Source organism: Cherax quadricarinatus, chromosome 40 (assembly GCF_038502225.1).
Source record: "Cherax quadricarinatus isolate ZL_2023a chromosome 40, ASM3850222v1, whole genome shotgun sequence".
NCBI lineage: Eukaryota > Metazoa > Arthropoda > Malacostraca > Decapoda > Parastacidae > Cherax > Cherax quadricarinatus.
Window position 1 is genome coordinate 8,668,459 of NC_091331.1, and position 124,312 is coordinate 8,792,770.

Genomic DNA, 124,312 nt, shown 5'->3' on the forward strand with positions numbered 1-124,312 from the left:
AACAAACAAAAGAGCAACGAACATAAATGGTATTAAATTAACCCTGAAGTTAATGATCCTATCGAAGTCAATGGGTTTCAATCCCAAAATTTACACCTTTGTATATTTAGGGTGTCAAATCTAATTTCCAGAGTAAGGCACCACTGAGGTTGATCATATTGGAGTGGATAGAAGTGGAAGAGTTGAAAGGTAAAGCTCATTTTCAAAGCACCAAATTCTATTTCACGTTTCAAGTGACACTGTACTTATACCGTGACTCAGGGAGAAGAAAAACTCCCAGAGATCATCAAAGGTATATCAAAGGTAGCTTAAAATCTCATAGCTGAGCTGCAGTTTAGTAACAGAATCAGAACAATAACAGATCACGAAGGATCGAGCCTCCATCATCTCCCTGCGTTGAATGACCCCCTGGTCATGGACCGCGCCGCGGGGGCGTTGACCCCCGGAACCCCCTCCAGGTATATTCCACAGGCTTAGCGTCAGGCGGAGACGCCAATGCACCACCCTGGAAACCCCTCACAGGTGCACCACAGGTATAGCTAACGAGCTCCTAGACTCAGTCATTAGGAGTTGAAATTGCAAATAAAAACAACAGTTACAATCAACAGGTCACTTACAATATTCTATTTAAATCAGCTGATTAATCATCATTATTTTTCCCAATATTAAAACACCCATTACATCAATATTTAGTGCTTCAATTAATGCAAATACGTACTACGGACACAAATGAGTCAATTAGATGTCTGCAATGTATGTTCTAGTTATGCTGTTTATGTGGCATCTACTGTGTTTGTTTCAATGACATTTCTACCTGAAAGAAAATAAAATACCGTGATTGGAACCGTACACAAATAACCCGCACATAGAGAGAGAAGACTTACGACGAGGTTTTGGTCCGACTTGGGCCGTTGAGTAGTCATACCTCTACGTTGTATATTACACTGCAATGTTGTATATCACGTGGCTATGTAGTGTATCACCTTGCCATGTTGTATATCACATTACTATATTGTCTATCACGTTACTATGTTGTCTCTAAGGCTGGTATGTTGTAGATCACGTTGTCAAGTTAGTATGTATCTTGTTGCTATGTGAAATATCACGCTGATGAGTGTTGCATGTGATGTGCATTACGTTATGTTACATGTATTGCATATCCCGTGGAGGTATGTTGCATGTGATGCATATCACTGTCATGTGTTGCGTGAGACATTCAGTATCTGGTCCTCAGCATCACCAGGTCTACTCTCACTCATGATCTGTATAAGGACAAGATCATCTCCCAGAGCCCAGTAATGAATCTCTCTCTCTCTCTCTCCTATCCATTCAAGACCCCTTCCTTCTGCCTCCTCTTCCTTTCTTTATCCGTGTTGCCTTCTCCCAGAGTGCCACACAAGGCATTGTGTTGGTGCCTCGTTACTTTCATCAAGGGCCTTGACAGACCTTCCTCTGGGAGGTCGTTAGCGACACGCGACTCGCACTCTAACATGAAAAGAGAGATCATGCACTCTCGCCCTAATGAGCCTCTGAAACGCCTTGCGAACGCCTATAACATCTTACGGACGCATGCATTATGTCTACCGATATTTACAACACCTAATACCGGTAACATCTTTATCATAATATAAGCAGGTAGGTGTGTGTGTGTGTGTGTGTGTGTGTGTGTGTGTGTGTGTGTGTGTGTGTGTGTGTGTGTGTGTGTGTGTGTGTGTGTGTGTGTGTGTGTGTGAGAGAGAGAGAGAGAGAGAAACAAGAGTGACTTACCTGTACACATGGGGTGAGTTGTAAAGTCCGGTGGTTCCGGAGTGTCATCACTACTGTTGCTCCTGTTTCTGTCTTCCTGTTCCTCTTCCGGCTCCTCCCCGTCGGTGCCAGCGTCAGTGGTGCCAGACATAGGGGTAGCACTCTCCGGGAAGTGGTGGTCGAGGTCTGACTTGGCTTGCACCGTCAGCAGGGAGTGTACCTCGTCAGGGCAGGACGCCACCTTCCCCGCCTGGCTAGTGCCAGTCCGTGCCACCATCGTAGTGACACCTTCTGAGGTAGTCAGTGAGACCCGCGGTGTATCACTGCTGGTGGCACCCTCTGAATAAGGCAGTGCCACCTTCAATGTGTCACTGCTGGTGGCACCCTCTGAGCGAGGCAGTGCTAGTTTCAATGTATCACTGCTGTTGGCACTTTCTGAGTGAGCCAGGGATAAAGTCGCTTTGTCACTGCTGGTGACACCCTCTAAGGTAGTCAGTGACACTGTACACGGTGCTTCATGCTTACCAACAGTACTCTTCCCAACATTCTCATACGCTCCACTGATCACTGGACTCCTCTCTGGGAAACCATTTTCATCTGTCTGTGCTGCAGCGCCACCTTCAGCGCCTTCGTCGGTGGTCGTATCCTTCAGGAGGTCGGCTTTGTGGTCGTCAGAGTAGGTGGGGAGGCGTGGGCGGGCGTGTGGGTGCAGGGCGGTGTGGTGTGGGTAACGCTGAGTGCCCCGTGGAAGACTGTGGCAAGGGTCGGTGGAGTTGACTGGGCTCTGGGCAGCAGGAGCAGCGTCATAGGTGAGAGGGGGAAAGAGGGGGAGGAGTTCTGCCCCTCCTACAGGTTCCTCCTCCCCTCCTAAAGGTTTCTTCTCCTCCCCTCCCACGGGGAGGCTCGGGGCACGCGCCAGGCCCACCCCTGCGCTCTCTGGGGCACTCTGACCTCTTGCAAGCCTGGAGGCCGAGGCCGGGTCACTCACTCTGAGGAAAGCTCGATCAACAACAGTCTTCGATATGTCTACATTTTTACCCTCACCTACATCACCTTGGTCCTCATTGTCAGCACCTTCATCTTCGCCAACGCCCTCATCTTCGCCAACACCCTCATCTTCGCCAACACCCTCATCTTCGCCAACACCCTCATCATCGCCAACGCTTTCATCTTCACCTGCTTCTTCAGGTCCGGTAGCATCGTCACCACCTGCACTGCCTGCTGCCCCGTCATCTTCGTCATCTTCACTGTCATCTTCGAGCCACCTGCGGAAGAAGATTCAAAGCCATATTCACTGTCATCATCACTGCATAAATATACTAAAAAAAAAATCCGCCTGTGTCTAGCACAAAAAAATATATAAGAACAGGAGGAATTATCATTTCCTACAGGGAAACGCTAATCCCGTAGGAGTCGTACAGCGCCTGGGGAAACAGGACGCGAGGAGAGCCTAGATCAGGAGCCTCTCAAGCATTAAGGAATAACCCTCTTCATACCTTTAAAAGAGGAAAGAAACTGAACTGTACACAACCTAGTGGCCCAACATATATACATGTACTTGAAACTTTCTAGGTTTATTTGCATCAATAATGCTACCTAGCGGCTGTTCGGTCACTCTTGGTAGCTTGATATCCTAGCCAATGTTTAACTAGTTATATACAGATTTAAATACAGAACCCTGGGTGCTATCTGGAGAGATAGTGTTCAGAACCTCGTACATATTCAGTGCGCTAAACCATTTAACTTATTTACACACGTCTACGATGTTGTCCCTTCCCTCGGTGAAGACCGGCAGACAGAGAATTGAGCCTCCACTAATGCTGGAGCTAAAAGACCCACGGGTTTAGCGCTGTGTTGGCAATACATGTACACTGGTACAGTACAAGGCCTCTTCCTCCACGCTTCTCCGAATACTGCAGGTTCACCCGTGTCATTACTGGTCAGGTAAATAAGATAAACAATGAGGGTTATGACATTTTATTGTCACTGCTTTACCACTGATAATATAATTCCATAATTCCGTATTGTGTTAGACATATACTGGCGTTATATCCTAATGGAAATAAATCACTTTGACTCTCTTTTGGGGGTTATCCTACGTAATTTACACATGTTACAATATATGATAACTGCACTTGTGTGTACCTATACCTAAGTAAACTTATTTACTTACTCTACCACTGAATTACCAATGTTGGTAATACTCTGTATTACTTTAGTTATCCCTCTCTGTATGCTGTAGGTTTTCTATGACTCGGGCCAGAAATTAAAAAAAATCGAAATTATTAGTCCGGAGGGTTAGTAACCCAGAATAACCCAATAAAGCCAGGCTGTCATTAAGGACTATCTGTTATATTTTCATTGAGGACCTCCCTCCTCAGGATGCGACCCACACCAATCGGCTGTCACCAAGGGTTACACCAATACATAAAGGTGGTGACCCTACAGACTTAAACAACTATAGGCCAATATCTAACTTACCATTGCTATCCAAAATCTTTGAGAAACTCGTGCACAGGAGACTGTATTCATTTATAACGGCTCAAAACATACTCAACCCCTGCCAATTTGGATTAAGGAAAAATAAAAGCACTAATGATGCAATCATAAAAATGCTAGATCTGCTTTACACAGCATTGGAAAATAAGGAATATCCACTAGGAATTTTTATTGACCTAAGAAAAGCTTTTGACACAGTAGACCACGACATCCTACTCTACAAACTTGATCATTACGGTATAAGAGGCCATGCGTTTGCTTATTTCAAATCTTACATTACTAATAGGTATCAGTATGTCACCATTAAAGACACAGCATCAGCAACACGGCCACTTGATACTGGAGTTCCGCAGGGAAGTGTCCTTGGTCCCCTGCTCTTCCTCATATACATCAATGACCTTCCAAACGTATCCCAACACCTGAAACCCATTCTCTTTGCTGACGACACGACTTATGTCATCTCTCACCCTAATCTTGCCACCCTCAACACCACTGTGAATGAGGAGCTGATCAAAATATCGACTTGGATGACAGCCAATAAACTTACGCTTAACACTGACAAAACCTACTATATTATGTTTGGTAGCAGAGCAGGAGATGCACAAATTAACATTAAGATTGACAACACTCTAATTACCAGAAATAATGGGGGCAAATTCCTAGGCTTATACCTTGACAACAACCTGAATTTCAGCACCCATATCCAGTAGATAACCAAAAAAGTATCCAAAACGGTTGGGATCCTCTCCAAGATACGATACTACGTGCTGCAAAATGCCCTTCTCACACTATACCACTCACTTATTTATCCATACCTCACCTATGCTATTTGTGTTTGGGGATCAACTGCAGCAACACACCTAAAGCCAATAATAACCCAACAAAAAGCTGCAGTAAGAATAATCACTAAATCCCATTCCTGGCAACACCCCCCCCCACTCTTCATAGACCTAAACTTACTCCCTGTTCAGTACATCCACACTTACTACTGTGCAATCTACATCTACAGGGCCTTAAACTCTAATATCAACCTTGACCTAAAACGCTTTCTTGATAGTTGTGACAGAACCCACAGGCATAACACCAGACACAAACATCTCTACGACATTCCCCGTGTCCGACTAAACCTTTACAAAAATTCAATGTATGTCAAAGGCCCTAAAATCTGGAATACCCTACCTGAGAACTCTAGAACTGCAGACACATTCATCACCTTCAAAACTACCATTAGAAAACATCTTATCTCCCTGATACACCCTGTCAACTAACTACACGAATACCACCTGGTGGTTCACACACTCACTGATTCATTTGACCATAAACAGAAATATTAATCTCAATCTTAAAATAATGAATCCTGTGATACTCCAATACTGAAACTATGTACTGTGCCAAAACAAAAGCATTTACATTGCTAAACTCACAAACTAGTATTTAGTCACTTAGCCATAATACCAACTTACCTCATAATTTGTAATATTTTACAATTAAGAATAAAACTAAGTCTGCCCGAAATGCCTAGCCATGCTAAGCGTTCTAGTGGTACACTCTGTAATCACTATTTTACTACATGTAAACCACACAATAACCAAATTTCTGTAAACTCAGCATTGTAATCCTTATAGAGAATAAACTTTGAATTTGAATTTGAATTTGAACGGCTGCTAGGTGAACAGGGGACAGCAGATGTAAGGAAACATTCCCAATATTTCCACTCGCGTCGGGGATCGAACCCTTCGGTGTTCGAGCTGAGGCGGCTACCACTGGTCTCAGACCAGGATTTCTTAAACTGGAAAAAAGCTATTACAGATATAATTACTTAGGTAAACCAGTCCAAACTACAACTATTAGTACACTACCAGCACACAACCATCCACACTACCAGCACACAACCATCCACACTACCAGCACACAACCACCCACACTACCAGCACACAACCATCCACACTACCAGCACACAACCATCCACACTACCAGCACACAACCATCCACACTACCAGCACACAACCACCCACACTACCAGCACACAACCACCCACACTACCAGCACACAACCATCCACACTACCAGCACACAACCACCCACACTACCAGCACACAACCACCCACACTACCAGCACACAACCACCCACACTAACAGCACACAACCATCCACACTACCAGCACACAACCATCCACACTACCAGCACACAACCATCCACACTACCAGCACACAACCATCCACACTACCAGCACACAACCATCCACACTACCAGCACACAACCATCCACACTACCAGCACACAACCACCCACACTACCAGCACACAACCACCCACACTACCAGCACACAACCATCCACACTACCAGCACACAACCACCCACACTACCAGCACACAACCACCCACACTAACAGCACACAACCATCCACACTACCAGCACACAACCATCCACACTACCAGCACACAACCATCCACACTACCAGCACACAACCACCCACACTACCAGCACACAACCATCCACACTACCAGCACACAACCATCCACACTACCAGCACAACCACCCACACTACCAGCACACAACCATCCACACTACCAGCACAACCACCCACACTACCAGCACAAACACCCACACTACCAGCACACAACCACCCACACTACCAGCACACAAACACCCACACTACCAGCACACAAACACCCACACTACCAGCACACAACCACCCACACTATCAGCACACAACCACCCACACTACCAGCACAACCACCCACACTACCAGCACACAACCATCCACACTACCAGCACACAACCACCCACACTACCAGCACACAACCATCCACACTACCAGCACACAACCATCCACACTACCAGCACAACCACCCACACTACCAGCACACAACCATCCACACTACCAGCACAACCACCCACACTACCAGCACACAAACACCCACACTACCAGCACACAACCACCTACACTATCAGCACACAACCACCCACACTACCAGCACAACCACCCACACTACCAGCACACAACCACCCACACTACCAGCACACAACCACCCACACTACCAGCACACAACCACCCACACTACCAGCACACAACCACCCACACTACCAGCACACAACCATCCACGCTACCAGCACACAACCATCCACGCTACCAGCACACAACCATCCACGCTACCAGCACACAACCATCCACGCTACCAGCACACAACCATCCACGCTACCAGCACACAACCATCCACACTACCAGCACACAACCATCCACACTACCAGCACACAACCATCCACACTACCAGCACACAACCACCCACACTACCAGCACACAACCACCCACACTACCAGCACACAACCACCCACACTACCAGCACACAACCACCCACACTACCAGCACACAACCACCCACACTACCAGTACACAACCATCCACACTACCAGCACAACCACCCACACTACCAGCACACAACCATCCACACTACCAGCACACAACCACAACTTGAGGCTCCTTACCGAAATTCAGATCTAAATTCACATATAACCCGCACTTGGGAGCGGAAGCTGATGACGATGTTTCGGGTCCGTGTCGGACCTGCTAATGGTACAGAATGGACCGAAACGTCGTTGACATGTTCCCTCTGTTAAGTGCATTGTTGCAGCCACGGTACTGTTGTGCGTTATTTGTGAATTGTTCAAGCCACGGTATTATGGGTATTTATAAATTGTTCCAGCCACGGTATTATGGGTATTTATAAATTGTTCCAGCCACGGTATTGTGCGCTATTTGTGACTTGTTCCAGCCACGGTACTAAGACTTTAACCTTTAATCAGCTCTGTCTTACTCTTAACCAACTCGCAGACACAGTTACTGGTCAACTCGTCCTCAGTCATGTTACCGTACGTGGGAAAATGCACTAACTAAATTTAGCTCTTCGTCCCCGCGTTACCAGAAACTCCGTATTTAACTGCGTTAATGTCCATTATTTATACGGAAACAAGAGGTAATATACATTGCTCTAACCTGACCTGATCTACAAAAAAAAAAAAAAAAAAAAAAACTGACAGTTCATTTGTTGGGAAATGCACGCACGGAAATTCGTGTGGAACTGGTTGCCCTAATTACCACCACTTCTGGGATTGTACCATTCGGGTTTAGCACTTCAGAATAAGTAATAATGATAATGATACTCACACACACACAAACCTAGAAGAAAAGCAACGCCCAACGTGGGGCTCGAACCCACGACCCCGAGATTAAGAGTCTCGTGCTCTACCGACTGAGCTAGCCGGGCTTCATGCCAATAATACACACACACACACACACACACACACACACACACACACACACACACACACACACACACACACACACACACACACACACACACACACACACACAGTTCTCTTGCCCTCTATCACCTTTCTCATTCCCTTTCCTTATCTCTCCCCAACGCTGCAAGAGAGAAGCGGAAAGGAAGGCAACGAGGGGGGTGAAACGGAGTAAGGTGAGATGAAGGAAGGGGAAGGAGAACGAGGAAATGGAAAGAAAGAAGGAATGGAATTGGAGGAAGAGGAGGCAGCAACAAGGAAGGTACTTGCTTACTCCTGCAGTCCCGCTGTGCTGACAATCCCTCACGAATCAACTCTTCCTCTTCCTCCTCCTCCTCTTCCTCCACTCTAAATTAATAAGCGTCACTGAATCACATAAAAATTATTTTAGAAAAATATAATTGCATATATCTGCGGTGTGGTGCTGTTCGTCTCTTATATACAAAGTGTACTCATCTTAAAACGTTACTTTTCTTACGACGTTACCAGCGTCTATTTCCTAACGTTTCCTAAGACTGGATAATGGAACAAATACACAAGCTTTGAAACAAATAACGATACTAGTACAAGTACAATTACAAATTTGTTATATACATCTCAAAAATTGTATTATTATTACTCACGAAATTACGCCATGGGTTCGAACCCCACCCGTCCGGTGGTTTATTATTATATCCATAATATCCTGTAAGGATCACGCTGCGTCTGGTTTGAGCCAGGGAATAGAAAGGAAGCTTCAGTTCCTTGGATTAAGAGCCCTTCAACTTCACCAGGTCACGCCCTCCCCACCCATTTGAAAGAATGTATTATATTCACATAAAATGGCGTTAAACCCTCACGGGTCATATAACATTGCTGCAGAGAGGAAGAAACATGGAATGGTGCAGCAGCAGCTGCTGCTGCTGCTGTCTGGTACAGCTGCTGCAGCAGCAGTGCACTGTCATCAGCGTCGCCTCACAAGGGACGTTACCTTTCGGGCAACCGTTGGTCCAATGAAAAAAAAAATTATGCATACACACGCCGGCCCTCCCGCACACACACACACACACACACACACACACACACACACGGCTCTTCATGGCCACCGGTGACACCTAACAATACAACAAGCAGTTGTGGTCGTACTGTGTCCACACCAAAAATAAATTATGTTGACAATATAGAAAAGAAGAACGAGTTATGCAAAATAAATAAAAAAAATAAATAAAAAGGCACAATACCGTGACTGGATCGATACATGAATAACCCTCACTTACAAGACAAACTCATGACGACGTTTCGGTCCAACTCGGACCATTATCTAGTCAAATATAACGTGAAGAGAATTATATCAGATCTTGATGTCTTGTCTACAAGGGATCGAAGATCTACCAGGAGAAGAATTGACATTCAAAAATGGCGTTTTTAGGTAAAAATAAGGGACGTTGTCAGAAAAAAAATAAAGGACGTTTTTAGGAAAAAAGGGACGTTTTTAGAAAAAATAAGAGACGTTTTCAGAAAAAATAAGGGACGTTTTCAGAAAAAATAAGGGACGTTTTCAGAAAAAATAAGGGACGTTTTCAGAAAAAAATAAGGGAAGTCATCAGAAAAAATAAGAGACGTTTTCAGAAAAAATAAGGGACGTTTTCAGAAAAAATAAGGGACGTTTTCAGAAAAAATAAGAGACGTTTTCAGAAAAAATAAGGGACGTTTTCAGAAAAAAATAAGGGAAGTCATCAGAAAAAAATAAGGGACGTTTTCAGAAAAAAAAAATAATGGCCGCACGAGAATGTAGATCAGAGATAAAAAGAAAGTGAGAAGAAAGAAACGGAAAACACTGAAGATTTAAGAAAAGAAATATCTAAAAAAAAATAATTTAGAAGTAACCCCCCCCCCCCATCCCGAGAATAAAAGGATATTGAAAACGGAGAAAAAAAAAAATCAATAATAATTTTTGGAGTTTGTGGGAGTAACAAACTCTGAAGAAAATATTTATAATCGTGAAGCGCTAAACCCGTAAGGGTCATACAGGATTTAAAGAAAAAGCTCTCCGCTTCGGATCTTACGAGGACGAGGTGTACTCCGTTTCGGATCTTACGAGGACGCAGTGTACTCCATCAAATCTTACCGAGGATGAGGTGTACTTGACTCCGAGACCATCTAGCCAAGGTTGATGCTGGGTTAATGCAGTTACCTATCCAGTTACAGGCCAGACCTAACAGTGTTTTACCCGACTAATCGAATGAAATGCACATTTAAACACAAGGGTTTGTGGATAGCCTCGTGGAAAGGGGTAGCCCAGAGAGAGAAAGAGAAGGAAGTAGACGGGAGAGTGGAAAAAGGAAAATAACGAGAAAGGGAGGGGGGTAAAAGAAGAAAGAAATAGGATAGGAAAATACGAGGATGTGAAAAGAGGAAGAAAGACGAGGGAGGAGCTACTCTCGGCCATGTTGCTGCTGCTCTGGCGAGCTGGACTCCGTTACGCCCCGACAACAAGGCCAACACACTGATATACATAGTGTTTGCCCTTCCCAGCTTACCGTGTCTTCAATACTGCCAACACATTAACAAAACGCACTGGAGAACACCACTCTGTGTGTGTGTGTGTGTGTGTGTGTGTGTGTGTGTGTGTGTGTGTGTGTGTGTGTGTGTGTGTGTGACCAAAAACATGACTGCTGCCTAGGCCCTTTGCAATATTAACGACGATCAGTATTTACATCAACAGTATCACATACCTTAAACTTTACCATCACAAAAGCTATAACAAAATTACCAATCTCACCCTCTCAGCAGTGTACAACAGTCGCCTGCTTAACCAATACACTGCACAAAAGTAGACAGCAACCCACCCACCGAACTAGTACCGTCCTGTCAAATGAACGACTCGGAAGCATGTTTTTCACTTCGGCAGGATTCCTGTTCTTGTCTTTGTGCCTCATGAGCATGCGAAATAAAAGGAAATTTTTAAAAGTTTTTACGTTCTCAGTGTACACTTGTCTTTAATTCCCCCGTGTATTTCTTAATATTTCTTAGTCCCGTAGCATTTCCAATTCAATTTAGAAGTCCTGGTCTAGGCCCCGACTACAGGGGAGATGTTCCCCGGAACCGATATAAGATAATCAGCAGACAACACATAAAACAGATGTAACAATAATTGCAGATTTTGATCAGCAGACAGAGAAGGGTGATGACAGCAGAAAGACTAGGAAAAAAGGTCTGCCATTGTCGGAGATCAGAACAGGTCAGCTACTACTATATTCACCCCTTTCCTCTTAGTCCAAGCAGAAGGTCATGACCCGGTCAATTCAGCAGGGCCAACTTCCTCTCTGGTCCCCTTCTTCCCCTCCCTCACAGATCAGGTCGACGGTCAAATCCTGGTGTACTCCCACTCTTGTCACCTCTAGAGCTCAGCCTAGGTCGAAGGTTAGACCGAGGTCAACTACTACCCTGCTACCTGAAATATACCTTTTACTGATTTCAGGTTTTTCTAACCTTGCATCCCATTGACTGCCTGATCACCCAGGCCGTTGCTAATGGCTACCCGCTGGCCCATTTAGCCATCACAGCCTGCTTGATCTAGTACTTGTTGGAGGCAGTGATCCAGCTTCCTCTTTATGACTGCTACACTTGCAATATTTATATCATCTGGTAGTAAGCTTAATAGTGTTGGGCCGCGGATGTTAACACGGTATTTATTACGCCAACGGTATCAATGCTTCCTTCCATCCCTCATTCCACTAAGTTATCGTAGTGAGTAGATTCGAAGCCTCGATCAAGTATCTTCCATCTATACAATCTGGCATCTCTCTCTTCTCTGCCTAAGAGACATGTAACTTTTAGGCATTCCCAGTATTTTAAATACTTCATTATTATTATTATTATTATTATTATTATAACTAAGCGCTAAACCTACAATACTTCATTAATTTTTTGAGGACAGTAAATTATCTTCATTCGTTGTCCAGCTCTGTTATCTCTCCGGCCTTGAAAGAAGCTGTGAGCACAGAACAATAATCTAGACACGAGAGCATAAATCATTTGAATAGTGCCACCACTGGCACTGCTTCTCTTGTTTTGAAGGTTCACATTGTTCATCCTGGCATATTTCCGACCTCTGCTGTATTTGCCCTAACTTGTTCTCTAAATGATAGGTCATTTAAAAAAAAAAAAAAGTCTAATACATGTTTCTCTATCAGATGTTCGTCCTGTGTTCTCTCTCCTGTTCTCATTCCGAGTTCTTTCCTTATATAAGTATTTGGAATACCCCTACCATTAAATATATTATTTTCCACTGGAAGACTTTGCTAAGACTTTATTTGCAGCAGCAGCAGCAGCAGCAGCAGCAGCAGCAGCAGCAGCACCAGCACCAGCACCAGCACCAGCAGCAGCAGCATTTTAACTAAGCGCTAAATCCACAAGGTACTTTGCTGTTATCCGATTGTATTTTTTTCTGTGTCTTCTACCCAGGTTTCTTTCATGCTTATTTTGGTAGCATCGTCTTGTGTCTCGCTTCTGTTTACTTTGAGGTGTTCTGAGTTTTTTTTTTTTATCTTGCTCCGGGTATATTTCCTCTGATTGTTCATCTTGTCTTTTTTTGTGGTTTCTCATGTTTCGTTTGTTTATCACTGTTTTGCATCACTATTCCTGTCTCATCTGTGGTGATCCTTACCTTCCAGCCCAAGTCGAAGGTCAGGCCCTAAGATCAGCTCTCTGGTCATTCCTCTCTACCAGCCCAGGTCGAAGATCAAGCCCTAAGATCAGCTCTTACACTGGTCATTCCTCTTCCAGCCCAGGTCGAGGGTCAGGACCTGGGTCAACTCCCATTCTGGTCATCCCTCCCTTCTCCCTTCACGCAAAGAAATAGTGGGCTATTATTGCCTATAAATTATTCTTGCAGAGGATAGATGACAGCAGAGAGAGAAGTGAAGGAGACAGAGAGAGAGAGAGAGAGAGAGAGAGAGAGAGAGAGAGAGAGAGAGAGAGAGAGAGAGAGAGAGAGAGAGAGAGAGAGAGAGAGAGAGAGAGAGAGAATCATATGCCGATACTGTGTAGCTGTTGGTATTTCCACTACTTCCACTCTTAAATGTCAAGTTGCTAAAACATATTCAGAAGGCAATAAAAGGAATAAAAGTGGGTAGTAAAATCCACCACCGTGTTGTGACCTTTAATAAATACAGGAACATAAGGAACAGAAAAGCATTAATATAGGCCTATGGACTCAGGCTCAGCAAGGCCATCAATGTTTATGTACGAGTTCAGGCCCCTAGTGTGGCAAACCCAGTATTTCTCCTGGCTCCTTTTGTAGAAATTTGTCTAATTTACCCCAGGAAATTTACATCCTTATTCTATCAATATAAGGTTCAGTTTCTGACATAAGATTACTCACGTGGTGCAGTGTACAGCTTAAGATTTCAGGAAACCTTTTTTTTTCAGATATTTATACACAATATCGCCATTTTTTCCCGTCAACATTCACTTTAACACGTTCAAATATTGTGGGAGTCTAGTGAATCTCTCGTTAAAAGGTCAAATGAACACAATTTTTTTCCTGCACCTGCTCCACCTTGGCTTTGGTTGTGTAGAATGTCTTTAGTGGCTGTCGTTGTCAGTCATTCAACCTGGTTACTGGAAGCCAGAAGCTTCTAAAACCGTATATGATTAAAGACTTGTAGGGCATCAGGATATTTTAGTTTCATCACTGAGGAGCTTCGTCAAATCCGATGGACTGTCATGGGACTAGTAAAGCTCTCGGTTAATATGTACATACACATACCATAGTGGTGCGCCAGAACTGTGCTCACTTCTCCATCATCCCAGACGTCTATTATGTGATAAATTGTTTTTAAAATGGTTTGTCGAGATTACCATAACGTCTCGTCAGTTTTCACCCTAAGATCGTCGTTAAAAAAAATTCTACACGCAGAGAAACGTTGCTCCAATAAAAGCTTATTTTTCAGATTCTCTCTGTTCATAAATGGTAAAAGAGCATTGCAAATTCCTCCCCCCACCCTCCATGTACTGAGTTACATGAGCGCCTCTCTTGGTGGGTACATCAATTACTTCCCTACGTGAGAAACTTACAAACATATGTTTTCACAGGTGTCTGGTGCATGGTATCCACAAGTAATTTATATATATATACACATATACAACTCAAGAGGAATCAGAAAACATTTTTCAGCTGACACAAGCACTTCTCCTTGACAAACGGCCCGCGAGTGGCTAATACTTTACGTCTCTGTCAAACACCAGCGCCTTTGATTACGCTCCAAGATTTACTGTGCTAGTATCTCGAACTCACTTCTCTCTTGTCCCTTCTCTCCTTGCTTCTTTTTTTCTCTCTTTCCTTCTCTCCTGTGTCTATAGCCTCTTTGCTCTTTTTTCCTACTCCTCTCCTCTTGTACTTTACAAAGCAACGAAATACAGAAATACAAGATGGGGCAGAAAGTGCTACAACCACTGGATATATATATATGTCGTGCCGAATAGGCAAAACTTGCTATTTTTTTTATTAAACAGCAACGCTCTTCTTGCCGAATAAGGCAAGAGAAAATTTTTGTATGCAATAATTTCGCAAAAATCATTCTGAACCTAACAAAAAAAATGTATTTCATTGTGTTTATGAAATTATTGTAAACTTATCTAAAATATATGTAGCTGCATTAGGCTAAATTAAACTGCGCTTGTTATAATAAGGTTAGGTAAGTTTTCTAAGGTTCTTTTGATACAAAATTATAAATTTTTACATTAACATGAATGAAAAAAAAATATATCTTCAAACGTATAAGAGAAATTTTTTTTAGAAAGGACGTCATTTTAAACGAGTTCTTATTAAATGACCAATTTTACCTCTTCGGCACGACACACACACACACATATATATATACTATATCTTATATATATATATATATATATATATATATATATATATATATATATATATATATATATATATCTCATAGCTCTGTACTTGTTATGAAGATGAAAAATCAAGACTCCAACAAGAAAATATCTCAGTGTTGCTAAAAACATTTCTTCAATCTTAAGATATTTAAGAAATGGAGTTAACTGGACGAGGAAGAGTTGAATTCCATATACAGTTTTAGGAATAGGTATGGTGGGGCCAAAGAGACCGGGAAGATTGCGTGAGAGTCCAGCCCAACCTCAGGAGTTGAGAGGCGAGGTCAGGAGGATCCATACCTCCAGCCACAACTCGGTAACTACTCTCTTTTACCCCTCCATGTCAACACATCGTTAAGTCTATTAATTTCTCATGTCTGTTAATGTCTCATGTCTGTTAATGTTTCATGTCTGTTAATGGTTCCGGGAATCACCTTTGTTCTTGCCGGATCTCAGACCAAATCTTCTAAACTGAAAGGAAAACAGTGGTGGAAAATTTCTCAAGAAACATGGGAAATTAAATATAATTGTATACTTAATGCAAGCAGAATTTCGTGAAATTTACACGTCATCCTTCAGAAAAATAAAACCAGGAATCCTGTCAGAGTGCAAAGCATTTAAAAGGCTTCCCTATCACACTCGTACGACAGGATGGCAGCACCTCCCTGGAAAGATGTTGCTTCTGTCATCACCAAGCATGCCACAGACGCAGCTGCTGTTGTTGCCTGTAAACCCATGTTCATCATTCAGTGCAATTAGTGGTCAAGGCTCGATCCTCCATCCTGCCACAGTAAATAACAAATGCATTTGTATGGAATCTTCACTGACGACGTTTCGACCACACAGTGGGTTTCGTCAAGACAAAAACAGATAAATCTGGTAAGGGAGAGTCAGCAAATATACAACACAGCTGGGTGTAGCAGCGAAGAGCGTGGAAAGTGCGAAGTTAACCACATCGATACCCAAAAGTTACGGAAGTTCTCTGGCAAGAAGTTCGTCTAAACTGTAGAAACTATGTTCTGGTTGAAGTTTTTGGAGACACTGATGAGTGCTGATTCACTGCCTCTTCCCCTCTGGGTATCATCCTCCTTGGCAATTACCAGTACACCATTTTGAGTTATTAAGTGGTTATGAAAATTACCAAATATTACAGAGGTGTTCAGGTTTCTTCTGCTGAGATAATAACGTTCAGAAAATCGTCTGTGGACTCTGGATGTCTGACCTACGGTAACCCAGTGGCAGAGTATACATTACCATTTCGCAAATAAATCACAGAATGCGAGTTATGTTATTTTATCGTGAAGACGTTTCGCCCACCAGGGACTTTATCAACCGATAAATTAGCTAGTGGACGAAACGTCTTCACAATAAATTTCCATAACCTGCACTGTGTCTTATTTACATATCTAAGCAGATATTTGCATATCAGTGCAGAAGTTGAGTTATATTGGTGGTATTTCTATCTGCTGATGTCCTTGATGGTAATAAGAGGCAGTGGTGGATCTGTTAGACAACAAAGCTGGAAAAGATCTGTTAGACAAATGAAGTTAATGGGGAGGACTATGTTTCTCTCTTCAATGGCGCCCGGTCTGGGAGAGTTGACGATGTTATGTTCACGTCGTCAGTAATTCCTTAGAATTCCACGGCCATAAAACAACCTGGGTCACCGGATGAACTTTCTCAGATCATCAACACAGAGTGCAAATTTACAGGGGAAGGAAAAGGAAGGAGGAGGAGGAGAAGACAACAAAGGTTTCTCCAATTCCTTTTTCCATTCGACTGACTTCCAATGGCATTAGCTTTCACAATCCACACTGTCTCCCATCCACGACTTGCAGCTGTCGAGACTTCCCAAATGAGGCATGAAATTTAAGATGCTGCCGGGTATCTCACCAACAGTCTCTTCCCTGAGGCTCCAGCCTCCGAGTGGGCGGTCTCTCTACCTGTATCACGTTACAGACTATCATCTGAGCGAGCAGTCCGCTACGCGTATCATGTTACATGATGCGCGTAACTGTCTCCTACCTGTGGATCAACAACTCTGAATTGGCGAGCTGAAGAAACCATACCACGGGCGGGGATAGAACTCGCGATCACAGAGTCTCAAAACTCCAGACCGTCGCGGGTTCTATCCCCGCCCGTGGTATGGTTTGTGTGCAATCGTGTCATTACGATTTCGTGAGTCGAGCTGAAGAGCATTTTCCCTTGAAGAAAAATCTCGTACAAAATGATTAGCCTTTATTGTCTCTATTAGGTAAGATTTGTCAGGAAACAGGACAAGTGTTTCGTGACGTGGGTCTTAGTCATATAATGACCCACAGCTGGAGCTTTTGGTTATAAGAACGTAAGAAGAAACACTGCAGCAGGCCTACTGGCTCATGCGAGGCAAGTCCATGTCACCTCCTGGCACTGACCAATGACCCACCTAGTCAGGTCACATCCACATCCACTTACTGGTCCACCCCTTAAAAAATAATAATGATTATAACTATTTCATACATGTCTGTTAAGTCTGCAAAAAAAAAAAATAACGAAGTAAAAAAACCATCAGCCACATTAAAGACACTGATCGAAACCAAAAATAAGAAACATTAATCATTAAACCAAACATTATTCTGCTGAAAAAATATGTAAATAAAATAAAAATATTTTATTAAAAAAAAACAGTAATAGCCAAAAGAATAATCTCACAAAAACGAGGTAAAAAAATCCTTACAAAAAAAAAAATTAAGAATAAACATTGCTGGTTAATCTTACAACAACTGGGGGAGACCAGCGGATATATTATAATAATACCGACCAGTTGATAAATACAACACTTAAGCATCACTGTGGTCGACCATCTTCTGTCAAGGCTGAGGGACTGATCACCTCAAAATTACCTCTCCACTTCTACTGGCTCCAGTGTTATAATCGCCTGCATTCGACTGAAGACACCTGCTGCACAGGCGAAACATTTCGCCAATAAAGATACTTAAGTGCACAAGTATACTCAACTCGTCTGGCAAGATACAGATTTAACAAATTAACGAGTTATCGCCAAAGACCCGTGTCAGAAGACGCTTTTACCCCTTTTATGTAACGAAAAAACACTCGTAGTGAAGACACGAGGCACAGAGCCTAGAAAACGCCAGTCCACCAATAACATAAGAATGGAGGAACACTGCAGTAGGCCTACAGGCCCAAACTTGGCATGTCCTTCCAAACTAGGCATATCCTTCCAACTTAGGCACGTCCTTCCAAACTAGGCACGTCCTTCCAAACTAGGAACGTCCTTCCGAAGTAAGCACGTCCTTCCAAACTAGACACATCCTTCCAAACTAGGGTGGAAGAAACAGTACGAGCCATATTCTAAAACTCGTTCCATACACAAATAACCGCACATCGGAGGAGCGTATGATGACGTTTCGGTCCGACTTGGACCCTTTACAAGAGGTAGCCAGTATAAATAGACGATGTGTGGGTTATATGTGTGGGTTATCTGTGTGGGTTATCTGTGTGGGTTATCTGTGTGGGTTATATGTGTGGGTTATATGTGTGGGTTATCTGTGTGGGTTATCTGTGTGGGTTATATGTGTGGGTTATATGTGTGGGTTATATGTGTGGGTTATATGTGTGGGTTATATGTGTGGGTTATATATGTGTGGGTTATATATGTGTGGGTTATATGTGTGGGTTATATATGTGTGGGTTATCTGTGTGGGTTATCTGTGTGGGTTATCTGTGTGTTGTTAGTTACGGTATTAAGCCTTTTTATTTATTACTCGTTCCCTGGCAAGGTTCACAGACCACTCACAATTTCCTGAGGTAAACAAGTCGGGAATATTCAGATCTGACTCGTCGAGACTAAACCAACTCAAGTTCCTTTGACTAAGAGCTCCTTCACCTTCGAAAAGTGCCGAAACTGAAGGAACAGACGTTTCGAAAGGAGAAACATAGATTTGAAGAAACTTGTATCCTCTAGTTACTAGTGATTAAAAAAAATTATGAAATGAACTCATTAACACTGATCAATAACTTGTAAATATATAAGTACCACTGTAACTAAACTAATTATTACCACTGCATGGTGGTACTAGTTTAGTACCACTGCATGGTGGTACTAGTTTAGTACCACTGCATGGTGGTACTAGTTTAGTACCACTGCATGGTGGTACTAGTTTAGTACCACTGTATAGTGGTACTAGTTTAGTACCACTGTATAGTGGTACTACCACTGTATAGTGGTACTAGTTTAGTACCACTGTATAGTGGTACTAGTTTAGTACCACTGTATAGTGGTACTAGTTTAGTACCACTGTATAGTGGTACTAGTTTAGTACCACTGTATAGTGGTACTAGTTTAGTACCACTGTATAGTGGTACTAGTTTAGTACCACTGTATAGTGGTACTAGTTTAGTACCACTGTATAGTGGTACTAGTTTAGTACCACTAACTTCCTTAGCTAACAAAGTGTTGAGCTCAAGTCTCTGGACCCATTATGTGCCCTTGTAGTCTTTTTGACTACCGTCTACAGGATGGGCATGGGGTAACTACCGCCCACCAACCCCATAAAAGCAAAGACTGGGCAGGAGGTGGAACAACGCAGGGGCGCCCTGAGTACACTTAAGAGATAGCACAAGAAGTGTCAGAGGCCCAAGACTGTTCAACTGCCTCCCAGCATACATAAGGTGGTTGACCAATAAACCCTTATAGACGTCTTCAAGTCAGTACCTGACCAGTACCTGTGGTTCGTACCATGGATTGGGCCGACAGTAACAGCCTGGGTGAAGAAAGAAGACACATGTGCTTAATTCATCTTGTTGATATCGTATACCATATACAACAGCCTGCTTGATCAGGTCCTGATCGAGCGCGGGGGCGTTGACCCCCGCAACACCCTGCAGACAGACTAGCACCCACAGGATGGGCATGTGATGCATAATAAAAAATCAAGATATTTACCATTCTAGATGTATATCCTAGTTACCCGTTAGAATAAAGCAAACAACAGATACACACGTAACGGAAGTAACAGAAATATACATAACAGAAGCAACAAAAACATTAAACAATACTCCGGTCCTGGAACCTTCATCACTTCTAACCAAATACAAGGATACATTTGAAAACGTTTCGGTCGTGGGACGGAAACATATTCCAATATGACCAACAAACATACATAATAACAGAAACATACATAACATTAGCAACAGAAACACTCGCAACACTACAAAGAATTCACAACCCAAAATTTGGAAATCAAACGACAGACGACGTTTCGGTATTAAGCCATTTTAGTCATTTGAGAACTGTCCTGGACTAACCGAAAAGTTGTCTAACATTTCCTCTCTAAATTGTGGTTAGCTGTGAATTGTTCCAGCCATGGTATCGTGGGTTGGTTGTGAATTGTTCCAGCCATGGTATCGTGGGATGATTGTGAATTGTTCCAGCCATGGTATCGTGGGTTGGTTGTGAATTGTTCCAGCCATGGCATCGCGAGTTAGTTGTGAATTGTTCCAGCCATGGTATCGTTAGCTGTGAATTGTTCCAGCCATGGTATCGTTAGCTGTGAATTGTTCCAGCCATGGTATCGTGGGTTAGTTGCGAATTGTTCCAGCCATGGTATGGGTTAGCTGTGAATTGTTCCAGCCATGGTATCGTGGGTTAGCTGTGAATTGTTCCAGCCATGGTATCGTGGGTTAGCTGTGAATTGTTCCAGCCATGGTATCGTGGGTTAGCTGTGAATTGTTACAGCCATGGTACGGGTTAGTTGAGAATTGTTCCAGCCATGGTATCGTGGGTTACATTAACATCCCCATTCAAGGCAGGTGAAATTGCAGAACTAGAGAATGTACAGAGAACCTTTACTGCACATATAAGTTCCATCAAACACCTTAACTACTGGGAGCGCCTGGAAGCACTTGATTTGTACTCACTAGAGCGCAGGCGAGAGAGAGATGTCATAATCTACACCTGGAAGATTCTGGAGGGACTGGTCCCTAATATGCACACAGCAATCACTCCATACGAAAGCAAAAGACTTGGCAAGCGATGCAACATACCCCCAGTGAAAAGTAGGGGCGTCACTGGTACACTAAGAAAACGCAATAAGTGTCCGGGGCCCAAAACTGTTCAACAGCCTCCCACCAGCAATAAGGGGCATTACGGGAAGACCCCTGGTTGTTTTCAAGAGGGAGCTGGACAGATACCTAAAGACGGTGCCGGATCAGCCGGGCTGTGGTTTGTACGTTGGATTGCGTGCGGCCAGCAGTAACAGCCTTGTTGATCAGGCCCTGATCCACCGGGAGGCCTGGTCGTGGACCGGGCCGCGGGGGCGTTGATCCCCGGAATGCCCTCCAGGTAGACTCCAGGTGGGTTAGTTGTGAATTGTTCCAGCCATGGTATCGTGGGTTAGTTGTAAATTGTTCCAGCCATGGTATCGTGGGCTAGTTGTAAATTGTTCCAGCCATGGTATCGTGGGTTAGTTGTAAATTGTTTCATGGTATCGTGGGTTAGTTGTAAATTGTTCCAGCCATGGTATCGTGGGTTAGCTGTGAATTGTTCCAGCCATGGTATCGTGGGTTAGCTGTGAATTGTTCCAGCCATGGTATCGTGGTTTAGCTGTGAATTGTTCCGGCGATGGTATCGTGGGTTAGCTGTGAATTGTTCCAGCCATGGTGTTGTGGGTTATGAACTGTTCCAGCCATGGCAATGCTACTGGGCCCACTAACTGCAGGAACAGCATGAGCAGCAGCAGCAACGGAAACAGCAGTAACAGGAAAACATTAACAGGAAAAGTAGCAAAAACAGGAAAATCAGCATTAACAGGAAAAGCAGTAGCAAGCACCAACAAAAACAGCACCAACAGCAGCAGCACCAACAGCAGCACCAATAGGAAAACCAACAATAACAGAAGCAGCAACGGTACCGGGATAAATAACGAACAAAGGATGGTGAGCCCGTTAGCTGTAACAGACAACGGTAAGCAACAGGTGCAGATTCAAAACCCAAAACAGGAAGAGAAACTGGCGTTAAAAAAAAGTGACAACAGAGAGCTGGCAGAACAGTAACGGCAAGGAGAGGTTGCCAGAAACCGTAGCAGTAGTAACGAATCAACGGAACAGAGGAAACAGTAATAACAGCGAAATAAAAGAGGATGCCAGAAACAACAGCAGCAGTAGTGTAACAGTCAACAGCTGTACCAACAGCAACAAATGTAGCGGCAACAGCGGTAACAGCAGCAACAGCTGTAGTGGCAAAAACAACTATAGCACCAACAACAGTGGCAACAGCAACAGTAGTAGTAGCAGCAGCAGCAGCAGCAGAGAGAGGTGCCAACAACAAGAGAGGTAGCAGCAACACCAACAGCGGTAGCAACAAGAGAGGTAGTAGCACCAGCAACAGAGGCAGCAACAAGACGTAGCAGCAGCAACAGTGGTAGCAGAAACAGTGGTAGCAGAAACAGTGGTAGCAGAAACAGTGGTAGCAGCAACAGTGGTATCAGCAGCAGTGGTAGCAGCAGAAGCAGTGGTAGAAACAACAACAGTGGTGGTAGCAGCAGCAACAGTGGTAGGAGCAACAACAGTGATAGCAGCAGCAGAAGCAGAGGTAGCAGCAGTAACAACAGTGGAAGCAGCAACAACAGTGGTAGCAGCAACAACAACAACAGTGGCAGCAGCAGTAATAACAGTGGTAGCAGCAACAACAGTGGTAGCAGCAGCAGCAACAGTGGTAGCAGCAGCAGTAACAACAGTGGTAGCAGCAGCAAAGCAGCAGTAGCAGCAGCAAAGCAGCAGTAGCAACAACAACAACAGTGGAAGCAGCAGTAACAACAACAGTGGTAGCAGCAGCAACAGCAACAACAACAGTGGTAGCAGCAGCAGCAGCAACAACAACAGTGGTAGCAGCAGCAGTAACAACAGTGGTAGCAGCAGCAGCAGTAACAACAGTGGTAGCAGCAACAACAGTGGTAGCAGCAGCAGTAACAACAGTGGTAGCAGCAGTAACAACAACAGTGGTAGCAGCAACAACTACAGTGGTAGCAGCAACAACTACAGTGGTAGCAGCAGCAGTAACAACAGTGGTAGCAGCAACAACAGTGGTAGCAGCAACAACAACAGTGGAAGCAGCTACAACAGTGGTAGCAGCAACAACAGTGGTAGCAGCAACAACAGTGGCAGCAGCAACAACAGTGGTAGCAGCAGCAGTAACAACAGTGGTAGCAGCAACAACAGTGGTAGCAGCAGCAGCAGTAACAACAGTGGTAGCAGCAGCAGTAACAACAGTGGTAGCAGCAACAACAGTGGTAGCAGCAACAGTGGTAGCAACAACAGTGGTAGCAGCAACAACAGTGGTAGCAGCAACAACAACAGTGGTAGCAGCAGCAACAACAGTGGTAGCAGCAACAACAGTGGTAGCAACAACAGTGGTAGCAGCAACAACAGTGGTAGCAACAACAGTGGTAGCAGCAACAACAACAGTGGTAGCAGCAACAGTGTTAGCAACAACAGTGGTAGCAACAACAGTGGTAGCAACAACAGTGGTAGCAACAACAGTGGTAGCAGCAACAACAGTGGTAGCAACAACAGTGGTAGCAGCAACAACAGTGGTAGCAGCAACAACAGTGGTAGCAGCAACAACAGTGGTAGCAGCAACAACAACAGTTTGTAGCAACAACAACAGTGGTAGCAGCAGCAGCAACAGTGGTAGCAGCAGCATCAACAATGATAGCAGCAGCAACAACAGTGGTAGCAGCAGCAACAACAACAGTGGTAGCAGCAGCAGCAACAACAGTGGTAGCAGCAGCAGCAACAGTGGTAGCAGCAGCAGCAACAGTGGTAGCAGCAGCAGCAACAACAGTGGTAGCAGCAACAACAGTGGTAGCAGCAGCAACAACAGTGGTAGCAGCAGCAACAACAGTGGTAGCAGCAGCAACAACAGTGGTAGCAGCAGCAGCAACAGTGGTAGCAGCAACAACAGTGGTAGCAGCAGCAGCAACAACAGTGGTAGCAGCAACAACAGTGGTAGCAGCAGCAGCAACAGTGGTAGCAGCAGCAGCAACAATGGTAGCAGCATCAGAAACAACAGTGGTAGCAGCATCAGAAACAACAGTGGTAGCAGCAGCAGCAACAACAGTGGTAGCAGCAGCAGCAACAACAGTGGTAGCAGCAACAGCAACAGTGGTAGCAGCAACAGCAACAACAGTGGTAGCAGCAACAGCAACAACAGTGGTAGCAGCAACAACAGTGGTAGCAGCAGCAACAACAGTGGTAGCAGCAACAACAACAGTGGTAGCAGCAACAACAACAGTGGTGGTAGCAGCAGCAGCAACAGTGGTAGCAGCAACAACAGTGGTAGCAGCAGCAACAACAGTGGTAGCAGCAACAACAGTGGTAGCAGCAGCAACAACAGTGGTAGCAGCAGCAGCAACAACAGTGGTAGCAGCAGCAACAACAGTGGTAGCAGCAGCAACAACAGTGGTAGCAGCAACAGTGGTAGCAGCAGCAACAACAGTGGTAGCAGCAGCAGCAACAACGACAGTGGTAGCAGCAACAACGACAGTGGTAGCAGCAGCAGCAACAGTGGTAGCAGCAGTAGCAACAGTGGTAGCAGCAGTAGCAACAGTGGTAGCAGCAGCAGCAACAGTGGTAGCAGCAACAACGACAGTGGTAGCAGCAGCAGCAACAGTGGTAGCAGCAGTAGCAACAGTGGTAGCAGCAGTAGCAACAGTGGTAGCAGCAGCAGCAACAGTGGTAGCAGCAACAACGACAGTGGTAGCAGCAGCAGCAACAGTGGTAGCAGCAGTAGCAACAGTGGTAGCAGCAGTAGCAACAGTGGTAGCAGCAGCAGCAACAGTGGTAGCAGCAACAACGACAGTGGTAGCAGCAGCAGCAACAGTGGTAGCAGCAACAACGACAGTGGTAGCAGCAGCAGCAACAGTGGTAGCAGCAGCAGCAACAGTGGTAGCAGCAACAACGACAGTGGTAGCAGCAGTAGCAACAGTGGTAGCAGCAGCAGCAACAGTGGTAGCAGCAGTAGCAACAGTGGTAGCAGCAGTAGCAACAGTGGTAGCAGCAGCAACAGTGGTAGCAGCAGCAGCAGCAGCAACAAAGGACTATTAAAAGGAAGAGTCCGGGTAGTTTTCTGGTGTGATAAACATTACATGAAGCAGACCTGCTGCCTGGCCTGCTGCCTGGCCTGCTGCCTGGGTCCGCTAGGGCAATGCTCTTTTAATACCAGGTGTGACCACTGGTGGGCACTTTAAAATTAAATATGGGACGATTGGTGCCCTGCCCTGCTCTACCTCGGGAGCTGTGTTCTGCCCTGCCCAGTCATTCCCTACCCCCCCCTACTAACCTGGCAATATCCCCTACCATGACCCGTCAAATACATGCCCGTAGACACGTCAGAAGCATGTGAGTGGCAACGTTAATGTCACTGACCTAGTGTATCATGTGGGTGGGATGGGAGGGCAAACGGAAAAAATGAAGAGGAAAATAAACAGGAAAAGAAGAGAGAGCAGCCTTCCCTTTTTCTTAAATCGACTCGGGATTGTTTTCCATTTCCCGAAGTCTCTGCAGGACCTTTATACTGAAAGTAAATATTTGGGAGACCGGCAATATGGCGGACACAGCTGATAGTCACGTGACAGCAAACACACACTATTCTATATTGTGGAAACTCCCACATTCTACCCTTCTCTGTTTGACAGTTACACTACGGGAACAAAAGCTAGCTATGCTATCCTGCCATATTCCATAACACAGGATGGGCTTCCTGGACACTAATGCAGTATAGTGCAATCTTTTATTGAGTTAGGAGAGAGAGGCTCACAGGATGGTCTGTTCAACCGTGGGACGAGAAGTGAAGGCAGAGGAAGAAAGGGGAGACAGAGGGAGAGGAATGAAAGAGGAAGAGATGAACGAAAGAGGAGACATGGAAGAAGAGCGGAGGAAGAGGGGGGAGGAAAGAATGAGAAAGGGAAGGAAGGAGAGAGGGGGGAAGGATGGAAGAGGAGGGAGAAAGGAAAAGGGAAGGATGGAGATGGAAGGATGGAAGGAGGGAGAAGGGGAGAGAGCGGGAGAGAGGAGGGAGACAAGGGAGAGAGGAGAGAGACAGGGAAGAGAGGAGGGGGACAGGGAAGAGAGGAGGGGGACAGGGAAGAGAGGAGTGTGACAGGGAAAAAGGGAGACAGGGAAGAGGGAGAGCTGGAGGAAAAAAGGAGTGTAAAAACTCAGGAGACTTAAGCACGAAGACTGCCATGGACACGGTCGTCCAGCGAGAAAGGGTCAGACACGCTCTGGTTGGGCAGATCATTCTCCTAAGAGTGACATTCGTACAGACTTGAACGTCTCCTGGTAGTTCTGCCACCTTGGTGCCCGACACATTTTTAACGTGTCTCTGTTGTTAAATTTACGTTTTTATAAATGATACACATAACAGAATTTCTATGTTCTCAGGAAGAATGAAGACTGACGCTGTGCTCCGCGAAAGGAAATCAACCAAGTACATTAGTTTGAATTAGGAAGGACGGGCAAGAGGGAAGAAATGGGAAAGCAGGTACGGAAGAGGGAATCGAGGGATAAAGAGGGTAGAGGGGAGAAGCTGAGATGGAATGCTGGGGTAGTGGAGGTATTCGGGAATGGAATGATGAAGGAAGCAGAAGAAAGGAATGGTGGAATAAGAGCTGGAGTGAACGAGGAGGTCAGGAAAGAGAAAAAGAGCCGAGTCTTTGGAGTTCGACCAACTTGGTTTCATAGCACATGTCAGGTGAAAAATATTTAGTCTCCTGGAGAAACACAGTTAAATTTGTTTTTATAAGCAGTGTTATACGTGAAACGCCGTACAAGGGCCAACCTCTGCTGTAAACCACATTAATGGCTTTTCCTCGTGTGAGGCCCCATTTAACACATTCTCTGGCAGTCCTAAGTCCATTGTCCTGTTTTCACAACTCAAAGAGAAATTTAGAAAAAGTTTCGGTCCATTCCATTATCAAATTAAATGCTGAGATTTGGTAAGGGTTCAGGAAGAACAGAAATACCTAAAGCTTCATATAAACTGTAGGGTTGTGTGATCTGTTCCAGCCACGGTGCCGTGATCTGTTCCAGCCACGGTACCGTGATCTGTTCCAGCCACGGTACCGTGATCTGTTCCTCAGTCCACGACTCTTCCCACTTAGCCATAATGATACAGTGAGGTTCCCATTTCAAACCACTATACTGTTGGGACCAAGGCTCTGTTTAAAAGCTCCAGGACCAGCGCCAGGGAAGACCCATATTACAATCAAAAGCGCTAAACTTACGAGGGTCATAAAGCAGAGCAGCAGCTTAGGATGTGTTAGAGATGAAATATGCGAACGAAGATCAGAGACCAGCGAGGGTGAGGGGTGTGTAAGAGGCAGTCAACAAAGATAGCTGGGAGCGCTAAAGGGAAAATTTAATCAACGTTGATGTAATAAAGCAACTGCTGAGAAAAACTCAAAGATGGAGTCTGCGTCAAAGGTGGGGCGGGAAGACCCTTGGAAAAAATCAGATAAAGTTTCTCAGAGATATTCTGAAGTAGCTCAAAATATAAATTCTGTATTTTATCTTAAAGTAACAAATTATGGTATTACGATTATTTTTAATTTTACTGTGTAGCGTAAACTCATGAAAAATAGTTAGCTTCAGGTCCCTGAACTACGAGTTGAGGTAGAACAACTCTCATTATTTAATACAATGTAAGAACTTTCCGTCGAGAAACTGGAGATTAATCACGTCTAAGCGATAGAGAGAATATAGTTCTCTCAACTATTTGCATTTATCCTCAAACTTAAGAGAATTACCACCTAGAATATTTACATCCATGGTGGAGTTGGGAAGCCATTTCACAAAGTTAGAATTATAATTAGTGGAGACACGGATTTTGGCTCCCCATGGCACAAGATTATTATAACCACAATTAAACGTTAAACTCATAAGAGTCATGCAGCGCTGCACCATGGTACAGGAGGGATGGTCACTTGGTCAGGGAAATGTACAAATAATAGTAGAACAGACTGGGGCAGAACAGAATGTAAACAAGAAAAGAGGGACATAGTACACTGAGCAGATGGTAAAGTGAAATGTGTAAGATAGAGGTTTGCAATAGAATGAAACTGAAATCCCAATGTTATACAATACTATGCATCAGTATGAAGATCTAATTTACATTAAGAGGCGCTATCCATACTAAAGAATAGACACAGATGCGCTGGAGAACATACATTAGAGGATGACAAAGTTAATCCTTTGTATAAGTAATCTTTCCAAAGAAGATTGATTGAGATCCCTGAATCTGGACTCACTTTAAAGGTGTAGAATGAGATGGAGATATGTTTGAGGTGTACAAGTGGAGGACAAGTATAAATACAGGTGATATAAATAGGAAGCTGGCACAAAGGAATCAAACTAGATAAATTCAGAATTGAAAAGGATACAAGGAAGCAGTGATTTGTGATTTAGGAATGTATTCTTTGATGAGTGAAATAAATTGGCAATCATGAGAGTACAGGTATAAGTACAGACTCCATGGACATACAGAAGCATATAGAACTTCAATGTTAGGGAAGTTAGAGCGGGTAGAGACAAAGTTAGAGAAGACGAGGAGTCTGGAAGGGGAGGGAGGCAAGGAGTCTGGAAGGGGAGGGAGGCAAGGAGTCTGGAAGGGGAGGGAGGCAAGGAGTCTGGAAGGGGAGGGAGGCAAGGAGTCTGGAAGGGGAGGGAGGGAAGGATAAATCTGAAGGAAGATATAAAATTTGAAAAGCGTTTTGATTTATGAGATCACTCGGTGCCCTTGCCGATAGCAAGAAGACATTAACCATACCACGGGCAGGGTTAGAACCCGCAGTCTCAAAACTCCAGCCCGTCGCATTTTGAGACTCTGATCGCGGGTTCTAACCCCGCTCGTGGTATGGTTTGTTTGCAATCGTGTCATTATGATTTCGTGAGTCAAGGAGATACTAACTTACATAAGAAGACCCGTGGTAAAAGTCATATTAAACTACCGGCATCAACAACACAAATAACCATACTAATTGTAGCTGCCAGGACCATGGTCCTCGCATGACAGGGAACACAACCACAATATAAGTAGGAAAAAAAAATTGCCGCAGTCCAAATCATGTCCAGAATATGATCCAAGCCAAAGGCTGTAAGTCACACAATGGAAGCATCAGTGGAACTGACATCAGCTGCAGCAATGGAAAGGGAGAGGCAACGACGATAGTGTCAAAAGGGATGATTGGGGGACGGTAGGGGGTGAAAGAAAGAAGTTGGAAGAGGTGATGGTGAAGGTAAGGGAGGGGCAGAGGGAAGGAGGTACGTGAGGGAACCTAACTTTACCATTTATCATTCTCTGCGGCTATCATGTCAGTGTTGCCTTGCAGTAGTATTCATTGTTTACCGAATGAACAGCTTCAATAGTTCTCTCATTACAGCGAACGCAAAGGTCGTATCGGGGGAGCCTGGAGTTTCCCCAGATTATCTGTTGGTCCATTTGACCATTCCCCAAGGAAACTACCCACAACGGTCCACTAACACCCAGGTACCTATTTACTGCTAGCTGAACAAGAGGCAAGGAGGAGTGCAAGAGGGTGGGGAGGGTGAGCCAGGATAAGCAACCTTTGTCTTGGGACTGTTACAATCCTGACCACACGCTCAGATACTGAAGGTTATACGAAGACAAATGCAAGGTGGATGGAGAAGCGGTGTGGAGGCAATGGTGGAAGATGAGGTGGAAGGAGAAGATAGAGAAGGGACTACATGAGCAAGATATTTAGAAGAGACAGGCTGCGAGGCGTGGGGATGATACTGTGACTGCAGTCAGTGATCGTACTCAGTCATCGGTTATATTAAACTTAAGCCAGAGCCACACTGCGTACGAGCAACACTTGTAACGTCACGCCTGAGGTAGGTAAGAGGTGGTTGAAGAGGAAGAATGAGGAAGGGGAAAGGAGGAGGGGGAAGAGGAAGAAGGGGGGAAGGGGAAAGGGTCACCGTAAGAGAAGAATCTTATGAATGGATCGAGGCTCCGGCCTTCAATAGCCAACCACCTACCACTCCCCCGTCCTAGTGTTGACTGAGTGCAACGAACGAGACAGACACAGAGACAGAAAATATGTGCGCGCGTTCGTTCGTTGCCGACTGACAAAGGTACTTGTCGACAGATACTTGACCTGTGTGTGTGTGTGTGTGTGTGTGTGTGTGTGTGTGTGTGTGTGTGTGTGTGTGTGTGTGTGTGTGTGTTTTTCCACTGTCAATAAAGTTCGTTCTCTGGATAAAACAAAGACAACAAGTCTTGCCTTTTCTAAGTGATCTTTTTTTCCCTAAAGTGAGGGGGGGGGGATTATCAAGCCGTTTGCTCTTGTTTTTTTGAGGTCCATTTTTCCTTCCCGCCTCTTCCCTCCACCACCTTCCTGTCTCCCCTCTTTCCTTTTCAACCTGCCTCCCTCCTTCCCTCCTCTCGCTTCTGCCAGCCTATTAGGAAATAAACATCTAAGGCTGTAACTTCTAATCAGCAAACCGTCATCTAAAAATCTTATGGAAGGTCTACGGTTTACAGTTAACATGCCACTAGTACGTGTAAGTCTCCAGTTAAGTAGACAGTTCTTAGGAACCTTTACGCATGTAAGCAAACTGCAGTTTACATATCGCCCAAGAAACAGTTAATGGTCGTTGTGATATCGCTCGTAAAACAGTAGACAGTTAAGAAACTATCGTCCAATACACAGTCATAAAGAGAAAGTTGCATAGCCAGTTTCCATAACCATATCTTTACCGTGTTGCAGAAAGTGAGCTGGTTCGCAAACGAGAATGAGAAATGAGGAAGAATCACTTTCTATCTCATTATGGTAGTGATCCGGAACCTTAATCTATGTTGGGGGTCGTAGTATATGTTGGGGGTCGTAGTATATGTTGGGGGTCGTAGTAGTTGTTGGGGGTCGTAGTATATGTTGGGGGTCGTAGTATATGTTGGGGGTCGTAGTATATGTTGGGGGTCGTAGTATATGTTGGGGGTCGTAGTATATGTTGGGGGTCGTAGTATATGTTGGGGGTCGTAGTATATGTTGGGGGTCGTAGTATATGTTGGGGTCGTAGTATATGTTGGGGGTCGTAGTATATGTTAGGTCTTAGTCCAAGGTTACACTTGCTAGCAAAAGTGAACAGCAAAAGGCATACTATTTCTCTCTCTCTTTCCCTCTCTCTCCTTCCCTTTTTTTTTTCTTTTTTTTTACTTTACACAGGGTTTGACAAGGTTAAGGATCCCTAGCTTTATTGACAAGCTATTTACAGGTTAAGGATTCCTAACTTTATTGGCAAGCTAAGAGCTGTTACCTACATCAACTCATTCCCTCTCTCTCTCTCCTCCACTCTCTCACCTTCCCTTCCCTCCTCTCTCCTTCCCTCTCTCTCTCCTTCCCTCCTCTCTCTCCTCCTCTCTCACCTTCCCTCTATTCTCTCACCTTCCCTCTCTCTCATCCTTCCCTCTCTCTCTCCTTCCCTCTCTCTCTCTCCCTTCCCCTCTCTCTCTCTCCTTCCCCCCCCTCTCTCTCTCTCCTTCCCCCCCTCTCTCTCTCTCCTTCCCTCTCTCTCTCTCTCCTTCCCTCTCCTCTCTCTCTCTCTCTCTCTCCTTCCCTCTCTCTCTCCTTCCCCCTCACCTCCTCTCATCCTCCTTCCCCCTCTCTCTCTCTCTCCTTCCCCCTCTCTCTCTCTCTCCTTCCCTCTCTCTCTCCTTCCCTCTCTCTCTCCTTCCCTCTCTCTCTCCTTCCCTCTCTCTCTCCTCCCTCTCCTCATCCCTTCCTCTCCTCCTCCCTCCTCCTCCTCCTCCTTCCTCTTCCTCTCCTTCCTCCTTCCTCTCCTTCCTCTTCCTCCTCCCTCCCTCCTCCTCCTTCCCTCTCCCTCCTCCTCTCCCTCCTCTCCTCCTCCTTCCCTCTCCCTCCTCCCCTTCCCTCTCCTCCTCTCCTTCCCTCCCCTCCTCCTCCCCCTCCCCTCCCTCCTTCCCCTTCCCTCTCCCTCCTCCTCCTCTCCTCCTTCCCTCCTCCTCCCTCCCTCCTCCTCCCTCCTCCCTCCTCCTCCCCTCTCCTCCCCTCCCCTCCCTCCCTCCTCCCCTCCCTCCCTCCCCCTCCTCCCCTCCTCCCCTCCCCTCCCTCCCTCCCTCCTCCCTCCCTCCTCCCTCCCTTTCCTCCTCCTCCCTCCTCCCTCCTCCTCCTCCCCTCCCTCTCCTCCCTCCTCCCCTCCTCCCCTCCTCCCTCCTTCCCTCCCTTCCCTCTCCTTCCCTTCCCTCCTCCTCTCCCTTCCCTCCTCTCCTCCCTCCTCCCCTCCTCCCTTCCCTCCTCCTCCCTCCTCCTCCTCCTCCCTCCTTCCCTCCTCCCTCTCCTCCTCCTTCCTCCTTCCTCCCCTCTCCTCCCTCCTCCCTCCTCCCTCTCCCTCCTCCCTCCCCTCCTCCTTCCTTCCCTCCCTCCCTCCTCCTCCCTCCTCCTCCTCCTCCTCCTCCCTCCCTCTCCGTCCAAATCCATTAGCCATCACATTAACTTAACTTATTCATCAGTGCGCTGGTAATTGCCTGGTGTTGAGCAGACGGAGATTTCAATGCTACCTAAGCTAATTATCAGAGGAATGGGAGGGAGGGAAGGAAGGTGTGGCGAGGAATGAAAGGACAAGATGAGTGGGAGAGGATGAGAGGGAGAAGAAAGGATTAGAAAAACTAGACGACCGAAGGGAGAATAAAGGATTGCAAAGAAAGTAGAGGATGAGAGAGAGAGAGAGAGAGAGAGAGAGAGAGAGAGAGAGAGAGAGAGAGAGAGGAGAGTACCGTATATGAGAGGAGAAGAGTGAATGGGAGATAGGGAAAGAAGAAAATGGCAGGCACTGGAGAACAGAAAATAATTGGAGTCAGAAAAGAGGGAGAGGAGAGAGAGAGAGAGATGTAGAGGAAAGTAAAAAACAAAGCAGAGGAGGCAGAAGAGAGGGGAGAGAATGAGACGAAGGTGTGGAAGATGGACAACGATTGGTATCGCAAACACACACACACACACACACACACACACACACACACACACACGAGTGCCATCCATCGTACTGCAAGACGTGAGCCAGGCACTCCCACAGCTCTCCTTTAAAAGGAACGTTGAAAAGTTCAGAGTACCAGGAGTGACATCACCGGGAAGAACCACGCGAGATGTACTCTAATGGACGTCAAACAACGCAACCAGTTAAACGTCAAGTTATGTTTCATTTCAAAGTATCAAAAAAAATTATTGCCCCCCCCCCCCCAAAAAAAAAAAATAATTTTATCCCCTCTCAAAGATCAAAGTAATGACTATGGATCAGTAAACAAATACAGAGGGTTTGTATATTTTTTTGAAAAGGCTGATGAGAGAACGGACTGCATTCTTCAGTTCGGTGTATCAGTAGAGCGTCTTCCAGCGCATCACGGGAGGTGTTAGTTAACACTTGTCAAAGGCATTTGTCGATAGAAACTTAACCTGCTCTTTGTGGTGTGTGTGTGTGTGTGTGTGTGTGTGTGTGTGTGTGTGTGTGTGTGTGTGTGTGTGTGTGTGTGTCAGTCAGGAACTATGTTGAAATGGAGGCAAACGCAGTGCACAGTTTGAAGAGCAGGTATGACAGAGATTAGTAATGCTTAAGAGGCCGGGGTCAGAAGTCAACATTTGATACCCTCAGACATAACTTAGTATGTACACACACAAATACCCACACCATACACGCACACAAAACATTTTATACTCTCATAACCGCCCACTAAACTACACACGAGCCTAACTCGCATATCTGTGACTTTGCATCAACAAGAAGCGCTGGGGTAAGTAGTGTGATTAGGGCAGAACAAGGCACCCAGGGTGGGACAAGGCAGAGCACCCAGGGCAGAGCACCCTGGGTAGGGCACCCAGAGTAGAGCACCCAGGGCAGGGCAAGGCAGGGAGGTGGTGTGGGAAGGTTGATGTTAGCGGCATACCAGGCCATGGGTGTGGCTGATCTGGGTTCACCCCCACTCTCTATTTATCCTTTCTCTTTCTCTCACTCACACACACACACACACACACACACACACACGATAATTAACAAGCCATGACCAGGAAGTCTAAGAGAAGCTGAACGAATACTGGACATTAACACGAGAAGAGGTGAGGAACCTACTGAGTAAGCTACATACATCGAAGACAATGGAACCTGACAATATTTCTGTGGCTTCTGAAACCGGGAGCACAAGCACTGTTCACGGATAGCTAAAATCTACAAGTTAACTTGATAAAGATCAACTGTCAGAGATATGGACAACAGCAAATGTAATCTCAACATTTAAGAAAGAAGGACATGTCTCGGTAAACTACAAGCCAGTGTTATTAACATGCCCAGTGTAAGGTAACAGATGATATATTCAGAAGACTGGTGGAGTACCTGGAAAGGAGCATTTTCATAAACAACCCGCCTGGTTTTAGAGATGGTAAATCCTTTCTCACAAACTTCCCTGACTGAGATCTAGGACAAGGTGAAGCAAGGAATGGGTGAACTGCATGATAATGAACTGCAAGAACACACTGAACTCTCTCACACACACACAGTACTGCACTTGCTCTGACCTTGAACATCTCCAGTCTTCCATCAAAGGCATATATACATGAGCGAGGCTGAGCCCAGGAAAGCCTGGCGAGGCTGCTGGCTGAACACTAACAAAAGAACACCTGGAAGCTTGCCAATGCCCTCTTATCGACCCTCCCTGGTGAATTTGAAACCACTCCCCTCATGTCATAGACCTCATCCAACCTAGAACACTCACGCTCACGCTCTCTCTCTTTGTCTCTCATCTCTCTCTCTCTCTCTCTCTCTCTCTCTCTCTCTATATATATATATATAATATATATATATACTATATATATATATATATATATATATATATATATATATATATATATATATATATATATATATATATATATATATATATATATATATATATTATTATTATTTTTTTTTTTTATTATCACACCGGCCGATTCCCACCAAGGCAGGGTGGCCCGAAAAAGAAAAACTTTCACCATCATTCACTCCATCACTGTCTTGCCAGAAGGGTGCTTTACACTACAGTTTTTAAACTGCAACATTAACACCCCTCCTTCAGAGTGCAGGCACTGTACTTCCCATCTCCAGGACTCAAGTCCGGCCTGCCGGTTTCCCTGAATCCCTTCATAAATGTTACTTTGCTCACACTCCAACAGCACGTCAAGTATTAAAAACCATTTGTCTCCATTCACTCCTATCAAACACGCTCACGCATGCCTGCTGGAAGTCCAAGCCCCTCGCACACAAAACCTCCTTTACCCCCTCCCTCCAACCTTTCCTAGGCCGACCCCTACCCCGCCTTCCTTCCACTACAGACTGATACACTCTTGAAGTCATTCTGTTTCGCTCCATTCTCTCTACATGTCCGAACCACCTCAACAACCCTTCCTCAGCCCTCTGGACAACAGTTTTGGTAATCCCGCACCTCCTCCTAACTTCCAAACTACGAATTCTCTGCATTATATTCACACCACACATTGCCCTCAGACATGACATCTCCACTGCCTCCAGCCTTCTCCTCGCTGCAACATTCATCACCCACGCTTCACACCCATATAAGAGCGTTGGTAAAACTATACTCTCATACATTCCCCTCTTTGCCTCCAAGGACAAAGTTCTTTGTCTCCACAGACTCCTAAGTGCACCACTCACTCTTTTTCCCTCATCAATTCTATGATTCACCTCATCTTTCATAGACCCATCCGCTGACACGTCCACTCCCAAATATCTGAATACGTTCACCTCCTCCATACTCTCTCCCTCCAATCTGATATTCAATCTTTCATCACCTAATCTTTTTGTTATCCTCATAACCTTACTCTTTCCTGTATTCACCTTTAATTTTCTTCTTTTGCACACCCTACCAAATTCATCCACCAATCTCTGCAACTTCTCTTCAGAATCTCCCAAGAGCACAGTGTCATCAGCAAAGAGCAGCTGTGACAACTCCCACTTTGTGTGTGATTCTTTATCTTTTAACTCCACGCCTCTTGCCAAGACCCTCGCATTTACTTCTCTTACAACCCCATCTATAAATATATTAAACAACCACGGTGACATCACACATCCTTGTCTAAGGCCTACTTTTACTGGGAAAAAATTTCCCTCTTTCCTACATACTCTAACTTGAGCCTCACTATCCTCGTAAAAACTCTTCACTGCTTTCAGTAACCTACCTCCTACACCATACACTTGCAACATCTGCCACATTGCCCCCCTATCCACCCTGTCATACGCCTTTTCCAAATCCATAAATGCCACAAAGACCTCTTTAGCCTTATCTAAATACTGTTCACTTATATGTTTCACTGTAAACACCTGGTCCACACACCCCCTACCTTTCCTAAAGCCTCCTTGTTCATCTGCTATCCTATTCTCCGTCTTACTCTTAATTCTTTCAATTATAACTCTACCATACACTTTACCAGGTACACTCAACAGACTTATCCCCCTATAATTTTTGCACTCTCTTTTATCCCCTTTGCCTTTATACAAAGGAACTATGCATGCTCTCTGCCAATCCCTAGGTACCTTACCCTCTTCCATACATTTATTAAATAATTGCACCAACCACTCCAAAACTATATCCCCACCTGCTTTTAACATTTCTATCTTTATCCCATCAATCCCGGCTGCCTTACCCCCTTTCATTTTACCTACTGCCTCACGAACTTCCCCCACACTCACAACTGGCTCTTCCTCACTCCTACAAGATGTTATTCCTCCTTGCCCTATACACGAAATCACAGCTTCCCTATCTTCATCAACATTTAACAATTCCTCAAAATATTCCTTCCATCTTCCCAATACCTCTAACTCTCCATTTAATAACTCTCCTCTCCTATTTTTAACTGACAAATCCATTTGTTCTCTAGGCTTTCTTAACTTGTTAATCTCACTCCAAAACTTTTTCTTATTTTCAACAAAATTTGTTGATAACATCTCACCCACTCTCTCATTTGCTCTCTTTTTACATTGCTTCACCACTCTCTTAACTTCTCTCTTTTTCTCCATATACTCTTCCCTCCTTGCATCACTTCTACTTTGTAAAAACTTCTCATATGCTAACTTTTTCTCCCTTACTACTCTCTTTACATCATCATTCCACCAATCGCTCCTCTTCCCTCCTGCACCCACTTTCCTGTAACCACAAACTTCTGCTGAACACTCTAACACTACATTTTTAAACCTACCCCATACCTCTTCGACCCCATTGCCTATGCTCTCATTAGCCCATCTATCCTCCAATAGCTGTTTATATCTTACCCTAACTGCCTCCTCTTTTAGTTTATAAACCTTCACCTCTCTCTTCCCTGATGCTTCTATTCTCCTTGTATCCCATCTACCTTTTACTCTCAGTGTAGCTACAACTAGAAAGTGATCTGATATATCTGTGGCCCCTCTATAAACATGTACATCCTGAAGTCTACTCAACAGTCTTTTATCTACCAATACATAATCCAACAAACTACTGTCATTTCGCCCTACATCATATCGTGTATACTTATTTATCCTCTTTTTCTTAAAATATGTATTACCTATAACTAAACCCCTTTCTATACAAAGTTCAATCAAAGGGCTCCCATTATCATTTACACCTGGCACCCCAAACTTACCTACCACACCCTCTCTAAAAGTTTCTCCTACTTTAGCATTCAAGTCCCCTACCACAATTACTCTCTCACTTGGTTCAAAGGCTCCTATACATTCACTTAACATCTCCCAAAATCTCTCTCTCTCCTCTGCATTCCTCTCTTCTCCAGGTGCATACACGCTTATTATGACCCACTTCTCGCATCCAACCTTTACTTTAATCCACATAATTCTTGAATTTACACATTCATATTCTCTTTTCTCCTTCCATAACTGATCATTTAACATTACTGCTACCCCTTCCTTTGCTCTAACTCTCTCAGATACTCCAGATTTAATCCCATTTATTTCCCCCCACTGAAACTCTACTACCCCCTTCAGCTTTGTTTCGCTTAGGGCCAGGACATCCAACTTCTTTTCATTCATAACATCAGCAATCATCTGTTTCTTGTCATCCGCACTACATCCACGCACATTTAAGCAACCCAGTTTTATAAAGTTTTTCTTCTTCTCTTTTTTAGTAATTGTATACAGGAGAAGGGGTTACTAGCCCATTGCTCCCGGCATTTTAGTCGCCTCATACGACACGCATGGCTTACGGAGGAAAGATTCTTTTCCACTTCCCCATGGACAATAGAAGAAATAAAAAAGAACAAGAGCTATTTAGAAAAAGGAGAAAAACCTAGATGTATGTATATATATATATATATATATATATATATATATATATATATATATATATATATATATATATATATATATATATGTCGTGCCGAATATGTAAAACTGGTCAATTAGCAAGAACTCACTTAATTTTAAGTCCTTTCTAAAATTTTCTCTTATACGTTTAAAGATATATTTTTTTTCATTAATGTTAATGTAAACAATTTTAATTTTGCTCCAAAAGAATCTTAGAAAACTTACCTAACCTTATTATACCAAGAACAATATATTTTAGATTTGTTTACAATAATTTAATACAAAACAAACACAGTGAAATATATTTTTTTCGTTAGGTTCAGAATGATTTTGGCGAAATTATTGCATACACAAATTTTCGTTTGTCCTGTATGGCAAGATGAGCGTTGCTATTTAAGCCAAGATCGCAAGTTCTGCCTATTCGGCACGACATTATATATTTATATATATATATATATATATATATATATATATATATATATATATATATATATATATATATATATATATATATATATATATATATATATATATATATGCGCAACAGCAAACGTGTGATATCACAATATGCAAATTAACCACAGCGAAAAAATAGTGAAATCAAAAGTGCTATTACTATTACTATTCGTTGTTGTGAGAAATCACGAAAGCACTTGGAATTTCACTCGTGTATTTATGTACACTTACATGTAGGCGTGTCTGCATCTTCGATATTTTGGTATGGAGGCGGAGGTCGATAGGTCAGCTAAGCTACCAATTATACGCTCATGGAGAAGCGCTAAGCCCGTAGGGCTAATTTCCACTTGAAAAGTTCCCTGGATCAAGAGCTTTGGGCCGGCGTCACGGCATCCTTCGTGAAGTGAGCAGGACACAGGAACTACCTGGGATTCCTGGGCTACCCAGGCAACCTGCGCTTCATGGGCTACCCGGGCTACCTGAGCTTCCTAGGCTACCTGCGCTTCCAGGAGTACCCGGGCTACCTGGACTTCCTGAGCTACCTGGGGTTACCTGCGCTACCCAAGCTACCTACACTACCTGCGCGAGGAGACTCCTTAATCATGGGAGCCGCGAGTTGCAATACAAAAATAAAAATGACAGCATGGTTATTAATGGCACCAAGGTACGATTAATGGCAGCAAAGTTATTAACAATAGCAACAAGCTAGCTAGCCTGGGTTCAATGTTCACGCCTAAAAGTTCACTTGAATATGACGTTCAACTATTTCGGACCATTAAGAGCACATAATAAAGCAGAAAAAATTAAAAAGGCCATTGTCCCCTATACAGGCATATATGCATACAATTTCTGCACCCACCCACGCACGCAAACACACACACACACACACACACACACACACAAACGAGAGTACAAGTATAAACATTCTGCAAACACCATAAAGCCTCTACTTATTACAATCAAAAAGAAGCGCTAAACCCACTTGTGTCATACAGCACTGCAAAAAAGCCTCTACTTACACAAAAAATATTCCAGATACTGATGGAGTGGTATTCATCAAGCGAGACAAGAGATGCTAAATACGTACAAGGTTGGTAAGACCCAGTAGACACGACGTTGATTTAATTTTTTTTTACATTGCTGTATCAGATATAATTTACTTATATAGTGAATAAAATATTAACAACTGCGAGTTATAATGTTAATATCTGATTAGGTGTCTCAGTGTGACCTCGAGGAACTACTGGACGACACACGAAGAGTTTAGACAAGAAGACACGACAGGTGACCTCGAAAGACAACTGACGACGATAGAACTTCAACTACTTTTTAAAATCAGTGCTGTGGAACACATACCTAACCTTAGATCAAAGATTATATCACACAGACTGTCTACACTGATGACTCCCTTAACCTGACGGTGTGAAGGAGGGGAAGTGCTGTTATTGTGAACCAGCCTGATGGCGCTATAATACAGAGGTGCATTAAAATTTAATAACTGGGCTTCCACCTTACAGTGCTGCTTGTCATAGTTATTGATCTAAAGCTTGTGGAAATTGCGATCGCACACACTGTAACTGAAACTCTCTTTCCTCAGTTACTTGACCAAAGTAGCCTCAGACCTGAATGTGCTATGCTTGTGTAGGAAGCAAAGCCTCCAGGAGCAAGCATTAAAGAGAATGTTGAGTATAATTTTCGTTTTTCAAACAAACTTGTGACACACTCAGAAATGAACTACTAAACGAGCTTGAAGAAAGTACAACCGTACAGATAGGAATTAGCACATTCATTATTCATCATACATAAATAAAGTACAACGGTACAGATAGGGACTACCAGATTCATTATCCCTCATAATGAAATGTGTCACGTTAAACATGTCTACGGGGAAAGTAACAAGGTCAGTAGACTGCAAGATGTTATTACTGCTAGACTAAAGCTAGACTATAAATATATCTGACATTACGGTTTGTATGGAGATGTCAATGACAAAATGCATAGTATGCGGACAGAGACAGGGCCATACACTGGAGTATGGCCCTAGAGTAACCAAACATCCGACCTCTCCGAGACACCTCCACGCAAACCTTACACGATATGGCAAAACACCTCATTGTTAATGATAAAAAGTCTGAAATCTTGAGGATGTATCTACATTTTGCATCGACTAGATAAAAGAACTGTCTGTAAGAAATTCCAACCCATCTATGACCGATTTCCTTTCATAATTTTTTCCAGTGGTGACAAATTTTAAATTGTATTCTTTCCCGTACTGTGTATAACAAATTATGAAGAAATTGTACAATAAGAAATGACTAATATTCCTTTCTAGTGACGTAATCATGCTCGTTGAAGTCTGACAAAGACCCAGTGTGACCTCTGCAATCCTGCGCTTCTGCGCTACCGCTTACAGGATGAGTTGTGGGTGAGCAATGAACTTGCCACTCGTGTGGCACAACCTAAAAAAAAAAAAAACACTACTGTGCCTCGTGTGAACAGACTAGTGAGACATATGGGCAAGGATTCTCGTGGTCAAAGATGGGAATTTTTTTGTGTGCATTTCTGAAAATAAAATTTTTTTTCCGTACCACAGCTTGAATATAAATTGGGGATGTATATGAAATCTGTGAAGCTGGACGACTGTTAGAAAGAGAGAGAGAAGAGAGAGGAGAGAGGAGAGAGAAGAGAGAGAAGAGAGAGAGAAGAGAGAGGGGAGAGAGAGGGGAGAGAGAGGGGAGAGAGAGGGAAGAGAGAGGGAAGAGAGAGAGAAGAGAGAGAGAAGAGAGAAGAGAGAGAGAAGAGAGAGAGAAGAGAGAGAGAAGAGAGAGAGGAGAGAGAGAGAAGAGAGAGAAGAGAGAGAGGAGAGAGAAGAGAGAGAGAGAAGAGAGAGAGAAGAGAGAGAGAAGAGAGAGAAGAGAGAGAGAAGAGAGAGAGAAGAGAGAGAGAAGAGAGAGAGAGGAGAGAGAGAGGAGAGAGAGAGGAGAGAGAGAGGAGAGAGAGAGGAGAGAGAGAGAGGAGAGAGAGAGGAGAAGAGAGAGAGAAGAGAGAGAGAAGAGAGAGAGAAGAGAGAGAGAAGAGAGAGGGAAGAGAGAGAGAAGAGAGAGGACAGCGTGAAAAAAGCTTTTATGCCACAAGACGGGCAGAAAGCAGCAACTTCACTCTGGCTGTACCCTTCTCCAGAACATCACTTCTTCTGAGATCATATATACCCAGGATGACTCGAGTCTAGAACACATTCGTACAGCATAATGATGTCAACGAGATGAAGTCAGTTGATCAAATGATAATGCTGGCCCACAGATGGCTCCAACTTCATCCTGTTCCCTACTTGTATGTCTCATAACAAAAATGCTTTCAAATGAGCTGATGTAGGTAACAGCTCTTAGCTTGCCAATAAAGTTAGTAATCCTTAGCCTGTAAATATCTTGTCAATAAAGCTAGGGATCCTTAACCTAACCTTGTCAAACCCTATGTAAAAAAAAAGAGTAGAGAAGAGACAGAGAAGAGAGAGAGAAGAGAGAGAGAAGAGAGAGAGAGAGAAGAGAGAGAGAGAGGAGAGAGAAGAGAGAGAGAAGAGAGAGAGAAGAGAGAGAGAGAGAGAGAGAGAGAGAGAGAGAGAGAGAGAGAGAGAGAGAGAGAGAGAGAGAGAAAAGGAGAGAAAAGGAGAGAAAAGGAGAGAGAAAAGGAGAGAGAAAGAGGAGAGAGAAAGCTTGAAGGATCACTTAACCTGTTAATAAATATTGTTTTAAATAAACTTTAACTTGTGCCCACAAAGCCCATCCCCCCCCTCATGTCACACTACCCACACCATCTCTCACACACACAAGGCTGCCAACCACACCCATGGTAGGGTATGCTCAAAAACATTTCTTTATCACTCAACCCAACACGAAGCCAACAGAGAGTGTGTGTGTGTGTATATAATATTATATATAAATATATATATATATAAATATATATATAAATATATATATATAAATATATAATATATATATATAAATATATATATGTGCCGAATATGTAAAACTGGTCACTTAGCAAGAACTCATTTAAAATTAAGTTCTTTCTAAAATTTTCTCTTATAAGTTTGAAGATATATTTTTTTCATTAAAGTTAATGTAAAAAATTTTAATTTTGCATCAAAAGAATCTTAGAAAACTTACCTAACCTTATTATAACAAGAACAATTTATTTTAGCCTAACCCAATTAAATATATTTTAGATTTGTTTACAATAATTTAATACTAAACAAACACATTGAAATATATATTTTTCGTTAGGTTCAGAATGATTTTGGCGAAATTATTGCATACACAAATTTTCGCTTGTCCTATATGGCAAAATGAGCGTTGCTATTTAAGCCAAGATCGCAAGTTCTGCCTATTCGGCACGACATGTATATTTGCAATAAGATCACAGTAAACAGATGATTTCAGAATATGCAAAACAACCACTGTGAAAGAATAGAGAAATTCCAAGCGCTTTCGTGACTACTCACATAGTGAGAGTAGTCACGAAAGCGCTTGGAATTTCTCTATTCTTTCACAGTGGTTGTTTTGCACACTATATATATATATATATATATATATATATATATATATATATATATATATATATATATATATATATTGTAATTATTGGTATATTTACTGAAATTAAAATGGTAAGTCGACTTGGTGTAGTCGAAGGTACGAGACTTTTCTGGCTGTATTTCATACAGCCAGAAAACCAAATTAGCCTATAGCAAGGATTTTCAAGTTCTGAGAGCACCGAGGCACTGACCTTGTCAGTGCCTCGGTGCTCTCTGAGACAAGGTCAGTGCCTCGGTGCTCACTGAGACAAGGTCAGGGGTCATTTACCCCTTCACTCCGAAATAAAGTCCACATCTCGCCCTTATGACCCCTAGACAAGGTCAAGAGCTCGATCTTATGACCCATAGACAAGCTTCCTTCTTCTGTGCTGAATCAGTAGGGCTGTGATGACTATGTGGGTCTGTAGGTCGCTGGCACAAACAGCCTAACTAACCAACTGGTCATCAGCGAAGCCTCAGTCCAAGCTGTGGGGTAGAAGAGTCCACGAAATTGATCACATGTAAGCCAACTGACCCATCTCGCTCGAAACGCTCATGCATGCTAGTTTTTTGTGCTTAACAAAACTTATTACATGTAAACTGCACATTGTATACTACGCAGAGAAATACCAATTTTGATTTTTTATTTGATTTTGATTTATACCTGCCCTCACAGCCCCTCTCGTACCATCCCCCGCCATCTAGCCGCCCCAGCTGTGACGATGGGCGGGAAGCTTGACCTCTGGCGGCCTGGAATGTGGCCCTGCACACCACACCTTCCTACCTCATCTCTGTCTCACTCCTACCTCATTCCTCATCTCACACTCCTACCTTAAATTTCCCTCCGTATCTAGATTCTTACCCAGAGGTCCTACTTCAGGACTTTTTTCTGCCTCACTTCCCTTCTACACTACTACTAACCTCAGTTTAGTCTCACTCTCACACCTACTGCAGCTTTGTTACTACCTCACTCATCTAGTCTCGTGCCTCAGGTGCCACCCTGTGAAGTGTGAGGGTAACTACGCTGTTGAGTTTTACAAACCCTTTCGTAATGACACGACTCACGAAATCGTAATGACACGATTGCAAACAAACCATAACCCGGCCGGGATTGAACCCGCGGGTTCATTATGTGACTTAAGATCCTAGTCAGAATAAATTTTCTTATTTCTCCTGACAAACGTAATGTCACTACAGTCTCTGGTTGCTCGGTATTGCTTATTTTTTTATTAGCGGCTATATAAATTTCGGCTTCAAACTGGACCTTCTTCAGTTTCCTTCGTCATCTTTGTATACTCATTTGTAGCTCCGCGTTCCTCTACAGTGTCATCTTTACTTTTAACTTTTGCCTTACTGTTTATGTCCACGGTTCAAATTGGAGATTCGTCTGTAAAAACTTGCATTTGTGGTCACAGTGGTGCCTATGCTAACCTTCCTATGGTGGAGAAATATACCTAGTTGGACGAATCTTATTGTGGCTAGCTGGTCCAGTGGCTAACGCGACGGGCTGGAGTTTTGAGACTGACCGCGGGTTCAATCCCGGCCGGGGTATGGTTCGTAATGACACGATTGCAAACAAACCATACCATGGGCGGGGATAGATCCCGCGATCAGAGTCTCAAAACTCCAGACCGTCGCGTTAGCCACTGGACCAGCTAGCCACAATAAGATTCGTCCAACTAGGTATATTTCTCCACCATAGGAAGGTTAGCATAGGCACCACTGTGACCACAAATGCAAGTTTTTACAGACGAATCTCCAATTTGAACCGTGGACATAAACATAAGGCAAAAGTTAAAAGTAAAGATGACACTGTAGAGAAACGCGGAGCTACAAATGAGTATACAAAGATGACGAAGGAAACTGAAGAAGGTCCAGTTTGAAGCCGAAATTTATATAGCCGCTAATAAAAAAATAAGCAATACCGAGCAACCAGAGACTGTAGTGGCATTACGTTTGTCAGGAGAAATAAGAAAATTTATTCTGACTAGGATCTTAAGTCATATAATGAACCCACGTTGAACGATAAAGAAAAGCAAGCAAATCTTCATTGTTGACCGATGACCCAAGTTACACTTGAGAGGAAAAGTGTCTGACATGAGAGTTTTGTCTCTACAACTGTAAAGTATAAACACTCCTGACCTAGATTCTACTCCGCGTATAGCGTTTTAATAAAAAATAAACTGAAATAAAATCAGCGGATGTTAGATTTTCGAAATAGGCCTTACACGAGCTTCGTAGCACACATGCAGAATACCTTATAAAAGAATCTTCAAATTCTAACTTGTGTTCTGGGTGTGGTTACATCGCCATTATTCAAAAAATTCTTGGAGAGGTAGTGTCCTCGAAGCAGCAGCATCAAACTTGGGAGATGAGGGTGTAGCCTCGTACACAGCCTGTAGCTCTGCCTTCATCTTGGACGTCACCTTCATGCTAGAGTTGTGGGTCTTGGGAGTAGTTCACACAAAGACCTTTACGAGTGATTCTGAAATTATATTTTGTACACCTCACCCCTTTTCTTACTGTGAGATAGAGTACGCTCACTCTGCCATTGCTTAATTGTTAGGAACGCCTAAAATTCTTCAAATTTTACTCCTTGCAGAGCAGTCGAGAAAAATCTATAATTTACACATTGAAAATACTAAAGGAACCAGTTAAAAATCTGCGTACTGGATTTTTTTCTGAATGAGAGGCATGGTAGACCCGTCAAAATATGCCAATGAATTTAAGGGTCTAATAAGTACACCCTTAAATAATTCAGTCACAAAGGGTTCTCGAGCTTTCAACACTTCGTAAATATGGGAAATTCCTAATAGATCAAGCTTACGATAGACCCTTGTCTTCAGTTTCCCTACAGACTCCTGTCTTCAAGAGGGAAGTAAATTCATGACAAGTGAAACTCTGGTGAGCATTTATAAATCTGCAGTGTACGTCAGGTAAAGCGACCAGACGAGGGTCTTAATCAGAAGAGGATCTGCTTTGCCTATGTATGGCTGTGCGCAGCAAAAGTACAAAAAAAATTATGTGATTAAATGGAATGAAATTAGATTATAGTGTTCATAATCACTGAGTTACATAAATTTTACGATATATTTAGAGAGAAAATAGGACAAAGAGCTGAAGCTCTATTCCTGTAACCACAAACAGACATGCCATAAAAACCCTAAACTGTATCCTACCTCTCCACCTCTATCCTACCTCTCCACCTCCCATCCCGCCTCCTCCATTCTTCCTCACACTCTGCAAGTCAGCTTACGTGTGCTGACGACTTTCGTCTTGAAGTCGTGAGCAGCGCTGAGGGATCCTGCTTAAATTATATTGGCAAGGTGTTAAGTGCTTTTACAAGACCTGTAGGGAGTGGTAGAAAGGACGATAATTGGGATGTCGAGGAATGTGATACAGATGATAATGTAAGGAGACGTAAAGGAGGAAATAGAGGATAAAAAGGTATATTGCTAGAATCATATTCCTGGATAAGCGTTAAACTCTTAGGGGTTATGCAGCGCATAATGGGCCAAATCGGTAAAAAAAAAAAACCTAACAATTCAAAATAGACCTATTTGAAAATTTAATCTTAGCGATCAACAGAATAATTCACGGGAAACTAACATGGTAAGTAAACTGCTAACATTTCACCTACATTAGCTCGGCAACCTTACCTACGTTAAAAATTAATATCATATCGCCGTTTCAGAGTTAACTTATCCAATGTCGGCACATATTTAGTACTTAGTGAAATATAAGAATTTCTCGAGGCTCAATAAATTTCGTGGAGTTACTGCAGTATTTTTTTTTATTATCACACTGGCCGATTCCCACCAAGGCAGGGTGGCCCGAAAAAGAAAAACTTTCACCATCATTCACTCCATCACTGTCTTGCCAGAAGGGTGCTTTACACTACAGTTTTTAAACTGCAACATTAACACCCCTCCTTCAGAGTGCAGGCACTGTACTTCCCATCTCCAGGACTCAAGTCCGGCCTGCCGGTTTCCCTGAACCCCTTCATAAATGTTACTTTGCTCACACTCCAACAGCACGTCAAGTATTAAAAACCATTTGTCTCCATTCACTCCTATCAAACACGCTCACGCACGCCTGCTGGAAGTCCAAGCCCCTCGCACACAAAACCTACTTTACCCTCTCCCTCCAACCTTTCCTAGGCCGACCCCTACCCCGCCTTCCTTCCACTGATACACTCTTGAAGTCACTCTGTTTCGCTCCATTCTCTCTACATGTCCGAACCACCTCAACAACCCTTCCTCAGCCCTCTGGACAACAGTTTTGGTAATCCCGCACCTCCTCCTAACTTCCAAACTACGAATTCTCTGCATTATATTCACACCACACATTGCCCTCAGACATGACATCATCACTGCCTCCAGCCTTCTCCTCGCTGCAACATTCATCACCCATGCTTCACACCCATATGAGAGCGTTGGTAAAACTATACTCTCATACATTCCCCTCTTTGCCTCCAAGGACAAAGTTCTTTGTCTCCACAGACTCCTAAGTGCACCACTCACCCTTTTCCCCTCATCAATTCTATGATTCGCCTCATCTTTCATAGACCCATCCGCTGACACGTCCACTCCCAAATATCTGAATACATTCACCTCCTCCATACTCTCTCCTTCCAATCTGATATCCAATCTTTCATCACCTAATCTTTTTATCCTCATAACCTTACTCTTTCCTGTATTCACTTTTAATTTTCTTCTTTTGCATACCCTACCAAATTCATCCACCAATCTCTGCAACTTCTCTTCAGAATCTCCCAAGAGCACAGTCTCATCAGCAAAGAGCAACTGTGAGAACTCCCACTTTATGTGTGATTCTTTATCTTTTAACTTCACGCCTCTTGCCAAGACCCTCGCATTTACTTCTCTTACAACAACATCTATAAATATATTAAACAACCACGGTGACATCACACATCCTTGTCTAAGGCCTACTTTTACTGGGAAATAATTTCCCTCTTTCCTACATACTCTAACTTGAGCCTCACTATCCTCGTAAAAACTCTTCACTGCTTCCAGTAACCTACCTCCTATACCATACACCTGCAACATCTGCCACATTGCCCCCCTATCCTCCCTGTCATACGCCTTTTCCAAATCCATAAATGCCACAAAGACCTCTTTAGCCTTATCTAAATACTGTTCACTTATATGTTTCACTGTAAACACCTGGTCCACACACCCCCTACCTTTCTTAAAGCCGCCTTGTTCATCTGCTATCCTATTCTCCGTCTTACTCTTAATTCTTTCAATAATAACTCTACCATACACTTTACCAGGTATACTCAACAGACTTATTCCCCTATAATTTTTGCACTCTCTTTTGTCCCCTTTGCCTTTATACAAAGGAACTATGCATGCTCTCTGCCAATCCCTAGGTACCTTACCCTCTTCCATACATTTATTAAATAATTGCACCAACCACTCCAAAACTATATCCCCACCTGCTTTTAACATTTCTATCTTTATCCCATCAATCCCGGCTGCCTTACCCCCCCTCATTTTACCTACTGCCTCACGAACTTCCCCCACACTCACAACTGGCTCTTCCTCACTCCTACAAGATGTTATTCCTCCTTGCCCTATACACGAAATCACAGCTTCCCTATCTTCATCAACATTTAACAATTCCTCAAAATATTCCCTCCATCTTCTCAATACCTCTAACTCTCCATTTAATAACTCTCCTCTCCTATTTTTAACTGACAAATCCATTTGTTCTCTAGGCTTCCTTAACTTGTTAATCTCACTCCAAAACTTTTTCTTATTTTCAACAAAATTTGTTGATAACATCTCACCCACTCTCTCACTTGCTCTCTTTTTACATTGCTTCACCACTCTCTTAACCTCTCTCTTTTTCTCCATATACTCTTCCCTGCAGTAATTATTACTGCAGTGATATATATATATATATATATATATATATATATATATATATATATATATATATATATATATATATATATATATATATATATATATATATATATGCACACCTGCCTGCTATCATCGACCTTCCCGCTGCCTGCCATCGACCTGGGCTCCACAACACCTACTGAAGGTTTGACACAGGTCCTGTTGGAACGTGGCCAGACCAGAGACTCCACTCAACAATGATTAACATTTCTTCTCTGTGGTGTAATTTTAAACTCGCACTCCACCCTAAACACATTAACATAAATACACCCACAGAGAGCAATAATAATTTAATTACATGGAAAGCTCTGTTGGCTAATTAACACTTTCGTATATTCAGGAAAATGGAGGATCGTTTTCGCTAAATCTTCGCCAAATGGCATAATGGAAACTATTAGATTTTTTTAAAATTCCTATTTTAGAAACTTCATTTTTGTATCCAGGAGGTAGGAAGTGTCTGCACTCCATATATGCAATATGCATTTGCCACATGCACTCAGAACAATTTACAGTGTACTGAAGATTTCCATTAAGACGAATTTAATGTTTATGGCCTTACCAAGGTGCCTTACCATGGTTAGTACAGCGGCTGTGAGCCTGAAGGTGGGAAATACTGAGATTGTACTTTGAAGGATGGGTGGAGATGATGCACTTCTGGAGGTGGGAAGTGTAGTGGCCGTACTCTGGAAAATGGCTGGGGATGTTGCAGCTGCTGAAGGAATGATGTTAAATGTGTTTCGATCTCTGGAGTACCTCACCTTGGTCGGATGTGACATATAAAATAAAATCTAAAAGTCTTAGAATTTACTCACATCTATTATTACTGTAGCCTAGCTTCAACTCTAAATCCGCAGGGGTCATATAACGTCTGGGGAATGGGAGGCAAGCAGATTCGAATCGAGGAAAGAGAGGAGGTCACTAATTCCTAAGATCAAAAGCCCATAACTAGTGGGTAATACAAATCCCTTTCAAAAGAACACAGGTTAGTGCACGAGGTTCTTCCTGAGCTTAAGAAGGTGATACTTTTTTGGGGGGGTATTAAATATCATAAGTGGATTTTCCTAATTATCATCCCCATTTCTTCCTTATCCTCTAAGTCAGCCTCTTCCTCCTCTTCTCAAGTCGAACCCTCCTTATCTATTCCGTCCACCTCCCAATCATCTTCCATACTTCCTTTTCATTATTTTCCCTCCCCCCCTCCCCCCACTCCTGCAGATTTTCTAATTCCACCACTACTTCTTTTCTTCTCTCCCATTATACTCCACACACACACACACACACACACACACACACACACTATTCAGGTGAAGTTAAGCAAAACACCCACGGTCTCTCAACACCATAAAGGAGTTTACAACCGTCCTGCCAGCCCACCTTAACACACTAACTCTTCAGAACGTGAGCAACCAGTTTAGGAGGCAAGTTCCAACTCTGTCCCATTTGACCTCTCGCCCATCAACCGTGACCCCGACTGACCTGTGACCCCCCTTTCCCCCCAGAAGACGTAAAAAAGTAAATAATGGCTTTCTTGCACATCGAATTCTTGGACATCTGAAGCTGGATAGTTGTGACGTCGCCGGACGTCACGAACGCAACGGATTCGAGTTCTGGGATATAAAGTTTCCGTGTTCAAGAGTAGGAGGTCAAGGTGGAAGGAGCGTCTTCCCTTTCCAATGGTCAGTCTCAGAGCTGGTCACATTATTAAGGGAGCTGTACTAAAATTGATAATTCTGACAGATTTATCACAGAACTGGTCACAATGTCAACTTTCCAGACCGTGGTAATCCTTCTAGCCTGCGAATTACCACAGCTCTAATCACACTGCCAAGTGAGCTGTACTAAAGTGAGCCTTTTGACCAAAGTTATCACAACGCTAGTCACACTATCAAGATAACTACCTAGGTGATGATTGACTAGTGTGGGTCGCACCCAGGGGAAGATGACTGAATGACCTTAACAGAAATAACCCACGCTGCTTGTTTTTTTTTTTGTGGGGGGGGGGGGAAGGGTGGTTATCCAGGGTTAATATCCCTCCGAGGTTAATAATCCGTAGAAAATAGTCTTATCTTCATTTCCCTCTTCTCTGACCTCTCTAACCTGAATGCTGTCACAAAGCTGGGCTCCTTTACTACGTTCACTTGGTCTTTCTGGTCTGGGGATCACCCCAACAGCCTTTGCAGAGACGTATAAAAGTTTTAAATCTTTTTTACGAAACCACGAAAAAAAACATTCACAAGGAAAATGGATACATTTAAGAACCCCAAACCCGTTTCTTGGAAATGTGTGGACCCTTCTCACTGTCAAGAAGAACCAATAGTGCGTCGCCTACAGAAACCTTAAAAAAAAAAAAAAAGTCCACCATCGTCTTGTCTGGCGGCAGCAGCCTAGCGCAGTACGATTTTGCATAGCCTATTTTTTTAATATTTGCATAAACTATTGATTAAAATCTTGCACCTAGGCAAAGCTTATCCAACAAAATATTTAAATTCAGTTTTGGTTCAGATAGTGTTATAGCCAACAGAAATTATACAAAAACCAGAATGCATCATACAGATAGTAACAGTGAGAATGTAAAGGTCAACAGACGAACGTGAAATGGCTGAAAACAAAGACTGAAACAAGCGAGAGGAAATATTAAAAATAAAGTTGCAGTAACGTTAGCCTCAACAGCAAAAGCTGTAGCTATAGCGCCAGCAGTCCAACCTGCAGCAGGAGCAGGAGCAGTAGCATCACATCGCCAGAGGCTGCTCTCACCAGATACGGCACCACCACAAGGTTCACCAACTACAGCACCACCAGAAGGTTCACCAGCCACAGCACCACCAGAAGGTTCACCAGCATCACTACCAAAACAAAGCTTCACGAACAGTAAAGACTGAAACAAGGGCAATTCAACACAGCTACCAGAACTATAAAAGTAAGAGCTACTAATAGAGACTGAATGCATTGTACATTCTCTGGGTGAGAGGGTGAACATCTAGGCGAGTACAAGTAAGAAGCGTGTCTGTCTGGCTCTCAGCACACGGAGGATCAATCTCCACCACATCTTGCACTGAATGACTCAAGTGGGTTTAGCGGAAAAAAAGTACTCAAGATAATACAAGATTAAAAAGAATACGAATTAACATATTAGGTACATTTCATAACACAGGCGACAGGGAGAACAAGAGGCCACGAAAAGATATAACAAAGTTCTTTGCAGAGTGGTAGATTAAGGAATGTATTATAAAATATCCCTGAAGGGGGATATCTAAGTTGCCAGATCTATTTTCCTTCCTCCAAAATGTTTATTTCTCTCATAAGACGAGGCTTCATCTGACCGGCTTCAAAATCTTCAGCGCTTGTGTACAGTAACTAAGGCGAAATTCTTAGAACAATTAGCATATGCCCCATGACCAGTTGTAGAACCCATTCCCAGCATCCTGGAATGGTTTCGATAACTTCCAAAACCTTCAGGAGCGTAGATTAAACGGAAAAAAAGTTTCCTCTTAGTCCGACGACAGCAGTGTGTGTAAAACTCGACTGCACAGGTTCAGATGTGTCAATTTTACGTGTAAAATGGTGTATATCACGTTAAATCTAATGGAGTTCCCTCTTGTCAACGCCTTCAGCATTTAACGGACAGGACAGTAGCCATTAAATTGATGAATGGACAGAATTGTCAATATATTAAAATTACCCAAAAAACAAAAATGTCACTGGGACCCGTGCCATACCAGGAGAATGCTTCTTCTGTTCGACTTCAAATTTTCAGCAGTAATTTTCTTACCTATGATATTTAATACCATTATTAAAACATTAAATGTTTATTTCCGTCCATAAAAACTACAACATTTAACGCTGTCAGAAACTCAACCAAGTGTTTTAACTTCCTCATTTAAACTGTGATATTTAATTGGGTATTTAAATTGTTCTTTAAAATCTGTTGCTGACTGGTGCTTGTGTATTTTTCTGCACATGCTATGGTTCACGGAGTGTTATGTGATGTTACTGTGTGTTATGTGGTGTTATTTTGTGTTGTGTGGCAGTAGTGAATGTTGTTATTGTGGTGTCATTACGTGTTGTGTGGTTTTATGGTATGTTTTACGATACTGTGTGTGTGTGGTTATAGTAGTGTGGTGTTATTGTATGCGTGGGGTTATTGTATGTTTTGTATCGCTATTGTATGTTGTGTGGTTTAATTCTATGCTGTGGGTTGTTATTGTATGCTGTGGGTTGTCATTACGTGTTGCTATTTGTTGCGCAGTGTTGTTTGCTGTGTGATGTTACTGCATGTTGTATGGTGTTATTGTATGTTTTACAGTGTTAATGTATACTGTGAAGTGTTACTGTAGACTGTGAGGTGTTATTGTATTCTGTGTAGTGTTACTGCATGCTGTGAAGAAGGAAAATAACATAACGAGTACTAGAGGAACCCCTAGACTTGCACTGACAAAGTAAGCAACCCACAACAGTCATTTCAAGTAACTATTTTACTACAAGGTGAACAGGGCCAACATTTGTGAGGAACTTCACGTTCGACCTTGCCCAGGAATCAGTGATGGGCACAGCTAACCGAAAAGTTAGCTTCCCTAACCGCTAATCCGCTAACTAAAAAATTAGTTCCGCTAATGCTAAACGGACGAAAAAATTAGCGGAAGCTAACTTTTTCACATGAATTCAGATTCAGTTTAGTTTTTTGGTCTTTTACTTTTACTTTTAAGATTTTTAGAACAGACCTGGAGAGCTTCCTAATAAGATATAGAATGTCAAGGTCATGTGATGATCAAGTTCCGCTAGTGCGAAAATAGCGATTGTTTAATTTAGTGATGTAAAGCTAGCGACCGACAAGGACACTTGTGGCTGTACTGAAGCCTCATAGCACCCGAACAGATTGAGTTAGTTTATTTGACTTTTTTTTATTAGTTCCAGTTACTCATTGGGCGTTTCCTCTTAACATGCGACTTCAAGTTGTCCCTTCTTGATGGTCTCCTTGGGCTGGCACATGACACACAGGAAATACAAAATATTGGCGTTCTTCACAGGTGGGGCCACAAGTTCTGTGACTCCTGGCCCTCAGCCTGAGCGGCCTCTGCTTCAACCACAGCCGCTGCAGACGCCTCAAAAACACCCTCATGCGGAACAGAAACGTCTCCCCTGTTCTTAACGATAAGTGAAAACGCACCCAGGTGATCGCTGACACTAAGATTGTAACAATGCTGCTGCTGCGGCGTTGATAAGTCACGTTTACACGTAGTCAGCCAATAGCGTGCCTGACTGACTGTTGAAGAAACGCCCACAACAGACAGGAACGAACACATGCGCTGCTGAAAAGGCATTGCTTTCCCACTACCAACGACGTATGATTTTTTTAGCGGACTCAAAGTTAGCGGAACTTTATTTAGTGGAAGGTAATTGGTCAGCTAACGGTTTCCGAAGTTAGCAGAAACGCTAATCCGCTGACAAAAAGTTAGTTCCGCTAATTAGCGGTTAGAGGATTAGGGGAAGTGTGCCCACCACTTCCAGGAATCGAACCCAGGGCATTTCGATTGTGAGACGACAATTCTAACCATTGCGCTACAGATTAGCTAAAAGAAATTATCCTTAGGGTTGATATAATTAAAATAAAACAATATGGATGGAACATAGAAAAAAATGAGAAACAGAAAGGAGGATAAAAGAAAATCATGGGAAAAGAAACAGTGAAGAAGGTAATTAAAATCAAGAGAGAAGCCATTAAAATAAAATCGAAAATAAAATTAGAGATGATAAAAGTTGGAAAAAAAAAAGAGAACAAGTGTAGGATGAGCCAAAAGAATCTGAAGAGGTTATTTATATCACACACACAATGAATCGACCCCTGCAACCACAAATAGGTGAATACACACCCACACACAAAATTCTCTCTCACACACACTCACACACACTCACACACACACACTCACACACACACACACACACACACACACACACACACACACACACACACACACACACACACACACACACACACACACACACACACACACACACACACACTCTTATATACAACAGGCCAAGTGTCTAATTGACATGTGCCTAGGACAAAATGGTAACTAACTAACACACACACACAATCATTCTCTCTCCTACACCAACCACCTCACCCTCCAGCAGCTAACTTAGCCCCCAAGAAGTGAGTTTATTGGTCAACGACTCGTTCTGCGAGTCAACTTACGAAACCGCTTGATTTGCTTGAGTTACGCCTGGGTTATTGGGGTTACTACCCCGAATATTTTTTTGTTTATTTCTTCTGGCACTGATGTTGCTACTAATACAATCAGCCACTACTACTACTACCCCCATCACCACACATTTACTACTGCATAACCAACAGTATCAAGTATTATTATTACCTAGGCTATTATGTTCTACTTAGTTCCCCCTTAAATTGTTATAAAAGAAAACTTGACGCAGTCGTTTTCTTTGGTTCGTACACATGCATAGGTCAAACACGTAATGTAAAAAAAAAGCAATAAAACTGCAGCTATTTACACGTACAAATAAAGCAGAGAAATCAATAAAACTATTTTTCATAAATGTTTGCTTTGCACATATAAATGTTTTTTTTTGTTTGTTTTATTTTGAAGATATTAAAGAATTGGGCTCAGGGAAGGAGATACTATTCTATTTATTCAGTCTAGGTACACGTAAAAATTAGCCTATTTGTTGGAGTCGAGTCCCAGCTCTTGGCTTCGCCTCTTAATATACACAGAGTATACTTTAATTTCTATTTCAGGGGCAACAGTTTCTCTGAAGTTAGTATATAGGTGGAGAGTAATCTTTCTTATTTTATATTCATGGGGAAAGAGCGGTAATCAGGTTAGATTCAAGAAAGGAAAGGCTCAAAAGCTCTTTACTAGTACGAAGGTACACACCCTCAGGGAAGGCTGAAGCATTAAGAACCGTCGTGTAGTTAATAGGTCTTAGATCTAATTAACGGAGCACAACCTAGCTACTTAGTGCAAACGATCACAATGGTTAATTGAGTTTAAAGGCTATCGGATACACGAGGGTCATTAAGGCCGCGTCCTCCCTTGAAGGAGGGTGCCTTGATGCTGGCGAAGGACTCGATCCTAGGAAAAAATGGATCTGAAATGAGGCTAAACCAAAAGGATTACCTAGGAAGCTTTGATAAACAATGCAAAATCTCTTTGCTCACCTGAGGCTGTCGCTGAGGTGATCCTGACGAAGTGCTCTCATCACCAACAGCAGCTCCTTCTCGTTCTCACACTCCACCAGGTTCTCCACCTCCTCTTCCTCCTCCACCTCCACTGTCACATCGTCGTCCAGGTTCATTTCCCTTCTGATGAGGTCGCCTATGTCGTGTCTGAGACGCCTTTGTTTAGTGCACTGCCCGATGGTTCTGCTCACTTTAGCCCTGCCTGTCTCAGCTTGGATGGACATTGGAAGGGTCGTCGGGACTGACGTCACAGAGGACGTCAGGGAGGATGTCACAACAGTCTCACTGGACATTGGTACGGACACCGTAGTGGATGTCTCGTCAAACAACGGTACAGTCGTTGCAATGGATGTTGGTACTGACAAAGGAACATGTGGGGTTTCTCTGTGGGCTTCGTCTAACGCACCTGAACTCGCTGCCTCATCGGTACTGACAGTTCCACTCTCTTCGGCAACATCGTCGTACAGAGGAGTCAGATCCCCTTCAGTCGTATCTAGGTCGGCACTGTTCTCCTCAGGAACAATTGGCAGAGTTCTACTCTCCTCATGCCTCAAACTCCGGGTGATGTTAGACTCTAGAGGCCCGATGCTCCTGGGGTCCGACGAGACTTCCAGAGGATAACATTCATCATACATATCCTCGTAGAGCCCCAGTTCCTCTTCTGCGACGTCAGGAAGCCTAGTTGGTTTCATAGGCAAGACGGGTTCTGTAGGGGAGGTCTTTGGAGAGGAGCAGGAAAGGAAATGTAGATGCATTTCCTTGCCGTTTTCCAGCATGTAACTGGCTTCATCTGTCTCATTACTGTCACTTGTCTGCTGCGTATCATCTCTCTCAGAAGTGTCACTTGTCTGCTGGGTGTCATCTCTCTCAGAGGTGTCACTCGTCTGCTGGATATCTCTCTCGGAACTGTCTTCTACTGTTTCACTGATTAACATTTCACTGTCATCGTATTCTGTGCTTAGATCGGCTTCAGTACTGTCGTCTGGTTTTATACTGCCGTCGGACTTTGTACTGTCATCGGACTTTGTACTGTCGTAAGCCTTTCTGTCATCAGCCTTTGTACTTCTGTCAGCCTCACTAATGTCATTAATCTGTGCACTGTCAACCTCCATATTACCATCTGTCTCTGTAATACTACTAATTTCAGCATTTTCATAAATGTTTGTACTGTTAACTTCAAGACTATCATCAAACTCGACACTTTCACTAATCTCTACATCAGAGCTCTTGCTTTCATTAAGTTCTTCACTGATTTCCATTTCGGAGCTTTCGTTTAACTCTTTGTCAGGTAGTTCAGTCATCAAGTCTGGTTTTGAGTCTTCTTCCGGCGACTGTCTCTGACAAATCGCTGCAACTTCTAAATCAATCGTGTCATCCAAAGCATGATGTACCTGAGCTCGAGTTTCAATGCACTTCTGAGGGTTTGAAAATATGTTATCATCAGAGTTGCAAGGACTGTTGCTCGGAGAGCTGATTGAAGCTTCTGACAATGAAGACTCATGCAGGTCTTCCAAAGGCTCGTCACTAGGGCACAACTCGATAACTTCATCTGGAGCTGCCATCTTTGTTATCGAAACTTCAGTCTTGGTCAAATTTTCATCATTGTCAACAGACTTTTCCTCCTTTTGAACGCATTCTGTGAGTGGAGAGCTAGCATCTCCTCCAACGTCTGTGTAAATACACTTGTCTGGAAATTTATCCAGCACATCCTCACCTGGAGGAGAATCTAAGATTAACAAATAATCAGGGGAAAGCTTTGGTTGCTTGACTTGTACCAGAAAGGGTAAATTATTTAGTCTTTCCTGATCCACTTTCGTTCCCACTTCTCTCTCAATCAAATTTGTCACAACTACAGTTTCATTATTCATACTTTGATTTGCTGCTTCTGCTATTAGGTCGATGTAATTATCTGAATCATGGTTAATGTTTTCGTTATCTAGATGAATGTTCGCATCACTGATGGTTGTCTCCGTACCCATGTTGGAGGTGACAGTGAGAGGAGACTCACTCTGACGAGTCCCAGAATCTATGGAACGAGGAGGTGGAGGAGGCGCAGGCCTTTTTCCAGGCTTTTTAATAGACAAAAATGTGTCAGTACGCCCAACTCCTCGCTCGACCCGTTCACTAGCAGCTTTTCCTTGTTGCCAAGAAAATGGACGTCCCTTGAGACTGAAGGAGAATGATTTAATGGAAGGGCGCATTTTGAGCTTTGATGATGATTTGCGTGAGACAACAGAGTGCACTTCGACCTCAGGAGTTGGGGTTTCCATTGCCATGGGTTTAGTACTGCGATCTATTGGTGGTGCTGGTGTTACCTCATCCCGTGGAGCTGTTGCAGGTGTTTGCTGTTGTGGTTGTTGCTGTTGCTGCTGCTTTTGTTGTAGCTCTGCCCGCGTTTCCGACTCAAACTCCTTCTCCAGTTGTTCAAAGGGACTGAGTGCACGAGCTAAGTCAAATCTAGATGCGTCAGCAGAAGCATTAAATGAGGAATTTCTAGACACAGTAGTGGAAGACGATAGTGAAAGTCTATCAATCACAGTCGATACCGAGCTGCTCGTCTCATCACTCTCACTCTCACATGGACCCATTACATCTTCCTCTCCAACAAGATCCAAGTAGAAGGTAGGACGAGGAGGCATACCCCCATCCATCGACTCTTCCAATCTCTTTGTATTCCACGTCCTAGGAAGGTGAAACTCAAGATCCTCTAGAAGCTCCTCCAGGTCACCAGGACGATTGCGGCGAGATATAACAAATTCTCGCCACCCGTGTATGGAATTCTCTTTGTCCTCATTAGTTCCACAAGCTGAGTAACTGCCTCTGGTATATTTCCCTCCTAGTACATCATCCAGGTCCTGAAAAGCACTTGGCGGCGGGGGTATGGGTAATGGGTCCTTAGGAGGGCGAGCAGGAGACTTCCTAGGCCGCGCCCTAGGGGGTAACGGTGGAGGAGGGACTCGTTTCCTCATCTCCCCAACAATTAGTGGTGGGGGGCGTGTGGAATCCTCGCTGTCGTCTGCTCCCTCAACTTCTTGTCCCTCCTGTTTTACGTACCCTGGAGCCTCTGAATTACACGTGTCCAAATCTGGAAGTTGTCCATTTCCCTTAAGTACACCGATTGTGATTTTCATAGCAGCATCCTTGAGAAAGGAGACGCACTGCACTCTGGTCATAGACGACACAGCGCACCCCTCGATATTAAGGATCTGGTCACCCGGCTGTAACTCACCCCACGGGACGGCAGCGCGTGCGGCCGGCGAGTCCGGAGCCACACTCTGTATGAAAAGTCGTCTCACGCACTCCCGGGCTCCCATACCGCCGTCAAACTTGAGCCCCAGACCGAGTCTCTCTCCCGGCAGGCGGTACACCACCACCTGGTCTGGCACCATCTCCGTTTGCCATTCTTCTGCCGTCTTCCTTTCCCTGTCAATCGTCTCCTGATTAACGTAATCGGCTTCTGCGTCTGGGCGGTACTCCATTTGCAGTTTAGCGTCGATAGCGACGTTGTGGTGGAGGTGCAGACTAGTGTCAGCGTTGCTTCCCACCGCCACCACCGTAACGAAGCCGCGGGGAGCTGGCCGGGGAACCGGTTGCGTCGTGGCCCGCGAAGCATGGCACGCCGAACCTGACTCTCCATCCTTCTCCACCTCCACGACCGTCACAAACTGTCCGTGTTCACGAACCTCCATTGTTCGTACCCGTGGAGGCTCCATCAGATGGACCTGTGGGTTATCAGAACCCTCATGGCCGACCCACATCCCTGAGTGACTTATACTCAGCCCATGATCCAGGCAGGAGTGTGACCTCGAATGACCTGTCTCTAAATGACTTGACCCCCCACTACCCGGCATCCTGGCATGCAGAAGCGAAACTCCCAGTCATACCCGGTGTGGACTGGTTGTGGTGCTAGCCAGTTCACTCAGTCGTGGTTATTCAGGTAATTCGTACCTGTGGAGTCCCACCAGGTGAATTAAGTAAATAAATGCATGTCCACTTTGTGTATCGACAGAAACAGATGATTTGTGTAAACAGATACACGTGCAGTCAACGGATTTGTGTAAACAAGCTCACGTCCATTCGTGATATACATTATACATATTAATGATGATTTATGTAAACATATTTACTGGCCTATCACCGATCTGTGTAAACGTATTTTTACTGGCTTGTCACCGATTTCCGTAAACGCATTAACACTCACGCTACAGATTTACGTAAACACTGGTATATCACTCAAAACTTTTGCAAACACGTTCACACTGTTAACAAGGTCTGCGAGGGTCAGATCACTGGAGACAGCAGACTGAGGCAGTCCACGAGGCAGTGACTTGAGCCTTGCACAGGTGGAGAGATGCGGGAGGTGGCGACAGCCTTGCACAGGTGGAGAGATGCGGGAGGTGGCGACAGCCTTGCACAGGTGGAGAGATGCGGAAGGTGGCGACAGCCCTGCACAGGTGGAGAGATGCGGAAGGTGGCGACAGTCCTGCGCAGGTGGAGAGATGCGGAGGTGGCGACAGCGGTAATGTTGATGGCGTAGTGGGGGTAGTGCAGACGCCTCTCCCTCGAGCACCTGCAACACAACATAGATTTAGACCGTCGCCCTAGCGACACCCGGAAAAATATAGGATTCTTTAAAGAGGATAAGAGTATAAAGAGGATTAGAGCAAATACACGTACATGTGGGTTACACCTCGTCTAGACACAAACACTTAGTTTGTCACCTTTTTCATTACTCTGGTAACGCAACCAAACAACACTTATTCCCAGACAGGGCCACTTACAAGTGAATGGCAAGACTATCATGTTTACTAATAAACTCTGAGGTACACAAGTGAACATGAAAATACAGCATTTTACAAGGCAAAAATACGGTTAAAATAACGATAATAAAACAATGATGGGAATAACTGGAATACCAGTGTATTTCTCATATTGTGTATAAATCTATCCATTGGTGCATATTATTACCATAATAACTAAGCCCTAATCCCATAAGGATCATACGGATCTGTGTATATACACACATCTCTCAAAATAAACAGTTTACTTTTCGTACTCCATTTAGGGATCAAAATATTCAAGGTTAGTGTGGAGGCGGACTGAGGCCTCAGTGACGCACATGCAGTTTATAGGCCTACTGTCTGATGCAATAAATTAAAAACGAACTTTTAAAGGAATTACAACAGTAACCTGCAATTGCAAATGTGGAAGACAATAACAAACGGTTGTATAATAAATTATGAATGTCAATGCACAAGAATAACGAGCTAATGTGAAGAGGAATAGTATATTTTTTTATATACAATTATATGTTTTATGTCTAATACCGAGTACATTGGTTTTGAAGATTAAGACACTTAAGCAACATATGGGAATCTTTATTAATAAAGATTCCCATATGTTGCACGAGTGTCTCAATCTTCAACTTGTCGGTTTTCAAACCATTTATTACATTGGTTTTAACAGAAAAAAACACCTCTCCATGACGAGCCACACCTATTTCAACGAGCCACACCTGATTCAATGAGTCACACCTGATTCAATAAGACACACCTGATTCAATAAGACACACCTGATTCAATAAGACACACCTGATTCAATAAGACACACCTGATTCAATGAGCCACACCTGTTTCTCACTTCTAAGTATTTACGTCTCGCTCCCCAGGCAGAGCTTGCGATCTTAGCTTATAAAGCAATTCTCGTTCTGACCCATAAGCGGAGTGTTAACTGACTGGCAACAGTTTTATACGTAACGACATTATGTGTGTGTGTTTACACAATATGGTAATTCAATAAGATATCTCTATCAATATAAAAGTTTTTAAGTTAACTAATTTGGGCACTTCGCCTCCTTGTTTAAATGACTACGAAAAAAAGTACGAAGTACTGAACTCAATATTTCTCATAAAGTATATTCACAGAGGAGCATATCTCTCAGCATGTATACACTGAAGGGAGGTTAACACACCAGCCCGTGAGTTCTTAGAACTCCACTGCTGTGGGTTCGAATCCCAACCGCTCTGTTCCGGGGGTCAACGCCCCCGAGGCCTAGTCCTCGACCAGGCCTCACGAAATTTCCCCTTCACACATCATTTAGGAATGAAAGTATTGCTGACGTCACTGTACAGGCGTACTGATGCCTAAATAACCCGAGTGCAGCTCCTGGGCTTTTAAAAATCTAACAAACTTCTAACAACCGATACACTGAAAAAAAAATCCTTTCTATATATTACAAAACCATGACAAGGAAAATGGAGCTGGACGGACTTTTCTTTACCTCAAACCTCCAAAAATCGAAATAAGATTTAGATAAGCATTGTTTTTGTATTCATGGGGAAAACACTTGAGCCAAGGACGGAGAGGACAACTCTTGATTTCTTTAATCAGTTTCTTGGATCAAGAGCCCCTTCGAAGACGGATGGCGTCATGACCGGTGGTGCTTCCCTGTATGAATGATTATATTAAGTCGTGACTAACACTTAAGAAAAACAGTAATGATCGACTGAAGAAAATAACAGTGGAGGAAGGGAAGAGGGGGAAGGAGAGGGGGAAGGAGAGGGGGGAAGGAGAGGGGGGAAGGAGAGGGGGGAAGGAGAGGGGGGAAGGAGAGGGGGGAAGGAGAGGGGGGAAGGAGAGGGGGGAAGGAGAGGGGGGAAGGAGAGGGGGGAAGGAGAGGGGGGAAGGGGGGAAAGGAAGAAGGGGTGGGAGGGAAGAGGGGAGGGAAGAAGGGGAGGGAAGAAAGAGGAGAGAGAAGAGGGGAGGGATGGGAGAGAGACTATGGAGAGAGACAGAATAAGGGAATGGGTGTTAATAAAAAGCAATCCCTTAATCTCCTTTAATAAAAAGTAACCTACTCTCCTTTAATAAAAAGTAACCTACTCTCCTTTAATAAAAAGTAACCTACTCTCCTTTAATAAATGACCTTTACTTAATAAAGAGCGAATCTTACTCCTCATTCCTTAAATAATGACATCCAATTCCCCACCTCCCAAAATAAAAAAAAAGGTACCCCTCTCCTTCCCACACTTAGTTGTTTTGCTGGGTTGACCTCTAGTTTCTGGGCCCCATTATTCCACTCACTAAATGACTAGCCTTACAGCCCGCCTCTTCAAGGTTTGGTCACACTTGTTTCTTTCTTTCTCTCTCTCTCTCTCTCTCTCTCTCTCTCTCTCTCTCTCTCTCTCTCTCTCTCTCTCTCTCTCTCTCTCTCTCTCTCACGTTAAGTAACACACGTCCTTGGCTAAAATATTTAGTTAGTTCGATACCAAAACACTGAAGCAACAAAAAATAAAAACTGTGTGATTAGTTAATGGTCCGAGTCGGACCGAAACGTCGTCATATATTTCATTCCTATATACGGGTTATCTGTGTACTGATGAAGCAATGGATGACAACGGTGTGTGGTGCTGACATGTCGCCGGAAAACGTAACAAAAATGCTAACACCAGGATCAGGAGTCCCAGGACCGATACTTTTCCTATGTCCTACTCACTGCATTTTGTGACTGAATTCTCTCTCGTGTCTTAGCTCCTGGTCCCCTTGCGTGTAATAACGTATTTGTATTTACTTGTTTATAACTAATGGGGTAGAGCAATGTCCGTGGTGTCTTGGTTATTTTTTTTTATAACGCATTTCGTTCCAACGATTTAACACGCTATGAGGACGACTTTTGCGGTGTTCCCATTCCAACACTAGGTCATTCCTGACAACCTTCCTATCACAGCCTCTCCTACAACAACCCTCCCATTACACCCTCCCCTACAGCAACCTTCCCACTACACCCCTACAACAACCTTCCTACTACATCCCTACAACAACCTTCCTACTACATCCCTACAACAACCTTCCAGCTACACCCCTATAAAAACCCTCCCATTACACCCTTCCCTACAGTAACCTTCCCACTACACTCCTACAACAACCTCCCCACTACACCCCTACAACAACCTTCCTACTACACCCCTACAACAACCTTCCTACTACATCCCTACAACAACCTTCCAGCTACACCCCTACAACAACCTCCCCGCTACACCCCTATAAAAACCCTCCCATTACACCCTTCCCTACAGTAACCTTCCCACTACACCCCTACAACAACCTCCCCACTACACCCCTACAACAACCTCAACCGCCACTACACCTCTACAACAATCTCCCCACTGAGACACTTATGCAACATATGGGAATCTTTATTCAGTGTGTAAGCCACGTCTACGACCCTATGCTCTACATTCTACAAGACTGATGGACTGAACACATCGACTCCAGGCTGAGGGACTGATTACCTCAAACTACTCCTCTCCTTACGCCTTTCTACTTTGGATTGGACTGATGAAGCCACTGTGTGGGGAAACGTTTCCTTTTTTCCTGAATAAAGATTCCCATATGTTGCATAAGTGTCTCAATCTTCAACCTGTCGGTTTTTCAAACCATTCATCACAACCTCCCCACTACACTCTCCTACAATAACCTCCCCATTACACCCTCTCCCACAACCTCCCCACTACACTCTCCTGCAATAGCCTCCCCACTATTCCTACGTCACATTCTTATACACTAATTACGACAAACAAGTTAATTTCCTCCACTATGCACCTCTTTATCAACGTATCTCCATCCTTAACTCCCACCCACCTCCTCTCCCACCTTCCCACCCATTATCCCTTACCTCATTTTCCTCCTTCACTTCCACACTCGAATTCCATTTCTCCTGTACACGGAATAGGTTATTCTGAGAGCAATTACCAAGTGACAGTAATTCCAGTTCCACTGGAACGAAACCTGTGAAGCTGCCGTAGCTGATGAACCCTTGCTGGAATACTTGACGATATTCTTATAGACCTACTGAAGTTTCCCAGCTCAGGCTGACATTACTGAGCTCTCCCATCTCAGGCTGACATTACTGAAGTTTCCCAGCTCCGGCTGACACTACTGAAGTTTCCCAGCTCTGGCTGACACATTTCAATACATCGTATGTGCACCATCCCTTGTGATGGAATATAACTAGGAAACATAGCTTTGTTTTTCCTCCAATGTTTAACTATAATATAAAATGGGTAAGCAGCACATATCTGATGTATCAGTTTGGTCCCTTTAAAAAAGGAATTCTCTCGCAGCAATGGCTGACAGAATTTCATTACTTTCAATTTTTCGACACGTCCTGTGTATTGGAATATTGCACAACACAACTAGCTACTGCGTGTATATATATATATATATATATATATATATATATATATATATATATATATATATATATATATATATATATATATATATACACACACACACACACACACACCCACAATCGCAAACAGGCTATCTCGCAACACTAACACTGCATAGCTCCTGACGATGCACAGAGTGCGAAAGATCTTGAGCTAAAAATTTTTATCACCATTTTATTTTAGGGATTAAACTATTCTTGTCTGGCAGGAAAAAGGCTACGTGTAGCCTTTTCTGGTCCTAGTGTAGTCGATAGTCTTTAAATCCCATTAACCTAGCAATTCTTATATGTCATACAGAGTAACATAGTAGCACGCTGAGTGTGTTGCCAGAATGTAACTATCATACGTAATAATGTAGCAGCACACTGCGGGTGCATTTAAAAAGTGTATTGTGGTCCTGGGATACTTCTGGCAGTGTTGTTAAGAGCACACTGGAGGGTGACGTGCACGCTGGCTGGCGCAGTCTGGAAGAGTTGCAACAAAAACACTAACTAGGACACATCCTCGTCACTATTATTCTGCATACTACATACCTATGATTGTTTAGTATTCAACATCAGTTGGATGCTCGGGGTGAAGTAAAGGAAGAGACAAGGAGGAATGGGTGAGGGTATGGGAGAGGGAGGAGAGACGGGGAAGGGGATTGGAGAGGGGGTAAAGGAGTGTGGCAGGAGGGGAAGAGGAAGTATAGACTAGAAGGAAGGTGAAGAGGACGACCAAGAGGGGTAGAGAGAGAGAAAAGAGAGAAAACTAGGAGAGAAGAAAGGGTAGAGTACTACAAGAGGGGGAAGAGACAGATGCTAGAAGTAGGAGAGGGAAGAGGAAGACGAGTAGGAAGGGGTAGAATAGCGAATTAGTCCAAGGCTTATGCAAGAACTCACTGTGGTCTGAAAACCAGGTCCAGGAGCTTCTCTCTCTCAATGACAGCGATCAGGTGTCCCAGTATTATTTGAAGCGCTAAAACCGTGTGGGTCATTCGGCTCAAGAACTGGTGGAAGCTCGATCCTCCGTCCACTAATCACGACCTGGTCTCTGACCAGCAAAGCTGTTGGTGGTGGTAGACCACTGGCTGGGATTTGTGTTACACTGCTGACTGCTCCTCTTGGCCTGCAGTTCTTATTTACGCGGAATCCTTTGAACGTGTCCTTATGGCCTCAGTTTGGCTGGAAGTTGCAACAGCCATCCTCTACAGGAACCAAAGTTTTCAAACCAGAAGATTAGCAATAAAGTGGCTAAAAATTTGGAAACTTTGTGGATGATCTTGTTTATTAAAAAAAAAATTGCGATACGTAATTTTATCGGAATGTTGGTTAGTGAAAGCATTAGTACAACAGCCTCAATGTCAGAGAAAAGACGAAAGATTAAGAAAAATGTTTGCAGATGAAACAAACAGCGAGAAAATGGCAGATACGAGCTCAAGTTATCAATTCAAGACAAATGTTACGCTCTTCTTGACTGTCATATTATAAACAAGAAGATACGAGGCAACAAGAGAGCGAGAGTCAAATTTTAAATATTTCGTGGAAATACCCAGTAACGTGTCGATGACGTAAAAGAAAAAGCTGGAAGATGAGTCCGAGGATCTAGTAGAGGAATTATTACTTTTAAACAGTATTCATATCAACAAATAAAGGAAAACACCAACGTTTCAATGACTCGAGAGTTTACATTATTTAGAACCCAACGTTCTACTTCCAAATGCATGCATTGTGCTGAAAGTATTTTGTAGTTACGGTTGCAGAGGCAGAATGCTCTTAGTACTCGGGGAAAGGTAAAATGCTGGAGATCAATTGTGTGTCAGAGTTGATTCAACTGAAGGTGTCAGGGCAATGGAAGCTTGTTGCCACGAAAATGTGATGTTTATGGCATTATTTATTTGCATTTTAGCTGTAAAGCTGAAAGCTTTCTTTTTTGAACAATACTCAAGTAAACTCAAGTTCTCTTCCTCTACATAATATATATATATATATATATATATATATATATATATATATATATATATATATATATATATATATATATATATATATATATATGCAATAAGATCACAGTAAACAGGTGATTTCAGAATATGCAAAACAACCACTGTGAAAGAATAGAGAAATTCCAAGCGCTTTCGTGATTACTCACGTTATCAAGGAACAATGAGAAAACTAGGAGAGAAGAAAGGGAAGAGTACTACAAGAGGGGGAAAAGACAGATGCTAGAAGTAGGAGAGGGAAGAGGAAGACGACGAGTAGGAAGGGGTAGAATAGCGAATTTGTCCAAGGCTTATGCAAGAACTCACTGTGGTCTTAAAACCAGGTCCAGGAGCTTCTCTCTCTCAATGACATGTGAGTAGTCACGAAAGCACTTGGAATTTCTCTATTCTTTCACAGTGGATGCTTTGCACCCACACACACATATATATATATATATATATATATATATATATATATATATATATATATATATATATATATATATAAAATGTCGTGCTGAATATATGTTATTATTATTATAATCACGGGGGAGCACAAAAGCCGAATATGTAAAACTTGTGATTTTGGATTGAACAGCAACGCTCTTCTTGCCAAATAAGACAAGCGAAAATTTGTGTATGCAATAATTTCGCAAAAATCATTCTGAACCTAACGAAAAAAAAATATTTCATTGTGTTAATATATTTTAGATGAGTTTACAGTAATAATAAAGCAGGATTAGCCTAAATTAAATTGCGCTTTTTATAATAAGGTTAGGAATATTTTCTAAGGTTCTTTTGGTACAAAATTATTAATTTTTACATTAACATAAATGGAAAAATATATCTTTAAACGTATAAGAGAAAATTTTAGAAAGGACTAAATTTTAAACGAGTTCTTCCTGAGTAGTTTTACCTATTCGGCACGACATATACACACACACACACACACACACACACACACACACACACACAAACAGAACAACCACTGTGAAAAGAATAGTGAACTTAAAAACGCTTTCGTGATTTCCTCACAGTGTCAAGGAACTATAAAAATAAAAGATTAGCAGAAGGCATATAAGGGTAAGGTTCCACTGCACGGTCAACGTGCAACATGTAAACCTTTTATGATGATGCGGGTGAGGTGGTCAAGGACCACCTCACCTGCATCATAAAAATATTACTATACTCAGGGGGAAAGCGCTAAACCTGTGAGGATATCACACACGAACAAGCTAGGAAACGAAAAGCAAGCACAATCACGCTTTTAGAGCGTAGCTCTAAAACATTGGAGCAAGAGGTCTTCAACGGCATCAAAGCGTCCTCCTTTGAAGAAAACATAAGAGACTTACTAAAGGTTCGATCCGAGGAAGAGGAATCGAGCAGTCATGCTAAAAAGAGCTTTCTTCTATTTTAAACAGACTTCTCCGGTGAATTTATTATTATTATTATTATTATTATTATTATTGTTGTTATTATTAAGCGTGAGCGTGCTAGATGAGTGTGGATGCAAGTGTTTTTCACGACTTGACGTGGTATTGAGCAAGGGAACATTTATGAAGGGATTCAGGGGAAGCCGGGAGTCCTGGAGGAAGTCCGGTGTGTGAACTCTGAAGGGGAGGGTGGGAAGGTCATCTGAGCAGTGACGTCAGCACTCTTCTGGCAAGACACTGAATGAGCGACTCCTCAAAGATTTTCCTCTCTTTTCCGGGTCACCGTACTATTCGGTGGGAGGTGGTCGGTGTTAAAAATAATAATAATATAATAATTTATTAAGCTGGTGCTGTACTCTCGGCTTTGTACCTCGAGCAGGTACAGAATCAAGCCATGAGAATTTTCAGCTGCTCTCGAAATGAGAAATTTACAAATCAATAAGGATTTAGCTGAATCTACCGTCCATCTATGACAAATTACGAGTTAAATATTAAGAGGTAATGTATACCTGGAGAAAGTTTCGGGGGTCAACGCCCCCGCTGGCAGGTCTGAGACCAGGTCTCGAGGTACGGCATTCCTTCTAGCGACATTAACACTGCACTTTTTTAAAGACGGTATCAGGGAAGGAATTGTAAAATGTAACAGCCAAGACTCAAATTACTATCAAATTCGTAAATTACTAATACGACTACTACCACCACTGTTGCTACCAACTACTACTACTACTAACAGCAGCAGCTGCAGCCTGCCGTAGCCCTTGTAGTTACAGGGGGTGTGTGAGGGGTCTTGACAGTGATGAAGGTGGTGATAGTTATGATAATGATAATGGTGGTGATAGATGGCGTAGGGTCATGGTGCGACCAGCGAGAGGGTGCGAGGCGGAAAGGACGATGAACGCCTTCTTACTGAAGTCTAGTTTCACACACACACACTCCAGGGAACACACACTTCCTCCTTGTACGCCAGACAGACGCTACAGCCCTAGTTGCTACCCGCCTCATCCCTTAGTCCCACACACCTCCGTACGTCAGGCGAACGCCGCCTTGTCCTACACCGCTGATGGACTATCGTGAGAAACTGTAGTTCCCAAAGCAGAGTAATTCCAGCTCTGCTGAAATGAAACTGCTGAAGCCTGCTGTAACTGCTGAACACGTAGTAGAGCACTGGACGATATTCTCACTGTTTTACCATCCTGTATGAAGGAATATGACAGGACAAACTATCCTGTATGAGGGAATATGACAGGGAAAACTATCCTGTGTAAGGAAATATGACAGGTCAAACTATACTGTGTGAGGGGAATATGACAGGTCAAACTATACTGTGTGAGGGGAATATGACAGGTCAAACTATCCCACCTGACAGGTGCGTTAGGTAAACATAGCTCTTGGGCTAACCTTGTAAAATATCGCATAGCTCAGGACAGTCGCACACTGTGCATGTATCTATCATGTAACTCGCGTACAATATAGTGTGGCTACACACCGAAGGTGTTCCCACCACAGAACGCCTGTTCCTACAACGGGACCGGTGTTCCTACAACGGAACTGGTGTTCCCACAGCGGGACTGGTGTTCCCACAACGGGACTGGTGTTCCCACAACGGGACGGGTGTTCCCACAACGGGACGGGTGTTCCCACAACGGGACGGGTGTTCCCACGGCGGGACTGGTGTTCCCACGGCGGGACGGGTGTTACCACAATGGGACGGGTGTTCCCACAACGGGACGGGTGTTCCCACAACGGGACGGGTGTTCCCACAACGGGACGGGTGTTCCCACAACGGGACGGGTGTTCCCACAACGGGACGGGTGTTCCCACAACGGGACGGGTGTTCCCACAACGGGACGGGTGTTCCCACAACGGGACGGGTGTTCCCACAACGGGACGGGTGTTCCCACAACGGGACGGGTGTTCCCATCCTGCCTGTATCAACACCGCCCCGTTTATGCAATTAAATTTTCCCGTTTACATGCTATTACCATTCTGTTTAATCCTAACCATATCCGGTTTAGGAATTAAAAAAAAATGTTCGGTTTAGATAACATTCTTCTTTTTTTAATCAAGCTCACACCATCCTCTCGAGTCATGTTCACTGTGACCAGCACGGGGTGAGGCCGGGCTGCGGGCGCGATTCTTCCCGGAGCCATCAACAGGCTTAGCCGTTCCGTTCGTGCCCCAGCTCAAAACTGTCGTGCGCCCGCAGCGTCCTGTTTTGAGCGATACTCAAATACTGTTATGTGCCGACAGAAGGAGCCTCCTTGTTTTGGGTGCGCGCGCCAGTGTAGCCTTGTCAGTGTACAGCTGTGGGTGACGAGTAAACACGCTTTAAGAGTGCCAAGAACACTGTGATGTTCTACTGTAATGTTATACACGAGCACTTGACTCGTCAACTCTATTGTACAGAACTGTACTCTCTCTTTCTTTCTCTCTCTCTCTCTCTCTCTCTCTCTCTCTCTCTCTCTCTCTCTCTCTCTGGAAAAGATGGATGGGAGGCTAGAGGAAAAGCAAAGAGAAAAACGAAGAAGGTAAAGGAAGAAAAAAAGGAGAAACTCGAGAAGTAGAGGTGGGAGAAGGGAAAGAGTAAAGGAATGAATAAAGGAAAGGAGAGAGAAGGATGGAATGAAGGAAAGGAGAGGGAAGGATAAGAATGCACAGCGAAGAAATGTCAACAGTAGAGCACTTTAATAATTAAGTTGATGACCTGCTTGTTGGTGTGGCGTTGGGGATGTTAAGTGTTTGGTGGAGTGTGGTGATGGTGATGATGGTGATAGTGATAGTGGTGATAGTGGTGATGGTGGTGACGATAGTGATGGTAATGGAGTGTAATGGCGGTGGAATGTGATGGTGGATTATGGTGGAAGGGATATGCAGTTTAGTAGGTGGGTAGCAGCAGTGCTTGGGCGGAGTGTGTCGTCGGCGATAAAGAAGAGCAATGTATGTGGTATCTTGAGGAAATAGCTGTTGACACTCAAATAATTAACTGAGTAACACACACACCACCGTCTTCTCTACACTTCTCTCTGTACACACAAGACACAACAGATACATTGTGGCAATTGCCTCTCGACATTTTCAAACCACATTATATGCCTGTGAACGCATACTCAGGCTAGCCTAACTACAACCATCCTGAAGATCGTGTCTCACACACACTACTTGTACTAAGCAGCACCCACTAAAATGTAAAGTGACCCCAAGAAAGTTGGGCAGGACTAAGCTGCATCACATTACATTAATTCGTCAGAGAGACCATGTTAATTCACGTCGTTCCATACAGAGCACAACAGTCGAAATATACACACTCATAAATGCACATGTACATTATTAAATGAGTACACACAAAAAAATAGATATATTATTTACATGTGCATACACAAACTCAAATACTACATACATAATACTGTCTACAAACACGATGGAAAAAATGCTGATAGTAGCACATGCACGTACATTGACGAAGTATATGAGGGTAAATATTTATCTGTACTTAAAACATGATAATATACCAATACTGGCACACGAGATGAATGGATGCCCTAAAGTTTATATTAAAAAAACAGTGAAAGAAGCAATGATTATCAAAAATTTACACACACACACACACACACACACAAACACACACAGAGAGAGAGAGAGAGAGAGAGAGAGAGAGAGAGAGAGAGAGAGAGAGAGAGAGAGAGAGAGAGAGAGAGAGAGAGAGAGAGAGAGAGAAAATGCTATACGAAAAAAAAACCGCCAGTTCTTGTGTAGACAGGAGCAGTGCCTACCTGCTGAGGCTTGCAGGACCCTACGTTCAGCTCTCACACAATGTCATGTAGATTATTCTTGTTCTTCCTGGTGCTCTATTCTGACAAAAAAAAAAAAAAGAAAGACTACAAATTCCCCAGAATAAGATAACGAGGTTCATCCTGAACCTGGGTCCTAGAGGCCAGGATGAATTACAACTGGAAATGCCTTAATGTACCTTCCTCCTTTACCAAGAGTGGATGGACCACTCATCTGTTATTCCTATTACTAGTTACCCAAAACGTGTTTTCTTATATTTCTTCCTTAGCCATTTATCAACCCGTCCCTTCTTCCACCCCCTTCCTTTTCCTCATTCCTCTTACGATAACCTAGAAAAAAAATTAAGACAATTGTAATCAAATATTGTGTATTACACCTAAATAAAGTTTCTATGTACACACACACAGTACACACAGTCTATCTTCATAAAAATTCCATTCTTGTGTATGGAATCATGATAGATGGCAATTCCAGTAACTCCAGCCCAGTTGGAAGCAAATCTGGACTCTCCCGTAGCTGTTAAACCTACAATGGAATATTCGATTTCCTCACCGCACTACTCAGGCTGGAGTATTTTAACATTGTGTAACACCCACCCTGTGTGAAGCAATGTGACAGGGTAAACATGGCTTCCCACTATGTAACTAGCATGTAGAATAGGGTAGAAACACATGGCTAACGTATCCAGTTTTGCGGTTTGTGTAAAAATACCAGTGGAAATAGGAAATAAAACCTGAGCGCTTTCAATGCTTACACACACATCTTCAGAGGAATAGTACATATGTATTCTTTTACGCAGGGTTAGGTTTAGGGTTCCTAACGTTATTTACAAGCTAAAAGCTGTTACCTACATCAGCTCATTTGAAAGCCTTTTTATTGTTAAGAGATACAGATAATAAACACGAAGGTGGAGCCATCTGTTGGCCAGCAATTTCATTTGGTCAACTATTTTGTTGATGGCGTTATGCTGTAAGAACATGTTCCAGACACGAGTCATCCTAGGTACAAATGATCTCGGTCGAAGCGATGTGCTGGAGGATACAGCCAAAGTGTAGCTGCTGTCTGCTGCCCGTCTTATTGTGTGGAAGCTCACCTCTCACTGTCCTTGGAGTGGAGCCAAGTGTGGTACCTAGACAATGTCGGCCTCGTACATATCAGGCCACCCACATACCTCCTGTATTGGAGGTTCTGCTGAAATGACAGATCTGTCTAGGCGAGAGATGAGTCGTCTTGCTCTTTTCTCTATTCTGTCAAGAAGTTGCAGGGCAGGCAATCCTAGAAAGTGAGCATAATCAAGGTGTAAGTGTACTCTCTTTCTCTCTCAATTCATGTGGCCACACAAGAGGCTGGTGAGGGTGTGGGCTGCTCATCTTTTAACTAGTTGTAAACAATGTGTGCGTGTCACTGTGGGTGCTGCCACCACCCACTGCCACACCAACCACTCATTGTCATCAACCACTGGAGCTACCACAGTACACCCTCCACTACCCACCATCACCACTAGTCACACCCACCACTACCTCCAATTAACCATCACCATCACCACATCACCAGCCATTACCACACGCTCACCACACCCACAGTCCTGCCTCGTATATCAAAACCAAGTCCTTAAAGTTTAACACACGCTAGGAGAATAATCCTTCGGTATAAGCTCAACACAACTCCAAGTCCTCACCACACAACATACCGTGCAACACTGTTGTTTGGCGATCCTCCTCCGTCTTATATATGAAGTTTTAAAGCCTACTATCACATGATGTGATTTTTACTCTCTTACGGGGTGAACCCCCGCAAGCCACCGGAAGGTCTCTATCATATATCCAGTGACTCATAACCCGTGCTAGGAGGAATTTTCACGTTTCTGCTGACAATCAAAACACCAACACCTCACAACACTGTCTCCTTAATTGTTCTTCAATTTCTAGTTGATGTCACATAATTGCTAATTCTGTGTGTTAATGGTTTGGGGGATCATCGCCTCTCTCGGCCCGGTCTCAGACCAGTCTCCTTCATGTGTCAAGGAAAAATATTCCAGCAATAAGAACTCTAAAGAATTAAATATAAAAGTAAAAATAATTATAGACTGAATGCTAACAGTAGTCTGTAGGATCAGACTGAGTGCAAGGAGTGGTCTGTAAGATTTACCTGCCATCTTACATGTCTACGAGACAAAATGAGAAAAACCAACCCTCCTGCCAGAGTGCAAAACGTATAACAGGTTTCCCCTGCTGACACTCCTATAGGACGGCGTCAGCACCTCCTTGGTCAGCAGAGAGCTCAGTTCTTTATGATCAACTTGGAGAATCCGTCGTATTCTCTCTCTGATACCTAGATCTTCATCATGAATTTAACTGGTAAAACAACCAGCGTAGGTCTCCGGCACGAATCTAAACAAACAGACCCCTTAGATTGATAAAAATGTACTCCGCCACTGTTAGGGGGAGGAGGGGAACATACGAAGAAGGAATACAAGGAGGAAGGACAGTATTAGAACAGTAGAAAAGGGAAAAAGAATAGGAGGAAGAAGAGTGGAAAGGAAGAGTAGAAAAGGAGAGGAGGCAGTTGTAGTAGTAACAGCAGGGTCTGCGGCAGGCTTGTAACTATCAAGAAGTTGATGAAGATTAAGAAAAGTATGGATAGCCACCGAGAGGTCATCCTATACACTCTCTTCTCAAAGTCTTGTTAGATCAACTAGCATGTCATCTCTGAGAACTCTCACTCTCTCTCACACACACACTTTTTATTCAAAATTTTCTGCCGGAGCTTTCATCTTCCCAGTCCATCGATGGCTCAGCAAGGCATCTGACAGATGATCATCATCATCATCATCATCATCCTCCTCATCCTCATCCTCATCCTCATCCTCATCCTCATCCTCCTCATCCTCATCCTCCTCATCCTCCTCATCCTCCTCATCCTCCTCATCCTCCTCATCCTCCTCCTCATCCTCATCCTCCTCATCCTCCTCATCCTCCTCCTCATCCTCCGTAATAGCAACTCCAGCTCAGCTAGAGAGAATTCTTTGAGGCTCAATAGCTACTGAACATTTAGTGGTTTTGTTCGTGCTTAACAATATTTTATTACATGTAAACTACATTTTGTATACCACACAGGGCTGTAAATGGTACATCACTTGCTCAAACTTCGACACTCCTTCCGTATTATTATTATAATAAAAAAGAAGCGCTAAGCCACAAAGGCTAAACAGAGCTGCAGGGTAGGGAATGAAGCGAGGGTATTGGGCGGTAGAAGGGAGAAGGGATGATCAGTAGGTTACAGAAAACAGCGGGGCAGGGGATAGTGCGGGGGTAGAGGGCAGCAAGAGACTGAGGTAGAAAGGGGCTGAAGGTATCATCAGAGTTTGTGAAGTCAGTCAGTTGTTATCAAAAAGTCAATGAGAGAGTCTGGATGAAAGGTGGGTCCATCAGCGAGAAGGGAAGGTAAAGAGAGAGCAGCGGAGCAAAGACGACGTTGGAGGTATATTCTGTGTGCTCGTTGATAAAGTGGGCAGTCTAACAGAATGTAGCTGACCGATAATGGAACCTGACAATTCTCACAGAGAGGAGTAGGGCGCCTCTCCATGAGATAACCATGAGTAAGACGAGTATGGCCAATGCGAAGACTCCCAACCTCGACACTGGTGACAAGAAGATGGCCAATAACCTATACTAGGTTTAATAGATTGAAGTTTGTTACCGAGCAGAGTAGACCAATGTTGTTGCCAACGGGTGTGAAGGTGGGTAGCTATTGCAGCAAAATAGTCCATAAATGGAACACCTCTCTATGAAACTGGTAGGTCATGTACTGCTGACCGCACAGCAGTGTCTGCCTGTTCATTGCCCTGTACGTCAACATGACCAGGGACCCAACAAAAAACAATATCTTTATGCTTGGAAGAGATGCGGCGTAGCCAAAGTTGGATACGGAGGACTAAGGGGTGAGGTGTATCAAATTTCTGTATAGCCTGTAAAGCACTAAGGGAGTCTGAGACAACCTCAAATGATGACATAGGCATAGATGCAATACGGATAAGTGTTGCAAGAATGGCATACAATTCAGCAGTAAAGATACTGGCCGAAGATAGTAAATGCCCTCGTACGACGCTGTCCGGAAACACTGCTGTGAATCCTATGCCGTCAGAAAACTTAGAGCCATCTGTGTACACTGCAATGGCATGAGAATGAAAGTGGAAGTGGTCAAGAAAAAGAGTGGGAAGCTACCGTAGACAGTTGGGCTTTCAAGCAAGGGAGTGAGAAAGAACAGACTCGAACAGCTGAAACTTCCCACAGGGGTAGGGAAAAGCGAGATGCTACATGAACATAGAGAGGTGGTAATTGAAGAGAAGACAAGAGCGAATGTAGGCGAAGGGAGAAGGGACAGAGCAAACAGGGGCGGCGAACAAATAAAGAATGTCTACAAACATCGGTGACCATTCTATAAATGGAAGGATTGCGGAGATCATGAGAGCGTACATAGTAGCGAAGGTAATGGGTATCACAGCGATTAGATAAGGATGGAACGTTTGCTTCTGCATAGAGGCTCTCAACAGGGCAAGAGCGAAAAGCACCAAGGCATAAACGTAATCCTTGGTGATGAATGGGGTTAAGGCTAGAGAGAGTAGCAGGAGAGGCCGCTAAATAGATCTGGTCACCATAATCAAGTTTCGATAAATGAGGGCGGAATGCAGGCGAAGGAGAGTTCGACGATCAGCTCCCCATGAAAGATGAGCAAGGGTTTTAAGAAGGTTCAGCCGGCTGTGACAAGTTGCCTTCAGAGAAGTAATGTGAGGTTTCCAGGATAACTTACGGTCAAAGAGGAGGCCTAGAAACCTGACTATCACATTCAGGGATACGGGAGGCATAGAGGTACAAAGGATGATCAGAGATGACAGAGCGTCTAGTGAAAGTAATTTGGCGAGTTTTGGAACTGGAAAATTTAAACCCATGTGTGGTGGCCCAATTGGAAACACGGTCGACCACATGTTGGAGAGAAACTGTAATGAGGTGACAGTCAGCGCCTGCACATGCAATAGTGAAGTCATCAGCATAGACTGATGACCAAATATTGGATGGAAGACTAGAGGCCAAATCATTTATAGCAAGGAGAAAAAGTGTTGTGCTCAGAACACATCCCTGGGGAACACCTTCAGCTTGGATATAGTCCGGGGAGAGCACATTATTAACCCGAACATGGAAATGTCTGTCAGTTAAAAAGTTCTTAAGGAAGGATGATAGATTGCCTCGAAGGCCTAAGGAGTGGGTTTGGGCCAAAATATTATACCTCCAAGTTGTGTCATATGCCTTCTCAAGGTCAAAAAATATGGCAACAACTGAGTGGTTATTCGCAAAGGCATTACGAACATACGTATCCAAGCGTAGTAAGGGGTCTATGGTAGAACGGCCCTTACGAAAGCCATATTGACAAGTGGAGAGACTGTTGTGCATCTCTAAATACCACACTAAATGTCTATTTACCAGGCGTTCCATCACTTTGCAAACTGCATTGGTAAGAGCAATGGGACGATAGTGGGAGGGTTCATGTCCCGTAGTACCCGGTTTACGGAAAGGGAGAACAATGGCAGATTTCCACAGCTGTGGAAGAACTCCATTACCAAATAAGATTGAAAAAGCATAATAGGACTGCAAGGGCTGACTGATGTAAATGTTGTAGCATACGAATATAAATGTCATCGGGCCCAGCTGCCGATGATCGGCAAGCTGAGAGTGTTGCCTCCAGTTCCTGAAGTGTAAAAGGCACATTATACTGTTCTTCTCTGAGAGAAGAAAAGTCCAAGGGTACTAACTCTCTGGAGTTTATCTGGAGTTTATCTGGAGAGAGTTCCGGGGGTCAACGCCCCCGCGGCCCGGTCTGTGACCAGGCTTCCTTAGGTCAGTGTCCCAGGATGCGACCCACACCAGTCGACTAACACCCAGGTACCCATTTTACTGATGGGGAACATAGACAACAGGTGGAAAGAAACACATCCAATGTTTCTACTCTGGCTGGGAATCGAACCCAGGCCCTCACCGTGTGAAGCGATAGCGTTAATCACCAGGCCACCAGAGCTCTGGCAGACTTTGAGGAAAGAAACGAGGGGCATAGATGGAGCCCCTGAGAAATACGGACCAGATGACTGCCAATTTCATTGGCAACATCTAGTGGGTTTGCTATATCAACACCGGCAACCCGCAGAACAGGAGCCGGGTCAGGAGAATATTTACCACTCAGTTTTCGTACTTTTTTCCAGACTGCACTCATAGAGGAAGCAGAGGTGATGGTGGAGACAATCTCGCCAACAAGTGCGTTTAGCGTCATGGATGACACTGCAAGCGATCGCACGCTTCTGCTTAAAATCAAGACGTCTCTCCTTGGTTCTATTGTACCGGTACCTGCCCCACGCAGCGCGTTTCAAACGTACTGCACGAGCACAAGCAGGAGACCACCAAGGCACGCATTTCTGAGAATGCCTGCCCGAAGTTTGGGGTATAGAATGAGAAGCTGTGGTTAAAACGGAGGACGAGAAGAGGTGTAAAAGCTCCTCAATGGAGGACGAAGAAGGAACCTCACTAAAAACAGTTAGTTGTGAGTAAAGGTTCCAATTTGCCTGATCAAATTGCCAGCGTGGGTTACGAAGAGGTGGTGAATATGAAGGGAAAGTAAGAATGATTGGGAAATGATCGTTGTCACGTAAATCTGGGAGAACAGACCAGGTGAAGTCTAATGCAGCGGAGGAAGAGCAGAGAGATCGATGCAAGAGAGATTGAGTCCGAGGATCAAAATGGGTGTGAGTACCTGTATTTAAAACATGGAGGGGTTGGGTAGCAAGAAAAGCCTCTAACTGAATGCCACGGGAATCACAGTGAGACCCCCCCAGAGGAAATGATGGGCATTAAAATCGCCAAGTAACAGAAGTGGTGGCTGTAATGACGAAACAAGAAAGGCAATATCTGGGATAGATAATGCCCGAGAAGGAGATACAAAAAACAGAGTGTATACCACCTATGCAAGTGGATACAGGCTGCTGTGTAATGCAGCGAAGTACGAACAAATAGCTGATGGTACGGAATATCAGTGCGTAGAAGAAGGGCACTTTCATTAAAGGTCCCATCAGGAAAAGGATCTGAAGAATACAATAAATTATAGCCTGAGATAGGATAGATAACGGGAGAGTGTAATTTTGATTCCTGTAAGCAAACACCAACAGGGGAAAACTGGGAGAGCAACATCTGAAGCTCACCCCGATTACCCCTGAGGCCGCGAATATTCCACTGTAAATAGGCCATGATTGACAACGATAAAGATATCTGAAATTCACAGGTAAGGGTACCTACGGACTAGAGGGGTTAGAAAAGTCCACATGCGATGGCAAATGAAAATCTTCAAGTAGCGAAGGAACGGTGCGTTGTGAAGAAAGGAGTTGCGCAGATGGAGAAGAGGAAAGAGAAGGAACAGAGGGTGGATCAGTGTCCATTGATGGTTTGGTCTCTGCAATATATTCAGAGATTGCTTCAAGTGTTTCGGAGTTCAGAGACGTCATATGGGAGACGATATTGGAGATGGAAGGAGGAGTTTGAGTAAAGATCGGAGCTGTAATGGACTGTACCAAGGTAGGGGGGGAGCGAAAGTGTGGAGCAAACTGGAGAAGTGTGGGAGGGGACAGAAGAGGCAGAAACCTGGGAGGTGGCAGAAGAGGAAGAAACTTGGGAGGGGACAGGGGAGGAAGGCACAGCAGTACGAGGAGGAGGATGAACCTCCACACTTGTAACAGAGCCAGTGAAAGGGAAAGACCCAGGTACAGAGACCGGGAAGGTAAAATGTGGAGGTGGATGAAGGGAAGGAGAGGTTAAAGGAGATTTTTTGGGCCTCTGAGAAGTAGAGGGACGATTGGGAGGTGTCGTACGAGGTCTTGTCAATACCGGGGTTTGTGAGGGAGAACACGAAGAAGTGAGGACATACTGAGGAGTTGAAGTAGGGACATCTGAGCCCAGGACAGCAAAAAAAATTAGATACAGGAGTGACTATGGGACTGGCAACTGCAGAGGAGGCTGCAGAAGATGTGACCCCAGAAGTGGGGAGACACTTTGAAACACGAGAATAAGAAACACGGGGCAGTCTCCCTTAGAGGCAGAGATGAGAAACTGCCATAGCATAAGGGAGACCTTCTGCCTCTTTGAGGCAACAAATTTCCTGCTCATTTAAGTAGACTTAGCAACGGCGAGAGTACGAAGGGTGAGCCTCATGACAATTAAGGCAAGAGGGAGTTCGACTGCAAGACGTATTAGAATGGTCATTGGCACCACAGACTGGGCATTCGGCTATAGATCTGCAATATTTTGCTGGGTGGCCAAATCGCCAGCAAATCCTACACTGTTGCAGTGTAGGGATCACCTTCTGAACTTGTAACCGATGTCCTGCTACATAAACGGGAGTTCACGGCTGTCAAAAGTTAAACGAGCTACATTGCAATATCGTCTTCGCCTGCAGGCAGGAAGAACATAAGTGTCTACCTTGAGAATTGGGGGATCTTGGAGTTCCAGCTGTTCGAGAATGTCAGTGCCACATGTCTGGAAATTCTGTTGGACTATGGTATGAGGCAGAATAACAGTACCACTACAAGAATTGAGGGAATGATGTTTTTCGATAGTGATAGGAATAGCATCGATATGTGAAAGAAGAGAAAGATTATGAGCTTGGGTAGAATTCTGGACTGTGATGATGTGCGTACCACTCTTAAGAGCATGAAAGGAAATATCTCTACCAACGTGGTGTAGGAGCGCTTTGCCAATACTATGGTCGGAAAGATAGGCAGTAGAAGAAGTCGGTCTTAATGTAAAGAATTTAGTCCATCGTGTGGTCTGAAACTGAGTGTGGGGAGGGAGTGCATGACATGTCGGTCTTTTCCGAGTAGAAAGGGAAGGTAACGAAGTAATATCATTAGGAGATTGTCGTTGACATTTAGAAGTGGGACCAGAGTCGGTCCGAGGTGGGACGGGCTGGCGATTCGAAATCCGTAGAGGGAGAAGCCGAAAGCATAGTCAAAGGAGAGTGGAGGTCAGACAAATCGAAGGAGTCAGTGGAAGCCCAGGTACCTGAAGCGGGTGAGGAAACAGCACCAGTAAGAGGTACAGGGGCCTTAAGAATGTCCGAAGAGTGGCCAAAAGACGAGGCAAGGTCAGAAAGGGGTGCGGTAACAATAAGGGGCCCAGGGGTAGCGGGGTCATGGATCGGGTACTCCATGGTTAGGTTACTTCTTTCTTTTCGTTTCTAAGAAAAAAAGAAAGAAAAGAAAATAAAACTAAAAAAAAGGGGGGACCGGGGAGGGATAGTTCCTAAGAGGAATGAAAGGGCCAGAAATCTCCCTCCGCACGCAAGAGGACCTCAGCACTCCAAGTAGCGCAGATGCAGCATGGAACCAGTGCCATACCCTACCCATCATGCCAGTAAACCAGCAATCCAGGATAGCAACCTCACATCTGCCGAGCTACCTCTGTGGACAAAAGAGGGGGCAGCCGGATATCCGCCACAAAGCATACCTCCTTCGGCCACCACCCCTGGAATCCGAAAGGTGGCTTCCAGAGATACACCCGTCGTCCGAAAGGCACCTAAAGCCACCCTCCAGGATACCAGAGAGGGATCGAGACATCCCCAGGCAATCCAGATTCCACGGCAAACTACGCCACTGCCAAGAACCTCAACGGAATGGGATAGACCCCGGTTCCCTTTCCCCTACCTAGAAACTAGCACGCCTGTGGGAAAAAATCACAAAGGCCAAAAAGGAAGGGCAAAAGGGAGGGGTGGGGAGGAGGAGGAGGAAAGGGAAAAGGGGAGGATGGGAGAAGGAAGGGGGGATTGGGGGGTAATTGGGTTCGGTCTGGGGAAGGAGACCGACATGTTTAATTCCTCAGACCAAGAGCCTCTTCACCACGCCAAGGAGCCCCCCTTGAAGAGGTCTCCTTCGGTAGCCACTGCCGGGTCGCCACATGGAGAAGACCCGGACCAGGACCCGTCCTGGCGAACCTACCTATATGCTTCAGGTTCATATCGCTCCACACCATAGAAGAAATAAAATCTGATTTGATTTCCCATGTCATATTCCATCCTGTATGGTGGAAAACATGTTTTAGTCACCCCTTATCTATCACACAGAATAAGTAGCAGCACTGCCGATTTTCCAACAGTGTAACTATCATATAAAGTTGCGAAGCTGCACGATGCGCACGTTCCCACAATGCGGATGCTCCCACACTGTAACCATGACGCCAAAGACCGTAGAACAAAGCGAGCAATTTTGATAAGGGAAGAAAAACAAAGTTACATCTCACAAGGATTAACAGAGTTTATTAGACAAGGCGGCCATTCATTGTAATGTTGAATTTGGCAGTGTCAGAGATACACACACACACACACACACACACACACACACACACACAGGATATTCATGAGATGGGACACAAACAAGGGTCACAACTGGGTGTTGAGGAATCAGACGAGTCAAAGAGATGTTAGAAACTATTTCTTTAGTCATAGAGTTGTCAAGAAGTGGAATAGTCTGGCAATTGACGTAGTGGAGGCAGGAACCATACATAATTTTAAGACGAGGTATGATAAAGCTCATGAAGCAGAGAGAGAGAGAGAGAGAGAGAGAGAGAGAAAGAGAGAGAGAGAGAGAGAGCCTAGGAGCTACCAGTGAAGAGGCGGGGCCAGGAGCTATGAATCAAACCCTGTAACCACAAATAGGTGAGTACACACACACACACACACACACACACACACACACACACACACACGTCAGGTGAATTCTTTAGATCCCAAAGTTCAGTGTCCAGCGAGCAGGTGGGAGGGAGAGGGAAGGAGAGGGAGAAAGAAGGAGCGAGAATAATGGAAGAAAGCGAGAGGAAAAGGAGAAAGAATGGAAAAGGCGAAGGAAGGGGAAGAAGAAAGGGGAAGAATGGAGAGGGAAGGAAAGGAGAAGGAAGGGAAATAATGTATAGGGAAAGGGAGTGAAACAACCTCATTATTCCTACTCTGTTGCTGATGTTGCTACTTTTGTTGCGAGCTTCTGTCGCTGTCTCCATCCATTCTCTCGCTACACTATAGTCAGACGTAGGAACTGCCGCTGTTGCTATTTCTGTTGTTGCTGCCTCTCCACACAGCATTCGTTACAACACTACTGACTTATGACCTGTTGCTTTGTTTGTTTTTACCGGTAATGTTGTTCTTGATCAGCTGTTATTTCTACCGACGATAGTGTTATTATCCTTGTAAATGTTGCAGCTAACTGCGACCTCCCAAGAGTGCTGTTTAATCTGCAGTAAGTTGGTAACTGTAATTTGAACACGCATGCGCGCACACGTACACACACACACACACACACACACACACATACACGAGGGATCACAGTTGGAAGTTGAAGACTCAAATGAACCACAGGGATGTTAGGAAGTATTTCTTCAGTCACAGAGTTGTCAGGAAGTGGAATAGCCTTGGTAGTGATGTAGTGGAGGCAGGATTCATACACAGCTATAAGAAGAGGTATGATAAAGCTCACGGAGCGGAAAGAGTGACCGGGTAGCGGCCAGGCGAAGAGACGGGGCCAGGAACCGTGAATCGACCCCCGCAACCACAACTAGGCGAGTACAACTAGGTGAGCCGAGTACACACGCACACACATTTTCCTGTGCAGCTCAACATACATCAGTGATCTTTTATTCCCCCCCCCCTCCCCATCAACTCAGCCTAAATCGAAAATTAAAATTCCTGAAGGACTAGTTGGAGAATATAATAACCCATTTGAGTTCACACCGACGGTCGTAACTTCAGTGACAGGACACACGACGCAACACTGCTACGTCCTCTTTCAGTGAAACAGGCTGACGGAAAACAAGTGAGGGTGTAAAATCCACCCCGATGTTGACGAATCTGTTCCTGTGCGAATCCGAAGTTCTCAAGTATCGCATTCCAGTATTCCAAGGTGTAGTGTCGTGTGGTGCGAAATAGACAAATTTCATACCGTTCTCTGCCCAGTGTGGTATGACACAGCGAGTGAATATCACTGGTGTATAACACCACTGGTGCATAACACTTCGAATGTATAACACCGAGTGTGCAACACCGAGTGTGCAACACCTCGAGTGTACAAAACCTCGAGTGTACAAAACCTCGAGTGTACAAAACCTCGAGTGTACAACTCGAGTCTACAACACCTCGAGTGTACAACACCTCGAGTGTATAATATCTCGAGTGTATAACACCACGAGTGCATAACACTTCGAATGTATAACACCGAGTGTGCAACACCGAGTGTGCAACACCTCGAGTGTACAACACCTCGAGTGTACAACACCTCGAGTGTACAACACCTCGAGTGTACAACACCTCGAGTGTACAACACCTCGAGTGTACAACACCACGAGTGTATAACACCACGAGTGCATAACACCGAGTGTATAACACCTCGAGTGTACAACACCACGAGTGTATAACACCACGAGTGCATAACACTTCGAATGTATAACACCGAGTGTGCAACACCGAGTGTGCAACACCTCGAGTGTACAACACCTCGAGTGTACAACACCTCGAGTGTACAACACCTCGAGTGTACAACACCACGAGTGTATAACACCACGAGTGCATAACACTTCGAATGTATGACACCGAGTGTGCAACACCGAGTGTGCAACACCTCGAGTGTACAACACCTCGAGTGTACAACACCTCGAGTGTACAACACCTCGAGTGTACAACACCTCGAGTGTACAACACCTCGAGTGTACAACACCTCGAGTGTACAACACCTCGAGTGTACAACACCTCGAGTGTACAACACCTCGAGTGTACAACACCTCGAGTGTACAACACCTCGAGTGTACAACACCACGAGTGTATAACACCACTGGTGCATAACACCGAGTGTATAACACCTCGAGTGTACAACACCTCGAGTGTACAACACCTCGAGTGTATAACACCACTGGTGTACAACACCACGAGTGTATAACACCTCCAGTGTATAACACCTTGAGTGTATAACACCTCGAGTGTATAACATCACTGGTGCATAACACCTCGAGTGTATAACATCACTGGTGTATAACACCGAGTGTATAACATCACTGGTGTATAACACCTCGAGTGTATAACATCACTGGTGTATAACACCGAGTGTATAACATCACTGGTGTATAACACCTCGAGTGTATAACATCACTGGTGTACAACACCTCGAGTGTATAACATCACTGGTGTACAACACCTCGAGTGTATAACATCACTGGTGTATAACACCTCGAGTGTATAACATCACTGGTGTACAACACCTCGAGTGTATAACATCACTGGTGTATAACACCTCGAGTGTATAACATCACTGGTGTACAACACCTCGAGTGTATAACATCACTGGTGTATAACACCTCGAGTGTATAACATCACTGGTGTATAACACCTCGAGTGTATACCACTGGTGTATAACACCTCGAGTGTATAACACCACTGATGTATAACACCACGAGTGTATAACACCTCCAGTGTATAACACCTCCAGTGTATAACATCACTGGTGTATAACATCACTGGTGTATAACATCACTGGTGTATAACACCACTGGTGTATAACACCTCGAGTGTATAACATCACTGGTGTACAACACCGAGTGTATAACATCACTGGTGTACAACACCGAGTGTATAACATCACTGGTGTATAACACCTCGAATGTATAACACCTCGAGTGTATAACACCACTGGTGTATAACACCTCGAGTGTATAACACCTCGAGTGTATAACATTACTGGTGTATAACACCTCGAGTGTATAACACCTCGAGTGTATAACACCTCCAGTGTATAACACCTCCAGTGTATAACACCTCCAGTGTATAACACCTCGAGTGTATAACACCTCGAGTGTATAACACCTCCAGTGTATAACACCTCCAGTGTATAACACCTCCAGTGTATAACACCTCCAGTGTATAACACCTCCAGTGTATAACACCTCCAGTGTATAACGCCTCCAGTGTATAACACCTCCAGTGTATAACACCTCCAGTGTATAACACCTCCAGTGTATAACACCTCCAGTGTATAACGCCTCCAGTGTATAACGCCTCCAGTGTATAACACCTCCAGTGTATAACACCTCCAGTGTATAACACCTCCAGTGTATAACACCTCCAGTGTATAACACCTCCAGTGTATAACCTCCAGTGTATAACACCTCCAGTGTATAACACCTCCAGTGTATAACGCCTCCAGTGTATAACACCTCCAGTGTATAACACCTCCAGTGTATAACACCTCCAGTGTATAACGCCTCCAGTGTATAACGCCTCCAGTGTATAACACCTCCAGTGTATAACACCTCCAGTGTATAACACCTCCAGTGTATAACGCCTCCAGTGTATAACACCTCCAGTGTATAACACCTCCAGTGTATAACGCCTCCAGTGTATAACACCTCCAGTGTATAACGCCTCCAGTGTATAACACCTCCAGTGTATAACACCTCCAGTGTATAACACCTCCAGTGTATAACACCTCCAGTGTATAACACCTCCAGTGTATAACACCTCCAGTGTATAACACCTCCAGTGTGTAACACCTCCAGTGTATAACACCTCCAGTGTATAACACCTCCAGTGTATAACACCTCCAGTGTATAACACCTCCAGTGTATAACACCTCCAGTGTGTAACACCTCCAGTGTGTAACACCTCCAGTGTATAACACCTCCAGTGTATAACACCTCCAGTGTATAACACCTCCAGTGTATAACACCTCCAGTGTATAATACCAAGCCAACAAACATTTCCATGTAGACACAAAAAAAAAACAATAGATACCTACTTAGTAATGCTTACACCCCCCCCCCCCCCCCCCGTGAAAACATTTCACTTTCACATTAGTATACACAGTGACAAATCTCTTATACTTAACATTTATAAGAACATGAAAAACTTCAATGACACAATATATAAACACAATCCAGCCAGTAAACGGCTGACACTATAAATACAAGTAAACAAGACAATACCACCAACGATGAAGAATCTATATACATTTCGAAATCGTCGTTAAGCATTCGTTTTACTAGAAACAAAGGACAAACTAGAAGCTTTTTGTACGGTTGAACATTTGTCCTCGAAGCACGCAAAATAATGGGCAGATGTGTTAATATTTAGCTGATGTTTTTACGTGAATGTCTTTAGTACTAACAGACTGATAGACTGATCCCAAAGTTTGCTCCTCCCTAAACACTCGCTGGTTTATCTCTACAAGCTCAAATAGTTTTTTTTTTTTTTGTTCATTTCATATGAAATTTATCTTTAACACCAAATGTGGCAGGCGAAGCGTGCATTTTATTCGACGGATGACACACACACACACACACACACACACACACACACACACACACACACACACACACACACACACACACACACACACACACACACACACACAGCCACCCACCTCATCTACCTGTGGTTGTTTGCACCCTTGTACCGGGTCCTAGAACTGTTTTGGCTCACGTAATTGGTCAAGTGATTGTAGCTGTATCTTTTGTAGATACTCGTTCAGACTGTCCTCAGTCAAGGAATGTGTTAGCCATTGCAGAGGAATTCGATCCTCCCAGAGATGACACCCATTCTGCATATGTCAATCTTACCCTAGCAGAGTTATTGTTAAATGTAAATAACCTGTATAGATGAATAATTACAGTATCAACTTATCAGTATTCAAGAATTTTTTTTTTTTGTGTTCACGTTCTCTCCGAGTTCTGAGAGTTAACAGTCTAGATTTGAGTGCACCGAATCTGCCTTTCTGTTAAACACTCTTTCTTTGTATATATTCCTTCCTCAGAATCCGTAGATCACATGAATACAGATCGATCGATCAAATGTTTTTTTTTTATCACTTCTACTGTGTAATCTCAACGTTGAGTTTCATTCGATGAGTTGTGCTATATTATACCTTGTATTGCATTACAGTTTCAGTTACGTAAGCTTCCATTCCAATGTTCTACTTATGTATGTTATAATGTTTAATTGTTGTGTACTTTGACATTGTATAGAATCAGCCCAAGCCGTATACCTGCCATCTCTAGTTTGTATTAGTTGTATACGTTAGCGTCGCCGAGCTCTCAGTAGTAGTAACCAGCTACCAGTAACCAGTGTACCAGTAGATGACTCACTACCAACCGTCTCTGCCTGAGTCACTGTCTGTATTCATATTGTGCTGACCACAGCAGTATTCAAAGACCCCCTCACATATGGGTACTGTGGGCGGTCAGTTATACGAGAGTGAGCAAGGAGGCAGGCCGGCTGTTTGGCGCTACCCACATTATCCGTAATATACATACTACCAGCCTACGTGAGTATTACTTTACCCTATCCACGTGTTCGAACCCCACATGATACACACACACACACACACACACACCCATCTTGTCATGCCTTATTGACTACTGAACTAACAATTATGAGTGTAGCTGTTCTGGGGCCCCCATTGCTATGATAATTGGTAGTTCAACAGCCAATCACGTGAAAGCCCGTTGAATTGACAGGTTGTCCACACTTGTGAATTTTGCTCGTACGTACAACTTGCGATTTTGGCTTAAATAGCAACGCTCTTCTTGCCTAATAAGGCAAGTGAATATTTGTGTATGCAATAATTTCGCAAAAATCATTCTGAACCTAACGAAAAAAATATATTTCACTGTGTTTAATTATCATTAAATTACTGTAAACTTATCTAAAATATATTTAGCTGGATTAGGCTAAATTAAATTGCGTTTGTTATAACAAGGTTAGGTAAGTTTTCTAAGGTTCTTTAGGAACAAAATTATTAATTTTTACATTAACATAAACGAATAAAACATATCTTAAAACGTATAAGAGAAAATTTTAGAGAGGACTAAATTTTAAATGAGTTCTTGGTAACTGACCAATTCTACCTATTAGGCACAAATTTATTATATATATATATATATATATATATATATATATATATATATATATATATATATATATATATATATATATATATATATATATATATATATATATATATATATACATATATACAAGGATTAAGAAACTTATTTCTGCTGGTTTCCCTGGTCTCCAGCGCTACCTATTTGAGAATACACAGATTTACTTACGATCAGGTGCAACAGGCCCATCAGACTACCACCTGTTCTCGTAATACCAAAGTACTGAATTCTGAATGCACAGCTGGCATGCATAAAATGAACTACTGAAAACCTTATAAAACAATTAATACTATGCTCTGACAACTTCCCCATGTTATTTTCCACGTGGAGAACTGACGGGAAATATACACATTAATTCTTTCCTTAAACGCGATAGAAAATTATAGTGGTGGTAGGAAGTCAAAGATGCTGCCACTTAGAGTAGGTAATTCATATTATATTCCCAAAATAAGACAGTGTGAACCAAAAGGTTGGTGTTGTCAGTATGAGGGTGCAGCAGTGTGGAGGGCGGCCACGAGAGAAGGAAGTTAGAGGAAATGCAACATAGATTCGCATCGACTCGAACCGAATCTAAGAGGTTTAAAAAGCTCCTTGAGCAAGAGCACAAAACCCTGTGGATCACTGAGCGCAGCGAGTGGTAAAGGCTCGAACCTTCTTCCGCTGAGTAGGGAAACCAGACTCGCAATCTAATCCTACTCTTGAGGAAAGGAAGATCATAAGTGTGGAACATACAAAGCAATTTCAATCGCTTTTTTTTTTCAATTAGTTGAAAAAACACCCAGCATCGTCTCGCCAAACAAACGAGAACAAATTCACTGTTACATTAACTCCGCCGCGAGAACTAGTCTGTCTACGAAACTAATATATTTCACTAGAGCGGAATAATACACATTAACACAAGAGGGAGAGCGAGGCATTCTACCAGGCATCTCGTTAGTAAAAAAAAAATAAATCAGATTTTTTCAAGCTAGATACAATTAATATTTAAGTAGATACAAGACAGGTTAAGTAAATTTAAAAAAAAATCATAAATAACTTTAGCAAAAGGTTGATAAAGTTCCATCACAAATTACACATACAAAAAATAGTACCTTGTACGTAATCAAATTTTCTTCGTTAGATAAATGGACACAGCTGCAACTAATGTGGCATTTTATTGTGGCAACGTTTCGCTCTCCAGGAACTTTGTCAAGCCAGCTTGGCAAAGCTCCTGGAGAGCGAAACGTTGCCACAATAAAATGTCACATTAGTTGCATCAGTGCCCATTTACCTAACATTTTGTCGGTAATTCTACTATTATTACTAAACATTTCTTTCGGATGAGGTGTTCTGTTTGAAGTTTGACCAACTAAAGAACACAGCACAAATATCAAGAGTGTGGAAACGAGTAACACAAGCCAGAGAGCTCTGTGAATCCACACAATGGCAGAGAGAGTTGTGGTTCGTCTCAGCCGGGCAGTACGTGACGTCTCCAGACTACCTAGAGAATGCACAGGTATGTGGTAAGCTTGTAATTACCTATTTGTAGCTACAAACAGGTAGCCGAGTTTCAAGTATCTTCCAAAGGGGTTGCATAAAGTCCAGTTCAACTTCTTACAATTATTCCCCCCATATATATATATATATATATATATATATATATATATATATATATATATATATATATATATATATATATATATATATATATATATATATAATTCTGCATATTTTATTCTTATCCAAAAGGTTTCACGTCTTCTCTTCAACATTTCAACTTGATCTCTTTAACAGGCGGTTCGGGAAAAGGAGAGAAACGGAAGCTTTACACTAACACACACACACACACACACACACACACACACACACACACACACACACACACACACACACACACTCACACACTCTCACACACACTCACACACACTCACACACACTCACACACACTCACACACACTCACACTCACACACACTCACACACACTCACACACACTCACACACACACACACTCACACACACTCACACACACACACACTCACACACACTCACACACACTCACACACACTCACACACACACACACACGCACGCACGCACGCACGCACACACACACACACACACAACTAGGACAAAATGGTAACACACACACACACCAACAGGCCTAGTGTCTAATCGACATGTGCCTAGGACAAAATGGTAACTCACATCCAAGCTATCCTCCTCTGAAATCCACTGGGACGATCATACACCCCCTCCCACCCCACACACACCTTCAGAGGAACAGGAAGGAGAGGCAATGGACGCACACTTTACATGTTGCTAAGAGATACGTAACTCAGGTATCACTCAAATGAATTGCCTGTGTATTAACTGAGTTAGATTTGGCCTTCAGTGGCATATAAACTGCTTCTCTTGTCTCTCCTTCCTGTTCCTCGAAAGATATGTGCTTATTTTCTCAAGTGATACACATGTCGTGCCGAATAGGTAAAATTGGTCAATTAGCAAGAACTCGTTTAAAATTAAATCCTTTCTAAAATTTTCCCTTATACGTTTAAAGATATATTTTTTTCATTTATGTTAATGTAAAAATTAATAATTTTGTACCAAAAGAACCTTAGAAATCTTACCTAACCTAATTTTAAAAAGCGCAATTTATCCTAATCCAGTTAAATATATTTTAGATGCGTTTACAATAATTTATAACAAACACAATGAAATAATTTTTTTTTGTTAGGTTCAGAATTAATCTTTTGCGAAATTATTGCATATATAAATTTTCGCTTGCCTTATTCGGCAAGAAGATCGTTGCTATTTAGGCCAACCAAAATCGCAAGTTTTACCTATTTGGCACGACATATATATTACAGTATGTATATAATACATAGCATTACCAGTTAAGTGATAAACACAATATGGTGATCACTACTAATAAAAGCCTATTTTCCTTCAAGACTATCGGTTTCTCAGTGATTCCCTTCACTTTGTGTCCACTCCGTCGTTTGTTTCTCGGTCTTAAGAACATGGTCACTCGTTCATATGAGCCTCTAACACCACTCAAAAGACAGTCTCACCAAAAATCCGCAACCAGCCACCCCCCACATCCTCCCTTCCCTCACCCACGGCGGCACACTCTTGGTAACTAAAAGATCATTTTATTCACAATCTGCCAGTCTTCTCGCCTGCCTTCTTTATCAAGTGCTTTATCATCCACTGAATCACTTGTGCATCTTTTCTCTCTCGGCTCATTCAGCTGTGCACTTGCTTCTCAATTCTCTCTCTCTCTCTCTCTCTCTCTCTCTCTCTCTCTCTAATGTAAGAAATATGATACAATGTACAGATGTACACGTAACCAAGGGGTCATATATGTACATGCTACGATCATACACGCACATATACTCACTTTACGACTATACATTCATACGTCACGAATACAAATGAGCGTCACGAGCGTTGTTCCACAGGGGTCAGTGTTGGGCCCCCTGCTGTTCACAATCTACATAAACGACATAGATGAGGGCATAAAGAGCGACATCGGCAAGTTTGCCGATGACACCAAAATAGGCCGTCGAATTCATTCTGACGAGGACATTCGAGCACTCCAGGAAGATTTGAATAGACTGATGCAGTGGTCGGAGAAGTGGCAGATGCAGTTTAATATAGACAAATGCAAAGTTCTAAATGTTGGACAGGACAATAACCATGCCACATATAAACTAAATAATGTAGATCTTAATATTACGGATTGCGAAAAAGATTTAGGAGTTCTGGTTAGCAGTAATCTGAAACCAAGACAACAGTGCATAAGTGTTCGCAATAAAGCTAATAGAATCCTTGGCTTCATATCAAGAAGCATAAATAATAGGAGTCCTCAGGTTGTTCTTCAACTCTATACATCCTTGGTTAGGCCTCATTTAGATTATGCTGCACAGTTTTGGTCACCGTATTACAGAATGGATATAGATTCTCTGGAGAATGTACAAAGGAGGATGACGAGGATGATCCCATGTATCAGAAACCTTCCCTATGAGGATAGACTGAGGGCCCTGAAACTGCACTCTCTAGAAAGACGTAGAATTAGGGGGGATATGATTGAGGTGTATAAATGGAAGACAGGAATAAATAAAGGGGATGTAAATAGTGTGCTGAAAATATCTAGCCTAGACAGGACTCGCAGCAATGGTTTTAAGTTGGAAAAATTCAGATTCAGGAAGGATATAGGAAAGTACTGGTTTGGTAATAGAGTTGTGGATGAGTGGAACAGACTCCCAAGTACCGTTATAGAGGCCAGAACGTTGTGTAGCTTTAAAAATAGGTTGGATAAATACATGAGTAGATGTGGGTGGCTGTGAGTTAGACCTGATAGCTTGTGCTAACAGGTCGGTTGCCGTGTTCCTCCCTTAAGTCAATGTGACCTGACCTGACTAGGTTGGGTGCATTGGCTTAAGCCGGTAGGAGACTTGGACCTGCCTCGCATGGGCCAGTAGGCCTTCTGCAGTGTTCCTTCGTTCTTATGTTCTTATATAATGACTGATGCGCGCGCACACACGCACGCACAAACACACACACACACACACACACACACACACACACACACACACACACACACACACACACACACACAGTGTGCACCTCAGGACCACATTAAAGTAACCACACATCGAACTTAAAACATAACTGCAGCGTTCTTCCTATTTTTTAAGTTCTGGTACAGAAAACAGACTTTCACACATCACCACCATACATTCTTACGCCTCAAGACATGGCTATATACACAGACATTCTTGTATAGCAAGTATTAAGTTGGTAAACAGCGACCATGTAGGGAGGTACAACAGTCCTGTCACACGAATGTGAAACGGAAGTATAATGAACGCTGGACGCTCAGGCAGAAGCTTGACTGATCCCACGAACATTTAAGATGCCAGGTGAATCTTACTGTCTCATCAACACGTAAGATGACAGGTGAATCTTACTGTCTCATCAACACGTAAGATGACAGGTGAATCTTACTGTCTCATCAACACGTAAGATGACAGGTGAATCTTACTGTCTCATCAACACGTAAGATGACAGGTGAATCTTACTGTCTCATCAACACGTAAGATGACAGGTGAATCTTACTGTCTCATCAACACGTAAGATGCCAGGTGAATCTTACTGTCTCATCAACGTGTAAGGTGACAGGTGAATCTTACTGTCTCATCAACGTGTAAGATGACAGGTGAATCTTACTGTCTCATCAACGTGTAAGGGGACAGGTGAATCTTACTGTCTCATCAACATGTAAGATGACAGGTGAATCTTACTGTCTCATCAACGTGTAAGATGACAGGTGAATCTTACTGTCTCATCAACGTGTAAGGTGACAGGTGAATCTTACTGTTTCATCAACATGTAAGGTGACAGGTGAATCTTACTGTCTCATCAACGTGTAAGATGACAGGTGAATCTTACTGTCTCATCAACATGTAAGATGACAGGTGAATCTTACTGTCTCATTAACATGTAAGATGACAGGTGAATCTTACTGTCTCATCAACATGTAAGGTGACAGGTGAATCTTACTGTCTCATCAACATGTAAGATGACAGGTGAATCTTACTGTCTCATCAACATGTAAGATGACAGGTGAATCTTACTGTCTCATCAACATGTAAGGTGACAGGTGAATCTTACTGTCTCATCAACATGTAAGGTGACAGGTGAATCTTACTGTCTCATCAACGTGTAAGATGACAGGTGAATCTTACTGTCTCATCAACATGTAAGGTGACAGGTGAATCTTACTGTCTCATCAACGTGTAAGATGACAGGTGAATCTTACTGTCTCATCAACATGTAAGATGACAGGTGAATCTTACTGTCTCATCAACGTGTAAGGTGACAGGTGAATCTTACTGTCTCATCAACATGTAAGATGACAGGTGAATCTTACTGTCTCATCAACATGTAAGATGACAGGTGAATCTTACTGTCTCATCAACATGTAAGATGACAGGTGAATCTTACTGTCTCATCAACATGTAAGGTGACAGGTGAATCTTACTGTCTCATCAACATGTAAGGTGACAGGTGAATCTTACTGTCTCATCAACATGTAAGGTGACAGGTGAATCTTACTGTCTCATCAACATGTAAGGTGACAGGTGAATCTTACTGTCTCATCAACATGTAAGGTGACAGGTGAATCTTACTGTCTCATCAACATGTAAGGTGACAGGTGAATCTTACTGTCTCATCAACGTGTAAGGTGACAGGTGAATCTTACTGTCTCATCAACGTGTAAGGTGACAGGTGAATCTTACTGTCTCATTAACATGTAAGATGACAGGTGAATCTTACTGTCTCATCAACGTGTAAGGTGACAGGTGAATCTTACTGTCTCATTAACATGTAAGATGACAGGTGAATCTTACTGTCTCATCAACGTGTAAGGTGACAGGTGAATCTTACTGTCTCATCAACGTGTAAGATGACAGGTGAATCTTACTGTCTCATCAACGTGTAAGGTGACAGGTGAATCTTACTGTCTCATTAACATGTAAGATGACAGGTGAATCTTACTGTCTCATCAACGTGTAAGGTGACAGGTGAATCTTACTGTCTCATCAACGTGTAAGGTGACAGGTGAATCTTACTGTCTCATCAACATGTAAGATGACAGGTGAATCTTACTGTCTCATCAACACGTAAGATGACAGGTGAATCTTACTGTCTCATCAACACGTAAGATGACAGGTGAATCTTACTGTCTCATCAACACGTAAGACGACAGGTGAATCTTACTGTCTCATCAACACGTAAGACGACAGGTGGATCTTACAACCTTCTACTTGCACTTGGTTCGCACACATCTTTGTGTGCTTCTGAAGTGTTCCTAGTTCCGTGTTAATAAAGACAATGTGGTTTATGATGTTTTACTGAGACGTTTCTTCCACCAGAGATTTCATTAACAAAAGGTCCTTGGCTGAAGAAACGTCGTCTCAATAATATACTATATATCGCTTATTGTGTCTTATTAACACAGTTGTCGATATATAATAACACTGCTACACAAGTTCCTGGCTCTGTAATATTTCCTTTCCGATTTATAAGTCCTGGTCTGAGACCGGGTCGCGGGGGGCGATGATCCCAACAACTATTAACAGACATAACAGGTATATCAAAGACGTTCTTGTTTACTGAGAAAACACGATCGTATCCCGTTCAGACATGTATATACATTAAGACAAAGAACACAATTCCACAAACATTAAGGAAAAAAATCACGAACAATAAATACTTCTAAAAGAATCACACACAACTTTTATCTGAATGAGTGAGACTAATTGTCAATCACTATAACTATTAAGAAAACTGAAGAAAACAAGTTAAAATGACGTAACTAAGGGAAGGGAAAAAGGAAGTGGGAAAGGATGGAGGAAGAAAGAGAAGAAGGATCAGGAAGAGAGGAGAAAAAAAAGGAGAAAGAGGACGAAGAGGGTAGGGAGAAATAGTGAGGCAGGGAAGGGGGGGGGAGAAATAGGGAGACAGGGAAGGGGGAGGAAGAGGAATAAGGAGCTCCATTCATGGTTGGCAAAAAAAATCGCAGAGCTAGAGAATGTACAGAGAACCTTCACTGCACGTATTAGCTCAGACAAGAATCTTAATTACTGGGAACGTTTGAAGTCCCTTGACCTGTACTCTCTGGAATGCAGGCGAGAGAGATGCATCATAATCTATACCTGGGAAATCCTAGACTAGAGGGACTGGTCCCAAATCTACAAACAGAAATCGATTCATACGAAAGCTAAAACTAGGCAACATGCCCCAGGTAAAAAGCAGGGACACCATGAATATACTAAGAGAAAACACAATAAGTGTTCGGGGCCCCAAGACTGTTCAACAGGCTCCCATCACAAATACGAGGGATTACCGCTAGACCCCTGACTGTCATCAAGAGGGAACTGGACAGATACAAATATCAGTGCCCGAGCAGCAGTTGGATTACGTGCGACCAGTAATAACAGTCTGAATGATCAGGTTCTGATCCACCGGGAGACCTGGTCCAGGGCCGGGCCGCGGAAGTGTTGACTATGGGAAGAGGAGTAAGGGGAAGGACAGGGGGTAACAAGGAGAGGAAAGAGGAGATAAAATGATACAAAAGTAATATTTAAAAGTATGGGGGTGTGGTAGAGGTCAGATACCTGAGTGATCCCCCCACCACCCCTCCCCGGCCAGCACCACCCATCTTCCACCCCTCCCTACCCAAGCACCCCACATCTCACCCTTCACCCTCGCCCATCTCACCCCCTCACCCCCTTCCACGCCTCACCTGTCACTATACACCTGTTTACAACACTCCCCCCCTTCACCCCTTGTCTTACTCTTCCACTCTTTCTTCCTGGTTCCCCTTCTTATCCCCTCCTCCCTCCCCCCACTCTCTCTCTCTCTCTCTCTCTCTCTCTCTCTCTCTCTCTACTTCTAAATGCACATCCTTCCCTCCCCTTCTCTTCTTCTCTTCTTCCCTCCCTCTCTCCCTTCCATGAAACAAGGTACCACCTGCTCAAATATTTACCAGGACTCCCCTGGTTAGTTTTCTTGGCTCATTATCCTCAGACAGTTGAGGAAAATGGGGAAAATTATCCATTCCCCCTAGTCGGTGATAGGGGAAAAATGGGGAAATTATCCTTTAGTCGGTGATAGAGGGGAAAATGGGGAAATTATCCCCTCTTACTAGACGGGGACTGGAAGAAAAGTTGAAACGTGTCTGGTTAATTTTCGACTGGTAGTTAAAATATGGGTGGTAGTTACATTATGGATAACGCGTAAACAAGCAATTAGGGTGGTGTAACGAGCATTAGCGGTAGTTCGGCTGCTCGCGTTAACACAAGCAATTAGGGTGATGTAACGAGCCATAGGCGGTAGTTAGGTTGTTAACGATAACACTTCGATATTTCTCAATAATTTCTTCATAATTTTAAGCATTTTTTTTGGGGGGGAGAGGGGGATTTCAAAACTTCTAATAAAATTATGCCATACTGCTAGACGGATGGGGGAAGGAGGAAAATGTTCCTGTACTAGACAGATGATAATGGAAATTATCGGGTAGGGGGACAAGAGGGTAAATCATCTCGTTTTGGTTAAACAGGAGTGGAAAGTATCCCAACATAATATGTAAACTTAGTAATCAAAATTATATTCACTGATTTTTTTTTTTAGCCTTAGTAGGATGGCTGCTTTTATTTATCTAATTTTTAGTAGTAGGCTATTATATACTCCTCTCTAGTATTCATATTTTATCTTCCCATCTATAGTTCAGCACAATGTAAGTAACCTAGTAACATTACTAGTGGCGAGAAACTAATTACGACAACCCTACTAGAATATTTCCTCCTTACAAGGCAGAAAGACTCGTATACAAGCAAGTCTCTGAAGTTCGATTATTTTCCTGTGCTCTGCCTCGTCCACACCCCCCCATCCCCCCTCTCCCCTATACAAGACCAGCTCAAGATGGGTCCTATTAACATTCGCTCTGTTGTCCCTCTGTATACTGAGAGGGAAACCAGCTGGGAGCTGAGACGGCGTGAAAGACTCATCTGTCAGTGGATGCTGGGAGGTGGGAGGAAAAAAGGAGGATGTGGAAGAGTATAATTATCGGTGGTGGGATGAAAAGCCCAGCTGTGTCCTCCTTCCGCCGCTCCAGAGGACTTCCTCTTGGCTTCAGAAGAAACAGGAGGCGAAGGGGGATAAGAGGAAGAGACATCACTAAAGGAAGAATTATTATAATCATGGGAGAGCGCTAAATCCGTAGGATTATACAGCACCTGTGGGAGTGTGGAATGTATTCAGATTTAATTCAGGGAACTGGAGCAAAGATCCAATTCCCTAGATCAAGAGCCCCTCACCAGCGTCAAGAAACCTCCCTTGAGGGACTATAGGAAGAAGCAATATAAAGTAACAGAAGCAATATAAAGTAACAGAAGCAATATAAAGTAACAGAAGCAATATAAAGTAACATAAGCAATATAAAGTAACAGAAGCAATATAAAGTAACAGAAGCAATATAAAGTAACAGAAGCAATATAAAGTAACAGAAGCAATATAAAGTAACAGAAGCAATATAAAGTAACAGAAGCAATATAAAGTAACAGAAGCAATATAAAGTAACAGAAGCAATATAAAGTAACAGAAGCAATATAAAGTAACAGAAGCAATATAAAGTAACAGAAGCAATATAAAGTAACAGAAGCAATATAAAGTAACAGAAGCAGTATCAGACAGCTCATCCAATATTAAACCGAGGGAATAACCGAGAAAAAATGAAACCCTTAATCTTACACACGTCTACCTGTGTCTAGTAGAAACTTCTACTTCCCGGTGTCTCTCTACTGGTTCTTATATATGTACTATTTCCTTTCCAATTTAAGAGACCTAGTCTGAGACTGGCCCGCGGGGGGGGGCGATGACCCCGGAACCATTATCAGTTATAAACTCATTAGTACTACTGCCAGTCGTATGGCCATTGCTACTGCCAAATGGTTATCACTGTCAATCAAACAGTGATGACTAGCAAACAGTGATGACTAGCAAACAGTAATGACTACTGTTAATCAAATAGTGATGACTACTGTCAAATAGTAATGATTACTATTATTCAAATATTGTTACTAACAATTAGAAAGTTGTTGTCAGAGGTACTAGGAGCTTGGGAGGTCACACCGTGATGACTAACAAGGCAGGAAACACACACCGGAGAGTAACAATCGTCAATTTAGCAATTTTCGCCGCATTGTTGATAATATAAATACGTGTGTGTATGAACGTGTGCGCCTATGACGTTGCATGTACGTATGCGAGCGTGTGCGTATATGTGGAGTTCCTTGGATCAAGAGCCTTTCAAGCGGCCTCAATGTGAGGGACCTGGGAGTGGTAATGTCTGATGATCTCAATTTAAAGGATCACAACAGTGCCACGATCACAACTGCAAATCATAGGATGGATAACGAGAACGTTCAAAACATGAGATGCCAAGCCAATGATGATACTTTTTAAATTACTTCTCTCTACACTGGAATATTGCTGTACATTAACGTCCCCATTCAAAGCAGGTGAAATTGCAGATCTAGAGAATGCACATACAAGTTCCGTCAAACACCTTAAGAACATAAAGGAGCACTGAAGCAGGCCTACTGGCCCATGCTTATGCCACTGACCCATCCTGGTTAGGTCCAGGTCACATCTACTTAAGGAAGGAGCACGGCATGGAAATAAGTAAAGGGCCCCAACGGAAATAAGTCACTCTGTCTGACTTTTTTGAGTTATCCTAGGTTCTCTACACATATGCTGCTATGTATGATAATTCTATGTAACTGTATTTGTGTATACCTGAATAAACTTAATTACTTACTTACTTACTGGAACGCTTGGAAACACTTGTACTCACTGGAGCGCAGGCGAGACATACATCATAATCTACACTTGGAAAATCCTAGAAGGAATGGTCCCTAATTTGCACACAGAAATCACTCCCTCAGAAAGCAAAAGACTGGGTAGGCGGTGTAAAGTACCCCCAGTAACAGTCTGATCAGGCCCTGATCCACAGGGAGGCCTGGTCGTGGATCGGGCCGCGGGGGCGTTGATCCCCGGAATACCTTACAGGTGACTCCAGGCAGACCCCTTCCCCATCCTTTTCCCTTGGAGGGTTGGTTATTGGGGAAATTTCCCCTACACCCGTAATTTCCCCCGCTTCCATTCTCCCTTAGTTTTCCTCTTACCTTTCACCTCTCCCTACCTCAAGTCCTCTGCCTCTTCCTACCTCTGACCTCTTCACCTCTGCCTCTCCCTTTTTACCTTCCTCCTCTCCACTTCCCACTTAATTTTTAACATTTCCGTCATCTCTTTCCTTCTCATAGTCTCTTATTCATTCATATAATTTCAGATTATCTAGACGTTAGTCTTAGGTATATACCGACTGTGTACCGACATATTTGAAATTTTAGATACAGTATGCATATATAATATATACATTGTGTACAAACAAACTAATAATTTAAAAAATGCTAAGCGTCATTTTAACGTGAAAATTTCTCAAAATTCTCATTTTTGCATAAAATTATATTAGGGACTACGGGCCTAAATCGCTAGTGTTCTTGTATGCTTTAAACCCTCATTGTCCAAGAGAATTTGGCATCCTCGGTGCCCACGAGAATTTTAATAAGTTTACTAGGTGACTCACCGACCTTGCATGTTTCGAATTACTGTCGGTATGCATTAACAAAAACGTGATTAGACACATGTGCAATAAGACATGTGCAATAAGGCACATGTGCAATAATGATACACAAGTGTAGAACATGCATCTCATTCATGGACTATGTCTGGACGTCCCGTAAGATATATGTCAAAGTACCACCAGAGTTGCAGGGAGATGATTCATAACTTTGCAGCTGTTGTACCCCCATTGTTCAGTGCTTGTCCTCCTCATGAATGAAAACTGTACCATATATGCAAAAACCTTATGCACAGGTATGAAACGTTTCGATACGAGTGGCTTTTTCGCTCCTAAGACTGAAGAAGCCACTCGGTGGCGAAACGTCTCCTTTTAATAAATGTCCTGAAGTTTATGTAAGTAAACCACGGTACGGGTGGGGATCGAACTCGCGGAAAGTAAGTCGTAAAACTCCAGGTCAGTTCGAGTCACACCCGTACCTTAGTTTGTTTGCAATCGTTTACGTAAGTGTCGGTATCACCATACAGTTTGCTTTCGTTATTCCCTATGCATGAAAACTATCCTGAGTGATATGCTATTTTTTTCATAAGTATTTTAACTTTTTAACTATCATTAAAGGTTGCTACTGCAAGGATTAGGGCTAGTAATTACCTGAGCTCCGAAGGGGCATGACCATTCGACGAGCAAATCCGTGGAAAACGTGGAGGAAGAACTGGCCGTGCGGTGTGGGCGCCGCCTGAGGTAGATGGCCCTGCCGTTTAAGGCGTGAAGTAGTGGGTTCTCCCGTTAAAGGCGTGGGTGCGTGAGGGAGTGCCCGTACGTACCCTGAGGGCTGGATGATGGCGTTCGGTGCGTGGCGTCAAGGGTTGCCGTTTCCGACAAAGGTGAGTTGTGATGCTGCCCCCTTCTCTGTGTTTTAAGCTGAGAGGTTGTTACAGTCAGCCTCGCCGTAAGTTTGCGCCACTTCACTTCACAGTATATACTGAAGCTTTACGCCTCACTCGGCATATTCAACACTGACACCCCCCCCCCTCAGCCCTCACGGTATATACAGGAACATCGCACCTCCCCGGTATATTCAGTAATGACATACCACACCTCACCTCACCCAGTATATTCAGCAATAATACAGCTCACTCTCCCATCACTAATCCATCCCACTATCATCCACTCATTGCTGCTCACTTCCTAGTCGCAAACGCCTTACACGGTTAATTTCACTTTCTAATCATCTGCAATAATGCTCTCAAAAATTGCCTCTTCGCAACACAGAAAACAATTCACTATTGCTACGACAACGTATGCTGTTGCTTTTAGTTGCACTTGCTGATGCTACCGCTGGTTGCACTTGCTGACACTTCCACTAGCCACACTTGCTAATACTTCCACTAGCTACTGTTGCTCGTACGCGTTCCAAACTCCGACAGTTTCATAACATAAAGGCATCATTTTTTTTGTGAAATCTTAACAAATCTAGCTTTTAGGTGTCGGCTACCAAGTTAACACTCTTACTTCCCTGGTCTGCATTTCGTCCGCTTCGCGGATGTGTCACTTGACAAGTCTTAGCAGAATGGGAGTTCCTTGACACAGTCTACAAGACGTTGCAGCTAAACCCACACTGAGGTTAGGGTTCTCCGTTTTCTGTCTCCTTACATGCTTATCCCAGTTTCTTGTTCCCGTCTCTGCAGTACTGTTATCATATCAACATTCCCGTTACCTCCATTCCACGTAATAAACCAATCTTGCCATTACCAACCGGAAATTACCAATTAATATCGCGAAACACTGAAATTCTCTCTCCTGCAAACGCCCTCTTGTTTTCCTACACGAGTGTTTGTTAATCTTGAGTGTTCGAGGCGTTTGTTTACACTCGAGGGGTTAAGGAGTCATTTACCTGAGCCTTATCTGAAAGTTCCCGTCAGGGGAATTTGCCGCCACTGGCGGTGTGTTACAGGGGCAGCTCTTGCCCTCTGGTAATGTATTACAGGGACGACTCTTGCCCCCTCTGGTAATGCACTACAGGGACGACTCTTTCCCTCTGGCAATGTACTACAGGGACGACTCTTGGGTGTAGCTCTTCACGACGTTGTCACCGCCACCTCATAAACTCCATCTGTGGGAAGGAAGAAAATAAAATTAGACACGAGCTCAAGAATGCAAAACAGTGCGACAGACAACACAGTACTTGACTTTCTTGGCTTCTTCAAGATTGTTTGATTGAGTAACTGGATTCTAAAGCCTATTGACTACACGAGGGTTATTACTAATCCCTAAAATAGGGGGTTAAAATAAACTCGGCGTATATACACCGAGGTACATACACCACTATGTATATTTCCTGTGATCCAAGGTTGTTGACTCTCCTGGGTTAAACCTTTTTTCTACGAATATAACCTGGTAGTCTTATATTTTACTCAGCATAATTTGGTTAACTTACCTGGGTGGGATACCCAGGTCTAGTCTACATATTGCCTTAATATTACAAACATTTCACTGTGGTATAACTGAGATAAGTACGTGGATAATTTGAGCCATGAGAGAGATAATGGAAGTTGGAGATAGCTTCCCCATTATTCTGGCATGCAACTTGCTACCTAACTTGTTACTATCTGACTACGCAACTTGCTAACTTGTTACTACTTGACTATGTCATTTGTGAGTCTCTTCAGAAACGTGTGAATATAGATGGAGAGGTTGAAGGTAGTGAAGCTATTCCATTCTTCTTAAATACGTACAAAAAATTTCCATCTACAGTTTGTTTCATAATTCTCTTTAATGTTTGTTACATAAACGGTGAAGTGCATACATCATTCTTTATGGGCGCCTTGAGGAACGTGTGAGAGGAAAAAAGAGGAATCCACAGACTCAGCTGCTTGTAACCCCCTTCGTATATTTAACTTACTATCATAATCTCAATGAAACTGGTTGTCCTTGCTCTGTAGTTTCCACCTTTTTCACCTTATTATCCGTGTAGTAACTTGACTGTCTCTGCTTTGACATGCCACTCTTCAAAACTGAAAGGCAGCCTGGTCCGAGATCGGACTGCGGGGAAAGAGGGGGCCGATGACCTCTGCGGGTAGTTTCTCACTCGAGATATGGTAAGACTGACTTTCATGAAGGAGCGGTGGATACCTTGATCGATCGCACGCCCTATGCATTTACTGCGTTAATGAAGTATTGAACATTTACCTTCGCCTGTTCGACGAGGTGTGCGGAGTTAATGTGTGGTTCCAGCAGCCGGCTTCATGCCAGGAAACTACGTCTGCACCGGCTTTACACCGCCCAGTAATGCGTTCACTTCCTACGGCAGTTTTTCTATTATACAACCCGGGAAAACTACATTCCTTGAGTAGTTCCGATAGATTATGTACAATGGGATGTATTTTTGGGTAATTCTTAAAAATTATGCGCCAGGGCTATACTCTTGATATATATACCTTTGACGGTTTCGAGAATCCTCCTAGTGCTGCAGCCCGGCCCTGTGCCAGGCTGGTCTCTTGCTTGCCTGGTCAACCAGGTTGTGACTATACGAGGCGAATGTTTTATCGAAGTTTCATTACACAATGATTTCCTGACGCTGAAAAAAAAAGTATTAAATCATTACTCCCACGCACATTAAATACATGAATTTCATATTAGGATTTTGTTAAATGTCTCCCTTAAAACGCAGAGAGAAATATTACGATAATTTACATGTTTCTGCTCTCTGTTATTTATATTCATAGGGATTAGCTGGCAACATCATATTCATGAAGGAAGATAAGCTGACGTGCTGTTAGTCCAAGTTCCTTGGACTAAGAACACATCAGCGAGAAGGCCTTCCTCTCATCAACTGGTAGGAACATAAGCAACGAGAGAGAGAGAGAATGAGACAGACGGACGGAAATAGCATTCTCTTAATATCTCCTGGGTACTGTTAGGTGGAGTCACAAATGTGGTAACTAGACTATTGTTTGAGACAGGTCAACCGCGGAGACCTACTCCTTAGTGCTCCTTTTAAGGCACCCTGTGTATACTTTCACATATATTTTTCTTTTCATATTATACGAAACGTTCTGGTAACTAATCCATAAAGGGTTGAAGCTAAACGACGTTTCGGTCCGTCCTGGACCATTTTTAAGTCATATCGCGACACATTGGCCCATGACGGACCGAAACGCTAAATTTCGTCTCCAATTCGTGGTTAGTTGCGAAATGTTCCAACTACGGCACTGTGACTTTCATTCAACTAAATGTATTTACAATCAATGCTGTTGGTAAAATTTTCGATTCTACCTTAGTTCGAGATACAATCAAACACACACAGTTTCTTCAATCTTAATTATTTGCCTTTTTGATCCATGTGTCACATTATTTCCTAAGTGTGAAAGGCACACATTTATAATAATGATACATACATACATATATACATATATATATATATATATATATATGTAATTATTCTCTGCGGGTAATGGTAATTTATTCACGAAAGAGCGTCAAAGCAGCTGGGATTTGCACTGTATCGAAATTTAGACACCTGAGGAAACATCACCACTGTGTGTGTTACGCAGTGTGCCGAGTACATCCTGGACCTAGAGTTGGTGTGTTTTTTTTTTAGTGTAATTTAAATGCCCGTAAACAGCAGACTGAGCAGCCCTTTAGGAGCCAGGACATTTTAAGTTACGATATCGAAGTCTTAATAGTGTAAAAACATAAAAACAACGTAACAGGGTAAGAGATCAAACATTGTCAGGTGATACACATCAAGTATCGTCTTGCAACCGACACCTCACAGAAGAGGTCCATCCATGAAGCACTGACATTTTATACTTCCCAGAAGAGAGCCATTCTGCCCACACTTTCAACAGATATCCCACGCTAGGTTTCCACTTATCAACTTATATGTTCAGAGTCCACACGAGGTCTACTCATCAATCAAGAATCAGGTGTCACCCCCCCCCCCTTTTCCACTGAAGAGGTCCATTCATCAATCGCGTAACAGGTGATACGCCAGGGTTGAAGGCCACTGGTCAAAAATTGTTCCTCATTTGATGCACAATATGTGATAATGATTACTAAACATTCCCGCAGTCGATTCAAAGCTGAAAGTTAACCAAGCAATGCAGAAAAAACATTTTATCGCGAATAGTTTCTTGGCGAGTCACAGACAATAATCAACTACAGACTGGTTATAAATGACCATAATTTTTAAAGGGGTGGACCGGTAAGCCAGCGGAAGGCCTCGGTCAGATGACCAAAAGCTCCAAAGGCGGGTCATCATCTGACTAAGACCCGCGTCAGGAAACATTTGTCCTGTTTCCTGACGAACCTTACCTAACCTAACCTATCAACTATCATTGCTGCTCAGTTACGCTGTTTTAAAGATCACTACACTGGGTCTAACATAAACAAAAGGGTTCACTCGACCACAGTTAACGAGATCACAGATGTGGCCTTATTTATGGGAGATGCCTTAATATTGGTGAAGGATTAGCGATCAAACCTGATTCCTTTCCATCCTGGACTTTTCTCACTTATTTTTAAATTAAATTTTGAGGTGATACGACACTAAGATCCATTATTTACAAAGTTCCTCAGTTCGAGCCACCAGCTGCAACAGCCCAACCAAGGGTCGGGCGTGAGAGAAGGAAAACGCCCGAAACAGGTCACAGGTCAATTACAGGCAAAAAGTTCGTACGTTACAGACGGAATTTCAGTGTTAGGTAAAAGGAGACAAGTGAAATGGCATATGGCAACATTTCATTCTCCAGGAGCTTTAACATGCCATTACAAACAAGTTTCAATGCTCTCTCAGACGAGTGTCACAAGACAGTTTCCAAGTACAAAAGCAAGGGTGACATTCAAGAAGTTTGATTCATAAAGGGGTAAGGGCAACTACAACTCCTTTGGTCAAGAACCCATCACCAGTATCGAGGGAATTTTCCGGGTAAGTCAGCCAAGTGACAATGTGACTCGTCGTATACATTCCCTGAACACAGGTCAGAAGACAGAACACGGGACAGAACACAAATTGATCAAGCACATTCTCGTGCCTCGTACCATGCACAAAATAACCAATTATAAACGCTTTTTAAAGAAAAATGAAAGTCGCAATACCCTGGATGGAACAATTTACAACCCGCAAATACATGAGCAAGAATAATCCACAACCCAAAAATACCGTGGCTTGGACAATTCACCTCCCACAAACATCGTGACCAGAATGATCAACCCAAAAGTACCGGGACAGTGCACAACCATCAAATACCGTGACTGGAACAATCCACAAATACCATGACTGGAACAATCCACAAATACCATGACTGGAACAATCCACAAATACCCTGACTGGAACAATCCACAAATACCATGACTGGAACAATCCACAAATACCATGACTGGAACAATCCACAAATACCATGACTGGAACAATCCACAAATACCATGACTGGAACAATCCACAAATACCATGACTGGAACAATCCACAAATACCATGTCTGGAACATCTTACAAATGAAAACTGGACAGTTTGCGGCTGTCTCTAATTTTCTCAATTTCTCGTAACTTCATTACGATCCAAGATGGCCCGAAACGTCGACCATTTTTGTCATTCCCATCGTACGAGTTGATTGTGAATGGGTCCTGATACTGCACATTTTTAACGGCAAATGGCCAGTGTCAGGCAGCTGCACCAACTGCAATGTCATGCAAGCTGCTCCATCTGTATTATCATGCAGCTGCTCCAGTTGTAGTTATGCACCTGTTCCAGCTGTACACTGTACATACTTTATCATACATCAGCCACACCCTCGCCACAGGACCGTTCACACATGTAATAGTCACGACTTAATACAGTATTTTACTGTTTTAATTCCCCGGAAACCAGAATATATACATGGAAATATTAAACTATTTAACAATTCAACAGTTTGTGAAGGAACAATTAAGTAGCGCATATCTATAGCTATTAGTAAACGGAGAATCAAGCCTCCACAATTAATTCTAAATAATCCATTCGACTTTAGCTCCATAATAATAATAATAAAAAACAATAATAATAATTAATAGGTAAGGGAGCGGAGGTGCAGGTGAGCGAGGAAGGTTACTGGACAGTAACACTCATCCTGTGAGTGAACTTTCCGTAAAAGCAGTACATTATAGTCCAAATAGTTGAAAATAACACGCCCCAAAATAATGGTGCTGTGGAGACGCTTTCTGTATACTTGTATTGCAAAGGCGGACGTGAAACAACATGGGCGTGAAACAACGTGGGCGTGAGACAACGTGGGCGTGAAACAACGTGAGCGGTATTACAAGACAGAAATTCTGTTTGTACAGTGCGACCAGCTAGCTGTGTCAATTTACTAGTATGGAAGTGACAATTTTTTCTAGTTACCACTTCACCATCGCTCCCGCCTCCACCTCCCTCAGCTCATATCTGAAGGATACTTGAAGGATGTTTCCGGGGCGTCAACGCCCCCGTGGCCCGCTCCCAGACCAGTAGTTCAGGGTATTAGGGCGAGGTGGAGGATTACGGGTAAGACTGAGGTGCTCGGGAGAGCTTGGGAGGGACGAGGAGGTTGAGGGAATGAATGGAAAGTGATGGGGAGAGATGTAAGGTGATGGGTAACGATGAAGGGTGAGGGAGAAAGGTGGAGGGTGATAGATAGGGATGGAGGGTAAGAGGGGAAAGATACATTGGTGGGGAAAGACGGAGTGTTGGGGAGGGTCGGGGATGCACTTCCCCGCCACGCTCACAACCTGTTACTTCATCTTGTCCATTGTTGAATTTCCGGTGATCACAGTCAAGTGTCCTTGTGGCCCAGCTGACCTTCTCAGTACTTGTTGGGTTAGCGCGATATTAGTGACACCTTGCTCTAACTCGCTCTGTTGCTCTCTCTCTCTCTCTCTCTCTCTCTCTCTCTCTCTCTCTCTCTCTCTGACATACATAGCTTAAAAGAAGAGGTACGATAGGGCTCTCGAAGCGGGGAGGATCTAGAAGAGACCAGCGAGGAAGCGGGGCCAGGAGCTGTGACTCAACCAATGTAACCACCTATAGGTGAGTACACACACACAAGAGCCTCAATAAAGAACCATTGACGACCTTATACACAACAGATGTCAAACCCTTCTTGGAGTATGTAGCGCCAAGATGGAGTCCACATCTGATAAAACACGTAAAGAAGCTGGAAAAACTGCAAAGGTTTGCAAGGAGACTAATCCCAGAGCCGAGAAATAGGAGCGACATAATTACAACGTAAAAAATACCTAGAATTGGCACGGCGGACAGAGCAAGTCTGAGAGGCGAGTCTCTGGTAAATACAGGCACTGCTGGAAGCTAAAATACAGGAAGTTAGGAAATACTTCTGTAGCCTAAGTGGTGATTAAGTGGAACAACCTAGATAGTGAAGTGGCAGAGGCAGGTCCATACATAGTTTTAAGGATAATTATGATACCTGGAGTATACCTGGAGGGTGTTCCGGGGGCCAACGCCCCCGCGGCCCAGTCCATTACAAGGCCTCGTGGTGGATCAGGGCCTGATCAACCAGGCTGTTACTGTTGGCCGCACGCAAACCAACATACGAACCACAGCCCTGCTGGTCAGGTACTAACTTTAGGTGCCTGTCCAGCTCCCTCCTGAAGACAGCCAGGGGTCTATTGGTAACCCCCTCCCCTTATGTATGCTGGGCGGCAGTTGAACAGTCTTGGGCCCCTGACCCTTATTGTGTTGTCTCTTAAAATTAGCTCATGGCAGCTCTGCTTTTCATTTGGGGAATGATGCACAACCTGCCAAGTCTTTTGCTTTCATAGGGAGTGATTTCCGTGAGCAGATTTGAGACCAGTCCCTCTAAGATTTTCCAAGTGTATATTATCATGTATCTTTCTCGCCTTCGTTCCAAAGAGTACAGGTCAAGGGATTTCAACCGTTCCCAATAATTTAGGTGCTTTATTGTAATTATACTTATAGTGAAAGTTCTCTGTATATTCTCCAGGTCTACAATTTTGCCTGTTTTGAAAGAGGCCGTTAAATACAGCAATATTCCACCCAAGAGAGAACACGCGATTGAAAGAGAATCATCATTGGCTTAGCATGATAGTGTGAGCTCAGGAGTGACTAGCAGAGAAGAGGGGCCAGGAGCCCCTCTTTTCCGCTAGCCACTCCACATTTCAGAGAGTACACATACTTTAAAACATGTGCAAGATTTATCCAGAGGAAAAAACCTTGCCTAACTAGCCTAATCTAATTCTATGCTAAGACGATGAAGACGAGGCTAGAAAAGTAAGGATAAATGGACCGGATATTCCTAGACTATGAAAACACCTTGAACGGGATCCCTTAAAAGGAGTATAATTAAAATACCGGGAAAAATCCTACATTAACTCAAAGTATTATATTCATAAGAAACGCGTACACATTCAGACATATACACATTAATACATACACGTTTACAAATATTCACTGTACGGTGAAAAAAGCAGGTAATTCTTTCTTTTTTATCCAGAATTCAGAAGATTCCCAGCAGCTTTAACCCAAACAAGCAGATCCCTAGAGATATCAAGTAGCACCATCTGTGTGTCAGATATATAGTTTATTGTTGCGGGTGTCTCCTTGAACTTTCTGGTATGGGTACTAAAGTGTCCCTTTGCCCGGTATTCGGCCGAGTTAAAAAGGACCAGCTGCGGTCTGCTCAGCAGAGGACGACGTTGTGGTTCGAAGCATACTAGAGGCTGACCAACTACTTAGTCATTGAGGAATCAAGTCTCTAGCATGTGGAATATTCCACCTGCTGCGTAGTCTTTTTGGAAGCAGTCAGCCATCAGTTCAGTGTCCACCTTACATGCGAAGTTGGTATTTCTCTTGGTTTGTTTGTGTGTATGCGCGCGCGCGCGCCACGAATCAGCGGAAATCAATCTGAACATGACGAGAAAAATATATATCATTGATTTTAATATTAAATAAAACTCAACTGACCTAGGCAATATACAGAATTTAGCTAAATAAAATTATGCTAGTTAGGTTAGGTAAGGTTTCTAAGTTAAGTTTGGTCCAAAAATAAAAATCTTCATATTAGAGTCAATGAAAAAAATGATCTATGGGTCTGCGCATTTTAAGTTTAATTTAAGAAAGTTCAGCCTATTCGACAAGTTTGGCTAATAATTATTAGACCAAACTTGCCAAACTTCAATATAATTATTTTCCTTTTATTTTTACCATCCTGGTAATTTTCCTAACAGGGACCCATACATATTTACACATTAACATATATGTACATATTTTATGCATGTATACCAATGAAATATATTTTTTCGTTAGATTCAGAATGATTTTTGTAAAATTACTGCATACACAAATTTTAGCTTGCCTTATTCGGCAAGAAAAGCGTTGCTATTTAAGCCAAAATAGCAAGTTTTACCTATTCGGCACGACATACATACATACATACACATTATATATATATATATATATATATATATATATATATATATATATATATATATATATATATATATATATATATATATATATATATATATATACATTTTTTTAGTCCAGTCGACTGCACGTAGGTCATTAAGGTTGAAAGTCATATTTACAGAAACGATGAATACATTATCATCATCATAGGGGAGCGCTGCTAAACCCGTAGGGGTTACACAGTTCCTGTGAAGGGGGGGGCAAGGCATTCAGGCTCAATTCAGGGAACTGGAGCACAGATCTAATTATCTAGATCAAGCGCCCCTCACTAGCGTCGAGGAACCTCCCTTGAGGGGCAAAAAGTACACTAATCCATGATAATATGGATTAATATAACTTCTGTGTATATACACATATCTTTTACTGTATAAACCCTAAGTAACTGTACATGTGACTTACGCTGACCGATATATTCCTAGCCTGCAGGAGAGTAATTTGAGTGGATGAACTGCGTGCACACGAAATTACATCATTGATAGTGTACGCGTAACACATTAGATTGTTTATGGGTCAGGATCACTATACACAGCTCAAGGTGAACAAGCCTGGGATATATCTCCTACCTTGCCACAGTTGAAGCAACAGACATGGACGAGGCTTCTCACACACGCCACTTACTGCCCACGATCTCAGCCACACCAACACACACTTTCAACTTATAGAACGAAGTAGATACATTTACAAGAGAAAACTGATCACTGCTATGGGCGAGTTTTTTCTTATTTTCAGCTCGGTTGAACAGTGTGTGTGCTGTGGGAACACAACTGTTAAACCACAGCGGCCGATGGTTCACTACACGATACATGTATCACTTGTTTATATTGACTATAGCTTCCTTGTTTTAAACGTTTTACACTACTGGTGACTATTAGATATCACTGCAGATCATACTCTCTTCGGAGGTCAGATTCCAATGCACGAAAAACACAGTTTTATCCTCTGGTCAATACACACAACCAGATCACCGAACATAAACACACTCAAACTACAACACGTACGTAACTTTCTGCTTCAGACATGACTCACTTTCCGTCACCGACATCTTCTCTGTAGGGTGTAGCCTCCTGAAGTAGTTACAAGGCTCCTGCAGGAGTTAGTAGAGGAGGAACGCCCAGAGCGTGTCAGTACAAAACATTGTGAGGTTCCCCCCTACCTCCAACTCCCTCTTCCTCTACCTGTTCCCTGCTACTTGTTGCCACTCGCTAACTTATTATTCTCCATTTTATTTATGTAAGTAACTACTTACGAAATTTATGTATATATTAGTTTCACACATCCCTGCAAGGTGCATCGCATCTTGAGCAGAAATGTATAAAATGGAGTAGAATAAATAGTTTTATACTGATAGTGGAGAGGCAAGCACACAGAATCACACTGCAACTGGACAACCTCTTAAAACATCGGGCATTCCTCAAGGCTCCTACCTCATGCCCTCTAACTTTTATCTCCACCATCTAACCAGCCGTAAGGTATCTTCATAAGCTAATTAGCTCAACCACCAGTAATAAACCAGAGGAGCTAAGTGTTTATAATTTCTGCTTAGTGTCTCTCTACATGGCAACTCATCACAAAAATGAAACGACGAATTAAATATTTTCACTTCTCTTCGCCCGATTTCAATCACGTAACTCACATAACTGTAATATTTCTCGTTTTCTTTCATTCATTGCCGGTAAAATAAAATTATACTATTTCTTTTACAAATAGGAATTCAGCAAGCAACATTTGCCTTAACTTTACGAGTTATATTCACCACATTGTTTTCGGGGTCGAGGCTCAGCTCCTGGCTACGCATCCTTGATTATTTTGGTCGGTGTCTCTGATTTCTGGCTTTTTGGGGCTTAAAGAATCTTAAGTTTGGTATTGAGTTTGCTTCCGACATTCCTTCATCCACTTTTTAGTTACCCTGAGGCTAAAAAAAATACTTTCGTACATCCCTATGGCTCATCTGCGTCTTCAGCTTTAACCTGTGACCCCTTGATCCTGGCCCTCTTCAAACAGTTTGTTGTTATTTACCTTGTCAGTTCCCCTTAATTAAGATTTTGCATCTCGTAGTCATGTCTACCCATGTTCTCTCCTCTAAGATCGTCAGGTTCAGTTCCTGCAATTTCTCATGACACATTCCTCTCAGTTCTGGCTGCTTACCTTTGGATCTTTTCAAGCTTCGTCACATGCTCCATTCTGGATAAACTTACTCAATGACTGGTCTAACATGTTAAACATAAGCTTCTGAAGGATTCTTCAATAAAGTTTCTGAATGCTATTCTAAAGCTTGCTAATGTTGCTGACGTTATACAGTTTGCGCATCTCTGGGGATATGCTCAGTGTAATATTTACCTTCAGGTCCTTTTCACTCTGATAGCTGCAGCCTATCTTGGCCCATGTAGTCTGTGTCCGGTCTGCCCTCACCTTCTCCAATTCGTATGACCTTGCATTTGTTCAGGTTGTGTTTATGTTGCATATGTTCGGTGTGTGTGTGTGTGTGCGTGTGTGTGTGTGTGTGTGTACTCACCTAATTGTACTCACCTAATTGTGGTTGCAGGGGTCGAGACTCAGCTCCTGGCCCCGCCTCTTCACTGATCGCTACTGGGTCCTCTCTCTCTCTGCTTCCTGAGCTTTGTCATACCTCTTCTTAAAACTATGTATGGTTCCTGCCTCCACTACTTCACTTGCTAGGCTATTCCACTTGCTGACAACTCTATGACTGAAGAAATACTTCCTAACGTCCCTGTGACTCGTCTGAGTCTTCAGCTTCCAGTTGTGACCCCTTATCCCTGTGTCCCCTCTCTGGAACATCCTATCTCTGTCCACCTTGTCTATTCCCCGCAGTATCTTGTATGTCGTTATCATGTCTCCCCTGACCCTTCTGTCCTCCAGTGTCGTCAGTCCGATTTCCCTTAACCTTTCCTCGTACGACATTCCCTTGAGCTCTGGGACTAGCCTTGTTGCAAACCTTTGTACTTTCTCTAACTTCTTGACGTGCTTGAATAGGTGTGGGTTCCAGACTGGTGCTGCATACTCCAGTATGGGCCTAACATACACAGTGTACAGTGTCTTGAACGATTCCTTATTAAGGTATCGGAACGCTATTCTAAGGTTTGCCAGGCGCCCGTATGCTGCAGTGGTTATTTGGTTGATGTGTGCCTCCGGTGATGTGCTCGGTGTTATGGTCACCCCAAGGTCTTTCTCCCTGAGTGAAGTCTGTAGTCTTTGTCCACCTAGCCTATACTCTGTCTGCGGTCTTCTTTGCCCCTCCCCAATCTTCATGACTTTGCATTTGGCTGGATTGAATTCGAGAAGCCAGTTACTGGACCACATGTCCATCCTGTCCAGGTCTCTTTGCAGTCCTGCCTCATCCTCGTCCGATTTAATTCTTCTCATCAACTTCACGTCATCTGCGAACAGGGACACTTCAGAGTCTATTCCTTCCATCATGTCGTTCACATATATCAAAAATAGCACTGGTCCTAGAACTGACCCCTATGGGACCCCGCTCGTAACAGGCGCCCACTGTGATACCTCTTCACGTACCATGACTCGTTGCTGCCTCCCTGTCAGGTATTCCCTTATCCATTGCAGTGCCCTCCCTTTTACATGCGCCTGATCCTCCAGCTTCTGCACTAATCTCTTGTGGGGAACTGTGTCAAAGGCCTTCCTGCAGTCTAAGAAAACGCAATCTACCCACCCCTCTCTCTCGTGTCTTACTTCTGTTACCTTGTCATAAAACTCCAGGAGGTTTGTGATACAAGATTTGCCTTCCATGAACCCATGCTGGTTTTCATTTATAATCTTGTTCCTTTCCAGGTGTTCGACCACTCTCCTCCTGATAATCTTCTCCATGACTTTGCACACAATACATGTCAGAGACACAGGTCTGTAGTTTAGTGCCTCGTTTCTGTTTCCTTTCTTAAATATGGGGACTACATTAGCTGTCTTCCATTTCTCCGGTAGTTGCCCAGTTTCAAGGGATGTGTTGAAGATTGTGGTTAGAGGCACGCACAGCATCTCTGCTCCCTCTCTAAGGACCCATGGGGAGATGTCCGGTCCCATCTCCTTTGAGGTGTCAAGGTCACTTAAGAGCTTCTTCACTTCCTCCTCAGTTGTTCGTATGTCATCCAACACTCGTTGGTATATTCCCTCTTGATGTTCCCTTCTGTGCTGTCTTCCCACAGCCCTTCCTGTCTCTACAGTAAAAACTTCCTTAAATCTCCTGTTCAGCTCCTCACATACCTCCTGATCATTTCTTGTGAGTTCTCCACCTTCTGTCCTTAATCTGATCACCTGGTCTTTGACTGTTGTCTTCCTCCTGATGTGGCTATACAACAGTTTCGGGTCAGTCTTGATTCTCGATGCTATGTCATTTTCATACTGTCGCTGGGCCTCCCTCCTTACCTGTGCGTACTCATTCCTGGCTCTGCGACTGATCTCCCTATTTTCGTGTGTTCTCTGCCTTCTGTACTTTTTCCATTCTCTATTGCACTTTGTTTTTGCCTCCTTACACCGTCGGATAAACCAGGGGCCCGTTGTTACTGTTGCCCTTGGGAATAAACCTTTCCACTGCCTCCTTGCATTTTGTTGTTACATATTCCATCATTTCATTTACTGACTTTCCTGCCAGTTCTCTGTCCCACTGGACCTCCCGCAGGAAGTTCTTCAACCCTATGTAGTCCCCTCTTTTATAGTCAGGCTTTTCTCATTCAACTCCTGTTATTCTCTCCACTTGCAGCTCTACTATGTATTCAAAGCACAGAACCACGTGGTCGCTAGCTCCTAGGGGACTCTCATACTTGATGTCCTCAATGTCTGAGCTGCCCAGGGTGAACACAAGGTGTGTGTGTGTGTGTGTGTGTGTGTGTGTGTGTGTGTGTGTGTGTGTGTGTGTGTGTGTGTGTGTGTGTGTGTGTGTGTGTGTGTGTGTGATTTATGTGTGTACAAGCCCATGATGATCCTTTTCAAATCACTTGTTCTCTCTAGGCTGGAATACTGCTGTACATTAACATCTCCATTCAAAGCAGGTGAAATCGCAGATCTAGAGAGTGTACAGAGATCCTTTACTGCACGTATAAGTTCTGTCAAGCACCTTAACTACTGGGAACGCTTGGAAGCACTTGACTTGTACTCGTTGGAACGCAGGAGGGAGAGATATATCATAATCTACACTTGGAAAATCTTGGAAGGAATGGTCCCAAATCTGCACACAGAAATCACTCCCTACGAAAGTAAAAGACTGGGCAGGCGGTGCAAAATGCCCCCAATAAAATGTAGGGGCGCCATTGGTACACTAAGGGAAAACACCATAAGTGTCCGGGGCCCAAGACTGTTCAACAGCCTCCCATCAAGCATTAGGGGAATTGCCAATAAACCCCTGGCTGCCTTCAAGAGAGAGCTGGACAGATACCTAAAGTCAGTGCCGGATCAGCCGGGCTGTGGCTCGTACGTTGGACTGCGTGCGGCCAGCAGTAACAGCCTAGTTGATCAGGCCCTGATCCATCGGGAGGCCTGGTCATGGACCGGGCCACGGGGGCGTTGATCCCCGGAATAACCTCCAGGTAACCTCCAGGTACGTATGTGTGTATTTACTCATGAATGTATTTTTTTAATAAAACCTTCATCCTTTCCACGAAATATATGCGTTATAGGCTATTAAGCGGGAAGATTAGTAACTTCTGATAACCCAAGAAAACAAAGTGTGGCTTATTTTTCACCCAAGCCCTTTTGTCTTCTTCCCCAAGATACATCCCAGAACAGTAAGCCCCAGAAGTACCTATTTACTATTTGCGAAAGAAACCTCAACGCCTCTACCCGCTACAGGATTCATGTCACACCGGATTTACCTCATTGTCACCGTGTAATAAATTACCAGACCCGGTATTGGCAAGAGTTAAATATCCTTTAATTATCCTCCACTCACCTAATAGTAATTATAACTTAAATAACTCTTTTTCCCTCAGTTTATACACAGGAATTCAGATTTTATTTTTATAATGGTACGCAGTGCCGACAAGATAATGAATAAGGCACATGTGCAACACTTGGGTATGTTTATTTCACCTCTATATTAGACTGAAGAAGCCTATTGCGTAGGCGAAGAGTTTCGGAAAAAAATACCAAGATGTTGCACATGTTTGATTCATCAATATTGGTTTTATATTACTAGGAAGGATTGGTAAACAAGTGAGAGATGAATAACAAACATTTAAAAGGAGTGAGGATTTATTAGCATCCTTTGCTGTACGACCCTTACAGGTTTAGCGTTTTTTTTATTATAATAACCTTTACAGAACTAATAGCATGCAAAAAAAAAAAAACCTAGAATATGGGGAAAAAAATAGCTCAAGCCCTTTCGAAATGTTGCCAGCGCTTCGTCAGGAGCTATGTAGTGTTGCAATAGGTAATGGCTTTGCATTTGTTGTTCGCAAATGGCCCACACTTCGGAGAGGCATCTTATGACGACGTTTCTGTCAGTTCTGGAATGTAACCTTGGAAAATATAATTAAATGTGTTACTATTAGACCAAAAATACCACTTAATATATAATCTGGAGTTTACCTGGAGAAGGTTTCGGGGGTCAACGCCCCCTGAGACCCGGCCTCGTGGTGGATCAGGGTCTGATCAACCAGGCTGTTACTGCTGGCCGCACGTAAACCAACGTATGAACCACAGCTCGGCTGATCAGATACTGACTTGAGGTGCCTGTCCAGCGCCTTCTTGAAGACAGACAGGGGTCTATTTGCAATCCCCCTTATTTATGCTGGGAGGCAGCTGAACAGTCATGAGCCCCTGACACTTTTTGTGTTCTCTCTCAGTGTACTCGTGGCCCCTCCCCCCATTTCTCATTGAATGAATGTTGCATCTCCTGCCGAGTTTTTTGCTTTCGTAGGCAGTGATTTTCGTATGCAAGTTTGGTACTAGGTTTTCTAGGATTTTCCAAGTGTATATTATCATGTATCTTTCTCGCCTGCATTTCAGGGAATACAAATCAAGGGACTTCAACCGTTCCCAGTAATTTAGGTGCTTTATCGTACTTATGCGTGCCATGAAAGTTCTCTGTACATTCTCCAGGTCAACAATTTCGCCTGCCTTGAAGGGGGCAGTTAGTGTACAGCAGTATTCCAGCCTAGAGAGAACAAACAATTTGAAGAGAATCATGGGCTTTGCGTCCCTAGTTTTGAAGGTTCTCATTATTCATCCTATCATTTTTCAAGCAGATGAAGTGGATACAATGTTGTGATCTTTGAAGGTGAGATCCTCTGACATTATCACTCCCAGATCTTTCACATTAATTCTTCTCCCTATTGTGTGCTTAGAATTAGTTTTATACTCTGATAAAGTTTTAATTTCCTCAAGTTTTCCATATCTGAGTACTTGAAATCTCTCTTCATTGAACTTCATATTGTTTTCTGCGGCCCATTTAAAGATTCGGTTGATGTCCGCTTGGAGTCTTGCAGTGTCTTCGATGGAGGTCACTGTCATGGCAACTCGACTATCATCCGCAAAGGAAGACGCGGGACTATGGCTTTCTCTCTGTCAGATAAGATTACATTTACAACATAACAGCAACAAAACCTTGTCCCTGGTGGGTTTAGCGCTTAGTTTTGATAATAATAATAATACAAAACCTTATTAGGGTAAAGTTAATGGAATAAGGCTGGTTAATTGGTTATTTAATAAAGTTTAAAGCAATTTTTACCACAGTCAAAATATTTTGATTCCTAAAATAGGGATTAAGGTAAACTCTCAGCACATACCTGCCAAGGGAAATACACCTCTCGGTATATATATCATGTGTGTGTGAATGCATTTACTAAGGGGATGAATAAAATTCCCACTAACTCTTAAGTCGTAAATAGGTATCCTGGGGGTTATTAGCGGAATTATATGGGTCGCATCCTGGGGGTAGAAAATTAAAGGACCACAATGGAAATAAGCCAGTCTGGTGACATGGCTTTATTGGGCTATTCTGGGTTACTGAACTCTCCGGGTTAACACTACGAGCAAAATAATCTTGTGTTGAACATAGCTGTCTTCTCAAAAGTTGAACTGAGTTCTATTCAAGACCATTACATGAAAGGTTATACTTTTCAGAGGTTCTGGGTCCCACCATCACTTATTAAGAAAATATGTATCGACATGATACAGTGTTCCGTAATAGGTATGTAAGGACACAGTGTTCCGTAATAGGTATGTAAGGACACAGTGTTCCGTAATAGGTATGTAAGGACACAATGTTCCGTAATAGGTATATAAGGACACAGTGTTCCGTAATAGGTATGTAAGGACACAATGTTCCGTAATAGGTATGTAAGGACGCAATGTTCCGTAATAGGTATGTAAGGACACAGTGTTCCGTAATAGGTATGTAAGGACACAGTGTTCCGTAATAGGTATGTAAGGACACAGTATTCCGTAATAGGTATGTAAGGACACAGTGTTCCGTAATAGGTATGTAAGGACATAGTGTTCCGTAATAGGTATGTAAGGACAGAGTGTTCCGTAATAGGTATGTAAGGACAGAGTGTTCCGTAATAGGTATGTAAGGACACAGTATTCCGTAATAGGTATGTAAGGACACAGTGTTCCGTAATAGGTATGTAAGGACACAGTGTTCCGTAATAGGTATGTAAGGACACAGTGTTCCGTAATAGGTATGTAAGGACACAATGTTCCGTAATAGGTATGTAAGGACACAGTGTTCCGTAATAGGTATGTAAGGACACAGTGTTTCGTAATAGGTATGTAAGGGCACAGTGTTCCGTAATAGGTATGTAAGGACACAGTGTTCCGTAATAGGTATGTAAGGACACAGTATTCCGTAATAGGTATGTAAGGACACAGTGTTCCGTAATAGGTATGTAATGACACAGTGTTCCGTAATAGGTATGTAAGGACACAGTGTTCCGTAATAGGTATGTAAGGACACAGTGTTCCGTAATAGGTATGTAAGGACACAGTGTTCCGTAATAGGTATGTAAGGACACAGTGTTCCGTAATAGGTATGTAAGGACACAGTGTTCCGTAATAGGTATGTAAGGACACAGTGTTCCATAATAGGTATGCAATGACACAGTGTTTCGTAATAGGTATGCAAGGACACAGTGTTCCGTAATAGGTATGTAAGGACACAGTGTTCCGTAATAGGTATGTAATGACACAGTGTTTCGTAATAGGTATGTAATGACACAGTGTTTCGTAATAGGTATGTAAGGACACAGTGTTCCGTAATAGGTATGTAAGGACACAGTGTTCCGTAATAGGTATGTAAGGACACAGTGTTCCGTAATAGGTATGTAAGGACACAGTGTTCCGTAATAGGTATGTAAGGACACAGTGTTCCGTAATAGGTATGTAAGGACACAGTGTTCCGTAATAGGTATGTAATGACACAGTGTTCCGTAATAGGTATGTAAGGACACAATGTTCCGTAATAGGTATGTAAGGACACAGTGTTCCGTAATAGGTATGTAAGGACAGTGTTCCGTAATAGGTATGTAAGGACACAATGTTCCGTAATAGGTATGTAAGGGCACAGTGTTCCGTAATAGGTATGTAAGGACACAGTGTTCCGTAATAGGTATATAATGACACAGTGTTCCGTAATAGGTATGCAAGGACACAGTGTTCCGTAATAGGTATCGACATTGTACAGTGGATCTACATATATTAAATCAACTCCAACCATTTTAAATTGGTCGTATATTATACATTTACGTTACCATATTATGCATTTATATTCATCCTGTTAAAAGTCGCTACGAAATAACTGGAATAAATATATTAATTATTCAGGTTGAATTAATTTTATTTTGTTTTTACATATACAGATTTTTTAAATTGTTACTGTTAAACACAACGTTTTATTCATGTTAAATTATAATATATACATGGATAGATATATAGATTTATTCTGGTTTAATTACACAGATAGATACATAGTCTTAATAAAGTTAAATTATGCAAAAGATAGCTTTATTCAGGATACGTGATGGATACATGGGCCAGTGAGCCGCCAGCAGCAACAGCCTGATTGATCGGGCAAGCACTAGACAAGTCTGGTCCAAGGTCGGACTCCAGAGGTAGAAAAACTCTAGAAACCGGACAAAAGGTATTGTAATTGTGAAAGCGACAGGTGGTGACGATTAAACTTTGATAACCTACGTATTATTTACTTGTACAAATAGACGTCCATTCCAGATTGATTTTATGTATTCGCTCTAAGTCTCTCGAAGATGCCACTCCACATACCTTCGCAGCAACTAAGGGTGTTCTTTATACAGGAAACATACAGTGGCTGAAACCTTACATTAATTTCCAGTGTAACTGAAAATAATTACGACGAGGATGGGATTCGAACCCACGCAGGGAGACCCTATTGGATTAGCAGTCCAACGCCTTAACCACTCGGCCACCTCGTCATGGTACTCTTTGTTACTAACATCTTACTTTGAAACACAATACTTTAAAGCTTTCGGTAATCTAAGAGCATTACCAACCTACAGTTACTTTCAGAAAGGAATTTACAATTTTTACAAGGCGCATACCAACCTAATAAATCATGCATAGATTCAGTAGCTGCAAAATATAATATAAATCTCTAATAACAGTGAATTATTATTGAGAGAGCCAAAGTGCCCTCAGAAGCAATATATGGATATATAAATATGTATATAAATAATACAAGGAGTCTGCATGCATATATAAGTAATGCATATTCTTCGTCAGGAAACACCGGGACGATGCCGTGTCTGTGCTGTAGAAGTGGAGGTAAACTGTTATTGATCCTATGGCCCAGTCCCTGGACCCATTATATACCTCTGTAATCTGTAAATACCTTTGTAACTTGTCATGACTGTGACCATATCTACCTGGAGTTCATTACCTTTGTAACTTGTTCAGCTATCAAAACTCTGGGGCCCAGTCCCTGGACTCATTATGTACCTCTGTAATCTTTTGACTACCGCCCACAGGATGGGTATGGGGTGCTTAATAAACATATTAAACTAACTAACTATGGCTGAGCCCCGGTGGTTCCAGCCCTATGGCAGAGGCCCGGTGGTTCCAGCCCTATGGCTGGGGCCCGGTCTAGAATAAACCAGAAGAGCACCCAAGTCTCTACCTACTGCAAGGTGAACATGGGCAACAGGTGTCACGAAGTATGCCCAACGTTTCCACTTGTGCTGGGATTCAACGAAGTCCACCGCTCGTATTCCTACTGTCTTGACATGCAAAAGGTGGTGTAGCCATTGGCTAGATTCCTTTGATACTCAAATATAGACACCTTGTATTGTGCCAAAACAA

General features: G+C 43.2%; 1 protein-coding gene and 2 non-coding genes across 3 annotated transcripts; all 3 read right to left on the reverse strand.

The window, feature by feature from the left end:
* Positions 1-773: 773 nt before the first annotated feature.
* On the reverse strand, positions 774-114,197 carry LOC128687162 (serine-rich adhesin for platelets). The gene is made up of 5 exons (XM_070092569.1): positions 114,044-114,197; positions 103,209-104,670; positions 56,934-61,524; positions 1,768-3,011; positions 774-814 (listed from the first exon to the last, which is right to left on the reverse strand). The coding sequence occupies exons 3-5, from the start codon at positions 60,803-60,805 to the stop codon at positions 774-776; spliced, it is 5,157 nt and encodes a 1,718-aa protein (XP_069948670.1). The 5' UTR covers positions 60,806-61,524; positions 103,209-104,670; positions 114,044-114,197.
* Positions 8,436-8,508, reverse strand: TRNAK-CUU (transfer RNA lysine (anticodon CUU)). The gene has a single exon. It is a non-coding gene; the product is annotated as a tRNA-Lys (tRNA).
* A 9,150-nt stretch (positions 114,198-123,347) lies between the features above and the next one.
* Positions 123,348-123,429, reverse strand: TRNAS-GCU (transfer RNA serine (anticodon GCU)). Its single transcript has one exon. It is a non-coding gene; the product is annotated as a tRNA-Ser (tRNA).
* Positions 123,430-124,312: the final 883 nt, after the last annotated feature.

What these genes read in the sequence shown, in the direction of transcription:
- LOC128687162 (XM_070092569.1), bottom strand. Translation starts at nt 60,805, where the DNA reads ATGCCGGGTAGTGGGGGGTCAAGTCATTTAGAGACAGGTCATTCGAGG. An exon ending in CACCTCAGCGACAGCCTCAG is followed by an intron (nt 3,012 to 56,933) that starts GTGAGCAAAGAG and finishes CTTCTTCCGCAG; the next exon opens with GTGGCTCGAAGATGACAGTG. An exon ending in AACTCACCCCATGTGTACAG is followed by an intron (nt 815 to 1,767) that starts GTAAGTCACTCT and finishes ATTTTCTTTCAG; the next exon opens with GTAGAAATGTCATTGAAACA.